This window comes from Melanerpes formicivorus, unplaced genomic scaffold (assembly GCF_026170545.1).
Source record: "Melanerpes formicivorus ecotype bairdi unplaced genomic scaffold, bMelFor1.0.p_v2 SCAF_102, whole genome shotgun sequence".
Lineage (NCBI taxonomy): Eukaryota > Metazoa > Chordata > Aves > Piciformes > Picidae > Melanerpes > Melanerpes formicivorus.
In genome coordinates this window covers 783995-922820 of record NW_027142454.1, presented here as the reverse complement: position 1 = coordinate 922820, position 138826 = coordinate 783995, and the positions used below count along the sequence as shown (strand labels likewise).

General features: G+C 53.4%; 4 protein-coding genes across 6 annotated transcripts in view; 2 read left to right on the top strand and 2 right to left on the bottom strand.

Moving 5' to 3' along the window:
- NUTF2 (nuclear transport factor 2) overlaps positions 1 to 12441 on the bottom strand; it is a 24526-nt gene extending 12085 nt beyond the window's left edge. The window contains exons 1-2 of one of the 2 annotated variants that reach the window (XM_068166559.1): positions 12356 to 12441; positions 3159 to 3276 (exon numbers count right to left, since the gene is read on the bottom strand). In XM_068166559.1, coding sequence (XP_068022660.1) covers positions 3159 to 3257 — 99 coding nt within the window. In that variant the 5' untranslated portion in view covers positions 3258 to 3276; positions 12356 to 12441. Of the gene's footprint in view, positions 1 to 3158; positions 3277 to 11508; positions 11558 to 12355 lie in introns of those variants that run through there. The other variant, XM_068166560.1, reaches the window with a different exon arrangement.
- Positions 12442 to 15383: 2942 nt separating this feature from the next.
- Positions 15384 to 18471, bottom strand: THAP11 (THAP domain containing 11). Its single transcript, XM_068166557.1, has one exon. It carries the CDS (start codon positions 18240 to 18242, stop codon positions 17508 to 17510), a length of 735 nt encoding a protein of 244 aa, XP_068022658.1. The 5' UTR covers positions 18243 to 18471; the 3' UTR covers positions 15384 to 17507.
- A 77-nt stretch (positions 18472 to 18548) lies between these two features.
- CENPT (centromere protein T) lies at positions 18549 to 42728 on the top strand. Its single transcript, XM_068166552.1, has 12 exons — positions 18549 to 18652; positions 19455 to 19581; positions 20495 to 20588; positions 23832 to 23965; positions 29283 to 29316; positions 30974 to 31116; positions 31531 to 31923; positions 37631 to 37966; positions 38385 to 38514; positions 40677 to 40841; positions 41493 to 41597; positions 42342 to 42728. Exons 1-12 carry the CDS (start codon positions 18596 to 18598, stop codon positions 42463 to 42465), a joined length of 1842 nt encoding a protein of 613 aa, XP_068022653.1. The 5' UTR covers positions 18549 to 18595; the 3' UTR covers positions 42466 to 42728.
- A 6197-nt stretch (positions 42729 to 48925) lies between these two features.
- RANBP10 (RAN binding protein 10) lies at positions 48926 to 132751 on the top strand. 2 transcript variants are annotated; one of them, XM_068166554.1, is made up of 14 exons: positions 48926 to 49141; positions 50019 to 50130; positions 74009 to 74061; positions 93343 to 93510; positions 103562 to 103584; positions 108246 to 108430; positions 115979 to 116091; positions 121333 to 121441; positions 122317 to 122465; positions 126416 to 126611; positions 129110 to 129234; positions 130102 to 130244; positions 130697 to 130808; positions 132092 to 132751. In XM_068166554.1, the coding sequence occupies exons 1-14, from the start codon at positions 48943 to 48945 to the stop codon at positions 132220 to 132222; spliced, it is 1818 nt and encodes a 605-aa protein (XP_068022655.1). In that variant the 5' UTR covers positions 48926 to 48942; the 3' UTR covers positions 132223 to 132751. The 2 variants fall into 2 exon arrangements, with proteins under 2 accessions (XP_068022655.1, XP_068022654.1); XM_068166553.1 differs by having other exon boundaries at positions 130099 to 130244.
- Positions 132752 to 138826: the final 6075 nt, after the last annotated feature.

The window sequence follows — 138826 nt, the reverse complement described above, 5'->3', positions numbered from 1 at the left end:
CCCCGGGCCTGGCACAACAGGCCCTGCTCCAAACTCTGTCCCCAGCTTTCTTAGAGTCCCTTCCAGCACTGCAAACCACCAGAAGGTGTCCCTGGAGCCTTTTCTCCTCCAGGCTGACCAAGCCCAAGTCTCTCAGCCTGGCCTCACAGCAGAGCCCTTCCAGCCCTGCTGTGGCCTCCTCAGGCCCTGCTCCACCACATCCCTGTCTGTGCTGAGGGCTCCAGAGCTACCCCAGCACTGCAGGGGGGTCTCAGCAGAGTGCAGCAGAGGGGCAGAGTCCCCTCCTGCCCCTGCTGCCCACACTGCTGGGGATCAGCCCAGGACAGGCTGGGTCTAGGCTGGCAGCACTTGGTGCCAGCTCATCTCCAGCTTCTCAGTCACCAAAAAGCTCATCAGCAAAAAAACAATGATTGTAGAACTTCCTCTAAATGTAGGCAAGTTGTGACCTTGGTGCATTTTAGCCACACAGAACAGGGTCCCATCCCCGCCAGTTTAGGATCTCCACAGATGAAATAGTGCTGACCACATGTGCATAGGAATCTCAACTGGGTGATGAAAGGCAGAAAGAGCTCAAGGTGGAAAAGGCCCAGGAGGGCACTGTGTGGAATGAACTCCATGTTTCCAGGAATTTCAGTGAGTCTCTACTGAGCAGCAGCTTTCTAAGGATTCAATAAGTTTTGGTAACAGCATGACAGAGGCTGCTCAGTGCCTTCGTATTTGGAGCTGTGGGTCAAACACAGGCTTCCTGTTCCTCGATTTAGAAGCTCTCTGCACACAGCTTCTACAAGACAAGGCAACAACCCAGCAGACAGCAAACACACAACCACCTACAGAGCAGTTGCTGCCAGTGCTGGTGGACGCAGCTGGGCTGCAAGAGGCAGGGTGGGGTGTGTGTCACTGCTCATGCAGCATGCCCAACCCTCAAGAGCTTGGTGGAACTTCCTACAATTCACCCAGCAGATGAGAAGGTCAGCAAAACATTAGGACATGGAGATGCTTTAATGTGTCCAGAGAAGGGCAATGAGGCTGGGGAGAGGTCTTGAGCACAGCCCTGGGAGGAGAGGCTGAGGCAGCTGGGATTGTTTAGCCTGGAGAAGAGGAGGCTCAGGGGTGACCTTATTGCTCTCTACAACTACCTGAAAGGAGGTTGTAGCCACGTGGGGGTTGGTCTCTTCTCCCAGGCAACCAGCACCCCAGCTACAGGCTGGGGTCGGAGTGGCTGAGAGCTCCCAAACAGAGGGACCTGGAGGTGCTGATTGACAGCAGCCTGAATATGAGCCAACAGTGTGCCCAGGTGGCCAAGAGGGCCAATGGCATCCTGGCCTGCATCAGGAACAGTGTGGCCAGCAGGAGCAGGGAAGTCATTGTGCCCTGTACTCTGCATTGGTTAGGCCACACCTTGAGTCCTGTGTCCAGTTCTGGGCCCCTCAGTTTAGGAAGGACATCGAAACACTTGAAGGTGTCCAGAGAAGGGCAACAAGGCTGGGGAGAGGCCTTGAGCACAGCCCTGTGAGGAGAGGCTGAGGGAGCTGGGGTTGTTTAGCTTGGAGAAGAGGAGGCTCAGGGGTGACCTCATTGCCCTCTACAACTACCTGAAAGGTGGTTGTAGCCAGGAGGGGGTTGGTCTCTTCTCCCAGGCAACCAGCACCAGAACAAGGGGACACAGTCTCAAGCTGTGCCAGGGGAGGCTTAGACTCGAGGTGAGGAGAAAGTTCTTCACCGAGCGAGTCGTTCGTCATTGGGATGTGCTGCCCAGGGAGGTGGTGGAGTCACCGTCCCTGGAGGTGTTCAAGAGGGGATTGGACGTGGCACTTGGTGCCATGGTCTAGTCATGAGGTCTGTGTTGATAGGTTGGACTCCATGATCCTCGAGGTCCTTTCCAACCTTAGTTACACTGTGATACTGTAACAAGACGACACAGTCTCAGGCTGTGTCAGGGTAAGTTTAGGCTTGAGGTGGGGAGAAAGTTCTTCACAGAAAGAGAAATTGGCCACTGGAATGTGCTGCCCAGGGAGGTGGTGGAGTCCCCATCCCTGTAGGTGTTCAAAAACGGATTGGATGTGGCACTTGGAGCCATGATTTAGTTGTCAGGAGGTGTTAAGCATTAGGTTATAGGTTGGACTTGATCTCTGAGGTCTTTTCCAACCTGGTTGATTCTATGAAAACAGGCTGTGCTGCTGCAAAGCCTGCATGACCTGAGTGTCTTGGTGAAATTCCTCAGCCACACAGCACCATTACTTACCACCAAAGATCAACATCACACAGAGAGCACTTTTCATGCTCTGAAGGAGCCTTCTCCCAAAACCAGAAGCTGGTATTTCTTGGGTTTGCTACTTAAAAGTTTTAATTCTTGAAGCCAAATCTACTTTGCCCCAAATAAGGAGCAAAAATTACCCTGACTTTTGAATACATTTTATCATAGATTCACAGAATGGGTTGGGTTGGAAGGGACCTTCAAGATCATCCAGTTCCAACCCCCTACAATGGGCAGGGACAGCTCCCACTAGATCAGCTGCTGCATGCAGTGGTACATCTGTAAGAACAGCTGAGGGAGCTGGGGCTTGGAGCTGGGAGCAGAGCAGCCTGAGGGCTGCACTCATTGCTGGGGATAAAGATGTGCAGGGCTGGAGCAGAGGAGGTGCCATGGGAACAGGAGGGCAAATATTGTCACTCTGAGGGTGCTGAAGCCCTGGAGCAGGCTGCCCAGAGAGGTTGGGGAGCCTCCTCTGGAGAGATTCCAACCCCCCCCCCCCCGGTGTGTTCCTGTTTGACCTGCCCTGGGTGATACTGATCTGGAGGGAATTTGGACTGGACAACCTTTGGAGGTCCCTTCCAACCCCTAACATTCTGTGTTTCAACCAAATCCATAACTGAAAGTAATAAACTGAGGTCACAATATTTTCCCCACAGGATCATCCTCAGTTCCCTCCTCTATGGGCCAAGGGGAGGGGGAGTTACCAACCTGCCTATAGCTAAAGCAAAGCCCCAAAGAGGATGGAAAGAAAAGAAATGCAATACAGAAAAGCTGAGCAGGAGTGACTGCACTGACATGCTGGGTCAGGAGAAACCCCACTATCCCACCCTGTGTATTCCCACACAGCAGATCAGGAGCCCCAGGGAGACCAAAGGAGCAAGCCCCAGCCCCTGTTGGTACTCACATAAATTGCTCCTAACTGAGTCCTGTCTGCATCAAACAGCTGGTAGTAATGTTGGACAAAGCTGGACCCAATCTGCTCCCAGATAGGCTTGTCTCCCATGCTGACTCCTCACCTGCAGCTGCAAAAGAGAACAAAGCATCAGCAGAAAGCAGCAACCACTTGGAGCGTACACTAAGCACCAGCAAACACAGGTCCTCACAGCTGGCCTGAATGTTTCTCTGGGTGGAGCAGGACAAATCTCACCTCTGCACTCAGGCCTCCTGTGAAAGAACACACATGGTTATCAAACACTTTCTTTGCTGATTACAGCCTCTGAGGGTTCCTGCAGCTGTCTCAGCATGAGGTCACAACTCATGGACAGAAGGGAAGAACAAGAAGCTAATTGAGTGTCACCACTTGACAGGCCCAAGTCCCAAGAACTCCCCCATCTGAAGGGGCTGGCTGGCACTGCCTGCTTCAACCTTATCTCCTTTACTGTAAACACCTGCTGCCTTAGCATGGATTGTCTGCAAGTGGCTTACTCCAGTTGATGCATCACCTCAGCTGGGACACCATCCACAGGCCAGACTAAGAAGTGTCCTTTCCATGCTACGACAGCAGTCAAGTCACAAGCTCTTCATAGTATCATAGTATCAGTCAGGGTTGGAAGGGACCACAAGGATCAGCCAGTTCCAACCCCCCTGCCATGGGCAGGGACACCCCACACTAGATCAGGCTGCCCAGAGCCTCATCCAGCCTGGGCTTAAACACCTCCAGGGACGGCACCCCAACCAACTCCCTGGACAACCCATTCCAGGGCTTCACCACTCTCATGGGGAAGAACTTCCTCCTCACACCCAGCCTCAATCTCCCCACTTCCAGCTTCATTCCATTCCCCCTAGTCCTATCACTACCTGAGATCCTGAGAAGTCCTTCCCCAGCCTTCCTGTAGGCCCCCTTCAGATACTGGAAGGCCACAATGAGGTCACCTTGGAGCCTTCTCTTCTGCAGACTGAACAGCCCCAACTCCTTCAGTCTGTCCTCACAGGAGAGGTGCTCCAGCCCTCTGCTCATCCTCCTGGCCCTGCTCTGGACACCTTCCAGCACCTCCACATCCCTCTTGTAATAGGGGCTCCAGAACTGGACACAGTACTCCAGGTGGGGTCTCACCAGAGCTGAGCAGAGGGGGAGAATCACCTCTCTCGACCTGCTGGCCACACTTCTCCTGATGCAACCCAGGATCTGATTGGCTTCACTTAACAGGAGCTGACTCTCAGCTGCTCTCCTGTCACTCAGGCTGAAGCACACACACCACTTGGTTCTGAACTTGCCCAAGGTACAAACTAGGATGCTTCCCAGTGGTGAGAATCTGCAGGTGTCATAGAGAACTGGGCCAAAGAGCATAGCATTGAGTGGATATTCCACATCCCCTACTATGCACCAGCTGCAGGGAAGATTGAACACTACAACAGTTTGTTGAAGACCACTCTTAAAGCCACGGGGGGTGGAGCTTTGAACAACTGGGAAAAGCATTTAGCACAAGCAAGCTGGCTGGTAAACAGTAGTGGTTCAGCGAACCGAGCTGGACCTGCACACTCAGATCTGCTACAGAAAGTAGAAGGTGACAGAGTTCCTGTTGTTAAAGAATCTGTAGGGTAAAACTGTTTGGGTATTTTCACCCTCAGGAGAGGCTAAACCTGTCTGAGGGGTGGTTCCAGCTGAAGGTCCAGCTCACACTTATTGGATAATGCAAGAGAATGGTGAAATTCAGTGTATCCCACGAAGAAATCTAACTTTAGCTGAGAGAGTTTGATTTCAGGCTGTTGTACAGCTACATCACGTCCAAGGAAGGAGCCATGAGGAATCTACTGTGCACGAACCCTGAGAACCCTGAGAGCCCTGAGTCACCTGAGAGTCCCTGTGCTCCTCTTTCCCTTTTCTTTGCTTTGTCTGTGAAGAGACAAACTGTTTTCTGATTTTCTTGGACTTCTGAATCATCTACGTCTGAGGATAGCCAGAGTGGACTATGAACCTCACTTACAAGCTGTAAATATTGTTTTGGATTGGATGGACGGTACGAACAGCCAACGAAGGGCAACAAGGCTGGGGAGAGGCCTTGAGCACAAGCCCTATGAGGAGAGGCTGAGGGAGCTGGGGTTGTTTAGCCTGGAGAAGAGGAGGCTCAGGGGTGACCTCATTGCCCTCTACAACTACCTGAGGGGTGGTTGTGGCCTGGAAGGGGTTGGTCTCTTCTCCCAGGCAACCAGCACCAGAACAAGAGGACACAGTCTCAAGCTGTGCCAGGGGAGGTTTAGGCTGGAGGTGAGGAGAAAGTTCTTCCCAGAGAGAGTTGTTGGCCATTGGGATGTGCTGCTCAGGGAGGTGGTGGAGTCACCGTCCCTGGAGGTGTTCAAGAGGAGATTGGACGTGGCACTTGGTGCCATGGTCTAGTCATGGGGTCTGTGTTGATAGGTTGGACTCGATGATCCTCGAGGTCCTTTCCAACCTAAGTAATACTGTGAAATCGTTTAGAACGGTCACACACAGCCAAGGGCCTGGAGTTGAGAGGCATCCCAAAGCCTCTCTCCCAGCTTCCTTATAGGTTCCTCCACTGTGTGTCCTGTGTCACCAGCCACGCAGGCACAGGACAGAGACAAGCATCCCCTCATGTGCTTTGGCATGCAGCAGATGGCACCCTTACCATCTGATGGCACATGACCCAGAAAGCAGGAAGACTAAGGAGAAAAGAAGGTATGAGACAGGAGGACTAGAAGAGAATGGAGCCCTCCCATGGGACCAAGTGATCTTCAATCAGACAAGAGTCACACTGGCATCAGGAAGATTTTCCGGCCACAAAATCCAAACCCACAAAATCATCTCCATTGTCTGTCCCAGCTTAGGTGTTCCTATCTACACTTTTCCTTCTGTCCTCCAGCTTAACAAGACTGCCCACAACTCCTAAGTGCCACAGTCCTTAGAAGCCCTGTTTCTACTGAAGGTCTGGCTGAACCTCTCAGAGCTTCCTTCAACAAAGACCCACGACAGCCTGGAGACAATTCACTGTCAGCCTGCTGCACCATAAACTCATCTTCCTGCTCCAGCAGCATCAGCAGAGCCCCTCAGAGATGGAACTTGAGCCAAACTCATCTTCTTACTGGGCAAAAGCAGAACCTCCTGCTGACACAAACAGATCACAGTCCCTGATATATAGAACCACAGAATCATTTAGGTTGCAGACAACCTTTGAGCTCATCAGGTCCAACCACTGACTCAGCACTGCCAGGTCACCACTAACCCATGTCCCTTAGCACTACATCTCCATGGCTTTGAAATCCCTCCATGGATAGGGACTCCACCACCGCCCTGGGCAGCCTAAGCCAGGCCTTGACAACCCTCAAGGGGAAGAGATTGTTCCTCATATCCAGCCTAAACCTCCACTGGGGCAACTTGAAGCTGTTTCCTCATGTCCCATCACTTGTTTCTTGGGAGAAGAGACCAACTCCCACCTGGCTCCAGCCTCCTCTCAGGAAGCTGTAGAGCAATGAGGTCTCCCCTCAGCCTCCCATTTTCCAGACTAAACAACCCCAGGTCTCTCAGCTGCTCCTCACCAGCCCTGGTCTCCAGACCCTTTCCTAGCTTCATTGCCCTTCTCAGCACCTGCTCCAGCCCCTCAGTGTCCTTCTGGGAGTGAGAGGCCCCAAACTGAAGCCAGTATTTGAGGTGCAGCCTCACCAGTACTGTTTGGGGCAGTGGGCTACCAGCACATCTCTGCTGCATGCAAAAGGGTCACAGAATCCTTTGAGCCAGCAGCTGTGTTTGCAGCATTATCAGACCTGGACACATGTAAGCTCACTGCTATGAACTGAAAAATGCAAGGTTCTAGACTTCAAGCATGGCAAACTTGCACTTCTGTAAGGTCCTCTACATTCTGAAAGTGCCAACACAAACTATCATGAGCCAGCAAAGCAGAATGTGAATTGCTGCAGAGGAGGAAGGTGGTCTTGCAGGGACTGCCACACTTCAAGAGCAAACAGTGTTCCAACAATCCACTGACAACCACCACAGGCAAGTAAGCTTGGTAAAGGCTTCCTGGTCTGTGGAACATCGCAGAAGAAAGCAGAATTCCAAGACAAGCCTCAAAGCCATACCTTCTAACATGCTGGTGCAGATGAAAGGCTGCCCAGGGAGGTGGTTGGGACCCCATCCCTGGAGATATTCAAGGTGAGGCTTGACAGGGCTCTGAGCAACCTACTCTAGTGGAGGACGCCCCTGCTGACTGCAGAGGGGGTTGGGCTGGATGAGCTTTGGAGGTCTCTTCCAACCCAAACCATTCTGTGATTCCATCAAATTGGTAACCATTGTCCATTTAGGACTATACCCCAAGTCCTCAGAGCACAAAGGCTCTAGTCGTTTAGGGTGTCACAGCTGGCCCCACGCACCACTGCACCAACATCCAACTCACCAGGACCAAAACCAGGCTGGTGGTCAGTATGACAGGAGAGCAGCCAGGCTCCTTTCCAAGCCGTGCTGCAGGCCCTGACCAACATGACAATGCAATGGCAAGCATAATCCAGCCCATCCGCTGCTGCACTCTTCACTACTGATTAACAAGAGCAAACAAGGACACCCAGAGCTTCTTCACCCTGCTGCAGCTCTGAGCCCACAGGTTAAAACCAGCAAGCAGTCTTCAGAATACAGTGAAGAGAGTAAAGCAGCAAACAGTTTTGGAGATGTTTTCCTGTTATCTCTTTTCTATCACCACAGAAAATTCCCAAGATAGGAGTGTCTCCTGCACACACTCTCTAGGAACACAATGGAAACAGCCTCTCAGGAGCAGTGAATCTTCTTTGCAAGAGGTCACCTCCTTGGCTACACCAAGGATCACCTGCTAACAGCTCATCCTCCTCCTGCAACTTCTGAGGTTCAGAACAAACTAAGCAAATTATTACCACCTGAATTACTGAGAGACCTCCTCCAGCTCAAAACAGGGTCAGCTGCCAGAGGTTGCCTATGCCTTTATCCATTTTGATCCCCAAACCCTCCAATGAAGGTGACCATAGAACCTCTGCAGCCAACCTGACCCAACACATGACTTCCCTCACACAGAGGGCAGCTCTCCTGGGTCCAACCTGAATCCCTTCTGTTCCAACCCATGACCCTGGTCTCATGTCCTCCCACCAAGTTCCCTGTGTAAAATCTGGCTCCATCTTCCTGACAGTGGCCTGCCAGGTGCTGGAGGCTACAATTAAGACCTGCTCAAGCCTTCTACTCTCCAGGCTAAATCAAGGCCAGGTAGAACACACACAAACACAGGGCCAACTGAGCATGGAACTCACTCAGAGACATCCAAAAGAACCAGTCTTTCATCTTAAACACCCTGCACCTCTCTGTAGGACAATCCAACCTAGTGGTCAGTCTCTCCCTGCTTGGCAAGCTGTGAAATTTCTGACTGAGTGAATTGATGCATTCAGAGACAGAAAAGCAGCAGTACTCCTCTTGGGGACCTTCACCTCCCTCTCCACAGGCACTCACTGCTTCATGAAGCCAAGTCTGGAAACCACTGCTGCAGGCCAACCAGCAGTTACTGACTTTGACAGCTTCACCTAGGATCTGCTCTGAGCATTACCCCAAACATGCCTTCAGGTCTAAAAATGTAGTCCAGATATGTGACCAGGGGAAGGATGGGAAGGGAGAAGGGCAGGAGTAAGAAGGTGCAGGCTGCATCCCTCTGCAAGATATAGGAAGTTGACTCTTCCCATCTCAGGCCTTTTTTGCCTCTCCTCCAGCCTCACTAAAATGAAGTACTGCAGGAATTAGGCCAACCTGAAGTGAGTATTCTTTTTTTGTTACATCTGTCAGCATGTCTAAAGCCACTAGTAAATACAGGGGAAGAGGAGGACTCCAAGGGAGCTTTCACCATGCCTACAACCCAGTGCCCATGCTGCTTGCAACCTGACAGCCTGACAGTCAGAGTCAGCTGAGGCAGGACAGAATCACAGAGTGGGTTGGGTTGGTGAAGCCCTCTGAGATCATCCAGTCCAACCATCAACCCAACCCCACCATGGCCCCAAGTGCCATGGCCACACAGTTCTTGCATACCTCCAGGGATGGGGAACTCCATCACCATCCTGGGCAGCCTGTGCCACTCCCTGACAACTCTTACAACAAAGAAATTTTTCTGCATCTCCAACCTAAGCCTCCCCTGGCACAATTTTGGGCTATTTCCTCTGCTTTGTTCACCTGATCCTAAGAAGAGCACAATGCCCACCTCACTGCAGCCTCTTCTCAGGGAGCTGTAGTGCATCCCCCACACAATTCCTGACCACAAGGTTTTAGGTGTCAGCAAGGCTGCTGCCCCTCACCTCCATACACACGCAAGCTCTTTGGATGGGCTCAAGAGTTCCCAGGTACCTGGCAAAGCTAACATGCCCCGAACTCCTCCTACCGCACAACTACAAGCCTACAGCCCCCCTCCTGCTGGGCTCCCTACCCAACACACAGCAGCAGGAGCTGAGCAGAGCAGTGCGGCACAAAGTGACCGCGAGAGCAGAGCAGGCGAGGGGCGGCAAGGCGAGGGGCGGCAAGGCGAGGGGCGGCAAGGCGAGGGGCGGCAAGGCGAGGGGCGGCAAGGCGAGGGGCGGCAAGGCGAGGGGCGGCAAGGCGAGGGGCGGCAAGGCGAGGGGCGGCAAGGCGAGGGGCGGCAAGGCGAGGGGCGGCAAGGCGAGGGGCGGCAAGGCGAGGGGCGGCAAGGCGAGGGGCGGCAAGGCGAGGGGCGGCAAGGCGAGGGGCGGCAAGGCGAGGGGCGGCAAGGCGAGGGGCGGCAAGGCGAGGGGCGGCAAGGCGAGGGGCGGCAAGGCGAGGGGCGGCAAGGCGAGGGGCGGCAAGGCGAGGGGCGGCAAGGCGAGGGGCGGCAAGGCGAGGGGCGGCAAGGCGAGGGGCGGCAAGGCGAGGGGCGGCAAGGCGAGGGGCGGCAAGGCGAGGGGCGGCAAGGCGAGGGGCGGCAAGGCGAGGGGCGGCAAGGCGAGGGGCGGCAAGGCGAGGGGCGGCAAGGCGAGGGGCGGCAAGGCGAGGGGCGGCAAGGCGAGGGGCGGCAAGGCGAGGGGCGGCAAGGCGAGGGGCGGCAAGGCGAGGGGCGGCAAGGCGAGGGGCGGCAGCCACTGCAGGCCCAATACACGGAGCACCACTCAACAGACACAGCTACACACGTTCCACACCTCACCAACTAGACAGCCATATATGCTCCACACCCTCTCTGCCCAGGCGTGGTCCTGCCTGCTCCACACCCTCTCCGCCCGCTCCACACCCTCTCCGCCCAGAGAACCCTGTTTTAGTGGCAGTATAAGGAATCCCAGCAGAGGAGTGCGTATCATTGCTCCGGGTTTGGACTTCTCTCCAGCCGTGAACACCCAGTGGTTTTGAAGCAAATCCTTTTCAAACCATTCACCAAACATCCTTTAGTAATTAGGAACCTAATGGGAAAAAATAACAGTCCTATCATTAGCCAGAATCTGACTGCACTCCAAGTTAGCTGACTAGTTTCCTTGACAGTGATGCTGCAGACAGAAAATTCTCTTCAAGTACCTCCACAGAACTCCTGAATTGCCTTTGTTTTGTACTGCTAAAGGAAGCCCTAAAGCCACCAGGCACAAATATACAGAAGGGCTTCTTGGACACAGCTCCTCCCACAACCAGAAAAGGCAGCAGGCTGTCCACTGGAGAAGGGCTGACTAAAGAAGCAGTCGACCTCTCAAGCAACAGTTCTGCAACCAATCCCTCCTCAAGCATTTACAGAATCGCAGAATGGTCTGGATTGGAAGGGACCTCCAAAGGTTGCCCAGTCCAACCCCCTCTGCAGTCCGCAGGGAATCCTCCACCAGAGCCCTGTCCAGCCGCACCTTGAATGTCCCCAGGGACGGGGCCCAACCACCTTCCTGGGCAGCCTGTTGCAGTGTTCCAGCACCCTCGTGGTGCAGAATTTATTCCTAACATCCAATCTAAATCTGCTCTGCTCTACTTTGAAGCCTGGCTTTATGTTCCAGTTTGGCTGCAATACAACCCAGATACCACAAGCCCTGCTCCAGGAGACACAGTTACACTGCAAGGGAAAGACTTCAAAAGAGGAGGAAGAACTGCAAGGGTTTTGCAGCCCCCATTTAGGGGTTAAGTAAGTGTCTTAGGTTCTCCAATTACCTCCTACCAACAAAATGCTAAGTAAGCTCCACGCTACTATAAACTTGTGCTGGCTTTGATGGGTTTTAAAGCTTAAAAGCGGCAACAACTGTAGAGGTGGAAGAGAAAAAGTCACCTCTGGTAGCACCACCCCGGAAATCGGTTATTCAAAGGGAAAACGCAGGCGGCTCCAGCAGCTCACCGAGCACATGCTCCCCGGCTGGGTCTGCTCCAAGGAAGCGAGAACCTGTCGTTTCCTACGTGACAAAGCGATCCCACCACATCGGACGAGCGTCAGTCCTCACACAGCCTCCTGCCCGGACCGCCGAGCAACGCCACCAGAGCTGTGCTCCCGTTACCCCTTCGACGGTGCCCACACCACCTCCGCGCCGCTCCCGGGGCTTACCCACCCTGCCGCCACGACCATCGCAAAGCGTGGCAGGAGCACCGCAGGACACGGGGCTCGGTGTCGAGACCCCCCTACGCCTCAGTCCGGTGTGGCGGCACAGCCCAAAGCACACCGGAGGAGTCGGCAGGGGCAGCGCTCATGGGAAGCGGCGGTGATCCTGCCGGGCTCGGGAGCAGCCTCTACCTCCCGAGGGATACATTCCCTCAGCCTGTGGTCCAGGCTCAACCTGGCAGCGGAGCCTCACTCCCCCGGGAACAGAGTCGGGAGCCTGCCACCCCCCCCCCCAGCCCTCCTGCCCACGCGGGGCCCCGCCGAGCCGCGACCGCCCCACCCCCTACCCCGAGCAGCGGCAGCGGCTGCTCGGCTCTCCTCAGCCCAACAAGCCCGGTAAGCCCGGCCGCTGCCCCTCGGAGAACCGCGCCGCTGGCGCCTCAAAGGCGGAGAAGGTCAGGGCGGCTCCGGCGGCCGGCTCCCGCCCAGCCCGCGATTGCCGGCAGCGCCCCGCGGCGGGGCTGTAGCCGGGCCGCGGGTCCGGCGAGCGCGGGGTGGGGCTGCACCATGCGCTGGCCCGCGGGCGGGCAGCCCCGCTCTCGCCGCCACGCGGAGCCCGCCGCCGCCCCGCCCTCCCCCCCGCACTCACCCCGCGGCTCCCACTATGGCGGCGGCGGCCCCCCGTGCGCGGCGCGAACCCCCTCAGCCTCTCTCGCCCGCGCTCCCCGCCCGGCCCGGCCCCGCCCCACCCCGCGGCACGCCGGGACAGCGAGTCCTGCCGGCGGTGGGAGCGCGCGCTGCGAGTGGATACGAACTACAACTCCCAGCGTGCACCGCGCCACCGCCCGCCGGGGTTCATTTGAATGAAGGCAGGGCCCCCACGCGCTGCTGGCCCCGCGGGCCGCACCCCAGAGCACTGTGGGATAGTGGCGGAGAGGGATGGGGTGGGGAGGGGCGTACCGAATACCGGGCCTGTGGCAGCCGGGGCAAGCCGCCCCCGTGTGTGCCCCGGCAGACACCCCCGCCCCCCCTTAGTTCTTCCCGAGTCGTCACCAGACGGGAGGCCGCGTCTCGATGCGGGAGGCCCAGATGGGCTCCTTCTAGTGGGGCAGGAGGGCGGTGGCGGCCCTGTTGATTTGGCCTGGTGGCTGAGGGGATCCTTAGCCCACCCTATGCCTGGGCCGTGCCGTGGCTGACCCCGCGCTGTACCTGTCCGCGCGCGGTGGCGCTGACAGGGCTCCGGCGAGCATCCACCCTCGGGGCTGTCACTCTTGGGCGGGGAGGGAAGCAAAGAGCCACAGAGCTGCAGACCCTCGGTGATCTTAAAGGTCTTTTCCAACCTAAACGAGTCTGTGATCCTAAGATTAATTTTGAACTCCCCTAGCAAGGAGCGACTCGCCGAAAAAAAACGCTTTAAAAAGATTGTTCAGCTTACTTGCAGTGAAATAAAGCTGGTACTGAAGGGACAGGGTGGGGTGGTAGAAACTTGCACATAAGTGATCTAAAAAGCATGGTTCTGTTGGAGGCCTACACCACATTGACTCAAGCAGCTGCAGAGAGGTCTGCAGAAGGCTGTTATTGGGTAGTTTAGATTGCAGGGCTGGGCCTGGAAGACACAGAATCACAGAATGGTAGGAGTCGGCAGGGACCTTCAGAGATCATCCAGAGCAGGATCTCCTAGGGTAGGTCACACAGGAATGTATCCAGGCTGGTCTCGAAAGTCTCCAGAGAAGGAGACTCAACAACCTCTCTGGGCAGTCCGCTTCATGGTTCAGCACCCTCCCTCCAAACAAGTTTCCCCTGCAGTTGGGCTGGAACTTCCTGGATTGCAGTTTGTGTCCCTTGCCCCTTGTCATGTCACAGGGCACTATGGAAAAGAGCCTGGTACCTCCCTGGTGCAGGCAGGCTGTGCTGTCCTTACCCATGCTGCCAGGAGATTGGGATGGCACCTCAAAACATGCTGTAGATGCAGTTTGATTTCCAGGTTGCTTCTGTAACTGGAAAGCTGAGCTGGAAGAGGTAACCTTGGGCCACAACACTGGATATAGGCTCCTGAGGAAATAAAGTGCTTGTGTAGCTGAAGCTCTGCAGCTTGAGGATGCTGAGCTACAATGCATCATCTTAAAGAACGAGAAATGATCAACCTCCGGGGTCAAAGACTACAGAAACACTTCACACTGTGTCCAGAACCCAGAACAGGAGTTATGGATAATCTCTAGAGGGGGTTGTCATCAAGATGAAATTAAGACTTTCCCTTAGAACCATAAAAGCTATTTTAGATACACTTCTTCAGTTCTTTGTTTCCTCACACAGGAATGTGGCAACCACAGATGGAGGTTGGAGAAAAACACCACGAAGGGCTAGCTTAGACTGGAATATGGAATTCAGAAGGGTGAGGGGCTGGACAAAACCCATTTGTGTTGGGCAAGAACAAAAACTGCTAATGTATAAAGGTGCCTCCTCACAGAATTAGTCTCTTAATTCACTGCTGCCACCATTGTTCACTTAATTTAGCAGCAAACAGGGACATTGTGCCTGAGTACAGGGTTTGCTTTTGTCAAGAGGCTTCACTTAATGTTCCAAGTCCAAGTCAAAACTGGGACATTGGAGGCACAGCTGAAATTTTGTGCTACTTACCATTATTCTGCAGAAGAAGAGGCTGAGGAGAGACCTCATTGCTCTCTACAGCTCCCTGAAAAGAGGGTGTGGTGAGGTGGGATTGCTTTTTTCTCCCTAGTCTCAGGTGATAGGAGAGGAAATGACCTGAAATTGTGCCAGGGGCATCTTAGGTTGGAGATGAGGAAAGAGTTCTTTTCTGCCAGAGTGGTCAGGGACTGGCACAGGCTGCCCAGGGAGGTGGTGGAGTCCCCATCCCTGGAGGTCTTCCAGAACCCTGTGGCCACAGCACCTGGGGACATGGTTTGGTGGCCATGGTAGGTTTGGGTTGCTGGTTGGAGCCAATGATCTTAGAGGGCTTCCCCAACCCAAACAATTCTGTGGTTCTGTTCTATGATCCTATTCAAGAGCAGCTGCTCTCAAGCAGTCTGTAACAAGGAACTTAGAGAAGTGGAATTAGAGATCTAAAATACTACACACAAGCTCTTCCCTGCACTAGGCTGGGTCACAGCAAGCTGTGCCTTCTTCTTCTTCCATCATGTGTAACTGGGAAATGTGCTGTCTCCCCAGCAGAAGTTATCTGTTCTGGCTATTCAAATCCCTCCAGGCTACTTAGAGAGCACTCCTGCCCCAACAGCTCATCACAAGGGCTCTAACTCCTGTGTAGCAGGCAGGGAACACAATGAGCTCCTCTTTATAGAATTGTTTCACCTGGAAAAGCCCTTCAAGATCATGGGCTCCCACCATTCTCTAGCTCTCCCAGGGCTGATGCTAACCTATGTCCGTCAGCACGATATCTCTGTGGCTTTGAAACGTCTCCAGGAATGGGGATTCAGCCACCTCCCTGGGCAGCCTGTGCCAGGGTTTAAGAACCCTTTCAGTGAAGAAGTTTCTTCTCATCTTCAACCTAAACCTGTCCTGGGGCAACCTGAGGCCATCATGCAGGACCTGCCCTTCCTGAAGCCATGCTGTCTGGGCCTGATCACCTGGTTGTCCTGCACATGCTGTGTGATGGCACCCAAAGCACAGATCTCCAGTTGATACGCACACAGCAACAGAAATGTAACAAAACAAAATAGACTTTATTAAAATTAAGCATGTTAGCACCTCAGTGTAACCTGGAGAAGCTGACAAGTCCAGCAGGTAACCAGTCCAGCAGGCTGAGTGGCTGAACGTCCTGAGGTGCGTTTCAATGGTAGAAAAAGTACCACAAGTGTCACCACAGGCACTTGCTCCAGGAGCCAGGACGGACAACCAGCCTCCATCAGCAGAGACCTTGTGCTGCCTCTTGCCTCGATGGGACCCTGTGGATCTGCTAGACCAGTTATGTGTGTCAAACTGGGCAGTGGAGCAGGTATCTGCTTTCCTGTCGAACAAAGACCAACCCAAAAGCCCAACCCAACAACAGAAATGAAATGGCTGCTGACTTGACTCACAGGAAGATCAGGGATACCACGGAGAGGGAGGGAAGAGATACACATCAGAGTGGAGAAAATAAATTAAAATGAAAATTGTGGCAAATACTTAGCAGGTGAGTGGGCTTGCAGAGTCCTCTCAGGCAGCCATCCAAGTTGGAGCACACACCAAGGGAACACTGGCACACCGGTGCCACCAGCGCAGGGGCTGCGTGATGGCAGGAGGAACCTCTGCTGCCAAACCCCAGCCCATGCTGTCCATGCAGCCCATCCAATGCCACGAGCTGCAGAACTCCACCAGCCAGTGTTACAGAGAGTACAATCTTTCAAACTAAAGACACTTCCATACACTTAGAAAATACTCCTAGAAGACATAAGCAGAATGGACGTTCTGAGCCCCACATGCACCACGCCGGTGGGGAGACAACCCCACGGGCCCAGGGGAGCCTGGGCACCGCTCCCTCACATCTGATGTGGGTACACTGTGGTGAACTGCCTTGTTTCTGACCTCAATCGCTACTGTGGCCGTACCCCAAGCACTAGGTGCACCAGATACACTTCTCTTCCTCTTCCTCTTCCTCTTCCTCCTCCTCCTCCTCCTCCTCCAAAGTGCTGAGGTATCTGCTCTACCCATGACCCTGGGGAGTACACATTCAAGCCTTGCCACCCTCACTCCACCCACCCCAGCCAACCTTAGTTTGGTTTCCTGTTGCTGGGGGCAAGGGGACAAAAGCTGGCTAGAAACAGAAAGTACACAACCATTCCACAGAGCTTTGTTACGATACTCTTACATTGGGGGGTCAAACACGCGAGCAGGTTTCGGTGAAGGCTTGCCTAATGCATCGATGGTTAGTCATGCCAACTAGTTCGGGGTTAGACAGCAAGGGTTTGCAGCTGCTGCAGGGAGACTCGCTGTGCTTCCCTCTCAATCCTGCTTCTTGGAAAGAAGGCCAAGGATTTACATTCCAACATGTTTCCGAGCCCCCATTTCAGGAGAGGGAGTTCTTAAGCCAATGAGAGAAACCGCAGCCATCAGATGCCACCAGGTGCTTTGGCCCAGCCTGTCAATCCTCACTAGTGCTGAGAGCATCAAGACATCCATAAGGGGCACGCAGGAACTGCGGGGAAGCAGAAACTACATCGCATGAGAGCGGTCTGTAATCGGGGGGCTCCTTCCCACTACATGCCTCAGTCTGATAGGGCATCATCAGCTCACTGAACAAACACAGCACCCTGGGAGGCTCCCTCAAGCTGTCCTCGGGCCTCTGCCAGGCAAGGCCAGCCGCCACCATCGCCGCTCCTTCTCCCGAGGGGTACGCTGCCAACTGTGCTTCCAGACATGCCTTCTCCAGGGGTAGTGTTGCTGCTAGCACACTTGATACAGAGCGACTTTCTTTGCTGAAAATGGATCCCCCCACATCCGCTTCGTGGTGCCTTGGATTCCATCGACATCCACAGAAGTGCTTTCTGCTGCTGCTGGTACAGGGAGGGTGAGGATGGGCCCGGTGGGGACGCTGGACGGCGCCCGCAGTGCCAGCTCTGGGGTGAGGATGGATCGACAACGGGGCTCGGCAGTGAGCTGGCGGCGGCCGGGCGGGGGAATCCGGTGGCGGAGGTTTGCTCGGCAGGGGGCTGCTTCGGCAGGACAGAAGGACCGGGCAGCGAGAGCCGGGGTGGGCGGTAGGGCTGCAGCCCAGCCCCGTCTCTGCTCTGTCTGGACACCTCACCGAGGGCGGTGGAGCCCCGGGCCGAGTCGGGCCCCGGCAGCCCTCAGAGACCGTGGCGTTTGCGGTTACCGGCGCCGGCAGCGTGGAGCAGCCGGTCCTTCACTCGTATCTCCTCCCGGAGCTGGGCCTCGGACAGGCGCAGGCGGCGGATGCTGCCTTTCATCTCCTTCATCTTCACCTCCAGCAGGGCGATGATGTCGCGCTGCTCGTTCAGCTTCCGCAGCAGCTCCTCCGACGTGGTGCCCGACGACAGCGAGTACGAGTGGTCCGGGGGGCCGCCCTCCAAGGGGCCATCCTCCCGTGCCGCTGCCGATAGCCTGCCGGGCCCAGGTCCAGCGGGAGCCCCGGCCCCGAGCTCCACCTGCACTGTCAGGTCGATCGGCTTCACATCCTCGGCCGCGCCCCCTGCCGGGGCCTCGCCGCTGCCGGCGGCACCGGGGCCCTGCGATGCCGCGGCGGCGGCGGCAGCGGCGGCGGCGGCCGGGCGGGGGCGGCGGGCGGCCCTCTGAGCCTTGCGTTCGTTAACGCCGCGGAGCGGGAAGATGGTGGGGACCCGCACCAGGTAGGACTTGCGGCCGCCCTGGAAGTGCTCGCTGCAGACGCGGTGTCCTGTGGTGGGCTGGAAGGTGCTGAAGCAGCCGCTGACGCCCGCCCGAGAGACGTTCTTCAGCCAGAGCCGCCGCAGCTCCTCATCCTTGGGGAAGGTGTAGAAATGCAGCGCCTTGTCGCGGTGCGAGTTGTTGTAGCAGCCCGGTACGCAGCAGGTGAAACCCGGCATGGCGGGGCCGGGCCCGGGGGCGGGAACGCACACCCTAGGGCTGCCCCGGCGGCGGGGAGAGCGAGCGCGGGGGACCCCCGCCGAACTACAGCTCCCACAAGGCCAACCGCGGCCTCTCGCCGCCGCCGCCCGTCGCCGCGGCCGCACCGGAACTACGCGGCCCACAATGCACCGCGTCGGCGGCGCCGCGCCGGAACTACCCGCCCCACACTGCGCCGCGCACCCACGCGGGGCCCGCCGTCTCCTGCTCCCGCCGGGCGTCGCCGTCACGCGCTCGCTCGCGTCAGGCGCCGCTCCGCAGTCTCGCGAGAGGTGGCAGGCGAGAGGCGCGCGCGGAAACGGCCGTCGGCGCCATGGCAGAGAACCGCTCGGCGGCCCGCCGCGGGAACAGGCGCAGCGGGCGCCTCTCGGTGCGGGCAGGAGCCGGGCCGTGTGGAGGGGAGGGCAGGGGAAGAGGAAAGGGAAAGAGTGGGGGTGGGAAAGGGAGAGAGAAGGGAAGGGGAAAGGGAAGAGGAAGGGGAAAGGGAAAGGGAAGGGGAAAAGAAGAGAAGAGAGAAGAGGAAGAGAAGGAGAAGAGAAGAGAAGAGAAGAGAAGAGAAGAGAAGAGAAGAGAAGAGAAGAGAAGAGAAGAGAAGAGAAGAGAAGAGAAGAGAAGAGAACCCCCTGTGCCCGGAGGTCGTCGTTGTCTCCGACGAGCGCCTGGCGTTGCCTGCCTGTTCCCATTGGGTGCAAGGCAGAAGTGACGCTGCCGGAGTGGGGCTCCGGGATTCGGGGGCAGGGAACGTGCCCTAAACTGCCCCTAGCCTTTAGACGTGGAAGGTAGACCTTGCATCGGCTGCTCTGCAGACAGCCAGTGCCCTGGCAGCCTGGCACCTCCCGTGTGTTCTGTTGTCCCTTTTTTTTTTAGCTGTTTTAGGTCAGGTTGTGAGGGACCAAAGCCCTGGACTGCACTCTTGTGTCCCCTCAGGCTTGAGAGCTGCACGTTGAGACTCACTCGGGTGTCAGATCAGTGTAGTTGTCTGCTACCCAGCCCTGAAGTGGCAGCACTGTCAGAAGCAAACCTGCACAGTTGCTTTTGGGTGATTCAGAAGATGCTTTTTGTTGGCCACCTCGTGGGTTTGTTAGAAGGTGGGTGGTGAATGCTTTTGATGCCCAGGTTCACCTTTAGTGATGGAGGTATGACTTTGGAATTGCATGTCTGTGATTCCTCAGGGTGTATCTGACTCAGGAAAGAAGAATAGTTCTGGCAGAAGGAGCTTGGTGAAGCCCAGACTGACTGTGCTCCCTAACCCTGACGATGACACTCCACGGATTATGCTCAAGAGAATCGTCCAGACCCGTAAGTACCTTTTTATCTCCTTGTTTTCCCCCAGGCAAACAGAACAGAATTTTGGTTGGGACCAGGAGGTGTTCTTTTGGATCCTGCTAATCCCTGTTACGTGGAGCAGAAAGCCAGACCACTGTGACTGGTGTAAACAAGCTGCAGGGGTAGCTGGATGAGGTCTCCGAGACAGATCTTGTGCTGATTAAATGATAAGAAACTCTTAGTCTTCATGTAAGCCAGTATGAACAAGTCCTCTGCACTCAGTCTTATCCTGATGAGCAAGTGTCTCACCTTTGTACCACCCTGAGCTGTAGGATGAGGGCCTCTGGGGTTGACCTTAGAACAGTCTTCCAGTACCTGAAAGGGGCCTACAGAAAGCTGGGGTGGGACTTTTGACAAGGGCTTGCAGTGACAGGATTTGAGGCAATGGCTTTGAGCTGGAAGAGGGCAGATTGAGACTGGAGAGGGGGAACAAATTCTTGGCAGTGAGAGTGGGGAGACATTGAACAGGTTGTCCAGGGAGGTTGTGGTTGCCCCCTCCCTGGAGGTGTTCAAGGCCAGGCTGGATGAGACCTTGAGCCACCTGGGTTGGTGGGAGGTGTTCCTGCCCATGACAGGGGGTTTGAACTGGATAATGTTTAAGGTCCTTTCCAACCCAACCTATTCTAGGACTCTGTGTAAATCCCAGAGGCATGAGCTGTTGCAGACCTCAGCTTGGCTCTTCTGCAGCACATGGTACCTCCATGCCACCACTGCCTTTGTCAATGTATGTGCCAGCCTCCCTAGGAGTAGAACCCAGAGAGCTCTCACCAGGCTTTATTGTGAGCCCTGAATAAATGCAGTTTCTGGGATGCAGCATAGAATTTGCTGGACTTTGGCTTTCTTGCTGGATTGCTAATGGAAAGAAAATGTTTTGGTTTGTTGGCAGAACCACAAGTTTCACCTCTAGCACTTCAGATATCTAAGCATGAAAGAACAGAAGAAGTTCAAGCAGAAGTCCCCTCAAAGAGGGTTTCCAGCATGTAAGTAAGGTTTTCAGTCATTACTGTTGTTTTTCACAGTACCAGGGACAGCTACAGCTCCCACAGTGGGGCTGGCAGCAGAATTTGTCCACTTCTGAGTGACCAGAACTGTGTTTCCAGAAACACCTCTCTAGCTTTTAAAATGATACAAGAGTCACTGGGGCTGAGGGATTGAAAAGTAAATGCTGCAAGTTTGGGCGTAGTCCCCTTCTTACCTGCAGACAAAAGTACCTGTGCCAGGCTCTAAAACAGGAGCTCTTGGCTCTCCCTAAGGCTGTGTGCTTGGCCAGAACGAGTGCTGCCTCCTGTGCTCAGAGCACTGGCTGAAGTAGCTTTTGATGGTGTTGCTCCTTCTTGGTTGCCTTTGTTCTGGGCTGTTTGGGGTAATTTCCTTCCCTCAAGGATGTTTGGAGGTGAGGTTTCCCTGAGGCTCAGCTGCTTTTATTCAAGCTCCACCAAATAGTCCTGACTGAACTGCAGAGGCTGACTGCCACCTTGTTAGGAGGAGGGCCAGTAGTGGTGGTAGGGCTTAATTTGCTGCAGCCACTTCAGTCACAACACTTCTGCAAGTTCTGGCTTCCTGCAAAAGAAAATCTTGAAAATAATGTGATATGTTTTGCCTTCATGCCTAAACTTTCTGTGCTCACCATAAGCAAGGTCAGGTAACACATCCAGCTGTAGGCCAGTCAGTAGTGGAGTACCCCAGGGATCAGTGCTGGGCCTCATCCTCTTTAACATCTTTATTGATGATCTGGATGAGGGCATTGAGTTCATCATCAGTAAATTTGCTGATGACACCAAGCTGGGGGCAGGAGTTGATCTGTTAGGGGGTAGGAGAGCTCTGCAGAGGGACCTCGACAGGCTGGGCAGATGGGCAGAGTCCAAGGGCATGAGATTGAACACATCCAAGTGCCAGGGGCTGCACATCAGCCACAACAATCCCATGCAGTGCTACAGGCTGGGGTCAGAGTGGCTGGAGAGCAGCCAGGCAGAGAGGGACCTGGGGGTGCTGGTTGATGGTAGGATGAACATGAGCCTGCAGTGTGCCCAGGTGGCCAGGAGGGCCAATGGCATCCTGGCCTGCACCAGGAACAGTGTGGCCAGCAGGAGCAGGGAGGTCATTCTGTCCCTGTACACTGCACTGGTTAGGCCACACCTCGAGTACTGTGTCCAGTTCTGAGCCCCTCAGTTTAGGAAGGAGGTTGACTTGCTGGAATGAGTCCAGAGAAGGGCAACAAAGCTGGGGAGGGGTTTGGAACACAGCCCTGTGAGGAGAGACTGAGGGAGCTGGGGTTGCTTAGCCTGGAGAAGAGGAGACTCTACAACTCTCTACAACTACCTGAAGGGAGGTTGTAGCCAGGTGGGGGTTGGTCTCTTCTCCCAGGCAGCCAGCACCAGAACAAGAGGACACAGTCTCAAGCTGTGCCAAGGGAGGTTCAGGCTGGAGGTCAGGAGGGAGTTTTACACAGAGAGAGTGATTGCCCATTGGAATGGGCTGCCTGGGGAGGTGGTGGAGTCACCATCACTGGAGGTGTGCAAGAGGAGACTTGGTAGGGTGCTTGGTTGCATGGGTTAGTTGACTAGGTGGTGTTGGATGATAGGTTGGACATGATGATCTTGAAGGTCTCTTCCAACCTGGTCTACTCTACTCTGCTCTACTCTGCTCTGCTCTGCTCTACTCTACTCTTCTCTATTCTGCAAGCCCCTCACTGATTCTTCAGGAGTGGAAGGAACATCTGAGTTTTCTGTAGGTGTGGCAGCTTCTAGCTTCTTCATTTTTATTATTTCTTTTGGTCTTTAATTAAAAAAAAAGACAAGGATTGTTGTTTTAGTTCCTTGGGTTTGCTTGTTGTAGCTCTCAACTGTCTTTGGATGTGCCTCTCATCAGCCTTTCCTGAATGAGAAGCTGGTTGGATCTTAGCAGGGGGTTGCATTCCATATGTTAGCCGGTTGTTGAATTGCAGCATGTGGAGACTTTGTGTTTAATTTCTTCCTTCCTCACAACCTTCTTTCAGCTGAGCAGGACTTTCCTGATTTTTGGAGAGGCCCTGCTTGCCCTGGTTACAGGGAGAGATAGGAAAACAGGAGCCATTTTTCCCCTTGCTGCTTTGCATTTATTCTCCAATTATTATACCCCCTTCTGGAGGTGTCCAAGGCTTGGTTGGACAGGGCCATGAGCAGCCTGGGCTAGTGGGAGGTGTTCCTGGCTGTGGCAGGGGGGTTGGAACTGGATGATCTTCAAAGTCCCTTCCAACCCAACCCATTCTAGGATTCCACAAAATATCTGAGGGGTAGCTGTAAAGAAGAAGGTACCAGCCTGTTTGCAGTGGTGTCCTGTGATAGTATGAGGGGCAACGGACACAAACTGGAACCCAGGAGGTTCCATGTGAACATAAGGAGAAACTTCTTTGGTGTGAGAATGCTGGAACTGTGGGGCAGGCTGCCCAGAGAGGTTGTGGAGTCTCCTTCTCTGGAGATTTTTAGCACCCTTCTGGACACATTCCTGTATGACCTGCCCTAGGAGACCCTGCTCTGGCAGGGGGGTTGGACTGGATCATTTCCAGAGGTCCCTACCAACCCTTACCATTCTGTAATGCTTAGACTCTAAGCAAATGCTCTAAGAAATGGAACTTGGCTCCGTTTCTGAGTGTAGAGGGCGTGTTTTGTGAGGGGCAAAGACCCATAAAGGTGGTCCCCTTCCCATTCTGGCTGGGTTGCAGCCCTGGGTATTGCAGCAAAGGATCCAGAACAGCATATCCACTGAGTGCACTTGAGGACTCTGCTCAAGTTTCCCATGGCATGATGTGGAGCAGGGGCACCATTTCACTCCCTGGATGTACCATTCACCACAGGGGATTTGTGGAACTCCTCAATGAAGAGAGAAACCCCTTGGAAGCTTATTTCCTGATTCTGAGCCAGTGCCTGACTGGGACATTGGATGTCTGTTCCCTGTGCTTTGTGATACCTGATAGTGTTCCATGATGGTGATCCTTTCATTTGCACTGTAACCAGTGACTAGGAGAAGAGAGATGTGGAGCTTGTCCAAGTCTTTGCTCTAACCTACCCTTTCTCAACCCTGTGGTTGGGAATACACAGGTTTTGCTTCTGCTTCGACCCATTCCTGCATTTGCTGAATCGATCATCTCTCAAGTTCCTTCCTTCTGCAGCAAGGACAAATAATTTGTTTTTCAGGCAGAGGGGCCCTTCTAGCATAGCTGAATGGTGATAGGTTTGTGTTGGCAGGGGGGGAATGCAGCTGCCAGACCTGCTTCCTGAGGACACACAGGTCACCACTTTCCATATGGCTAAGAAGAGAAAGAAGTTCAGCATTTCTGAATTTGAGAGCGCGGCAGACCGACGTCTTCCCCAGAACCAAGGTAAGGCCACTGTCAAAAATGATCTGGTTCAGCATTGCCTGTGTTGCCAAACTGATTTTCTTCTGCTACAGTTTAGTTCTTAGGAACTTCTTGGCTGGGCAGTGGTGTGTTTGGAAGCAGGACTGCAGTGGTGCAGGGAGGATAGCAGAGGCAGTAAAACCCCTCCTATCAAAGGGAAAATGAGCCTTTGGCAGCCAAGTTACGGACTCTGCCCTGACTGTAACTGTGCCAAGAGCCCTGTAGCAGGCTGCCCAGGCTGTGGAGTCTCTGTGATGAAGAGGTTGTTAATTAATGAGCTTATTAAAATACGAAATATGGTAAATAATTTTAATTAGCATTATTAAGAGCCATTCTATATGGTTCTATTCTATATGCAGATTCTATATACAGATTCTAGTGCACGACTGTGAGATCTATCCCATAACTGGTCTTGTGTATACAATTTGAACTGAGAATATTTGCAGAATGAATTTCATTTAAAGGATGAAGCTACAGTTCTGCTGCGCCTGCTGCCAGATGGCGACTCGCCAAGGCGCTTGCGGCTTTAACTATCTCCAGGAGGAGTTACAATGTCAGAAAGTGTCAGGTGGCTAGGTGCAGGGTTTTAAACTGAACCTTAGCTTGTGGAGAACAGGAGAAAAGATACACAGTGTCTTTGTAGCTAGTTAGGCTGCAGCTGGCTGCTCCAATCTGGGGATGGGCTCCCAGGGCTGAGGCTGTGGCTGAAGCTGCTGGCGGGTCTACGATGGGGTTTCCCTCCGGATGGCAGCGGTGGGGGCAGCCTTCTCCTTCTGCAGCAGTGGCAAGGGAGGAGATGCAGACTTTTACTGGTCAGCAGATTCCCTTGCAGGGCTCATGTGGCTCCCTCAGAGCGGCTTCCTGAACAGGTGTCGTGGGTTGAGGGGAAGGCCTCAGCCTTCTCCCCCCCACAAAGTGAAGGGAAAAAAGCCACAGCTAACCACAGCCGGATGAGCCAAGGAATGTGCTATATTCACAAGCAGTTTAGGAAATGCAGGGTATATGCACACAATTTACCGTATTTACAATATATGCACAGAAATATACAGCAAAGTAACACAGGAATGAGATTCCCCTCCTCCAGGGGGAGGAGGGTTCTCCCCCTGTACCCCCTTCTCTCCCCTTTTTCCCCAGAGAGGGTTAGAAAGAGAGGAAAGGAGCAGTTGTTAATTAAAAGCAGTTATAAATTAGAGCAAAATGTTAGTAGGTTTGCAGGCCTCATGCTTATCAGTCCAAGGTCAGTCTGGCAGAGAGCCTAGAAGCCACAAGCTGCGAAAAGGGCAGAGGGAAAAGTGCAGACTGAGAAAAATCCCAGTCGCATTCAAAACTTAAACTTGCACTCTACCAATCCACCAATGAAATTCGTTTAGACCTGTCTTTTGTTTATAAAACATTCAGCCATGGTGTCCCTTTCTTAAAGGCATAGCCTCAAACGGTCACAACAGGTTTGGGCTGGCAGCTGGTGGAGTGGTCCCTTGCTGCAGTGGGTGGAGCGATGGTTCCCTGTGGGCGGGCTCAGATGTCTCTGATCCTGCGCTGTGATGGGCAGGACCAGGCCCTTCCGGGGTCACAGTATCACAGTATAACTTAGGTTGGAAAGGACCTCGAGGATCATCGAGTCCAACCTATCAACACAGACCCCATGACTAGACCATGGCACCAAGTGCCACGTCCAATCTCCTCTTGAACGCCTCCAGGGACGATGACTCAACCACCTCCCTGGGCAACCCGTTCCAATGACGAACGACTCGCTCGGTGAAGAACTTTCTCCTCACCTCGAGTCTAAACCTCCCCTGGCACAGCTTGAGATTGTGTCCCCTTGTTCTGGTGCTGGTCGCCTGGGAGAAGAGACCAACCCCTTCCTGGCTACAACCACCTTTCAGGTAGTTGTAGAGGGCAGTGAGGTCACCCCTGAGCCTCCTCTTCTCCAGGCTAAACAATCCCAGCTCCCTCAGCCTCTCCTCACAGGGCTGTGCTCAAGGCCTCTCCCCAGCCTTGTTGCCCTTCTCTGGACATGTTCAAGTGTTTCGATGTCCTTCTTAAACTGAGGGGCCCAGAACTGGACACAGGACTGAAGGTGTGGCCTAACCAAAGCAGAATACAGGGGCACAATGACTTCCCTGCTCCTGCTGGCCACACTATTCCTAATGCAGGCCAGGATGCCATTGGCCCTCTTGGCCACCTGGGCACACTGCTGGCTCATATTCAGGCAGCTGTCAATCAGCACCCCCAGGTCCCTCTCTGTTTGGGGTCGGCCCATGCTTCAAGGTGGTTGGGGCTTGGAGCTGGCAGGACTCTCTCTTGTGGGAGTCCTGGCTTTGAGTTACCCTGGGGTTTACAGGGCAAGTGGAGCAGGCACAGGTGGCAGCTCCTCTTCTCCCGCGATGGAGTGGGGTCATGCAGGATGTGGCTGGGCACTGTTCCAGCTTTTCCAGGCTGCCACACAGGTTCTGTGGCTCACTGTCTGCTGCTTTATGGCTGTGGCAGATGTTTGGATTGCCAAGATTTGGGCTAGTCCCTTCCCCAGACTGGGTCAAAGCTTACCCCTTGGGGGTCGGTCCCTCTTCCTGCTGGTGAGGCTGGATATAGCACTGGCCATCTGGAGCTTCAGCAAAGGACTCTCTTTGCGGGCTCTTGGGTCTGGCTTCTCTCTGTGCAGAGCCGTGTGGTTTGCTTGCCTGTGCAATGAGAAGACTTGCTAGCAGTAGCTATGGAGCTTAGTAGCAAGGGCAATAGTGCTTAGGTAAAGAGAGCTTACAAAGCTCAGGCAAAGAGAGGCTTGTTTACAACTTGGGGTAATACTTGTAATACAGGTAATACAGCCTGTGGTGGTTGCACATTGGTGTTTACCCCACAGAAGGCAGGTAGTGTTGTTTGCGCCCTCTGAATGGCCCTGAGGTCTTTGTTCCCTTCAGCCCTGGGCTGAGCACCCACTCCAGAAAGGAGGGTGGAAGGGGGAATGTGGCCAAACATGTGGGGATATGCTTTACAGTATTTGGGGCATAATTCTGGGCATTTGGTGCCTTCACCACAGTCTTCTCTGGAGAACTTCCAAACCTCCCCTGGCCATTGTGACCCTGGGAAAGCTGCTGTCGTGCCCCTGTCTGAGCAGGATGAACTGGATGATCCCCAGAGGTCTCTTCCAGCCTCCACCAAGCTGAGATTCAGGGATTCTTGAGTGTTTTTCCAGCTTTGAGTTTTGAAGTGTCTCCAACAAGAGCATTCCAGAACCTTGCAAATACAAGCAGCTGCACACTTGTTGTTGCAGTTATATCAGATAAATGTTAAAGCTCTTGTTGGACAAGAAAGGGTCTTGTAGTTTTAGGAAAGAACTAACATCTTCTGTTGGAATAAGTCTTCCCTTCAAACATAAGTTTGCAAAAGGGATGATTTTGATTTTAGTTGCAGTTTAACAGAAGCCTCACCATGGTTTAGGTCACCTGTTGGCAGCAGGGCATGGAGGGATCGAGGCTGGGATTCAGCTCCCAACTGGAGAGACTGGTATCTCACCTGGTTCCAGGTGTTGTGTTCCTTCTGTACAGGGGGTAACTGAAGTCCTGCTGAAGGGCAGGGGAGGTCTAGTGAGAGAAAGTCTAGGCAGAGGGCTGTGCAGGGTGGCTCAGCTCACCCTGGAGCAGACAACTGTTTTGTTCATTGTTCTTGTCTGTGATGGCAGTGTAGGTTCCTGGGTTTGTGTATTCTCATTTGGAGCTGAATCCAACCCCAAATCATCTGTGGTCAATGAATGGACTTGTGCATCCTCAGCCTGGTGTTCTGAGGTGGGAGCAGCCCTGGAATACCAGAGCATGCAGTGCATGCTCTGGTGTTTCCTGTGTGAGCATGATTATGCCTCTGCTCTCCAGGTGTTCAACAATTTGGACTCTGTGAGTAGAAGAGCTTTGAGTTGCAGTTCACCATCAATCTGTGGAGTAGTTTCCTGTACAGGAAAAAAAGCTTTCAGATACTCCACTGTTTGGTTTGGGTTGCTGAAGAATGGTTGTGTTGGAGGCCCTAACTTAGCATCTTGCTGTACTGTAGTAAGAGTAGTACTGAATGAGGGCATATGACATACTGACTGTTCTTTGCCAGCTGGCACCCAGGCACCAGCGGTGTGCCCCAGGGATCAGTGCTGGGCCCCATCCTCTTTAACATCTTCATTGATGATCTGGATGAGGGGATCGAGTCAGTCATCAGCAAGTTTGCAGATGACAGCAAGCTGGGAGCAGATGTTAGTCAGTTAGAGGGCAGAAGGGCTCTGCAGAGGGACCTCGACCGACTGGACAGATGGGCAGAGTCCAATGGGATGGCTTTCAACAAGTCCAAGTGCCAGGTGCTGCACTTTGGCCACGGCAATCCCATGCAGAGCTACAGGCTGGGGTTGGAGTGGCTGAGAGCTGCCAAACAGAGAGGGACCTGGGGGTGCTGATTGATAGCTTCCTAAACATGAGCCAGCAGTGTGCCCAGGTGGCCAAGAAGGCCAATGGCATCCTGGCCTGCATTAGGAATAGTGTGGCCAGCAGGAGCAGGGAAGTCATTGTGCCCTGTACTCTGCATTGGTTAGGCCACACCTTGAGTCCTGTGTCCAGTTCTGGGCCCCTCAGTTCAAGAAGGACATTGAGAGACTTGAAGGTGTCCAGAGAAGGGCAACAAGGCTGGGGAGAGGCCTTGAGCACAGCCCTGTGAGGAGAGGCTGAGGGAGCTGGGGTTGTTTAGCCTGGAGAAGAGGAGGCTCAGGGGAGACCTCATTGCCCTCTACAACTACCTGAGGGGTGGTTGTGGCTGGGAAGGGGTTGGTCTCTTCTCCCAGGCAAGCAGCACCAGAACAAGAGGACACAGTCTCAAGCTGTGCCAGGGGAGGTTTAGACTTGAGGTGAGGAGGAAGTTCTTCACCGAGCGAGTCGTTCGTCATTGGGATGTGCTGCCCAGGGAGGTGGTGGAGTCCCCATCCCTGGAGGTGTTCAAGAGGGGTTTGGATGTGGCACTTGGAGCCATGGTCTAGTCATGGGGTCTGTGTTGATAGGTTGGACTTGATGATCTCTGAGGTCTCTTCCAACCTTAGTGATACTGTGAAGTGTTTTATTGGTCTTCCAGATGTTAGAACTCTAACAGGCAGCTCTGAAACACAGAGCAGGTCTGAAGTGAACCTGTCACCTTTCTCTGTTCTTGGCCAGGTAGGACTTTGGGGGGGATTGTAGATGTAGAGAGAGGGAGAGCTGTTGGGTAACCTGTAGCCTGTGGTGCAGAGGTGGGTTCCTGGCTGGTCTCACTTCTCAGCTCATGTCTCTCCATCTCTTTCTAGCTCGGTCAGCGTTGGACAGCACTGCTTTGGCTCGGTGAGTTTCACCTCATCTGGCTGTCCTAGCCGTGGCTGCTTGATTCATCACCTCTGCAGTGAAGCACAGTTTAGATGCCTGGATCTGTGACAAACACCTTGGCTAGCACCAGCCCAGTCCTCTCCCATACTGGTGGTGGAGTTTGATGGTGTTGCTCTATGTCCCTTGTGCTCTTCAGAAGCTGTGGATCTGTGATGTGTGCCCAAGTTGGTCTAGCTTGTCTTGCTGCTACTGCTCCTCTTTGTATGCATTAGGGGCATTCATATTCTCTTTGCATTCTCATATTTCCAACCAGAAATCAGTACACAAAGCTCCTTAGAGTGTTGTCCCAGCCTGTTCACTGCACCTATGCAGTCTTTAGCCCAATCTTTCTGGACTCAAAAAGGATTTCAGCAAGTCTGCGAACTTCTTTTCTTGTGTTGCCTGTGTGCTTTGCCCAGCCAAGATTAACCCCTCTCTCTGCAGCCCTTGCCTGTGCCCCCCCATGCCTGTGGCTGCACTCTGCACTTCCTTTCTTTGAATCCTTTGGGCTGCCTTGAGAGAGGGGCAGGAGAGGGCTGAGATGGCCAGTCTCTTCAGGATGCAGAATTTGGACGGGTAGACGCAGCTTTTCTCACCCTGCAACTCTGATGTCATCCAGAGGACATCTTTACACTCAAACATTTGTTCCTTCCCCTTCCCCTCCCTATTTTGTTGGGGGGTAGAGGGGTGTTGTTATTTAAAGCCTTTAAAATTCCTGAGCCTTTTGTCAGCTGTGCTATTGCAGCCCTCTTCAGGCAGGAGGATGCCAAACAGTCTGGTCCTGCCCTGTGCTACGTGTGCTGAGAAGAACCTGCAGATGAGCTGGCACTGAACACTGCCAGCCCAGCCCCAGCCTGTCCTGGGTTGATCCCCAGCAGTGGTGGCAGCAGGGGCAGGGAGGGGATTCTGCCTCTGCTGTGCTCTGCTGAGACCCACCCCCTGCAGTGCTGGGAGTCCTCAAGCACAGCACAGACAGGGACCTGTTGGAGCAGGGCCAGAGGAGGCCACAGCAATGCTGGCAGGGCTGGAAGGGCTCTGCTGTGAGGCCAGGCTCAGAGAGTTGGGCTTGGTCAGCCTGGAAAGGAAAAGGCTCCAGGGAGACCTTCTGGTGGCAGTGCTGAAAGGGACTCTAAGAAAGCTGGGACAGAGTTTGGAGCAGGGCCTGTTGTGCCAGGCCAAGGGGGGATGGTTTGAACTGACCAAGGGAGATTGAGAGTGGTGGTTGGACTTGGGGATCTCAAAGGCCTCTTCCAACCTCAGCAGTTCCATGGCTCTCTGATTCTAACACACCCAGCACACTGGTGGCACTTCAGAGCTTTCTGTCTCTCATGCAAAGCTCTGACTTGTTGTTCTCATTGTCTGAGGTGGGCCCTGACTTGATGCCAGGGACAACTTCTGGTGGCCTTGCAGTGCTGGAATGGACTTCCAGGAGAGCTGGGGAGGGAGTTTTTACACAGCTATGGAGTGACAGCATGAGGGCAATGGCTTGGAGCTGGAAGAAGCTGTGTTTGGGGACAATTCCTCCCAGCTAAGGGATTTGTGAAGTGTCCCCTGTTAGTGGCACTGTGTCTGCAATCTGAGGGTAAGAGGGCAGTGTGCAGGTTGTGGAATTGTTTCTCCCCTCCCCTCTGTGCAGGTCTCTCCATGTGTCTGTGGGCTCCCTGGTCCCTGCAGACCTGGCTGAGGAGCAGGGCCTGCAGCGGAGGCCGAAGCAGCGCAGAGCCATTGACCTGGAAGCCTTTGAAGCTGGAGTGGAACAGAACATGCTGAACAGAAAAGGTCTCTTCTGCCTTCTTGTTCTGTCTTGGGAGGGAGGGAGGCCCCTTTGGCAGGTGGGGTTTGAAGCAGTGACTGAAGTGTGGGCTGTATTTTACCATGTCAGGGCTACTGGCATGTTCACAGAAATTCAGTGGGAGGCAGGATGGGAGTGAGACTCCTGCTGCAGCTTTGCTTCTATGTGCTCAAACATGTGCTCCACCCAGCCTGGAGATCTGCAGCACAGGAACAATTTAGGTTCACATTCATAAGTCTGGGTACTGGGAAGACAGTCTGGCAGAAGAGGTGTGTGGAGAGTGAGTAAAGCTTGGCTGTGGCTAGTTTCCACACTCTGCAAGCCCTGGGAGTAATTGTGTGTCCTCAGGACCCACAGCAGCTTTTCACATCAGTCTTGTTTCACAACTTCTCTCCAAACAGCCCAGAGCCACCTCGTGGACTCACAGCTGGGGATGCACACAGGCGATGCAGAAATCATGCTGAGTACCACCAGGCTCTTTGTTCAGCCCCAGCTGGATGAGCACAGCCACAATAAGCTTTCTCCTCTCCAACTTTTGGATTCTAAAACCTCACCATGGAGAAACAAGGATTCTGGTGCAGCTCCAGAGGAACTGAGGTTGGGGAGCCTGGTGTCCAGCGTGGGCACAAGCGACAGGCAGCTTCAGTGGCATGCTGAGGACTTAAGCCTTGACCCTGAGCACAGTGACAGAGTGACTCCAAAACCACCTCCAGAACAGCGAGAAGATCAAGATCCCTCTCAGCAGAGTAACCCAATGGAACAGCTTTCTCTTTCAGAGGAGGTGGTGGCTGCCTGTGAGTACTATGAGCTAGGACTTGGGCTTAGCAGGTGTCACCTGAAACCACAGAATGGTTGAGGTGGCCTTTGGAGGTCTTCTATCTCCTTTCCATGGCTTGGACAGGTCCACCTAGAGCAGGTTGCCCAGAACTGTGTCCTGGTGCCTTTTACACATCTCCAGGGTTGAAGACTGCAAATCCTGGGCAGCTCCTTCCACTGCTCAGTCACTCTCACAGTGCTTCCTTCTGCTCAGACAGGGCCTCTGGTGCTCCAGTCTCTGTTGCCCAGAGGCACTGCTAACCGGAGTCTGGCTCTGCTCTGCGCTCTCCCTTCTTTAGCTTGGAGAAGAGGAGACTGAGGGGTGACCTCATTAATATACATATGTGAGGGGTGATTGTTGGGAGGACAGACCCCAGCTCTTCTCAGTGGTGTCCAATGATAGGACAAAGGGCAAGAGGTGCAAGCTGGTCATAAGAAGTTTCACATGAACATACAAGCCCTACAAGGAGAGGCTGAGGGAGCTGCTGGGGTTGCTTACCCTGGAGAAGAGGAGGCTCAGGGGAGACCTTATTGCTGTCTACAACTACCTGAAGGGAGGTTGTAGCCAGGTGAGGGCTGGTGTCTTCTCCCAGGCAACCAGCACCAGAACAAGAGGACACAGTCTCAAGCTGCACCAGGGGAGGTTTAGGCTGGATGTTAGGAAGAAGTTCTTCATAGAAAGAGAGATTGGCCATTGGGATGTGCTGCCCAGGGAGGTGGTGGAGTCACCATCCGTGGAGGTGTTCAAGAGAGGATTGGACATGGCACTTGGTGCCATGGTCTAGTAGTCATGAGGTCCTGGGTGAAAGGTTTGACTTGATGATCTCTGAGGTCTTTTCCAGCCTTGTTGATTCTATGCATGTGTTCAGTAGTTTCCACCGTGAGCCTTCTCTCCAGGCTGAATAGTTCCAGTTCTTTCAGCCTTTCCTCCTGGGAGAAATGCCTCATTATCCTGGTGGCCTTTGATGGACTCTTTCCAGTGTTGTCTCATCCTGCTATAGGGGAGCCCAGCAGTGACACTGTAAATTGGTCACAAATAAGGTGAGATAAGGAGACAATGTGCAGGAGCTGTAGACTGTTAAGAGGAGTCTCAGGAGGTTACTAGTCTAGGTCTTCACCCTAGTGAGGTCATTTCTGTGTCACAGCTAATGCCTTCCCTTTCTTCAGAGCCATACAAATCCCTGTCACCTCCCTGCTGCTTGCCTCCCTGCTCACTGTACCAGCACTCTCAAGTCCTGTCACTGGCCAGTTTTCCCTGCTGTCTGACCTCTCATTGCCCTGTAAGCACCTTGTCCTAGCTGTGCAAATGGGAGCATGTTTCCCTCATGGTGCACAGACCCAAGGTATGGTTGTAGCCCCCAAATGCTCTCTTTAGTCACCCTAGGGCAACCAGCCAGGATCTGCTGTGCTAAAGAGGTTCATGCAGGTCTTCAGTCGAAAGTCTCTTTGCTTTCCATCAAGTATGGACAGCCAAAATCTCTTTTTCATTGTAGTTTTTCTATGATCCTTTGTCAGGAGGGCCACAGAGGGGTGGGTGTGCTGGTGTGGGATGCTGCTGAAGGTATCTGACTCTTGCCATGGAAAGCTTAGAAATTAATAGGATAGGATAGGGTAGGATAGGATAGGATAGACCAGGTTGGAAGAGACCTTCAAGATCATCACGTCCAACCTATCATCCAACACCACCTAAACAACTAACCCATGGCACCAAGCACCCTGTCAAGTCTCCTTCTGAACACCTCCAGTGATGGTGACTCCACCACCTCCCCAGGCAGCCCATTCCAATGGGCAATCACTCTCTCTGTGTAAAACTTCCTCCTGACCTCCAGCCTGAACCTCCCCTGGCGCAGCCTGAGACTGTGTCCTCTTGTTCTGGTGCTGGCTGCCTGGGAGAAGAGACCAACCTCTGCCTGTCTACAACCTCCCTTCAGATAGTTGTAGAGAGCAATAAGGTCACCCCTGAGTCTCCTCTCCTCCAGGCTAAGCAACCCCAGCTCCCTCAGCCTCTCCTCATAGGGCTGTGCTCCAGACCCCTCACCAACTTTGTTGCCCTTCTCTGGACACCTTCCAGCAAGTCAACCTCCTTCCTAAACTGAGGAGCCCAGAGCTGGACACAGGACTCAAGGTGTGGCCTAACCAGTGCAGTGTACAGGGGCAGAATGACCTCCCTGCTCCTGCTGGCCACACTGTTCCTGATGCAGGCCAGGATGCCATTGGCCCTCTTGGCTGCCTGGGCACACTGCAGGCTCATGTTCAGCCTACCATCAACCAGCACCCCCAGGTCCCTTTCTGCCTGGCTGCTCTCCAGCCATTAGAATCAGTGTTGGAGGAGTGCTGCACCATGCCCTGCCTCTGGAGGGTTTTCTGTGGCAAGGTGGCTGGGAAAGGTTGTTTTGAAAGTACAAGAGATGAACAGACAAAGGTTAGTTGCCCTGAAGGATCCAGTGGCAGGGACTTCTAGGACAGATGGGTATATAGGGTGGAAAAAAGTGTGAAGAATGTGCAGAAGGGACCTGGATCAAAGGAGAGGAGAGGAAGGGATGGGGGCAGATGGTGAAGCTGCTGCAGTCTGTAAGCAATCCACAGGATGGTGCATGGTTCTGCTGCATCAGGGGGAGCTGATCACAGGGCTGCTCCTCAGTGTGAGCTGCCAGCTACTGGCAAGGACTCTCCCAGCTGCTTCTCAAGATAGCTGTGACCTCCCTGAGCTGTCCCAGGGACCAGAGAACACTTGGTGCTGTGTTCCCCTCTCTGCTTGGCTGGTTTTGCACTTAGCAGGAGCTGAGAGAAATGTGCAAAAGATACTTGGGGCACATTAGTGCTTTTGATTTCTAGCTGTTAATAGATGGAGCTCATCTTTGCCATCCAGCTCAAGCAAATGCTTGGGATCTCCACTCACCCTAAAGCAGAAGAGTTCTTCCAGCATGCTTCTGAGAGAAGTTTTGTCCCTTATAATTGAAGATTTAGAGGTAAGCAATGCAGAAGAGGAGCTGCCTGGTGCTGTCACCCCAGTGCAGCAGGAGCACATGGACAGAGAGGGTAAGACATGCTGGCAGGGAGCTGGAGGATCTGAGCAAGGCCAAGAGTTTCTCAGGTGATTTGCAGGGTGAAAGGAGACTTCAATGTACAATAGATGCTGGAGACGACTTAGTTCAGGTGTATTTCCAGACCAGCTTTCTAAAAGCTCTGCCTTGCTTCCCTGCTTCCTTGTAAGGGTTTGCTTTGTCAAGGTGACTGCCAGTGGAACAAAGGTTCCTAAGTTTTAGTGGGTCCATGGTGCCCCTGGCCACTCTGTATCCATTTTAACACCAATGAATTCAGCCCTGGTGGCTGTTACCTCTCCAGTGCTAACCAGTGTCTGGAGAGAAGGCCTCAGAGGTTAGAATAGAACAGAATTAACCAGGTTGGAAAAGACCTTCGAGTCTTCAAGTCATCAAGTCCAACCTATCACCCAACACCATCTACTCAACTGAACCATGTCATCAAGTACCTCATCCAGTCTCTTCTTAAACACCTCCAGCCATGGTGACTCCACCACCTCCCTGGGCAGTCCATTCCAGTGACCAATCTCTCTTTCAATGAAGAATTTCTTCCATCCAGCCTAAACCTCCCCTGGCACAGCTTGAGACTGTGTCCTCTTGTTCTGGTGCTGCGTGCCTGGGAGAAGAGACCAACTCCTTCCCGGCTACAACCTCCTTTCAGGTAGTTATAGAGGGCAATGAGGTCACCCCTGAGCCTCCTCTTCTCCAGGCTAAGCAACCCCAGCTCCCTCAGCCTCTCCTCACAGGGCTGTGCCCCAGACCCCTCCCCAGCTTTGTTGCCCTTCTCTGGACACCTTCCAGCAACTCAACATCTTTCCTAACCTGAGGAGCCCAGAACTGGACACAGGACTCAAGGTGTGGCCTAAGCAGTGCTGAGCACAGGGCAGGATGAGCTCCCTGCTCCTGCTGGCCACACTGCTCCTGATGCAGGCCAGGATGCCACTGGCCTTCTTGGCCACCTAGGCACACTGCAGGCTCCTGTTGAGCTGCTGTCAATCAGCACCCCCAGGTCCCTCTCTGCCTGGCTGCTCTTCAGCTACTCTGACCCCATCCTGTAGCACTGCCTGGGGTTGTTGTGGCCAATGTGTAGAACCTGGCACTTGGATGTGTTCAATCTCCTGCCCTTGGCCCTGCCCATCTGTCCAGCCTGGCAAGGTCCCTCTGCAGAGCCTCTCTGCCCTCTAACATATCAACACTTGCCCCCAGCTTGGTGTCAGCTGCAAATTTACTGATGATGGACTCAATGCCCTCATCCAGATCATCAGTAAAGATATTAAAGAGCACAGGGCCCAGCACTGATCCCTGAGGGACACCACTAGTGCCTGGCTGCCAGCTGGATGTGGCACCATTCACCACCACTCTCTGGGCTCAGCCTCCAGCCAGTTCCTCACCCAGCTCAGAGTGCTGCTGTCCCAGCCAGGGGCTGACAGCTTGGCCAGCAGTTTGCTGTGGGGGATGGTGGCAATGGCCTTGCTGCAGTCCAGGCAGACCACATCCACAGCCTGCCCCACATCCCCAGGCAGTCTCCTGGTCATAGAAGGAGATCAGGTTGGTCAGGCAGGACCTGCCCTTCCTAACTCCATGCTGGCTGGGCCTGATCCCTTGGCCATCCTGTAAGTGCTGTGTGATTGCACTCATGATGACCTGTTCCATGATCTTGCCTGGCACTGAGGTCAGGCTCACAGGTCTGTAATTCCCTGGCTTGTCCAACTGGCCCTTGTGGATGGGCATCACATTGGGCAGCTCCCAGTCATCTCAGACCTCTCCAGTGAGCCAGGACTGTTGAAAAATAATGGAGAGTGGCTTGGCCAGCTCATCTGCCAGCTCTCTCAGCACCCTAGGATGGATCCCATCCGGTCCCATGGACTTGTGGGGATCCAATCAGGTAAGCAGGTCTCTAACTACTTCCTCCTGGATCACAGGGGAACTGTACTGCTCCCTGACTCCATCTGCCAGCTCAGGAGGCCAGTTGTCTGGAAGACAACCTATCTTGCTATTAAAAATCGAGGCAAAGAAGGTGTTAAGTACCTCTGCCTTTTCCTCCTCTTTTGTTACAATATTCCTCTCCATGCCCACCAAGGAGTGGAGGTTGTCCTTGCCCTCCTCTTGCCATTAATGTATTTATAGAAGGACTTTGTTGTCCTTCACAGCAGAGGCCAGTCTAAGCTCTAAATGGGCTTCTGCCTCTCTAATTTTTTTCCTACATGACCTAGCAACATCCTTAAACATTTGCTGGGTTGCCCTCCCTTACAGCAATGTCAGCAGCAGCCTGGGCCTTAGCCCTTCATTTCTGGAGGAGGGCAAGTCATACAAGCTCTGCTTCCACAGGCACACTCTGCTTTCTCCAAACCCTTTTGCCTTAGAATGAGGGGGTAAAACCTGCCCAGCTTAAGGGGGTGACAGGTGTTGCCCTGTTGTTATCCAAAGCTTTGGGGGAGTGCACACAAATTCCTGTGTTGTGTTGAACTGCAGACTTGGACATCCTGAACTCTGGACTCCAGTTCAGGATCCTTTTCAAGTCTTATTGGCAGCTGATCCCTGGGGACAGTGCTGTCAGCACTGGCAAGCTGGGTTTTGTTCTCAGGAGTGCACTGCAGCTTTGGCTGTGCTGCTTGTTTCAGGAATGGTTTTTCCTGCTTTGTAGCTCCAGAACTTGAGATTACCATGGGTGGTGGAGCTGAAAATCTGGGCAGACCTTCTCCAGCTCCTTCCTCTGCAAAAACTGGGATGAAGCCCTTAAAGGAAGATAAGCTTGAGGACCAGGCTATCATGGTAGAATTGGATGGTCTGGAAGAAGACCCTGCTGTGGATGAAGGTGAAGACCCTGCTGTGGATGAAGGTGAAGACCCTGCTGTGGATGAAGGTGAAGACCCTGCTGTGGATGAAGGTGAAGAGCCTGCTGTGGGTGAAGGTGAAGACCCTTCTGTGGATGAAGGTGAAGACCCTGCTATGGATGAAGGTGAAGACCCTGAGAGTGAAGGTAAGAAAACTGTTGTGGAAGAAAGCCACTGGAGAAAAGTTCCCCCACTGTCCCTCAGTAGATGAACTGACAAAGTGTTCAGTCCACCAGAGAGTACAGAGGAAGGTGCTGGCTGCTTTTCCTAGGGTCAGACTCTTTAGGTCCCCTTTAGGCACCTAGATGCTCCTGTACTGCTGGTCCAGCAGGAGGCTGGTGGGCTGGAGCTGGCAGGAGGTGTGTGTGGCAGGAGCTGGGTGGGTGGAACTGCAGCAGCCAGCTGCTGAGCTGCTTCAGGATGCCCTGAGGCCCCAGCATGAACACAGGCAATGTGGCAGTTGCCCAGCTCTGTGGAGAGCTGCTGGGCTTCTGTCTGCTGCTGGAGCACTGCTTGCTGCAGGGACTCTGGAGTGCAGTTCCCCAAGTCCTCTTTTGTTCTCAGAGGTCTCCCTGCGGACGCCCTCGTTTGTCCGTGCCGCAGCCTGCCAGCCACAGCAGTCAGCTCCACTCCCTGCCAGACCTGCTGCTCCCAAGCTGTCATCTCCATGTCCTGCAAAACCCTCTGCTGCCAGGTAAGTGTCAGCCACCTTCAGCTGTGGCCTGGCAGAGGTGTGGGTGTAGGTGCCGGGGGAGGGAGCTGAGCCCAGCTTGGGCAGCTCTTCTGTGCTCTGGCAGACGCGGCAGGGAGTTGGTGGCCCTGAAGTCCTTAGTTTGTTCACTGCCAGTTCTCTCTCTGCAGTTGTCCTATTTGCTTGTGCTGAAGCCCAAAAGCTTTTCCTAGGAGTCTTGACTGAAGCTGTGGCAGTGTGGTACAAAGATGCCCTTTCAGAAGAGGGAGATTGGCAGGTTATGTTTGACTGGTTACATGAAATAACACATCTGTGGTGATGTCGGAGCCTAAAGCTGTGTGCTGGGGCCATGTGCTGAACATAAAATGAAGCTCCTCCAGAGGCTAAAGATGAACCTGTCCTCTGCATTACTCCTAACTAATTCATTAGCATTTTGTCCGCCTCTTGACTGCAAATTGGGTGAATCATAGACTCCCAGACTGGGTTGGTTTGGAAGGGACCTTGCAAGGCCACCCAGTCCAGCCCCTGCAGCCAGAGCAGGTTGCTCACAGCCACAACCAACCTGCCCTGCAGTGGTGTCAGCCATGGGGCAGCTCCCGCCTCTCTGGGCAGCCTGGGCCAGGCTCTCCCTACCCTCAGTGTCAAGCATTTCTCTCCACTCTCAATCTCCCTCTTCCAGTTCAAACCATCCTCCCTTGGCCTGGTACAACAGACCCTGCTCCAAACTCTGTCCCCAGCTTTCTTGGAGTCCTTTTCAGCGCTGCAAGGCTACCAGAAGGTCTCCCTGGAGCCTTCTCTTCTCCAGGCTGAGCAGCCTCATGTGATGATGCTGTGTGCTTCACCAGAGCCCCTGGCAGTGGCACTAACACTGGTCCTGGAGTTCAGGAAGAATTTTCCAGTCCATGTGGGCAAGAAGGCCAATGGTGTGCTGGGGTTTCATACCTGGTGATGTTCACTGCTGAAGTATTTAGGATCTGGGGCAGGGAACCAAAGAACTTTTGTCTCTTGAGAGGTGGTAGATGTCCCCTCCCTGGAAATCCTTACTCAAGGGCTCTTTGAATTTATCTTACCATGGTCATGCTGCTGGTCATGTGTCATGCAGAGGTGTGTGGAGCCAGCATCTTTGGGCATGAGGCCTTTCTGCCAAGGTGCTTCATTCATTGTCCTGCTGGACAACAAGATGCCCATGAGCCAGCAATGGAGTCTGGGATGCATCAACAGGAGTGTGGCCAGCAGGGCAAGGGAGATTTCTCTTACTATTCTGCTCTGCCCTGGTGAGGCCATACCTGGAGCCCTGGGTCCAATTCTGGGCTCCCCAGTTCCAGAAGGACAGGGAACTGCTGTAGAGTCCAGCAAAGGTGACCAGGGCACTGGGACATCTCTTTTAGAAGGAAAGGGTGCGGGACTTAGGGCTTTTTAGTGTAGAGAAGAGAAGTCTGAGGGGGATCTCACCAATGCTGATCACAGCTCCAAGTGAGGGTGTCAGGAGGATGGGACCAGTCAGAGGTGTCACCAGTAACAGCACAAGAGGCAGTGGACACCAACTGGAACATAGGAAATTGCATCTAAAGCAGGAGCTTCTCTGCTTTGAGGGTGCTGGAGCCCTGGAGCAGGATGCCCCTGCTCTGGTGGGGAGGTTGAACTGGATGATCTCCAGAGGTCTCTCCCAAACCCTGTCATGCTGTGATTGTTTTGGAGCACCTGAGCCTGAGTTGCTTCTCCCATCCCAGCATGGTTGGGGTTGGAAGGGACCTCTGGAGACTATCCAAGCCCAAGCCCCCTGCTCCACCAGGGCACCCACAGCAGCTTGCCCAGGGTCACAGTGGCCAGCGGGCTTGGAAGCTCTGCAAAGAAGGAGACTCTACAACCTTTCTGGGCAGCCTGCTCCAGCACCCTCACACCAAACAAGTTTCTCCTGTTCAGGTGGGTTCCAGTTTGTGCCCTCTGCCCCTTGGCCTGTCCCTGGGCCCCACTGAGCAGTGTCTGGCCCCATTCTCCTGACCCCTGCTCAGGATAGTTCTTAGCCCTTTACATTCAATATGAGGTTTGCCCAAACTCAGCTTGGTGCTCTCTGCTTGTCCCCTGTAGTTGCTCATCTGACCTGTGAGTAGTCTACTTCCCAGTGCCCTGGTTTGAGTTGCCCTAAGTCTTGGTACCTCCCAAAGGTCTTCCCTGCAGCCACTGCAGGCTAAGCTGGTTGTGAAGAGCTCAGGAGCATCACAGAGGCGACCTCGCGAGGCTGGGATTGTAAGCAGTTGGGTGAAGAAGGTGTTCAGCCACTATGCCAAGATGCCAGTGACCAGAGAAGCCTTCAGAATTGTGGAGAAATGGTAAGCAACAACAAACTGCTGCTCCTGCTCTTTGTAGGCTTTTCATCTCTCTCCTAAAGCAGCCAACGTGTCAGGAGTGCTGCAAGCTGGCAGCGAGCAGCTCCTGTGCAGCCTGCTGCACAAAGCTCATCTGCTTCACAGCCTGCTGCACAAAGCTCATCTGCTTCACAGCCTGCTGCACAAAGCTCACCTGCTTCACAGCCTGCTTTGATTTCCTAGAGCACTAACTGTTGAGGTTGGAAGAGATCTCTGAGATCACCAAGTGCAGCCACTCCCCCAGAGCTCACACTGCCACCACTGCTGCTGAGCCACCACCACTGAGCCACCTCCCTCAGCACCACATCCAGGCAGCTTTAAATCTCTCCAGGGGTGAGGGCTGCACCACCTCCCTGGGCAGCCTGGGACAGTGCATGACAACCCTTGCTGGGGAGAGATTTTTTCCTACTGAACCTCCTCTGGCACAGCCTGAGGCCATTTCCTGTCACTTGTTGCATGAGAGAAGAGACCAACCCCACCTGGCTCCAGTCTCCTCTCAGGGAGCTGCAGAGAGCAGTGAGGTCTCCCTTCAGCCTCCTCTTCTCCAGTCTAAACAACCCCAGGTCTCTGAGCTGCTCCTCACAGGACTCAATTCCTTCCTTAATCCTCCCTCAGCTCCAAGAGATACTTCAAGCAGCTAAGCAACGACCTGGAAGCTTATGCCAGCCATGCAGGGAGGAGGACCGTGGAGATGGCTGACCTGGAAGTCCTCATGAGGAGGTAAAGGGTTGTTAGAACCTGGAGTGGTGTTTGGTGCCCCAAGACTGCTGTGGCCAGGGGGGGTGTCAGTGTTTCTAGTGAGTGTGGTGTGCTGGGATGTGCTCTGTCACTTGGCCTCCTGTCCCAGGAGAGCATTTGGAATGTGGGCTTTGTACTCCAGGATGATGGTGGTGCAGGGTTGGGAGTGCAGGAGTTGTCTGAGGAGCAAGAGGAGGGGGATATGTGTGCAAGGTGAAGGGGTTGTGGCTGGGAGGTTAGTGGTAGAAGCAGCAGAGTGATGGCAGGTGTGAGGCTGGGCTGCAGCATCTGCAGGCCTGAGGCAGCTCTTGACTGTGAGTGCTTGCAGCTGAAGTGGTTCTGAGCATTTCCACCTGTCCTGTTGCCTGCCCTGGCCACCCCCTACCAAACCTCAGAGCCACAGCACCACTTTGGTTGGAAGAGATCTTTAAGATTGTAGAGTCTAACCATTAACCCAGAACTGCCAGGGCACCACTCAACCACCTTCCTGGTCCTCCTCTGGACCTGCTTCAGCAGGTCCATGTCCTTACTGTGCTGGGGGCTCCAGAGCTGGGCACAGTACCCCAAGTTGGGTCTCACCAGGGCAGGGGGAATCACCTCCCTCGACCTGCTGCCCAGGCTGCAGGAATGGCACTGCAGAAGCACTTCAGAACTTCACTCTGCTGCAAAGGTTGAGTGAGAACCCTCCTCACTAACTGCTCTTCCTCTGCTGTCCCTTCTGCACAGACAGGGGCTGGTGACAGACAGAGTGCCGATGCAGGTGCTGATAGAGCATCACCTCCCTCTGGAGTACAGGAAGCTCCTGATCCCCGTGGCAATGAATGGAAACAAAGTGATCCCCAGCCAGTGAGTGTGCCTGTGGGGCTGGGAAGGTGGCCTGCTGCCAGAGCCTGCCTGGAGGTTCTCCTGTAGAGCTGCTCTGCCTGATGGGTCTTCACCAGTAAGCAGTGGGGCACTGACGGTCATCGATCCCCTGAGCTGCTGCTGTGGCTGTCCCAGCAGCCTGCTGGATCTCACCAACTGATGTTGCAAGCAATTTGCCTGACCTGCCTTTTCTGTGTTACCTTTGAGCACTTTTGCAGCTCTGGTGAATAAAATGTTCTCTGTCTTCTGCATGATGCAAATGCTGCTCCTTCCAGAGAGCTGATGGGCTTCTGCAGCACCTTGTCCACAGCCTTGCTGAGAGCCTTGGAGCTGGGGTGGTGTTCTGCATGCTGAGTGGTTGTTTGCTCCAAGGAGAAGAGAACACTTGTATATGGCCTTCCAAGCAGCACCAGATCCTGCCTCCAGCTGGGTAGTTTTGTAGAGCAGGGGCTTCCAAACTTAGGTGTTGTCCCCTTCTGATTGTGTCAAGAGTGGGTCTCAACCCTGAGTTGAAAGGGGAAAGCAGCCTTAGCCAGCAAGGGGCAGCAGCTGCAGGCACTGGGGCAAAGAAGTGTCCACTGAAGAGCTCAGGAAAGAAGCAGAGGTTTATGTAGTGATGAAGAACTGATATTCATCTGGCTGAAAGACACTGCAGAGAGAGGTTGGTTGTAGTGAGGGACCACGATCGGGCATCCCAGGGGGCAGGTACTGGGATGAACAATATGGGCAGGGGGTTGGAACTAGATGACCTTCACCATCCCTTCCAAGCCAACCCATTCCATGATTGTGTGAGACTTTAAGAGACTGTCCCAGCAGGGTACTGTGGACATTTGATAGCTGCTCAGTGCCCCATGTGAAATGAGCTCCCAGTTACAGGCTATTTCTGGTCCTCTGTGATTGTTTACCCAGTGCTGATATCTCCCTGGCATCTGATTGCCAAGCACAGCCTGAGGCACCCTGGCAGTGGTCAGAGAACAGCCAGCTCAGGTCCCTGGCCTGCTGCAGGAGTCATTCCAGCTTCCAGTCACCAGAACATGTGCATCTGATGTCAGGAGGAGGAGCTCTGCCATCCTCCCAGACAAGCCTGGAGACACTAGGTTGTGACAGTAGGTCACAAGCTGTTCTTGTTAGAGTTACAGCAAAGGGAGTTGTCATGTAGAGCACCAGGCCAGGCAGAAAGGGGCCTGGGGGTACTGGTCAATACCAGGCTGAATATGAGCCAGCAGGCTGCCCAGCTGGCCAAGAAGGCCAATGGCATCCTGGCGTGGAACAGGAACAGTGTGGCCAGCAGGAGCAGGGAAGTCATTGTGCCCTGTGCTCAGCACTGCTCAGGCCACACCTTGAGTCCTGTGTCCAGTTCTGGGCCCCTCAGTTTAGGAAAGATGTTGAGTTGCTGGAAGGTGTCCAGAGAAGGGCAAAAATCTGGGGAGAGGTTTGGAGCACAGCCCTGTGAGGAAAGGCTGAGGGAGCTGGGGTTGCTTAGCCTGGAGAAGAGGCTCAGGGGAGACCTTCTTGCTCTCTACAGCTACCTGAAGGGAGGTTGTAGCCAGGTGGGGGTTGGTCTCTTCTCTCAGGCACCCAGCACCAGAACAAGAGGACACAGTCTCAGGCTGTGCCAGGGGAGGTTTAGGCTGGAGGTGAGGAGGAAGCTCTTTATAGAAAGAGAGATTGACCATTGGGATGTGCTGGCCAGGGAGGTGGTGGAGTCCCCATCCCTGGAGGTGTTTAAGAAGAGACTGGATGAGGCACTTAGTATCAGTCAGGGTTGGAAGGGACCACAAGGATCATCTAGTTCCACCCCCCACTAGATCAGGCTGGCCAGAGCCTCGTCCACTTGGTGCCATGGTTTAGTTGCTTAGATGGTGTTGGGTGATAGGTCTTTTCCAACCTGGTTGATTCTGTTCTAACACAATTCACTGCAGCTGCCTGCAATGTGTAGCTGAAGACTGGGAAAGGCAAAAATATCTTCAATCTAAGAATTTAAGGTAGTGTAGGAAAAGCCCAGCCCTCTGAGGAGCTCATCTGGTGCCTGAAGGGCAGAGAGCCAACAAAGCTGAAGATGGCTTTGACATCTATGGAGGCTGCTCAGCCTGTGACTGCACAACACAGCCAAGCTCTGGAAGAGCCTCTCCATTAGTGTTCAGAGTTGTGTTTAGAATTGTTGCTGTTTGAAGAGACTTTTCAGATCATCCAGTCCAACCATTCTCTACCCCTGCCAAGGCTGGAGGCAATCCATGGCCCTCAGCACCACATCTCTGCCTCCTTGAAACACTTCCAGGGATGGGCATTTAACCACCTCTCTGGGCAGCCTGTGCCAGGCTTTGAGAACCCTTTCAGTAAAGAACTTTTCTTCCAATGTCTAACCTAAACCTGCCCTGGGGCAACCTGAGGCCATTCTTGTCCTGTCATTTGTTCCTTGGAAGTAAAGACCAACCCCACCTCACTCCAGCCTCCTTTCAGGGAGCTCTGGGTCTGGCACTTGACCCCAAGGAGCAGAGGCTGCTCCTGTCTTGCGCCAACATCCCTTCAGGGAGCTGTAGACGGCAGTGAGATCTCCCTTCAGCCTCCTCCACCCTAACCCCCCCCCAGCCCCCTCAGCTGTTCCTCCGCAGCCCTCCAGACCATTCCCCAGCTTTGCTGCCCTTCTCTGGACCTGCTCTAACCCTCAGCTCTAACCCTCAGTGTCCTTTCTGGAGCAAGGGTTCCAAAACTGAACACTGGGCTCAAAATGTGGCCTCACCAGTGCCCAGTCCAGGGGCACAATCCCTGCCCTGCTCCTGCTGCCCACACCATTGCTGCTCCAGGCCAGGCTGCTGGTGGCCTTCTTGCCCACCTGGGCACACCCTGGATCATCTTCAGCTGCTGTCAACCAGCACCCCCAGGGCCTTCTATGCTGGGCAGTTTGCAGCCACTCTGCACCAAAGCTGGAGCGTCCCTGGGGTGGCTGTGACCCAACACTTGGCCTTGTTGAACCTCATCCCATTGGCCTCAGCCTATGGATCCAGCCTGGCCAGGTCTGCAGGGCCTCCCTACCCTCCAGCAGATCAACCCTGCCACCCAACCTGGTGTCATCTGCAAACTTCCCAAGAGTGCCCTTGACCAGCTCATTGATCCAGACACTGAACAGAACTGGCCCCAGCACTGAGCCCTGGGGAATGCCACTGGTGAGTAGGAACTCTTTTCCCTACAGACTGAAGTCCAAGAGCTTACCCAAGGGAACTTCCTCTGCATCCTTTATAGCTGACAGCAAGGGCTTGTAGGTCTTGAAGCTGTCTCTTATGAAATAAAGATCACTCTGTAGGGCTGAGAAGAAAGTGAGGTTGAAACACATGGTGGTACGTTCTTCAGATTGATAGAGCTCTTTTGCCTCCCAGAAATGGAACCCAGTACAAAGACATTGCTGCCACAATGTGTTCTGTCCCTCCATCTCTGCTGTACCATCCCAAATACCTCCTGTATCATAGTATCATTCAGGGCTGGAAGGGACCACAAGGATCATCTAGTTCCAATCCCCCTGCCATGGGCAGGGACACCCCACACTAGATCAGGCTGGCCAGAGCCTCATCCAGCCTGGGCTTAAACACCTCCAGGGGTGGGGTCTCAACCACCTCCCTGGACAACCCATTCCAGGGCTTCACCACTCTCATGGTGAAGAACCTCCTCCTCACATCTAGCCTGAATCTCCCCACCTCCAGCTTCATTCCATTCCCCCTAGTCCTATCACTACCTGAGATCCTGAGCAGTCCCTCCCCAGCCTTCCTGTAGGCCCCCTTCAGATCCTGGAAGGCCACAATGAGGTCACCTTGGAGCCTTCTCTTCTGCAGACTGAACAGCCCCAACTCCTTCAGTCTGTCCTCACAGGAGAGGTGCTCCAGCCCTCTGCTCATCCTCCTGGCCCTGCTCTGGACACCTTCCAGCACCTCCAGATCCCTCTTGCAATAGGGGCTCCAGAACTGGAGGCAGGGCTCCAGGTGGGGTCTCAGCAGGGCTGAGTAGAGGGGGAGGATCCTGTGTAGGTCTTCTCTTCCCTGGGGATAGGCACACACAGCAAACGAGAAGAAGCTTTGGTGGAGTCAGGACACAGCTCCAGAATGACCCTGTTCAGGTGGAGCTGGTGGGAGTTCAGGTTCCAGCATGGACACTAAAGATGTGCAACAGGATGGGAGAGCTGCTATTGTCTATTTGGTGAAGTGGCAAGCTCTGCAGAGCAAAGTCTCCAAGGTGTCCTTCTCAGCAGAATGAAACTTGTTCAGAGGAAAAATCAGACCCCTGTGTTGGAGCTGGGCTTGGGGAAGGCTTTGCTAAGCATTCAGCAATGTTCTCTTGGGTAAGACAGCAAAAGGTATTCCCAAAACATAAACGTGTTTACAGAGCCTCTTGCCATTGGCCACTCTGTTTCTCACCATTCTTTTCTGACACTTTCTTTCCCCACCACTGCAGGATTTCTTTGGCAATGAGAATTCGAATTAATTAGTGGAGAGACTATGAAGTCTGCAGAATGGACTCCGCTGAAGGGACTCTGCTTGTCAGTGGAGGCCAGGGACAAGCAGAGTCCCTCAGGGATCGGTCCTGGGACCTGTCTTGTTCAACATCTCTGTGGGTGCCATGGACAGTGGTATTGAGTGCACCCTCAGCAGGTTTGCTGATGACACCAAGCTGTGTGGTGCAGCAGACAGACTGGAGGGAAGGGAGGCCATCCAGAGGGACCTGGACAGGCTGGAGAGGTGGGCACAAGCCAACCTCATGAGGTTCAATAAGACCAAGGGCAGGGTCCTGCATCTGGGTCGAGGCAATCCCAGGCACAAATCCAGGCTGGGCAGGGACTGGCTGGAAAGCAGCCCTGAGGAGAGAGCCTTGGGGGTGCTGGTGGACAAAAAGCTCAACAGGAGCTCTCAGTGTGCACTTGCAGCCCGCAAAGCCAATCAGATCCTGGGCTGCATCAGGAGAAGTGTGGCCAGCAGGGCAAGGGAGGTGATCCTCCCCCTCTACTCAGCCCTGGTGAGACCCCACCTGGAGTACTGTGTCCAGTTCTGGAGCCCCTATTACAAGAGGGATGTGGAGGTGCTGGAAGGTGTCCAGAGAAGAGTCATGAGGATGATCAGAGGGCTGGAGCACCTCTCCTGTGAGGACAGACTGAAGGAGTTGGGACTGTTCATTCTGGAGAAGAGAAGGCTCAGAGGTGACCTCATTGTGGCCTTCCAGTATCTGAAGGGGGCCTACAGGAAGGCTGGGGAAGGACTTCTCAGGATCTCAGGTAGGGATAGGACTAGGGGGAATGGAATGAAGCTGGAGGTGGGGAGATTCAGGCTGGAGGTGAGGAGGAAGTTCTTCCCCATGAGAGTGGTGAAGGCCTGGAATGGGTTGTCCAGGGAGGTGGCTGGGGCCCTGTCCCTGGAGGTGTTTAAGCCCAGGCTGGATGAGGCTCTGGGCAGCTTGATCTAGTGTGGGGTGTCCCTGCCCATGGCAGGGGGGCTGGAACTAGATGATCCTTGTGGTCTCTCCCAGCCCTGACTGATACTATGATACTATGGTACTATGAAGTACTTGGGTTGCAGGATATTAGACACCTACGAGTACCCACCTGGGTTACAAGCCGAAAGGGTGGTTCTCAGTGTCTCCATCAGGTGTGTCCTTAAGCAGTCGCCACAAACCCCCCAGCGTCAGACCTCTCAGGCGCTAAGCCAAGTGCCTCGCTGCGGTGTCAGCGAGCCTGCCCCTTCTTCAGAAGTGTCCTGAAGGCCCCGGGGCAGTCCCTGGGAGCGCTCCGCACGTGGAACCGCGTCCCGCCGCCCCAAGTCTGCTCCGCTCCGTGGGAAGGGAGAGGAGAGCCCTGTTCAGCTCTCCCTGCCGCGCTGATACGCCCCACGCCGCCGCGGCCGAGCTGTTTACAGCCGTCGTCATGGAAACGCTTCCCCGCAGGACCCCACTCGCTCCGCCATAGCTGTCCCAGCAGCGCCTGACGCAATGGCCTCGATCCCCGGCCGCGGCAGCCCCGGCGCGGCCCAGCCCCACTCCGGCAAGAGGCTAGCTCTGCACAGCGGCTCGTCGCGGGGTGAGCCAGACGGAACATCCCCACTCTCTCCTCATGGCGTAGCGGCTGAAACCGGTTCCTGGATGAAGGCGGCCGGTGGGCGCCGGCAGCAGCGAGGCGGCCCTTCAGAGCCCCTCTGCCGCGGGGCACACTGGGAACGGGAGTCCCACGGGCGGTGTCGCTCTTCGGAACCCGGAGGAGTGGGGACGCATTTCCCAGTGTGCAGCGCGCCGAGAGGCAGGGTGGGGCTTTGAGCGTGTGGCCTGCCGGGAGTCGCAGTCCCGGCGGACTGATAAGGCAGGCAGGCCAAGGGGACGTGGACTTCATTTCCCGTCGTGCAGCGCAGCCCCATTGTGGCCACGCTCGCCGCCCATTGGCTGGCGGCAGGAGCCGGGCCTCGCTCCCCGCCCGGTGACACAAAGCCAATCCAAGATGGCGGACGCGGGGTGCCTGCACGGGGGGGATGCGGCGCTGCCGTGCCCGCCCGAGGAGCAGGAGCTGAGCCAGCGCCTCCGCCGCCTCTACCCTGCTGTCAACCAGGACGAGACGCCGCTGCCGCGCTCCTGGAGCCCTAAGGACAAGTACAACTACATTGGCCTCTCCCAGGGCAACCTCCGCGTCCACTACAAAGGTGCCGGGGCTAGGGCGGCGGCACCGGGTTCGGGTTTGCGTTCGGCCTGGAGCGACGCGGAGCGACCCTCGGGCCCGACCGCTTCGCGCCCTCTGCTGGGGCGGTCATGGATGTGGCAGCCCCAGAGAAGGGAGGAAGGGGTGGTACGGCCGGGGGGCAGAGCGGGGGCCGCCGAACTCGGGCTGCGGGGCGGGCTGCTTGTCGTGCCTGTCGGCGCCGGCCTCCAGTCCTACGCCGGCGTCTCCTGGGTTTGTGAAGCGCAGGTGATCCGGAGCCGAGGGCTTGTGCCCCGGCGGGCTTGTGCTGCCTTATATAATGCTTTGTAGTGTCACCAGCTCCGGCCCCAGCGCTTCTGTATCCCCGTATCGTCAGTTTACTTTGTCGCCCTGCTTAAAACCCGGCCAGGGAGTCGGATGGCATCGACACGCTGCGTAGCTGGGCCCTTGGCTCCTTTAGCTTATACAAAATAGATCCTGGAGACTTGTAGGACTTGGGGAATCACTCTGGTGTTTTTCTTGCTCGCTATTGGAGGCTCCTCTCCCTTCCCACCCGGTGGAGAACCCTGCCTGGGTAGTAAACACTGATGTCATTCCCCTCTTGTGTAATCGGTTTTTTTTGTCTTTGGGTTGTGTATGTTGGTCTTTGGCTTCTGTGTGTGTGGAGGGGGAGAGGTAGGACTGTGAGAGGTTGTCAGTAACTTGCAGTGAGAACAAAGGGAAGTCTTCAGGGCTCGTTTGTAGAGGCAGTGCAGGGTTGTGCGTTTCAGTTCTCTGAAAGGTGTGCTTGCAGTGCTTGGATTTCTGTAGGAGCAGATCCCCCCTGTGTGGAGGTCACAGAGCTCAGGTCCAGCAGGACTCACGTTTGTGTTCTTTCCTAGGTCATGGTAAGAATCACAAGGATGCTGCTTCAGTCCGGGCCACGCATCCCATCCCTGCTGCCTGTGGCATTTACTACTTTGAGGTGAAGATTGTCAGTAAAGGCAGAGATGGGTAAGTGCCCCTGCAGCTCAGCAGCTGGTGATACGCCCTGATCTCCCTTCCAGAAGGGAGGTTAGAGGTCCCATGGCTGCTGGGGGCAGGTACATCATGGGGAGGCTGCATTCTCTTGGGTGACAGCTGTGAACGTGGGAGAAAGCCCTGGAAGCAGAGGTGCTTCCACAGCTGCTTTTGGTACCCTTTGATAGGGGCAGTTGGGGGAACTTTGGGTGCAGTTTGAATTCAAAGAGTTTTTCCCTTTGCTGGCTGCACCTGGTGACTCAGATTTCTGGACTTAGGATACCTCAGAGGTAGAGTGAGAGGGAAGGGAGGACCCTTGAGCTTAATTTTGGACTGTAAGAGAGACATTGGCTTGGTGACAAGTGGTCATAGCAGTACTGGAGAACTGGAAGGAGGACTTTTGAGGCTGTGTTTTAAAAAGCCCATGGATATGATCAAGGAAGAGATGCTCAAGAGGGGGGTAAGAGGATTGTGAATATCAGCTGCAATCTGTGGTACTTCTGTCAGCTCTAGTCTAGGACCTGGATTTGTACCACAGGGTGGTTTGGGTTGGAAGAGACCTCAAAGAACATTAGTTCTAACCTCCTTGCCATGTGCTGGGACACCTCCCACTAGACCAGGTTGCTCAAGGCCTCCTCTAACCTGGTCTTGAACACTTCCAGGCATGGAACCTCTACAGCTGCCCTGGGCAACCTGTGCCAGTCTCTCACCATCCTCACTGCCAAGAATTTCTTCCATATCTCCGGTCACAATCTGCCCTCTCCCAGCTCAAAGCCATTGTCCCTCATCCTGGCACTCCCAGCCCATGTCAGAAGTCCCTCCCCAGCTCTTCTGGGAGTCCCTTCAGGCTCTAAGGTCTCCCTGGAGCCTTCTCTTCTCCAGGCTGAACAGCCCCAACTCTCCCAGCCTGGCCCCACAAGGGAGATTCTCCAGCCCCCTGATCATCTTGGTGGCCTCCCGTGGCATTGCTCCAGCAGGTCCCTGTCTGTGCTGAGGGCTCCAGAGCTGTGCCAGCACTGCAGGGGGGGGTCTCAGCAGAGCTCAGCAGAGGGACAGAATCCCCTCCCTGTCCCTGCTGCCCACACTGCTGGGGAACAGCCCAGGGCACTGTTGGGGCTGTGCTGACAGCTCTCAGTGCTAGCTCACCTTCAGCTTCTCATCAATATGGGATGAGAATCCTCATCATGACAGGGAACAGCTGTGGAAGCTTGGGAGAGACTGCTGGAACCAGACTGCTTTTCCAGACCCAGTCCTGTTTTTAGGGTCATATTTACTGTGGTAGGCTCCTGCTGGGGCTGGCTTTGCCCTGTCACTCTGTTCTGCTTTGGACAGTGGCGAGTGGGAGGAATGGAAGGGCGTCAGATCCTGGTGGTTGCATGAGAAGCACCTCAGAGAGCTGGACTGGCTGGGGGTTCTCAGGGAGCCCTGTGGTCACCATGTTGAGCAGTACTTTGATTTGAGGTGTAACTAACCCAGGCTGTCCTTGAAAGCCATCTTGAGGCTGTTGGGAGGGATGGGCATGCAAGGAAGGGACACTTCTGCCAAGCTCTGGGTTTCTGCTGCCCCTCTAGATTTAATCTCTAATCGTTCTAGAGCTCTCAGCCTGCTCTGGGTGTGTTTGGCCTTTTGCTAAAGGATGAGTGTCACAGGTGTGACTAGACAGAAGGGACAGGCACTCAGGGTATGAGGGGCAGTTACTTAATCCAATCCTTCAGGAATATCTCTTGTCTCTGGCTGGTTTAGGGATCATGGGGGAAAGCCACATCAAAGTCCTGACTTTTTCTGGCTGTTCAGACTGGAGAAGAAAAGGCTCAGAGGTGACCTCATTGTGGCCTTCCAGTATCTGAAGGGGGCCTACAGGAAGGCTGGGGAGGGACTGCTCAGGATCTCAGGCAGTGATAGGACTAGGGGGAATGGAATGAAGCTGGAGGTGGGGAGATTCAGGCTGGAGGTGAGGAGGAAGTTCTTCCCCATGAGAGTGGTGAAGCCCTGGAATGGGTTGTCCAGAGAGGTGGTTGTGGCCCTGTCCCTGGAGGTGTTTAAGTCCAGGCTGGATGAGGCTCTGGGCAGCCTGATCTAGTGTGGGGTGTCCCTGCCCATGGCAGGGGGGTTGGAACTAGATGATCCTTGTGGTCCCTTCCAACCCTGACTGATACTGTGATACTATGAAATGTTTTGCTGTCTTTGCAGAGTGGTGAAGTGGCCTATTTGTAGGGGGACTTGCAGCAGGCTGTTGAATTGGGCTTGAGCTGCTGGAAAGCAGCTACATGGAGAAGGACCTTAGAGTCCTGGTGAACAAGAAGTTCTCCATGGGACAGCAATGTGCCATTTTGGCCAAGAGGACCAATGGTCTTCTGCAGTGCATTAAGAAAGGTGTGGTCAGCAGGTCAAGGGAGGTTCTTTGACCCCTCTACTCGGGTCTGGTGAGACCACAGCTGGAGTACTGTGTCCACTTCTGAGCTCCCCAGTTCAAGAGAGACAGGGAACTGCTGGAGAGAGTCCAGTGGAGGCTAGGAGGATGATGAAGGGACTGGAACATCTGTGTGATAAGGAAGGGCTGAGAGCCCTTGGGCTCTTTAGTCTGGAGAAGAGAAGGCTGGGAGGGGATCTGATCAGTGTTTGGGAGGGGATCTGATCAGTGTTTGGGAGGGGATCTGATCAGTGTTTGGGAGGGGATCTGATCAGTGTTTGGGAGGGGATCTGATCAGTGTTTGGGAGGGGATCTGATCAGTGTTTGGGAGGGGATCTGATCAGTGTTTGGGAGGGGATCTGATCAGTGTTTGGGAGGGGATCTGATCAGTGTTTAGAAATATCTCAAGGGTGGGGGGCAAGGGGAAGGGGCCAGGCTCTGTTCTGTGGTGTCTTGTGACAGGGCAAGGGGCAATGGGCACAAACTGGAATCCAAGAGGTTCCATGTGAACATGAAGAGAAATTTCTTTGGTGTGAGGGTGCAGAGCTCTGGAGCAGGCTGCCCAGAGAGGTTGTGGAGTCTTCTTCTCTGGAAACTTCCCAAAGCCACCTGGATGTGTTGCTCTAGCTGATGCTGCTGTGGCAGAGGGGTTGGAATTAGTGATCTCCAGAGCTCCCTTCCAACCCCTCTGTGGTTCTGTGATTCTCTGAGGTGTGCTGCACTGTCCCTCTTCCCATCTCCATCTTACTGGCAGATAATGGAACTTGTTGTTGGTTTCCCAGGTTCTGAGCTTTCTTGTCCTGCAGCTGTTGCTCTGGCTGTGTTCTGTCATTGCAGTTCCTCTCCAGGAGTGCTCTCAGAGCTGCAGCTGCAGGTACTGCCACTGTGACAGTACCAGCAGGAGATGCTGATAGCTGGGCTCTGACTCGTGGCAGTGCTGAGCAGTTGGCAGCTTCTCTGATGTCTCACATTCCTGTGCCTTGTGCTCCTCTTGCTGGGTGAGAGAGCTCCAGTTCTTCTCTTACACACTGTGGGGCTGGGGGTTTGTAATTGTGAACTTGTATTGCAGCTGCTGCCTGTCTCTGTCACTTGAGGAAGTGCTATTACTGATACAGGCTCATGTGTCTTGACTGGCTTTGGGTTTTGTAGGGGGCTTGCTTTGGTATCTGATTTTTTTTCTGGGGCAGGGGAGTCTGCCAGGCTACCACAGAAAAACTGTCTTAGCAAGGAGGCAGGGTAAGACATCAAATCAGATCTGCTGTTTGTGCCACTCTTGGTTTGGGGAGGTGGTTCTTATCCCCAGAGAGCAGAGGGGAATTTAGTTGCCAGTCTCTAGTTTCTCTTCTCACCTCCTTGTCTGCACTGAGCACACAGGGAGTGGTTCCACAACGCTCAGAGGTGATAGCAGTCAAGGCTCTGTGGCTCTGCCCTGCCATTTGCCATGCTTCTGCACCTTCCTCTGTGCTGCCACTCCTCCCCTTGGTCCTGTGGTGAGCTGGTTCAAGGAGACAACTGGTTGCAAGCTGGCCACATCCAAATAATGATGCTGATTTGATCTCCTGATGTAACTGCCAGCAATTGCTGCATTGTTTCAGCTGAGTTCTACCCTGCAAGGGTCTGCTCCCTGATGTGGGTTGAAGGCAAGTCAGTGAAGGGCAGGGCTGAGCTGGGAGGGGGAAGGGTAGGGCTGCAGCAGCCTCATTTAGTGCCATTCAAAGTGTGGTTGAACAGTTGTGTCTTAGGGCTTGCTGGGCACTTAACTCCTGAGCCATTGTGTGCAGGTCTCTTAAGTAGTGCCAGCTGGAACAACAGGACAAGAGGAACAGGTCACAAGCTGTGGCAAGGGAAATGCCAGCTGGGCAAAAGAAAGACTTTTCCTTGTGGCAGTGGCTCAGCACCAGAGCAGGATGCCCAGAGCCTGGGACATCTCCATCTTCAGGTCTGCCTGGGCTGGGCCCTGGATCTCCTGACAACTTTCAGAGTTACTTTTGCTTTGGGCAGGAGGATGAAGAAGGAAGGTCCCAAGGTCCCTGCTGGTGCAGATCTCTCTGTGGTTCTGTGGCTGGCTTGCTTCCAGCATTCCTCAGCTGAGCAGGCTGGCAGAGGTGGCTGTGACTCTTCTGTTCCTGGGTTGCCACAAATAGCTGCTGCCTGGAGCAGGGTGGTGTTTACACTAGCACAGGCCTAACTCCCTGTGAGGCACCTTGCCCTCTCTTCCTCAAATACCTCTTTGTGTGCTGTCCATTTTGCAGCATGTCTCAGCTTCTGGTTCCCCATGAGATGCTCTCTGCTTGGTAAGGAGGAGTGGATCAGGGTAGGGCAGGCTGCTGTGACTCAGGATGGGTCACCTCTGTCACAGGGTGAGGTGGGTGGTGTCATGCTGGCAACGCTTCCCTCACCTGTGCCACTCACTGGCTCCTGGTGGGTTGTGACTGGGGAGGACATCTGGGGGCTGACCCTGGCTGTGCACAGACTCCTTACTGTAGTAGAAGTCTGCTGTGCTGCAGCCCCTCCTCCATTCCTGAGCTGCTGCAGGAGAAGCTGGTGCAGCAGCCTGTGGGTTACGTTGCAGTGGTGGTTTGGTGCTGCTGGCTCTTCCCTAGGGCTGGTTGGGGTCTGGGCAGCTGCTGGGCTTGGCATTTTGCAGCCAGCCTGACCTCTCTGGCAGTGGCAGACCCTGCTGCTGCCTGCCCAGGGTGGCTCTGTGTGCTCTGCAGGCAGAGGAGGTGCCAAGTGGCACAGCCTTCTGTGCCAGGGGAGGAGGGCACTTTCAGGAGGACTTTGAGCTGCCCAAGGAAGGCTGCTGAAGGCCAGCCTGGCTTCTCTGCCTGCCAGCATTTAGTTCTTTCTTAGACCTTTCCTCTGTGCCAGCACTAGTGGCTGCTTGCTGAGCTGGGTCATTAGCTGGCCTTTTGCTGGATCACTCTTTGGCGAGAGGTTTGCACCGGCAGGGACCTTGGGGCCTTCCTTCTTCATCCTCCTGCCCAAAGCAAAAGTAACTCTGAAAGTTGTCAGGAAATCCAGGGCCTTGCCCAGGCAGATCTGAAGAGGAAGATGAAGATGTCCCAGGCTCTGGGCATCCTGCTCTGGTGCTTAGCCACCCTTATGAGGAAAAGTCTGTCTTCTGCCCAGCTCTTGTCTGTGTGTTAAGTGGGGAAGAGGAGACCCAGAAGGGCAGAAGATGGAGGGTGGAAGGACATGGACACCAGGATGTGTTGGTATCCTTCCAGCACTTTTCTTGCTTCAAGATTTGCAGCCTGTTGTCCAGGGCTGTTGGGCAGCACTGGCTTAGGCCAGGGGTGTTTTTCTGAGGAGAGCAGCCAGAGGGTCCATCTAGCTTGGTCCATAGCATAGTTTGTTTGGTTTTCCTGTAGCTTTCATCCCATATCCCAGATTTAAAACCATCTCAGCTTCTCTGGCTGGACAAGAAAAGCAAAGGTCAACAGCTTTTCCATCAGTAGCAAGTGCTCTGCCCCCCTCTTGCTCCCCTGCCAACTTTCCATGTCCCCCAGCACATGGGGAGTGTGATTGCTCTCTGCAAAGCCTTTCACCCCTGTGCTCTGATGGCTTCCAGATGCTGATAGGCAGCCTGAGGTCGGTGGCTGTCAGGCACGGCTCTGTGTGTGCCTCCAGCAGCTGCTGCTGCTACCTTGTGTCATACATGGCTGGATGTGGCTGGGGGAAGGCTGAGGGACATTCTAGCACAGCTGAGGATCTCTAGTGGCTGCACATGCTGTGTCATCCCTTATTTATATCTGATAAGCCTGTAAATTATTGATTTCCCTTTTAAAATGTCTTTTTTTTTCCCATCCTGGTTTCCAGTAATCCCAAACCCAGCACAAGGGAGAGCTGCTTCTGTTTGCAGCTCTGTCTGCTTGAATTTGTGCTGTCCCACAGACCTTCACTAACACAAATGCCCTCCCAAACTGGTGCAGTAAACCCTTCTGGCCTTGTTCCCTCTTGCAAACAGTCTTGCCACTGGTTGAGCTTTGCTGACCTGGAGTGTGGAGACCCTGATTTGCTGAGGAGGCTTCAGTCAGCTGGTGACACCTCACACAAGCTGCTCTGCTGTGTTGGCACTCTGCTGAAAGGGAGCAACATGGGAGCAGCTTTTGCAGAGTCAGGTTGGCATTTCTGATCTGCAGTTGGTAGCTGGGGCTCTGGTGGCTTTGGTTTCACACGGGGCAGTGAAGCTTACAGCAGTGCCCTGAGCACAGTGCCCTGAGCACAGTGCTGGGTGGGAGAACAGCAGTTTCTGATTGACATCATTGTGAAATTAGCAAACAAAGGGGAGGAGATGGTGCTGTGCAGCAGCCTCTCCCCCCTGGGGGCTGTGCAGCCTCTCCCCCTCTGGGGTGCTGTGCAGCAGCCTCTCTCCCTCTGGGGTGCTGTGCAGCAGCCTCTCTCCCTCTGGGGTGCTGTGCAGCCTCTCTCCCTCTGGGGGGCTGTGCGGCCTCTCTCCTTCTGGGGTGCTGTGCAGCCTCTCTCCCCCTGGGGTGCTGTGCAGCCTCTCTCCCCCTGGGGTGCTGTGCAGCCTCTCTCCCCCTGGGGTGCTGTGCAGCCTCTCTCCCTCTGGGGGGCTGTGCGGCCTCTCTCCTTCTGGGGTGCTGTGCAGCCTCTCCCCCCTGGGGGCTGTGCAGCCTCTCCCCCTCTGGGGTGCTGTGCAGCAGCCTCTCTCCCTCTGGGGTGCTGTGCAGCCTCTCTCCCTCTGGGGTGCTGTGCGGCCTCTCTCCTTCTGGGGTGCTGTGCAGCCTCTCTCCCTCTGGGGTGCTGTGCGCCCTCTCTCCCCTCTGGGGTGCTGTGCAGCCTCTCTCCCCTGGGGTGCTGTGCGCCCTCTCTCCCCTCTGGGGTGCTGTGCAGCAGCCTCTCTCCCTCTGGGGTGCTGTGCAGCCTCTCTCCCTCTGGGGTGCTGTGCGGCCTCTCTCCTTCTGGGGTGCTGTGCAGCCTCTCTCCCTCTGGGGTGCTGTGCGCCCTCTCTCCCCTCTGGGGTGCTGTGCAGCCTCTCTCCCCTGGGGTGCTGTGCGCCCTCTCTCCCCTCTGGGGTGCTGTGCAGCAGCCTCTCTCCCTCTGGGGTGCTGTGCAGCCTCTCTCCCTCTGGGGTGCTGTGCGGCCTCTCTCCTTCTGGGGTGCTGTGCAGCCTCTCTCCCTCTGGGGTGCTGTGCGCCCTCTCTCCCCTCTGGGGTGCTGTGCAGCCTCTCTCCCCTGGGGTGCTGTGCGCCCTCTCTCCCCTCTGGGGTGCTGTGCAGCAGCCTCTCTCCCTCTGGGGTGCTGTGCAGCCTCTCTCCCTCTGGGGGGCTGTGCGGCCTCTCTCCTTCTGGGGTGCTGTGCAGCCTCTCTCCCCCTGGGGTGCTGTGCGGCCTCTCTCCCCTCTGGGGTGCTGTGCAGCAGCCTCTCTCCCTCTGGGGTGCTGTGCGGCCTCTCTCCCTCTGGGGTGCTGTGCGGCCTCTCTCCCTCTGGGGTGCTGTGCGGCCTCTCCCCTCTGGGGTGCTGTGCGGCCTCTCCCCTCTGGGGGGCTGTGCAGCCTCTCTCCCTCTGGGGTGCTGTGCAGCCTCTCTCCCTCTGGGGTGCTGTGCAGCCTCTCTCCCTCTGGGGGGCTGTGCAGCCTCTCTCCCTCTGGGGTGCTGTGCGGCCTCTCCCCTCTGGGGTGCTGTGCGCCCTCTCTCCCCTCTGGGGTGCTGTGCGGCCTCTCTCCCTCTGGGGGGCTGTGCAGCCTCTCTCCCTCTGGGGTGCTGTGCGGCCTCTCCCCTCTGGGGTGCTGTGCAGCCTCTCTCCCTCTGGGGTGCTGTGCGGCCTCTCTCCCTCTGGGGTGCTGTGCGGCCTCTCTCCCTCTGGGGTGCTGTGCGGCCTCTCCCCTCTGGGGTGCTGTGCGGCCTCTCCCCTCTGGGGTGCTGTGCGGCCTCTCCCCTCTGGGGTGCTGTGCAGCAGCCTCTCTCCCTCTGGGGGGCTGTGCGGCCTCTCCCCTCTGGGGTGCTGTGCGGCCTCTCCCCTCTGGGGTGCTGTGCAGCCTCTCCCCTCTGGGGTGCTGTGCAGCCTCTCTCCCTCTGGGGGGCTGTGCAGCAGCCTCTCTCCCTCTGGGGTGCTGTGCAGCAGCCTCTCTCCCTCTGGGGTGCTGTGCGGCCTCTTCCCTCTGGGGTGCTGTGCAGCCTCTCCCCCTCTGGGGTGCTGTGCAGCAGCCTCTCCCCCTCTGGGGGGCTGTGCAGCCTCTCCCCTCTGGGGTGCTGTGCAGCCTCTCCCTCTGGGGTGCTGTGCAGTGCTTGGGGGCCTTTCTGTGTCTGTAATTTGAGCTCTCCTAGATTTCAGGCTCTGATAACTTCTTTGTTTCTCTGTTAGCTTTTCTTTTGCCTTCCTTTGTCCAGTTAGAGTTATGAGATTGTCTGTAGTTAAGAAGAATACCAGGGCTGGGTGGTTGGGTGGTTTGTTCTCTCTCTTTTCTCCCTTCTTTTTACTGTTTCTCACTATATGCTACAGAAAAGGCAGAAACACAGCAAAAGGAAAGTAGCCAAAGGACTGGCAGTGTTTAGAGGATGTGTGCCAGATGGGTCTGGGTTGGTCCTGCAGAATGTGTTTGCAGTTAATAGATGAAATCATGGAATAATGAGAATGAGTTCAGGTGTTCTGGGCTTGGAGAGTGGAGTGTTCTCTGCTGGGTGATTCAGTTGCAGAGACTGCAGAGCTCTGATGGAGGGGAAGCTCTTTTGCCTTCACTGACATAATAAACTGCTAAAGAGTTTGTCATCCAGTGTGAAGCCTGACTCCTGCTGTGCTCTGCTCAGACCCCACCTGCAGCACTGCCTCCAGTTCTGGGGCCCCCAGCACAAGAAGGACCTGGAGCTGCTGGAGAGGCTCCAGAGGAGCCCATAAGGATGATCATAGGGCTGGTGAACCTTCCCTGTAGGGACAGGCTGGGAGAGTTGGGGCTGTTGAGCTTGGAGAAGAGAAGGCTCCAGGGAGACCTCAGAGCAGCCTTTCAGAACCTAAAGGGCTCCAGGAGAGCTGGGGAGGGACCTTTGACAAGGGCTGAGAGTGCCAGGATGAGGGACAATGGCTTTGAGCTGGCAGAGGGGAGATTGAGACTGGAGATTAGGAAAAAAATTGTTGGCAGTGAGGGTGGGAGAGCCTGGCACAGGTTGCCCAGGGAGGCTGTGGCTGCCCCCTGCCTGGAGGTGTTCAAGGCCAGCCTGGCTGAGCAACCTGGTGGGCCACCTTAACTTCTGATACAGGTGGCTCTGGCCACAGTGTACTGCAGGGTTCATGATCCTCTTGGATGTGATGGTTCTAGCAGATGGAGAAGCTGGTTATTCTGCTCAGATCCCAGCAGTGATTTTGCCCTGGTGAGTTGTTTTGGGTTTTTCCCCATGGTGCTCACACCAGGTGTTAACTGCTCTGTGTTCTCTGCCTTTCACTGTCTTCACATACATTGCTAACCACATCATCAGTCTTTTCCCTTCCTGAAGGTAACACAGAAAAGGGACAGATACAACCCTTCCCACAGCTGACAGATACCAGTTGAATGTGATTCTGAAATTGGAAGGGAGCTGGAGACATTCAAGGCCAGGCTGGAGGGGTCCCTGGCTGGCCTGCTGTAGCTGGAGGGGTCCCTGGCTGGCCTGCTGTAGCTGGAGGGGTCCCTGGCTGGCCTGCTGTAGCTGGAGGGGTCCCTGGCTGGCCTGCTGTGGCTGGAGGGGTCCCTGGCTGGCCTGCTGTAGCTGGGGGGGTCCCTGGCTGGCCTGCTGTAGCTGGGGGGGGTCCCTGGCTGGCCTGCTGTAGCTGGAGGGGTCCCTGGCTGGCCTGCTCTAGCTGGAGGGGTCCCTGGCTGGCCTGCTCTAGCTGGGGGGGTCCCTGGCTGGCCTGCAGCAGGTCTAGGCAAGATGGCCTCTTGAAGGGCCCTTCCAGCCTGATGCTGTCTGTGAAGCTGGGGATCCAGTGAGACCAGATGTGATTTTCTGTTAGTGTTTGCTGATCACCAGCCCAAGCACATGTGTCAGTTACCAACTGGCAGCCCCCTCCTCTCCTCCTGCTCACTCAGCTCTTCCATGCTCTTGGGCTGTGAGAGCACCTCTGCTGTCTGCGGGGCAGGTGTGCAGAGGCACTGCTGGGTGTCCTCACACTTGTGGCTCTTCTTAATGAGCTCCTCAGAACTTCACTTCTTGCTTTTATCTTCTTCTTTTCAGCCTTGCATTATTTGTCTGTCCTGACCACTGCTTGGGGAATTGGCACTCCTGCTGGAGCCTGGCAGTGCCATTTCTGAAGCACAATATCCATGAATTAAACCAGAGCCTGTTCCTCTCCAGAGGTTCATTTGACTTCATTAGCAAGTGGTTCCCAAATGTCAATGCTTTGGCTGAGGGGAGGGACACACTGCAGCTTTCTGTGCCCCAGGGAATTTCCTGTCACAGAACTTTCTCACTGCCTTACAAAGCCCCCACCCCCTCTGCAGTGAAGCAGGGATGGTGTGGCTCCAGGTGGTGAACTGATAGGGGTTATCATTCCTCACCACCCTCTGAACCTGGCATCAAGTCAGGGCCCACCTCAGACAATGAGAACAACAAGTCAGAGCTTTGCATGAGAGACAGAAAGCTCTGAAGTGCCACCAGTGTGCTGGGTGTGTTAGAATCAGAGAGCCATGGAACTGCTGAGGTTGGAAGAGGCCTTTGAGATCACCAAGTCCAACCACCACTCTCAATCTCCCTTGGTCAGTTCAAACCATCCCCCCTTGGCCTGGCACAACAGGCCCTGCTCCAAACTCTGTCCCAGCTTTCTTAGAGTCCCTTTCAGCACTGCCACCAGAAGGTCTCCCTGAAGCCTTCTCCTTTCCAGGCTGACCAAGCCCAACTCTCAGCCTGGCCTCACAGCAGAGCCCTTCCAGCCCTTCCAGCATTGCTATGGCCTCCTCTGGCCCTGCTCCACCAGGTCCCTGTCTGTGCTGAGGGCTCCAGAGCTGCCCCAGCACTGCAGGGAGGGTCTCAGCAGAGGGGCAGAATCCCCTCCCTGCCCCTGCTCTTAACACTGCTGGGGATCAGCCCAGGACAGGCTGGGGCTGGGCTGGCAGTGCTCGGTGCCAGCTCATCTCCAGCTTTGCACCCCAGCACCCCCAAGTCCTCCTCAGAGCTGCTCTCCAGCCCCAGCCTGGGTTGATACTGGATGGTGTCCTGACACAGGGACAGAAGCTTGCCCTTGGCCTCGTTGAACCTCATGTAGATCACAGCTGGTGATGTTCACTGCTGAAGGTCCCAGCATGGTGGGAGAGTCTTCTTTATCATAGGCCTGCAGATCTGTGTAGATTTATTTTAGGCTGTCTTCGAATTCTGTGCACATTTCTGCAGTCATCATGGTCTTGTTCTAAAGTTTGTCTTACACTTTAGAGGGGAAGAGAAGTCGAAGAGTAAAATGTTGGAACCAGGAAGGCTTGTGATCATGTTCTTTCTCTTTCTGCACCCTGAATCCTGGGGTCAGTTCTGGGCCCCTCACTCCAAGAAGGACATGGAAGGGCTGGAGCAGGTCAAGAGAAGGGCAACAAAGATAGAGAAGGGTCTGGAGGGCAGGGCTGGGGAAGAGCAGCTGAAGGAGCTGGGGGTGTTTATAGTGTGGAGAAGAGGAGACTGAGGGGAGACCTCATTGCTTTCTACAGCTCCCTGAGAGGAGGCTGCAGCCAGGTGGGATTGGGCTCTTCTCTCATGCAGAAAGAGAGGAAATGGCCTCAGACTGTATCACAGTATCACCAAGGTTGGAAGAGACCTCAAGGATCCCTGAGTCCAACCTGTCACCACAGACCTCATGACTAGACCATGGCACCAAGTGCCACATCCAATCCCCTCTTGAACACCTCCAGGGATGGGAACTCCACCACCTCCCTGGGCAGCACATCCCAATGGCTAACAACTCTCTCAGTGAAGAACTTTCTCCTCACCTCCAGCCTAAACTTCCGCTGGTGCAGTTTGAGACTGTGTCCCCTTGTTCTGGTGCTGGTTGCCTGGGAGAAGAGACCAACACCTTCCTGGCCACAACCACCTTTCAGGTAGTTGTAGAGGGCAATGAGGTCACCCCTGAACCTCCTCTTTTCCAGGCTAAACAACCCCAGCTCCCTCAGCCTCTCCTCACAGGGCTGTGCTCAAGGCCTCTCCCCAGCCTTGTTGCCCTTCTCTGGACACGTTCAAGTGTCTCAGTGTCCTTCTTAAATTGAGGGGCCCAGAACTGGACTGTGCCAGAAGAGGTTCAGTTTGGACATGAGCAAGGGTTGTCAGGCACTGTCCCAGACTGCCCAGGGAGGTAGTGCAGTCCCCATCCCTGGAGGGGTTTAAAAGCTGCCTGGATGTGGTGCTGAGGGACGAGGCACAGTGACTCAGTAGCTGTGGTGGGACTGTGAGCTCTCGGTGAGTGGCTGCTCGTGGTGATCTCCAAGCTCTCTTCCAACGTCACCAGTTGTGTGGTTCTTTGATTATCAGTGTTTTACCTCCTGAAGGATTTGATGACTAGTTAAGGAGATCTCTTATTGGAGAATCACAATACAAGTGTGTGAGCTGGTGGAGAGACTCAAAGTGACCTGGAAGTCGACAGAATCAGGCACAAGTGTCGGAGAGGGCAGGAATACAGCCTCCAAAAGCTGAAATTTTATTGGATGAGAAAAATGGAAAGGTCACACTTTTATGTTTAGAAAACCAAGAGGGGTGACTGAAATGACTTGAGGGGCCTATGGCTCAAGGTCTGAAATGTTAAAGGGGTCTCTTTCCCTCCCAAAACATCCAGAAAGGAAAGCAAGCTGGAGAGTCTTTAAAAAGAAGAGGTGTTTGAGGAGAGCTTCTTATGAAGGCTCTGAAAAGCCAGGAGCTGCCCATTTGCCAGCCTTTGCTTCTAGAATGTTACCTGGCTGAAGCTGTCCTGGCATGTTTTGGTTGTGAGCTCAGGTTTGTTCTGTGGGGCAGGGACCAGTCTGTCCTGGATGATCTGCTCTTGATGACTGGAAGAAAGCTGGGTTCAGCTGGTGTGATCAGATCAGAACTCAGTGTGTGGTCCGTGTCTGTGCCTCAGGAAGTTCTGTCTTTGCTGGACTCTGTCCCTACCCTGCACATCTAACCAAGAGTTTGCTGCTTGTTAGCAAAGCTGTCCTGAAGCGAAGTTAGCAGTGATCTCCTGGTAAAGGCAGACTGAGGCCTGCATCCCTCTGCTATGGGAATAGAGACAAATGCGTTAGCAATGTCTATGGTAGCATAACCCTTTGGCCTCCTTGGATCCCAGCTCATACTGGAGTTCCATCATGTCTGGTACTGCTGCACTCATCGGTGGAGTTACTTCATTCAGAGCATGGAAGTCGACTGTCAGACGCCAGTCCACACTTGGCTTTCGCTCAGGCTAAAATGGACTGTTGAAAGGGGAATAGTTTTTGCTGATGACCTTCTGACCTTCCTATTGATGAATCCAGTTATGAATGGACACCAAAGAGTCACGGTTGGTTCTGTATTGCCTACGATGCACAGTTTGAGCAGCAGCCAGCGGTTTCACATTGTTGTGGTTTGGGAGGCCAATTCTCCCACCACGGGCAAAAATAACGACTCAGACAAAGGGATCGCAAAAAATGGTGGAAAGTTTAAATGGAAAACCAAAAAAACAACAATGAAAGTTTTACAGAGAACCACAAGCACTGTGACAAGAGAGAGAGATCCCAGAACATACCCAAGAACATCCCATCCCCACCTGGGGATACACCCAACCTCCCCCCCCAGGGCTCTTTCTCACCGCCCCCCCCCCCCAACCCAGCCTTGGGCCCTGGGCAGGCCCAAGGGAGGCGGCTCATGCCATTTTACCTAGGCAGCAGCTGGGGGGCAAAAAGAGGAAGTAGGGACCCCACATGGATGTTTTATAGAGGAGCAGAGAATTCTGAGTGAAATACCTGGTTTGCTGTGACCACCCAGTGGGCTGGACCCTTTTGGGACCTCCCAGGTGTGGTCTGTGCAGTGGCATCCGGGCCAGCACCCAGCCTAAACCACCACACGCCACCCCTTATTCCATACCATAATCCCTGCACCCAAAACATATCATCAAGTTAGAACTCTTCTGATGACGTGTCTGGCAACAGTCCATGTCTTCATCAGGGCGTCCTTCCACAGAGTCTTTCATTCAGGCTCAAGTATCAGTCCATTCCAGTTCTTCTTCCTCATATGATGGAGCCTCCCAGTGATGCAGTCATTCTCCTGCAGTGTGAATTCTTTGTGGACTCGTTGGGACATCCTGGTCACCTGGAAGAACCTCACAACTTCTCAGCCAAGCCTTTATTCACATTTACTCAGAGGCTTTTTTTTCCACCCCTGGGGCAAGCCAGTCAGAGCAATCAGGCTCCACCACCGCTTTTTTCCATCCCTCCAGGGAGCCGCAGCCGACCGTTTCTGGCCGCGGTCTGAAGCTACACAAATGCACATCGCAGGCGCATCACAGGCACATCGCTCCCGCACTGGGCATTCACGTACTGAGGCATCACCGCATCCAGTTCACAGCCCTCCCTCGGAAGAGAGGGCGGCTGCAGCACAGCTCGCTGAGAAGAGAGGAGGCGGAGCCAGGTGCTCGGTGCCCTTTTTGGAATATGTCCAAAAAACCAGGGGAAGATGTACAGCTGCTACCGCCGCCTGAACGCAGCCCGGCACGGGCGGTGACGCTGCCGCCGCTTGAATGCAGCCCGGCCTGGCCCCTGCCGTCTCTGTCGCCGCGATGCAGAGTCCAAGTCACCTCCACCCCTTCGGGCATCCAAACGGTTGTTTCAGCCAAAGCCATGAGCGCGTTCTCAGAGCCTTTGAGAACAGCTTTCCAGCTGAAGTCCCCGCTCGCCCTTGGGTTTTGGAAGCTGTCGCTTGCCCGCTCGCCGCGGGTGGCCATCCCCCACAGCAGCAGCAGGCTGACCTCGCTCTGCTTGCCGCTGCCCCCTCCTCCGCTCTGCTCCCTGCCGCTCGTCGTTCCTCAGAGAACAAGGAGGAGAAGGCAGGTCTCTCCTTCTTAGGCTACCCTGAGCATTCTTAAGCTACCCTGACCAGAAAGTCACAGAAAGAGCCACCCCTCGCTGCTCCCAAGCAACAGGAGGGACTTCCATGCCATCAGCCACGCACCAGGAGTCCTTCTGCAGTCCACAGGAGTTCACACAGTCGCCCCAACAAGAAAACTTGAGCCCCAACTTCCAAACCAGCAACGCCCCACATCTGACTTTAAACTCTCCATCTTTTCCAATACGATCTGCAGTTTGCCACAGCAACCAACTCCTGGCCTGGCTACGCCATGATTGTCGTGGTTTGGGAGACCAATTCTCCCACCACAGGCAAAAATAACGACTCAAACGGATAGCAAAAATGGTGGAAAGATTAAATGGAAAAACATAAAAAACAACAATGAAAGTTTTACAGAGAACCACAAGCACCGTGACAAGAGAGAGGTATCCCAGAACATACCCAAGAACATCCCATCCCCACCTGGGGATACACCCAAACCCCCACCCCCCAACCTAGCCTTGGGCCTGGGCAGGCCCAAGGGAGGCAACTCATGCCATTTTACCTAGGCAGCAGTAGGGGGCAAAAAGACGAAGTAGGGACCCCACATGGATGTCTTATAGAGGAGCAGAGAATTCTGGGTGAACTACCTGGTTTGCTGTGACCACCCAGTGGGCTGGACCCTTTTGGGACCTCCCAGGTGTGGCCTGTGCAGTGGCATCCGGGCCAGCGCCCAGCCTAAACCACCACACACATCCTCTATCTCATGTTGTCCCACAACTGCAGATTCATCAGAAAGCTCAGGTCTAATGGACAACTTCGATTTCCCTCCATCAATTTCTACAGAAGCTACTCCAAAAGCCCATTTGCAGCCCTTAGGGTCTTTGAAACGCCCTTCTCTCAGAAAATCAATTCCCAAAATACAAGGTGTGTCAGGTCCTGTCACAACAGGATGCTTCTTCCATTGTTTACCAGTTAAACTTATGTCAACTTCATCAGCAAGTTTGCAGATGACACCAAGTTAGGAGCAGATGTTAGTCAGTTAGAGGGCAGAAGGGCTCTGCAGAGGGACCTCAACCGACTGGACAGCAGCTTGAGACTGTGTCCTCTTGTTCTGGTGCTGGTTGCCTGGGAGAAGAGCCCAACCCCTTCCTGGCTACAACCAGGTAGTTGTAGAGGGCAATGAGGTCTCCCCTGAGCCTCCTCTTCTCCAGGCTAAACAATCCCAGCTCCCTCAGCCTCTCCTCACAGGGCTGTGCTCAAGGCCTCTCCCCAGCCTTGTTGCCCTTCTCTGGACACCTTCAAGTGTTTCGATGTCCTTACTAAACTGAGGGGCCCAGAACTGGACACAGGACTCAAGGTGTGGCCTAACCAATGCAGAGTCCAGGGGCACAATGACTTCCCTGCTCCTGCTGGCCACACTATTCCTAATGCAGGCTAGGATGCCATTGGCCCTCTTGGCCACCTGGGCACACTGCTGGCTCATATTCAGACAGCTGTCAATCAGCACCCCCAGGTCCCTCTCTGTTTGGCAGCTCTCAGCCACTCTGACCCCAGCCTGTAGCTTTGCATGGGGTTGCCGTGGCCAAAGTGCAGCACCTGGCACTTGGACTTGTTGAATGCCATCCCATTGGATTCTGCACATCTGTCCAGTCAGTTGAGGTCCCTCTGCAGAGCCTTTCTACCCTCTAACTGACCAACATCTGCTCCATTTGATCACTCTTCTGGTGGGAGTCAAAATGAGCATTTGAATTCTGGCCTACCTGTTTCCTAGGTAAACGACACAAAACTCCCCCTGGTCAAAGACCAGGAGAGCTGTCTCTCTGCCCCCCACCCCCTGTCCAAAATGGAGAAAGGAGCAGGGAGCTGTTCTGGTACAGCCAGTCTTACAGCAGATATTTCTCCAATGAAATTGGTCAGAATTATCTTTAGTTTTCTGTTTTACACCCAATAGTGATTTATTTATGTTTTTCTACTTTTCTGCTTAAAATCTATAATGAAATTTTAAAGGCATAGCCTAAAAACCACCACAAGTGAGTAGTTCAGGTTGGAAGGGGTCTCTGTAGGTCATGCAGTTCGGCCCCCCACTTGTAGCAGGGGCAGATTGGGTCAGGTTCCTCAGGTCAACATGCAGTTGAGTTTCTGGCTCAGAGTAGAGATGAAGCAGCATTCCTGGGCCCTTCTGCCAGGGTTTGATCACCCTCATGGCTAAAACATTTTCAGTAATGTCTAAGTGGACTCCTCTCTGTTCCAACTTGGTCTGTGGGTTTTCAGGACTTTTGAGGGGGGCATCTTAAGGTCTGACTCCACCTTCCCTGCTTTGTCTTTTCTTCTGAAGAGAGGGCTTAGTGTCAAAACCTCTCTGCATTCCAGCAGTGCTCATTTGCTCACAGTGCTCCAAAGTTTGCTTTTGTCCTTCTCATGGCAGTCATCAGTGCTGGAGGGTCCTGGGGCAGGGGTGTTTTGCAGCTATATTTTTTGTCTTAATTGGGAAGTGGAGCCCAGAAATTGATCTCTGTTCCTAAAAAGCTGAACCCTTTCACTGATACATGAGATCAGAGCAGTGCCCTGTGTGGTAGTGGTTGGTCACTGCCACGGTGCCATCTGTCACAGCCACCCCTGGGTGCATTTCTAAGAGCTCCTAGGCCAAAGACACTCCACAGTCTTCCCCTCTGGCTTCTGTTTGACAAAGGTCCCAGCAGTTATGGTACCCTCCTCAGTATAAATAGAGACAAGCCCTGTTTCATAGGATAGAACCATGGAACTGGGGAGGTTGTAAGGCACCTTGAAGATCTTCCAGTCCAGCCACTCAACTAGAGCTCCCAATCCCACCACTGTGAGTTCCTGAGGAGTAGATAGTCTAGAGAATAACTTCTGTCATGCTTGTAGTCCTCTACAGGTGTAGCTTTTGGGATGGATGCCCAAGGGCCTGGCCTTGTGTCTGCCCAGTTCCTGTGTCTTTAGGAGCAGTGCTGGTTTTCAGCACTGGGCTTTCTCCTTCAGGACACACTGCAGACCATGCAGGGCTGGTTTTCTAGCAATCCTCCCCACTCCATTCTTTCCTTATGTCTTGCCTGGCTGCTCTGCAGCACATGGCAGCTGAAACCTTTGGGATGTTAGGTTGTCTCTTGGCAGCTTCTAATCCCTCCCTGGAAGGAGCAGGCGAGGCAGATGTGAGCTGACCTTTGGCTGACAGCTCCCTGAGCGCAGGTGACAGGATCCCTGTTGGTGCTGGAGGAGCTGCTTGCATCATGACCGGGCAGGGTGAGGAGGATTATCTGCAGGGTGGGGCCAGTCAGATCTGAAAGCTTCCAGGCTGCTATCTGCAGGAAGTTTCAGCTGTGCCCTGGGCTTTGGAGCTGTGCAAAAGAAACTCATGGCATTTGCTTGTGCTGCTGTGTCCAAGCTGTGATGGACTGGAGTCTCCATGGTCCTGGCTCAACAAGCAGAGCACCTTGAGCTCTTCTTTCTGTAGACAGGCTGCAGGCTTTTAGCCCTGCTCCAGAGAATATCAGATTTGCTATGTAATAGTGCACATCCTAGGTATTTTGGAAACCCTCACAAATCTGTCTTTATGCTCCTAAATCCAGCCAAATGTTCTGGAATCTGTCCTCAGTGACTCAAGAGTTTCTGAGATAAATTTGTTTTCTGTGTGTGCCAGCAGGAGGTTTAAATCTTCTGCTCCTCAGCTGGCTGCTGTTGGGTATTTTGGTATATTTGGAGCACTGCCTTCCCTTCTAAGAAGGACATGGAGCTGCTGGAGCAGGTCCAGAGGAGGCCATAAAAGGTGATCAGAGGGCTGGAGAACCTCCCCTGTGGGGACAGGCTGAGAGAGTTGGGGCTGTTGAGCTGGGGAAGGGAAGGCTCCAGGGAAACCTTAGAGCAGCCTTCCAGTACCTGAAGGGGCGGCAGGATAGCTGATGAGGGACTTTTGACGAAGGCTGGGAGTGCCCGGATGAGGGACAATGGCTTTGAGCTGGCAGAGTGGAGTCTGAGGCTGGAGATGAGAAAGAAATCCTTCGCAGTGAGGGTTGGGAAACACTGAAACAGGCTGCCCAGGGAGGCTGTGGCTGCCCTCTCCCTGGAGGTGTTTAAGGCCAGACCTCCCACTTGGACTGGTGGGAGGTGCCCATCTCCATGGCAGGGGGTTGGAGCTGAGTGATCTTTAAGGTCACTTCCAAGCCAACCCATTCTACTGTTGTATGAGATTCTGAAACGTTTTCAGATGTGCTCTGTGCTGTCTGCAGCAGGTGGAGGAAGCCAACAGCTGCTGCCAAAGAATTTTGGTAGAGGATTTCTAGCTTTCCATGACCAAGAGCCCAGCAGTAGCTGTTCAGCTTCCTCATTTTTAGGTTACTGCACTTCAAAATTGTTTAAAGCAAACTGAGCTGTTTGTGTGGTTCCAGACGCTCCGAGGGGAATTGCGGATGGAGCAAGTGGACACTGTGGGCACATGCATAGTATCACAGTATCATTCAGGGTTGGAAGGGACCACAAGGATCATCTAGTTCCAACCCCCCTGCCATGGGCAGGGACACCCCACACTAGATCAGCCTGGCCAGAGCCTCATCCAGCCTGGCCTTAAACACCTCCAGGGACAGGGCCTCAACCACCTCCCTGGACAACCCATTCCAGGGCTTCACCACTCTCATGGGGAAGAACCTTCTCCTCACCTCCAGCCTGAATCTCCCCACCTCCAGCTTCATTCCATTCCCCCTAGTCCTATCACTATCTGAGATCCTGAGCAGTCCCTCCCCAGCCTTCCTGTAGGCCCCCTTCAGATACTGGAAGGCGACAATTAGGTCACCTGGGAGCCTTCTCTTCTGCAGACTGAACAGCCCCAACTCCTTCAGTCTGTCCTCATAGGAGAGGTGCTCCAGCCCTCTGCTCATCCTCCTGGCCCTGCTCTGGACATGTTCCAGCACCTCCACATCCCTCTTGTAATAGGGGCTCCAGAACTGGACACAGTACTCCAGGTGGGGTCTCCCCAGAGCTGAGCAGAGGGGGAGGATCACCTCCCTTGACCTGCTGGCCACACTTCTCCTGATGCAGCCCAGGATCTGATTTGCTTTCTGGGCTGCAGGTGCACACTGAGAGCTCCTGTTGAGCTTCTCGTCCACCAGCACCCCCAAGGCTCTCTCCTCAGGGCTGCTTTCCAGCCAGTCCCTGCCCAGCCTGGATTTGTGCCTGGGGTTGCCTTGACCCAGATGCAGGACCCTGCCCTTGGTCTTGTTGAACCTCCTGAGGTTGTCTTGTGCCCACCTCTCCAGCCTGTCCAGCTCCCTCTGGATGGCCTCCCTTCCCTCCAGCTGTCTGCTGCACCACACAGCTTGGTGTCATCAGCAAACCTGCTGAGGGTGCACTCAATGCCACTGTCCATGTCCCCCACAAAGATGTTGAACAAGACAGGTCCCAGGACTGATCCCTGAGGGACTCTGCTTGTCCCTGGCCTCCACTGGGACATGGAGCCATTGACAGCCACTCTTTGGGTGTGGCCATCAAGCCAGTTCCTTATCCATCTGGTGGTCACCCATCACACCCATGTGTCACCAGTTTGGAGACCAGGATGTGGTGTGGGACAGTGTCGAAGGCTTTGCTCAGGTCCAGGTAAATGACATCAGTTGCTCTCCCCTCATCTATGAATGTTGTCACCTGCTCATAGAAGACCACCAGGTTGGTCAGGCAGGATTTGCCCCTGGTGAAGCCATGCTGACTGTTCCCAATCACCTCTTCACTATTCTTCTGAGCCAGTAGTGCCTCCAGGAGGATCTGCTCCATGATCTTTCTGGGCACAGAGGTGAGACTGACTGGCCTGGAGTTCCCTGGTTCCTCCTTCTTACCCTTTTTGAAAATGGGGGTGATGTTTCCCCTTTTCCAGTCTGTGGGGACTGCCCCAGATTGCCATTGCATCAGTGCAGCCAGGAGCAAGAGCTCTTGTGCAGCCTGGCTGTGCCTTACAGCCCTGTTGAACATGTACAGATCAGTCAGCCTGGGTCTGCAGAAGCCATCTGGCATGCTCCAGGCTCAAAAATTCTTGAGGAAGGTGAAGGAAATGTGCCATAAAGTGAAGGAGCTGCTGTGGCTGAAGGATGGCTTAAGACAATTAGTAGGTGGGATGGAGGGCAGAGAAATTAGTGAGTATTTCTTCTTACCTTCCTAACTCAGCACTGTGCTCAGCACTGGTTAGGCCAGACCTTGAGTACTGTGTCCAGTAATGGGCCCCTCAATTTAACTCTGGGCCCCTCTTGAACATGTCCAGAGAAGGGCAGCAAGGCTGGTGAGAGACCTTGAGCACAAGCCCTACAAGGAGAGGCTGAGGGAGCTGGGATTAGCCTGGAGAAGAGGAGACTCTGGGGAGACCTTATTGCTGTTTACAACTACCTGAAGGGATGTTGTAGCCAGGAGGGGGTTGGTCTCTTCTCCCAGGCATTCAGCACCAGAACAAGAGGACACAGTCTCAAGCTGTGCCAGGGGAGGTTTGGGCTCGAGGTGAAGAGAAAGTTCTTCACTGAGAGAGTTGTTAGCCATTGGAATATGCTGCCGAGGGAGGTGGTGGAGTCACCATCCCTGGAGGTGTTCAAGAGGGGACTGGATGTGGCACTTAGTGCCATGATTTAGTAGTCATGAGGTCTTGGGGGACAGGTTGGACTTGATGATCTTTGAGGTCTTTTCCAACCTTATTGATTCTATGATTCTAGTGTCTTGCTTCCTGCAGCCAAGGGTGCACCAGGGGCTTTCCATGGGGGGATCTGCTACACCTCTGATCTTCACTGCCTTAATGAGTGACCTGGAAGTGATATTAATAACAAGATGATATTTTTTTTGCTGATGATGTGAAGCTAATGAGCTGTTACATCAAGGGTAATTCAAGGTACAGTTCAATCCAGGTAGGTGTGAAAGGATTCTCACGAAGAATAACCAACCCAAGCTTGAAATGAAGAATGGTCTCAGAGCTGCCTCCTTCAGCACAAGGACAAGTTCTTTATGTCCTGGTTCCATGGAAAAATCGGCTCAGCTCTCATCTGCAGTCAAAAAATAAATGGGATCATAGAGACTAGGAGAGGGAGGAATAAAAAGTGAAGCAGAGAAGCTGGTTAGGCCACTGCCTGTAACAGCCACCATGTGCTGGGGCTGGGATTGGTGCTCCTAGTTCTGCTTCCTCGCCCCTGCTCAAAGGAAATAGAGAACTGGGAGTGTAGCAAGTGTATGAGGAGGTATAGATGAGCTTCCTTAAGAGGAACAACTGAGCAGATTGTGGGAGGAGACCACTGGGCAGTGGAGTGTGAATGAGGACTTGGGAATCCTTAAGAAAGCTCACAGAGAAGTTCTGTTCTGTCTCCTCTGGTTCTAAATGTGCCAGGTGCCAAGCTGGGCTGGCCAGTGCCTGAGTGGTGGAGCTGCAGGGTGTTGCCTTTTCAAAGTGCTTTTGAAGGTTCAGAAAGCAATCAGGATAATGGGGGGGGAAATACAGACAGACAAGCTCCTGCTGAGGGAACTGTGACTACAGTGTATGGGACAAAGGAAGGGTCTTCTTGGGAAGTACAAGTCTTTACTCTTGTCCTCTGCGTCCACTCTCAGCAGCTGCTGGAGACAGTACCTTAGGCCAGACACACTTGTTCTGGCACACTGTCACTGCCCTCAGGTGGTTATTCTCTTGTTAATCCCTGTAGAAATAGTGTTTTTTCTAGTGCAGGAAAAAAGCAAAATGCCCAGAACTTGAGTTTCTGATTGTTTTACAGTCACAGAATCCTAGCATGGTGGGGTTGGAAGGGATCATCCACTCCAACCTCCAGCCAGGCACCCACAGCAGCTTGCCCAGGATCACAATGGCCAGAGGGGCTTGGAAGCTCTCCACACAAGGAGACTCCACAACCTCTCTGGGCAGCCTGCTTCAGGCCTCCAGCACTCTCACACCAAACAAGTTTCTCCTCCTGCTCAGGTGGAACCACCTGGGTTCCAGTTTGTGCCCTCTGCCTCTTGTCCTGTCCCTGTGCACCACTGAACAGAGTCTGGCCCCAGCATCTTGCCCCCTGCAGGTCCTTTAGCTCTTGCTGAGCATTGCTCCAATGCCCTCTGGGGCTGCTCTTCTGCAGGCTCTCAGCCCCAGGGCTCTCAGCCTTTGTTCCTCACATTGCTGCTCCAGGCCCCTCAGCAGCTTTGTAGCCCCCAATGGACTCTTTCCAGCAGTTCACTGTCTCTTGTACAGAGTAGCCCAGAGCTGGCTGGAGCTCCAGCTATGGCCCTTTCCTCCCAACGCTCAGGAGTAGTTGTAGCTGTGTCTGGCAGAGCTGGCAGGTACTGAAGCAGCCTGACTTTTTGTCTTGGATTCAAGAGAAGATTAACAGCCATGGACAGCCTTTGGTGTTTTCAGCCTTCAGACCTCAACTGAAGTGTGTGGAGTGGGTTTTGGATTTTTGTATCCCTGCATTTCTGCTGCAGGGAATCTTGTGGCCATTCTGTGCCTGACTGATCTTCTGTTTGCTTTGTGGTTTTTTTGCAGGTACATGGGAATAGGACTTTCTGCTCAAGGGGTCAACATGAACAGGCTCCCAGGTAAGGCACCAGCAAGGTTTGGTTTGGCTCACAGCTGTGTGAAATATTGGTGTGCAGGAAAAGGTTTATGTCTGCAAAATGCCATAAACACTCTCCCAGAATTGGGTTCCTTACCTGGTGTGCAAAAATGAATCGACACAGAGCTCAGATACTTCTTTTCCTTCCACTTCTGTGCGGGAAAGGGTTGGGAATTCCACATCTGGGAGTTTCAAGCTACTGAGTGCTATGTGTGGCTGTCAATGGCTCCATGTCCCACTGGAGGCCAGGGACAAGCAGAGTCCCTCAGGGATCAGTCCTGGGACCTGTCTTATTCAACATCTTTGTGGGTGCCATGGACAGTGGCACTCAGTGCACCCTCAGCAAGTTTGCTGATGACACCAAGCTGTGTGGTGCAGCAGACACGCTGGAGGGAAGGGAGGCCATCCAGAGGGAGCTGGACAGGCTGGAGAGGTGGGCACAAGCCAACCTCAGGAGGTTCAATAAGAGCAAGTGCAGGGTCCTGCAGCTGGGTCGAGGCAATCCCAGGCACAAATGCAGGCTGGGCAGGGACTGGCTGGAAAGCAGCCCTGAGGAGAGAGACTTGGGGGTGCTGGTGGACAAAAAGCTCACCAGGAGCTCTCAGTGTGCACTTGCAGCCCGCAAAGCCAATCAGATCCTGGGCTGCATCAGGAGAAGTGTGGCCAGCAGGGCAAGGGAGGTGATCCTCCCCCTCTGCTCAGCCCTGGTGAGATCCCACCTGGAGTACTGTGTCCAGTTCTGGAGCCCCTATTACAAGAGGGATGTGGAGGTGCTGGAAGGTGTCCAGAGCAGGGCCAGGAGGATGATCAGAGGGCTGGAGCACCTCTCCTATGAGGACAGACTGAAGGAGTTGGGGCTGTTCAGTCTGCAGAAGAGAAGGCTCTGAGGTGACCTCATTGTGGCCTCCCAGTATCTGAAGGGGGCCTACAGGAAGGCTGGGGAAGGACTTCTCAGGATCTCAGGTAGTGATAGGACTAGGGGGAATGGAATGAAGCTGGAGGTGGGGAGATTCAGGCTAGATGTGAGGAGGAGGTTCTTCCCCATGAGAGTGGTGAAGCCCTGGAATGGGTTGTCCAGGGAGGTGGTTGTGGCCCTGTCCCTGGGGGTGTTTAAGCCCAGGCTGGATGAGGCTCTGGGCAGCCTGATCTAGTGTGAGGTGTCCCTGACCATGGCAGGGGGGCTGGAACTAGCTGGTCCTTGTGGTCCCTTCCAACCCTGAATGATACTATGATACTATGATACTATCCTAAAGGGAGTTACTGACATTGTTAAGTTAGCCAAGATTAACTTCAGCAGGTAGTGTGGCTAAATAAAAAGTGAAATAATTACTGAAACTGCTGGACAGAAATGTAAATAATTCCTAAAATGCTAAAGAATTACTGAAATTAATATTAAACTAATTAGTAATGGGTTAGATGGGACCAATGGGAACTGGGACTGTTCAGCCTGGAGAAGAGAAGACTCTGGAGTGACCTTAGAGCTGCCTTCCAGTAGCTGTAGGGATCCTGCAGGAAGGCTGCAGAGGGACTGTTTACAAGAGTGTCCACCTCCAGGACAAGGGGAAATGAATTGAAACTGAAGGAGAATAGCTTTAGATTGGATCTTAGGAAGAAATTCTTCAATAGGAGGCTGGCAAGACTCTGGAATGGATTGTGCAGAGAGGCTGTGGATGCCTTTGGAGATCACAGAATCAACCAGGTTGAAGAAGACCTCAGATATCATCAAGTCCAACCTATAACCTAATACCTAACACCTCCTGACAACTAAACCATGGCTTCAAGTGACACACCCAATCCTTTTTTGAACACCTCCAGGGATGGGGACTCCCCACCTCCGTGGGCAGCACATCCCACTGGCCAATTTCTCTTTCTGTGAAGAACTTTCTCCTCACCTCCAGCCTAAACTTCCCCTAGCACAGCTTGAGACTGTGTCCTCTTGTTCTGCCACTGGTTCCAGGCCAGGTTGGATGGGACCTTGAGTAACCTGGGCTAGTTGAGAGGTGTCCCTGCCCATGGCAAGGGGTTGGATTAGATAATCTCTGAGGTCTCTTCCAGCTTAAGCTGTTCTTCAGCAAGGCCTTTGACACTGCTTCTCACAACATCCTGCTGGCCAAGGTGGAGAGATGTGGCTTTGCTAGGTGGATGTGCAGTTGGTAAGGATTTGGCTGGAGTGTTGTATCCAGAGGGTGATTAATGGCTCCAAGTCCAAATGGATAGCAGTGGCAGTGGTGTCCCCAAGGGGTCTGTGCTGGGACCTGTGCTGTTCAATATTTTTATCAGTGCTATTGACAGCAGGATCCAGGCACCATCAGCAGTGTGCAGATGGCACCAGGCAGAGTGGTGCTGTTAATATGCCAGAGGGACAGGAGGGCATCCAGAGGGACCTGGACAAGAGGTGGTGCCCAGGTGAGGCTCATGAGGTTCAACAAGAGCAAGTGCAGGTCCTGCCCCTGGGCTGGAACAATCCTCACTGTCAGTACAGGCTGGGGGAGGATGGAAAGCAGCCCTGAGGAAAAGGACTTGAGTGTGCTGGTGGGGGAGGAGCTGGCCAGGAGCAGGCAGTGGGAGCCTGCAGCACAGAAAACCAAGGGCAGCCTGGGTGCATCAAAAGCAGTGTGGCCAGAGGTGGTGAGAGGGGATCCTGCCCCTCTGCTCTGGGGAGTCCTCACCTGGAGCACTGCATCCAGCTCTGGAGCCCTCAGCACAGGAAGGACATGGGCCTGATGGAGAGGGTCCAGAGGAGGGCCACAAAGATGATCAGGGGATTGGAGCAGCTCTGCTACAAGGACAGGCTGAGGGAGCTGGAGGCGTTCAGCCTGGAGAAGAGAAGGCTCTGGAGAGACCTGCCAGTACCTGAAGGGGGCCACAAGGAGGATGGAGAGAGACTGTTTCCAAAGGCCTGCAGTGGCAGGACCAGGGACAATGGCTTCAAATTAGAGCAGAGCAGATTTAGATTGGGTGTGAAGAACAAGTTCTGCACCAGGAGGCTGCTGGAACACTGGAGCAGGCTGCCCAGGGAGGTGGTTGAGGCTCCATCCCTGGAGATACTCAAGGTGAGGCTGGACAGGGCTCTGGGCAGCTTGATCTAGTGGAGGATTTCCCTGCTGACTTCAGAGGGGCTTGGACTGGATGAGCTTTGGTGGTCATCCAACCCAGACCATTCTGTGTGATCATCCAGTTCCAACCCTCCTGCCATTGTCAGGGACACCTCCCAGCAGGCCACATTGCTCAGGGCCTTATCCAGCCTGCCCTTGAACAAAGCAAAACAAACCAAAAAGACCTTATAAACAGCAAAAAAACCCTTATGGAGAGAAAAGCCTTCCAGAAGCAGCACATCTCATGATGTTAAGGCCTTCCAGACTCTAAATTGGGGTTCCCTAAAAACTTTTCAGATCAGTTAAGCTAAAGTGATGGAGTTTTATTTTACCAGGCACTGGAACAGGCTGCCCAGGGAGGTGGTGGAGTCCCCATCCCTGGAGGTGTTCCAGAACTGTGTGGCCATGGCACTTGGGGCCATGGTTTAGTGGCCATGGTGCAGTTGGGCTGATGGTTGGACTGGATCATCTTGGAGGGCTTTTCCAACCCAACCCATTCTGTGGCTCTATGATTCTAGTCAATCTCTTCAAAATAGCTGCTAGCCATCATCTGGAGCTAGAGTGAAGCTGAGCTCTGTGTTGATGTTCCCTTCCCTCTGAAGGGCTCAAATCCTAGGTACAGCCAAAGAAAGGCTTTTAAAAAGCAGCGCTGATGACAGCTCTTGCTGACAGCCAAGCTGCTCTCTCTGAATTGCCAGTCAGCTCTTAGCTGTCACCAAATCACCTGCAGAACCCAGAAACCTGTGCTGTGGCTGGAGATGCAGGCTGTGCCATTAGTGAAGGCCAAGCCCATAGGCAATGGGGGTCGGAGTGGCTGGAGAGCTGCCAAACAGAGAGGGACCTGGGGGTGCTGATTGACAGCTGCCTGAATATGAGCCAGCAGTGTGCCCAGCTGGCCAAGAGGGCCAATGGCATCCTGGCCTGCATCAGGAATAGTGTGGCCAGCAGGAGCAGGGAAGTCATTGTGCCCCTGTACTCTGCATTGGTTAGGCTGCACCTTGAGTCCTGTGTCCAGTTCTGGGCCCCTCAGTTTAGGAAGGACATCGAAACACTTGAAGGTGTCCAGAGAAGGGCAACAAGGCTGGGGAGAGGCCTTGAGCACAGCCCTGTGAGGAGAGGCTGAGGGAGCTGGGGTTGTTTAGCCTGGAGAGGAGGAGGCTCAGGGGAGACCTCATTGCCCTCTACAACTACCTGAAGGGAGGTTGTAGCCAGGAAGGGGTTGTTCTCTTCTCCCAGGCAAGCAGCACCAGAACAAGAGGACACAGTCTCAAGCTGTGCCAGGGGAGGTTTAGACTCGAGGTGAGGAGAAAGTTCTTCACCGAGCGAGTCATTCGTCATTGGGATGTGCTGCCCAGGGAGGTGGTGGAGTCACCGTCCCTGGAGGTGTTCAAGAGGGGATTGGATGTGGCACTTGGTGCCATGGTCTAGTCATGAGGTCTGTGTTGATAGGTTGTACTCAATGATCTTCGAGGTCTCTTCCAACCTTAGCTATACTGTGTGATACTGTGACACAGTGTCATAGTATCATAGAGTGCATTGAGTTAGAAGGAACCTTTAGAGGTCATCCTCTGCAACTAGGTCAGGCTGCTGAGATCCCAGCCAGCGTCTCTGCTCTGGAAACTCTTTACACATGGCACCAAACCAGCTGAAGGTGCAGGATGGCGAAGGCCCCACGTGAAGGCAGGCTCCAGCCTACCTCTATCACCCACTTCTGGGAGCATGCTGCAGGAGGACAAAGTGCAAAACTTCTCCAAGGAGCCAGTGATGGCACAGGAGTCAGGACACTGAAAAGCACAGGACAGCCCCTGGGGAGGAATCACTCACTCACCCATGCTGCTGTTTGAGCGCTTAAGAGGCCATGGAAACACTTTGATGAACCTCCCAAACCCAGGGCAGCTGCCTTGAGATGATGGCTCAGTTTTGTTCACCTCGGAGGAAGGAGTAAAACACCTGCCCAAAGACTCAAGGCTGAGGCATGGTTACCGAAATGCAGCTTTTGGGCTGCATCCTCCATTCAAAGCTGAAGTCTGTGCATAAAAGTGGTCTCACAGAAAAGACCAAAAGACAAAGAGAAAAAAAGAACAAAAATCTCCCTCAAAACCTGCCCAAGCAACTCGCAGCAGCTTTGGCTGCAGGCAGGGCAGTGCAGGCAAGGAGGCACATGAGCTGTGTGGGTCTGCAGGAGGGCAAGACAGCAACTTTGACTTGATACCATCCCAGTTTTCACAGAAGGAGCCATAAACTGGAGATTCAGAGAACAACAGAATGGTTTTGATTCGAAGGGACTTCAAAGACCATCCAGTTCCAACCATCCCACCATTGGACACCTCCCACCAGCCCAGGTTGCTCAAGGCCTCATCCAGCCTGACCTTAAACACCTCCAGGGAGGGGACATCCACAGCCTCCTTGGGCAACCTCTGCCAGTGTCTCCCCACCCTCACTACCAAGAATTTCTTCCTCCTCTCCAGTCTCAATCTCTCCTTTCCCAGCTCAAAGCCATTGTCCCTCACCCTGTCACTCCCAGTCCTTGTCCAGAGTCCCTCCCCAGCTCTCCTGGGGCTCTTCAGGAAGGCTGCTCTAAGGTCTCAGAAATCCTTGCTGTTCTGTGGTTCAGAAGTTGGTTTTGTGGCTCTGCAGCTCTGAACATAGCTGATGCAGTGCCAGGCCTGACCTCATTCAAGGACTTGCTGGGGACCACTCTGTTGGCACTCTCCAGTCAGTGTGTTTCAGCTATCTGTGCAGCTCCTCCATGCCATGCCAACACAGCTGGTATCAGCTCTAAGCAGGTGGGTCCTGTTTTCACACATGTGCCACCTACACAAGTTGCATCCAGCTGGGTGCAGATAAGGTGGCTCAGGCAAGGCACACCTAAGGAGCAGAGAACCTGCAGCTTCTGTACCATGAGGGTAACAAACCGCAGCTGCTTGCAGGCAGCACTGGCAGCACAGCAGTTCCTCAGCTGCTGATTCCCAACAGCTTATAAAAGCTGTGTGAGTCCATCCATTGGAAACTACAGGTCCTGCACACCACACCTCAGCACCATGACCCCCAAACCCAAGATTTATGGGGAAGAAGTAGCAGTAACACATAAACTAAGATGCAAATTGGTGCATTTCATCCAGTTCCTGCACTGCCTGGGAGCACTGAGAGCTGGGGAAGGATCTACCCAACAGGACAGCTTAAGCTTTCTCTGATGGACTCCTCCATTCCCCTACAATTCCCCTTCTGCAGGTGCTGGAGACCCCAGGCTATTTTTCCATGGGTAAGCAAGATGTGAGCTGGCCATAAAAGCTGCTCCCCAGATGCAGCCAGCCAGAGGCAGGCCTCAGGGCCAGGAAAGCACAGCAGGGATCAACGCTGCCAGCACTGCTCGGGACCAAGCCTCTGACACCTGCAGGAGGTGCAAGCTCTACGAGGACTGAGCTGAATGCAGGTTGTCTGTGTGCCCTGACAACACTAACTAAACCAAAACATAAATTCCCAGAGAGCTCATATTGGAGAAGGAAACTTATGATCTGCTGCCATCCCTGCAGACAGCTCTCCACTCCTGTGCCACCGAGCACCACACACAGAACACAGGGAATGCTCTTAATGGGAAACCAGCAAGTGTTCCCCAGAGCCCCAGCATGGAGGGGTTGGAAGGGACCTCTGCAGCTCACTCAGTCCAACCCCCTGCTCCAGCCTGGCAGCCACAGCAGCTTGCCCAGGATCACAGTGGCCAGAGGGGCTTGGAAGCTCTCCACACAAGGGGACTCCACAACCTCTCTGGGCAGCCTGCTTCAGGCCTCCAGCACCCTCACACCAAACAAGTTTCTCCTCCTGCTCAGGTGGAACCTCCTGGCTTCCAGTTTGTGCCCTCTGCCTCTTGTCCTGTGTCTGTGCACCACTGATCAGAGTCTGTCCCCAGCTTCTTGCCCTCCACAGCTCCTTTAGCTCTTGCTGATCATTGCTCAGATGCCCTCTGGGGCTGCTCTTCTGCAGGCTCTCAGCCCCAGGGCTCTCAGCCTTTGCTCCTCAGCAGCTTTGTAGCCCCCACTGGACTCTCTCCAGCAGTTCCCTATCTCTTGTACTGAGGAGCGCAGAACTGGACCCAGTACTCCTGATGTGGTCTCATCAGGGCAGAATAGAGGGGGAGAAGAACCTCTCTTGACCTGCTGGCCACACTCTTCTGAATGCACCACAGGACTCCACTGGCCTTCTTGGCCATGAGGGTACATTGCTGGCTCATGAGCAAATTGTTGTCCACAGTACTTCAGAGTTGTTCTTCATGGAGCTGCTTTCCAGCAGGTCACCCACCAGTCATGGTGCAGGGCATTGTTCTTCCCAAGGAGATTGAACTTCAAGACATTCCCCTGTGCCCAGCTCTGCAGCCTGTCCAGGTCCCACTGAATGGCAGCACAGCCTGAGAGGGTTTCAGCCACTGCTCCCAGCTCTGAGCCATCAGCAAACTGGCTGAGGGTCCACTCCGTCCCTCCATCCAGGTCACTGATAAACATGTTGAACAGGACTGGGTCTAGTACTGAGCCCTGGAGAACACCATGAGTTACAAAGCCTCCAAATAGACTCTGCAGCTCTTATCACAAATTAACTGTAGCTGTCTCTAAAACTTAGCTCTTGCAAACCCCAACCTTGCCCAAAAGCTCACTGTTGATAGGTGAAAACTTGGGAGAATGTGGAAAGCTGAATTTCCAGTTGGGATGCAAACAAATGTGTAGGAAATGCATCAAATCCAGTTCAACTTCCACACAGTTTCAGGTGACCTCAGCACATAAACTTGGAGCTGAGAAAGCCAGCTGGAATGTGAGGACATTTAGGTGGGACACAGAGAAGACGATGAGCAATTAAGTGGAGCTCGCAGACCTCAGTTGGTTATGGACAGGCCAGTCATAAAACACAAGAGTCACCATGATCTGTGGAACTGTTGAGGGTTTTTCAGTCCAGCTTGGACCACTCCTGAGCTGCAGAGAACAGAAGCAGGAAGAGGAAACAAGATGAAGTGGCTTAGCTTATGCCAGAGGAGCTCGGAGATGATGATTCTTCAACACCGATGCAGCATGGTCATACAGGAGAGACCTGGAGCTGTGAGGCCTGGAGAAGAGCAGCCTGAGAGGGGACCTCAGGGCTCAGCAAGAGCTGAAGGGTGGGGGACAAGAGGATGAAGATTAAAAAAGAAACCATATAAATGAACCAAGTATGCCCAGAATACCCCAAAAATGAGCTGCTTACAAGAAACCCAAATTTATTTAGCACAGTCTTCATCTGGACTGAAATGAGAGCACGTGGCAGCGACCCACAGCTGTGCTGAAACCTTACATGGGGCAGCACTGGGGGGTTGGGTCTCTCACCACCAGGAAGACCTTGAGCTGCTGCAGCATGTTCAGAGAAGGGGAACAGAGCTTGGGAAGCGTTTGCAGAACAGCTTCACAGATTGCATTGGGCTGGAAGAGAGCCTCCAAGGGCATCTTGTCAGGCTGGAAGGGACACGTCCAGCTAGAGCAGGCTGCCCAGGGACACATCCAGTCTGATCTTCAGTGTCTCCAGGGATGGGGCCTCAACCACATCCCTGGGCAACCTGTTCCAGTGTCTCCCCACCCACACTGTGCAGAATTTCCTCCTTCTGTCCAACCTAACTCTGCCCTGCTCCAGTTCCAAACCATTGCCCCTCACCCTATCACTCCAAGCCCTTCTGAACAGTCCCTCCCCAGCCTTCCTGTAGGTCCCCTGCAGATACTGAAATGCTGCTCTAAGGTCTCCCTGGAGCCTCCTCTTCAGGCTGAACAGCCCCAACTCTCTGTGCTTGTCCCCATAGCAGAGGTTCTCCAGGTTCTCATCTTTGTTAAGCTCTGAGACTGTCACAGACAGATAGAATTTACATTTGCAAGTCAAAACCTACTTAAACTAGCAAGAAGGCTGCCTCAGTGAGGTTTTCAGAGTTCTCAGACTGCACTTTCCCCTCAAGTGCTACTGTCACTGCTAACTGCTCCCAAGCACGCCGCAGTTAAACCACAGGACCCTCTTCCAGATGCTCCAGTGGATCTTGCTCATAATACACTTGCAGGGTTTGCCCAGCCTGGGTCTGAGCCTCCCTCTGCTTTGGTCTCATAGAATCACAGAATGGTTTGGGTTAGAAAAGTTCTCTGAGGTCATCCAGTCCAACCAGCAATGCAGCCCCACCATGGCCACTAAACCACATCCCCAATTGCCATGGACACAAGATTCTTGAACACCTTCAGGGATGGGGATTCCACCACCTCCCTGGGCAGCTTGTGCCACTCCCTGACCACTCTTGCAGCAAAGAAATTTTTCCTCCACTAGCACAATTCCAGGCTATTTCCTCTCCTCCTATCACCTAAGACTAGGGAGAGGAGACCAACCCCCACCTCACTGCAGCCTCCTTTCAGGGAGTTGCTGTCTGTACTCACTGTGCTCTGCTCAACTGGGCAGCAGAACAGATCCAAACTAGTAATAAGCTCAGAGCCAAGCTGTGCCCCCTGCCCAGGATTAATAACCCAATTACATGACCCAGTTCATGTGCAGCCCCACAAACTGGTTTGCTAGAACAAGTGAGAGGGCCCCAGCAGTCTGAGCAAGTGGGGAGGAATGACCCCCTGCAGGACAGGTGAGGAGGGACCTGCTGGAGAACAGCTCCATGGAGAGGGACTTGGGAGCGCTGGTGGACAGCAAGTTGTGCCCTGATGGCCAAGAAGGCCAATGGGGTCCTGGGGTGCCACTGCAGGTCATGTTTGTTGTGGCTGTGAGCAGCCTACTCTAGCTACAGATGTCCCTGCTGTCTGCAGGGGTTTGGACTGGATGGCCTTGAAAGGTCCTTTCCCACCCAAACCACTCCATGATTACATAAACACACACATAAACCCCATGGTTAAATACTAACGTGAGGTGATATTTGCTGAGTGTCATCACTGTGCTGGCCTGAATTTGGCCAGCCAGCAACATTTCTTTTCTTTTGCCTTCCCCCCTTCCTCCCCCCACCCCCTTTAGAGACTAAAAGGTACCCAAAGTACTGCTGCTAAACAGCCTTAAAGCCCAGAAGCGTCCCTGGGCAGGGCTGTGTGGCCCCTTGGAAGAAAAATACCTGGAAAGGACTCTGAGTTCCAGAGTGCATGTGGTGAATGTGGAATTCTTGTCTTTGAGTGAAATGGAACACAAAGTGAACTTGAGCCTTCAGCCAGTGCTTACTTAGCCGTGTCCTGTAGCAGTCTGATCCATGGACCTGCTGCTCCTTTGGTCACATGCAGAGGATGCTGCCAAGAGTGGTTCTGCAGGCACAGTTAGGTAAGGCCCCCATCAGTGGTCTAAAATGCTCTGCGTGGCTCTGTGGTACAGCCCAAATATCACCTCCCTGGCTCCTGGAGAGGGAGGCTGAGTTATTTTCTACAGCACTGTGCTGAGCTAACTGGAGTGAGGAGCATTTGTTGGCCCAGCTGTTCCTAGTCCCTTCAGAGCACAGAGGAAGAGCTTACACAGAAGTGACAGGCTCTGGAGTCTGGACTTGGCTTCCCATCCAAGTGTCCTTTTAACTTCTTGTGACCTGAAGCCCTGCCAAGTTTGTCTCCTTAGACCCTTTCTAAGGTACTTCCAATTTAAGAGCTCCATTTTCCCTGGATTTGCTGGCAGGACAGTAAGTGACCTGCAGTGGTGTGGGAGCCCAAAGCCTGGTGTAGGAGCCAAACCGCATCCCTTCCTTGTTCCCACTTCAGTGAGGATCCTGGGCACTCTACCAGCCCTAAGTCAACGAACAGTCTTGCTGCTGGGTTCTGTCTCCACCTCATTTTTCCCCCCAAGAACAAACACTTTGGCCATATCCAGTTCCAAGTCAGGACATTTGTGCTTGATGCTGGATTTCTTTGGTCCATCCCAGCTGAGTGCTGGTAGGGACGGTGCTGAGCTTTCTCTATGGATTAGAACCAACCTGCCTTCAGCTACCCCTTTCTACATCACAGACAGAGACTGCTTTTACCAGGAGAGTCCCTGGTCCCATCCCACCTGTGGGCTGTGCTTTCAAAGTTCTTCACTGAGAGAGTCATTAGCCGTTGGAATATGCTGCCTAGGGAGGTGGTGGAGTCACCATCCCTGAAGGTGTTCAAGAGGGGATTGGATGTGGCACTTGGTGCCGTGGTTTAGTCATGAGGTCTGTGGTGACAGGTTGGACTTGATGATCTTTGAGGTCTCTTCCAACCTTGGTATTCTGTGTGATTCTGTGAAATTCAGTCAACAGGTCTGAAAGAATTGTGGGGGTTTTGCTGAAGGGTCAGCTTCTGTGACCCAGCCACAGCCTGAGCATCTCCTGTGTCATCATTCTTTTAAGTTTCAGCAGACATTTGAACACTCATTGACACCCTTCTTGCATCATCCTGCTGCAATCTCGGGGCTCTTACTGAAAGCTCTGCTCACTTCTTTCCCCAGACACAGGTTCTTTTCATGTGCTCAGCATTTCAGTACCTGAGCATGGAAGTACCTATCACAGCTGAACTGATCTGACTCGGTGTCACCAAGAGACCGAAGCTCCACATGCCCTCCCTGTGCCTTCAGCTCCACAGCCCCTCATGCCCCTCTGCTGGGCACTGCTGAGACCACACCTCGAATCCTGGCATCAGGTTTGGGCCCCTCATTCCCAGAAGGACATTGAGGGGCTGGAGCAGGTCCAGAGAAGGACAATGAAGCTGGTGAAGGGTCTGGGGAACAGGGCTGGGGAGGAACAGCTGAAGGACCTGGGGGTGTTTAGTGTGGAGGAGAAGAGGCTGAGGGGACGCTTAATTGCTCTCTACAGCTCCCTGAGAGGAGGCTGAAGTGAGGTGAGGGCTGGTCTCTTTTGCCTAATCGCAGGTGATAGGAGAGGCAATGGCCTGAAATTGTGCCAGGGGAGGCTTAGGTTGGAGATGAGGAAAAATTTCTTTGCTGCAAGAGTCATCAGGGATTGGCACAGGCCGCCCAGGGAGGTGGTGGAGTCCCCATCCCTGGAGGTGTTCCAGAAATATGTGGCCAAGGCACCTAGGGACATGGTTTAGTGGCCATGGTGGTGTTTGCCTGACCGTTGGACTGGGTGATCTTGGAGGGCTTTTGCAACCCAAACACTTCTGTCATTCTGTGATCCTTCCCTTATGCAAACCCCTGTCTCTGGCACTTGTAACCTCCTTTGCCATGTCAGCTTTCAGGCCTGGCAGGACCTTGTCTGCTTTTCTGGGGTTGTGGCAGTCTGGTTCCTTTAGAACTCACGGAGCAACAGTTTTACCTTTGCATCCTGAATGTAACAGCTGAAAAGTCCTCCCCTATATTTGTTTGATTATTTAGCCCTTGATCCAGTGAAGCTTTTGTGAGCCCAGCTGGAAATCTTGCTCCAGGCTTCAGCTCCCCTTCCTGAAAGGGAGAGGCTGAGTGCTCCAATCTGCGCTGCTGCAGCTCCTTCGTGCCGCTGCTGTTCACTTGTTTCGTTTGTCCCAGCTCTGGGAGGGTCACTCAGCAGGAGCACGCAGCCAGGTAGAGGGGGGAGGAGGGATGGTTCACTACACTACCAGCAAGGTCTTAATTCAGCTTGAAATGTTGTGAAACTGTACCCTTAGGCATACCCTGCCTCAGTGTCTGGAACAGCACCCATCAGGCCTGGCCAATCCCTTTGGGAGCCTTAAACACCTCTGGTTAATGACTGACTTGCCCTGCTCTGCAGCACTGCACGTGTTACAGGCAGTGCCAGGGCTCACTCAGCACTGCTTTGTTTGATGAAACTTTGATTGTTTTTTCACCTTTTCAGATGAAAAGACACTGTTTGGTCTAGTCACCATCTGTCTGCTTCCAATGCCCTATGAAAGGAAGCAGCTCTCAAACTGAAGAGTGTTCTATAGCCTGGCATTAGAGTACAGCCAGAGAAACCAGCAGAATTTGTAGTACAGAAACCTACATCATAGTATCATAGTATCATAGTATCAGTCAGGGTTGGAAGGGACCACAAGGATCATCTAGTTCCAGACCCCCTGCCATGGGCAGGGACACCCCACACTAGATCAGGCTGCCCAGAGCCTCATCCAGCCTGGGCTTAAACACCCCCAGGGACGGGGCCCCAACCACCTCCCTGGACAACCCATTCCAGGGCTCCACCACTCTCATGGGGAAGAACTTCCTCCTCACATCTAGCTTGGGCTTGGCTCATGGGACTGCAGTGCCTTAAGCAGTGTCAACAAAATCAGAAAGGGTCTGTCTGTCCTGTGTCTGTGTTTAGCAAAGGGTCTTTGTGAGGGATGTGTGTCTGTAGGTAAGGAGGTAAAATGATCCCTTGGAAATGGGGCTTCTCTGTGCTCCCCTCTCTGAGAGCCATCCGTCCTCCTTAAGCCACCAGCACGGTGAACCAGCTTTCCATGGCAGCTCTGTGTGGAGATCTATTCCTTTCATAGAGTCATGGAATCACAGAATGGGTTGGGTTGAAAAGGAGATCATCCAACCCCCTGGTATGGGCAGGGACACCTCCCACCAGCCCAGGTTGCTCAAGGCCTCGTCCAGCCTGGCCTTGAACACCTCCAGGGAGGGGGCAGCCACAACCTCCCTGGGCAACCTGTGCCAGTGTCTTACCACCCTCACTGCCAAGAATTTCTTCCTCCTCTCCAGTCTCAATCTCCCCTCTGCCAGCTCAAAGCCATTGTCCCTCATCTTGGCACTCTCAGCCCTTGTCACAAGTCCCTTCCCAGCTCTCCTGGAGCCCTTTAGGTACTGGAAGGCTGCTCTAAGGTCTCCTCAGAAATCCTTGCTGTTCTATGCCTGTCCTGGGCTGATCCCCAGCAGTGTGGGCAGCAGGGGCTGTGCTCTGCTGAGATCCTCCCTGCAGTGCTGGGGCAGCTCTGGAGCCCTCAGCACAGAGAGGCACCTTCAGCAGTGAACATCACCAGCTGTGAACTACATGAGGTTCAATGAGGCCAAGGACAAGTTCCTGTCCCTGTGTCAGGATAACCTCCAGTATCAACCCAGGCTGGGGCTGGAGAGCAGCTCTGAGGAGGACTTGGGGGTGCTGGGGGTGCAAAGCTGGAGATGAGCTGGCACCGAGCACTGCCAGCCCAGCCCCAGCCTGTCCTGGGTTGATCCCCAGCAGTGTTAAGAGCAGGGGCAGGGAGGGGATTCTGCCCCTCTGCTCTGCTCTGCTGAGATCCTCCCTGCAGTGCTGGGGCAGCTCTGGAGCCCTCAGCACAGACAAGGACCTGGTGGAGCAGGGCCAGAGGAGGCCGTAGCAATACTGGGAAGGCTGGAAGGGCTCTGCTGTGAGGCCAGGCTGTGAGAGTTGGGCTTGGTCAGCCTGGAAAGGAGAAGGCTCCTGGGAGACCTTCTGGTGGCCTTGCAGTGGTGGAAGGGACTCTAAGAAAGCTGGGGACAGAGTTTGGAGCAGGGCCTGTTGTGCCAGGCCAAGGGGGGATAGTTTGAACTGAAAAAGGTTGAGAGTGGAGAGAAGGAGAAATGTTTGAGGCTGAGGGTGGGGAGAGCCTGGCCCAGGCTGCCCAGAGAGGTGGGAGCTGCCCCATGGCTGGCACCACTGCAGATCAGGTTGGTTGTGGCTGTGAGCAATGTGCTCTGGCTGCAGGGGCTGGACTGGGTGGCCTTGCAAGGTCCCTTCCCAGCAAATCAGTCTGGGATTCATGAAGTGTCCATTTCTTCAGCCATCAGCTGTCTGCAGGCTGTCCTTAAACCCCACAGCCATGCTGGAGGTACTGATCAGAAGCTGTGTGTGCAGATCCCTGCTCTCAGAAGCCTTGCATGGCTTCTCCAGATGCTAGGGATTGTGAGCCACAGAGGGTGATGACATGGAAGGAGCTGGAAGGCGCTGGAGACGAGCTGGGGGAGTGAGCTGAGGCTGGGCGCAGTGGTGGTGACCTGCACAGTGGGAGCATTGTCACAAGCGATGGTGCACTTTGGAGTGGCCACAATAGGTTCATGGAAGCATTAGTGCAGTGGTAAAGAAGAATAATAATGGGAAAATGCTGGGATTAACTGGTGGAGGGCTGGGAACAGTGCAGCGAACAGCTGCAGCCAGCTTCCCTTCCCCACACTGCACCTCCATCTCCATTCTCACAAACAACACTGTGGATCCAGAAAAGGTTCAGATGGGGATGGTCAGTAATGCAGGGAATAGCTAAATAAGCCAGGAGTTATCAGTCTGGAAAAGGCATGATTGTGAGGGGCTTTGGAGATGTCTGTAGAATGATGCACATTCTAGAGAGACTGAATGTGGCTTACAGCTGCCTGTGGTTCCCTGAAATGAGGTTGGAGCTGGGTGGGGGTTGGTCTCTTCTGACAAGTGGTAGGATGAGACAGAACAGCCTCAGCTTGCCCCAGGATGGATTTAGGTTGGCTGTTAGAATAAATTTCACTGAATGGGATCTCAAAGCCTGGCACAGGCTGCCCATGGAGGTGGTTGAATCTTCACCCCTGGAGGTGTTCAAAAGTTGCAGGGATATGGTGCTGAGGGCCATGGATTTGCACCAGCCTTGGTGGCATTACAGAGTGGCTGGACTGGATGGTCTTAAAAGGCTTCTCCAACCAACATGGTTCTGTGATTCTGTGATACTCAGTAGGAGCATGTTCTATACTTACACTGTCTCACTTCTTGAAGAGGATCCTTCTCTGGGTTCAGCCCATATCCCATCCTGCCAGCAGATGACATTTCACCCCTGACTTCTGGGGAACAGCCCTAGCTTCTTGAAGTATTTACTGCAGGCAATACAAATGTCTGGAGAAGTTTCAGATATAAGTGTGAGGAAGACTGATTCAGCCCTTACTGAAGCAGAATTTGTCAAGGAGGACACTGGTGAGTAACTGGAGGTGTGAAGTAACAGCAGAGCATGGCTGCCAGCCCTTGGAAAGCGGAGTCCACATGAAGCAGTTGTAGTCCTGTCAGTGCAGGTTCGTGAGCCAGATGTGGAAGGAGATGCTGAGCTCCAGGTAGGCTGCCAACAGCAGGATGGTCCCCTTTAACTTGTGGAAGAGAAGGTTGGCTAGCTGAGATTAGGGAACAAAGGTGTTGAGGGACATGAGGAAGATTGATGATGACATTGAAGAGAATAGCAATGTCCTGAAGAGGACAGGCTGGTATGGCAGGGGCAGAGGCAGGTATGAGAAGGAGTTGGAGTCAGGATGTGGCTCAGTTGGTAGCGCACACGACCCTTAATGGGAAGGTCGTGAATTCAAGCCTGAAGTGGGCGGTAGTGTCCTCCCTACTCTAGTCATGAGGTGACAGGTTGGACTTGATCTTTGAGGTCTCTTCCAACCTTAGTGATACTGAATACTGAATTCATGATCACTGCTTGAGTTGACAAAGAGGTTGTAGAAAAGCAGGACAGACTGTAGGAGCAGCACCGGGCTGTCGTTGCTGGTCTGGAATGTCATCTTTCCCCAAGGACTGGAGGCTTCAGCTCTGGCATCCGCAGTGGCAGAGCCGCTCTTTCTTTGGGGTTGAGTGGTGTCTGGCTCCCAAAGACCAGGCAGTAATGTGCAGGAGCCGTCACTAGGTGGCGATGGTCAGCGGTTGGTGGCGCCGCAGAGTCCGAGTGCTCCCCAAGGGCCTCAGCGGCTGCCGAGGGACGTGATCCCTGCTCTGCTGGCGGGGTCGGGACACACTCAGTCCACAGTCCCGGATGACTTTGCTCGAGAAGGGCTGAAGGGCTGATTGTTATTTTAAATTCAGATTATTAGGAAATTGCAGAAAAGCAGCTGGGGCTGGGCAGTGACCCTGTGAGCCGCTGCCCGAGTCGCTGCCTGAGCTGCTGCCCGAGTCGCTGCCCGAGCTGCTGCCCGAGCTGATGCCCGAGCTGCTGCCCGAGCTGATGCCCGAGTCGCTGCCCGAGCCGCTGCCCGACCCGCTGCCCGGGCTGCTGCCCGAGCCGCTGCCCGAGCCGCTGCCCGAGTCGCTGCCCGAGCCGCTGCCCGAGTCGCTGCCCGAGCCGCTGCCTGAGCTGCTGCCCGAGTCGCTGCCCGAGCTGCTGCCCGAGCTGCTGCCCGAGTCGCTGCCCGAGTCGCTGCCCGAGTCGCTGCCCGAGCTGCTGCCCGAGCTGCTGCCCGAGCCGCTGCCCGAGTTGCTGCCCGAGCTGCTGCCCGAGTCGCTGCCCGAGTCGCTGCCCGAGCTGCTGCCCGAGTCGCTGCCCGAGTCGCTGCCCGAGCTGCTGCCCGAGTCGCTGCCCGAGTCGCTGCCCGAGCTGCTGCCCGAGCTGCTGCCCGAGTCGCTGCCCGAGCTGCTGCCCGAGCTGCTGCCCGAGCTGCTGCCCGAGTCGCTGCCCGAGCTGCTGCCCGAGTCGCTGCCCGAGCTGCTGCCCGAGCTGATGCCCGAGCTGCTGCCCGAGCTGCTGCCCAAGTCGCTGCCCAAGTCGCTGCCCGAGCCGCTGCCCGAGCTGATGCCCGAGCTGCTGCCCGAGTTGCCGCCCGAGCTGATGCCCGAGCTGATGCCCGAGTTGCTGCCCGAGTTGCTGCCCGAGCTGCTGCCCGAGCTGCTGCCCGAGCTGATGCCCGAGTTGCTGCCCGAGCTGATGCCCGAGTTGCTGCCCGAGCCGCTGCCCGAGCTGATGCCCGAGCTGCTGCCCGAGCTGCTGCCCGAGCTGCTGCCCGAGCTGCTGCCCGAGTTGCTGCCCTCACCTTCATTCCAGGTAGAAAGTTAGAAACAGGAACACATCACTCCTGTAGGAACTAAGGCTGGATATCATAGTATCATAGTATCGGTCAGGGTTGGAAGAGACCACAAGGATCATCTAGTTCCAACCCCCCTGCCATGGGCAGGGACACCCCACACTAGATCAGGCTGCCCAGAGCCTCATCCAGCCTGGGCTTAAACACCTCCAGGGACAGGGCCCCAACCACCTCCCTGCACAACCCATTCCAGGGCTTCACCACTCTCATGGTGAAGAACTTCCTCCTCACATCCAGCCTGAATCTCCCCACCTCCAGCTTCATTCTATTCCCCCTAGTCCTATCCTATCCTGAGAAGTCCTTCCCCAGCCTTCTTATAGGCCCCCTTCAGATACTGGAAGGCCACAACGAGGTCACCTCTGAGCCTTCTCTTCTCCAGACTGAACAGCCCCAACTCCTTCAGTCTGTCCTCACAGGAGAGGTGCTCCAGCCCTCTGCTCATCCTCCTGGCCCTGCTCTGGACACCTTCCAGCACATCATATCCCTCTTTTTTAGAATAAACCTTTATTTAGAATAAACCAAACCAGGTTGGAAGAGACCTTCAAGATCATCGTGTCCAACCCATCAACCAATCCAACCCACCCAAACAGCTAACCCATGGCACCAAGCACCACATCAAGTCTCCTCCTGAACACCTCCAATGATGGCGACTCCACCACCTCCCTGGGCTGCCCATTCCAATGGGCAATCACTCTCTCTTGTAATAGGGGCTCCAGAACTGGAGGCAGGACTCCAGGTGGGGTCTCACCAGAGCTGAGTAGAATAAAAAAAAGAATAAACCATTTATTTTAGAATAAACCAAACCAGGTTGGAAGAGACCTTCAAGATCATCGTGTCCAACCCATCTGGGGGTGTCTCTCTGGGACTGGGGGTGTTCAGCCTGGAGAAAAGGAGACTCCAGGGAGACCTAATAGCAGCCTGCCAGTTCCTGAAGGGGGCTACAAGAAGGATGGAGAGAGACTGTTCCCAAAAGGCCTGGAGTGACAGGACCAGGAACAATGGCTTCAAACTAGAGCAGAGCAGATTAAGATTGGATGTGAGGAACAAGTTCTGCACATGAGGGTGGTGGAACACTGCAACACGTTGCCCAGGGAGGTGGTTGAGGCCCCTTGCCCTGGAGGTATTCAAGGTGAGCCTGGACAGGGCTCTGGACAACCTGATCTAGTGGAGGATGTCCCTGCTGACTGCAGAGGGGTTGGAATGGATGAGCTTTGGAGGTCCCTTCTAACCCAGACCATTCTGTGTGACTTCTGGCAGTTTGTTCTTTGTGGTGTGTCTCATAAGGGACCAAGGTGGTTGAAGCTCAAATGATCTGTTACAGCTGATGGCCGTCAAGCTCTTCAGCTGCTGTTTTGTGACAATCAATACTGGAATGAATCTGGAGTGGAAGCCAAGGTGTTGAGCTTCCCTCCAGGCAGTTGTGTCCCCAGAGCTGTGGTTGCCATCTCATTGTGCTGTGCTGGCTGCCCTGCTGACCTCTTCTTTGGCCTTTTCCTTTGTAGGATGGGACAAACATTCTTATGGGTACCACGGGGACGATGGGCACTCCTTCTGCTCCTCGGGGACAGGACAGCCCTATGGCCCTACCTTCACCACTGGAGATGTGATTGGCTGCTGTGTCAATCTCATCAACAACACCTGCTTCTACACCAAGAATGGCCACAGCCTGGGTGAGTCCAGCAAGCTCTGCAGCACAGGGAGGGCTCTGCCCAGCGCGGGGAGAGCTCTGCCCAGCACGGGGAGGGCTCTGCCCAGCGCGGGGAGGGCTCTGCCCCGCTGCCGCTGCCTACTGCCCTGCACCTGTTGTAACTGCTCTGTCACGCTCCTGGCTAAGATTTAAGGAAGGGGAGAGAAAAGGAGCAGAAGCTGCAGTCAGTAGATGTAAATTGGCTACGAGGCTTCCAGCACAGGAGATGGTTTCTGTGTTGCATCGTTTTTCCTAGGCAGATCAAGCCTGCATCACCAGCTTCTGCTCCTTCCTTCTACTACTTCACATCTGGTGGGAGGTTAGGTGATATGGCTGATGGCTGGCAACAAAGATGGAAAAAAGTAGGAGAAGGGAGAATTGTGTTTAGTGTATTATTCAAGTGACTACAAAGTCACTGCATCAGCATCGTCTCAATTTTAAAGGGACTTGTCCCTCTATGAGCATTAGGCATTGGTTCAGGCACTCCCAAAGCTAGACATGAACCCAGAGTAAGAAACCTGTGCTGAGCACTGATCTGTGATGTGCTTCACTCCACAGCTGTTTCAGGAGGTCCCCCTACAGTTAAGGACTTCACCATTTTGCCCAAAGGAATAAGTCACAGATGGTTTATTTCCAGGCATCCATCGCCCCTGGTTTGTCAGAAAGCTTTCCTTGAGTGGCACCCTGCCCACCTCTGATACATGCCTGGCCTTTTTTTGGGTCATACAATGAATTTGGACAAGTTAATCTCATGTTTTGTGCTGGAATTCAGTTTGTTTGGTAGGGACATGCTCTCCTTTCCTTTGCTTCTCCTTGCGGTGTCAGTTCTGCCTTGCTGGATTCAAGGTGAAAAAGCTGGTAGAAAGTGCCCCCTGTGCCACTGTCTGTCAGAACAGCAGCCTTGGAGCTGCTGGCTGTGCTGAAGGAAGGAGTGGGACTGGAGTGCAGTGTCTGCAGGGTGCATAATTTCTGCTGGGTTCTTGGGAAAGGTCTTGGGGCTCCCATGTACAAGCGAGAGATGGACATAGTGGGGAAGAGTACAGCAAAGGGCTGCCAAGATGCTGAGGGGACTGGAGCATCTCTCCTAGAAGGAGAAGCTGAGAGCCCTGGGGCTGTTCAGGCTGGTGAAGAGAAGGCTCAGGGAGATGTCATCAGTGTGTATTAATGCCTGAAGGGAGGGTGCAAAGCAGATGGAGCCAGGCTCTTCTCAGTGGTGCTCAGAGCACAAACACAGGAGGTTCCCTCTGAATATCAGGAGACATACCCACTGTGAGGGTGACCAAGCACTGGCACAGGTTGCCCAGAGAGGTTATGGAATCTCCATCTGTGAAAGTATTCACAAGTCACCCAGAAACAGCTCTGGGCAGCTAGCTCTGGGTGGTCCTGCGTGAGCAGAGGATATTGGACTAGATGACCTCCAGAGGTGGCTCCAAACTCAGCGGGTCTGTAGCGCTGCGAGGGCTTCATGATGTGCTACAGGTAGAGCAGAGACATGGATCTGAAATTAAGTCTTTTCCCCACAAAAGCCCAGAAGGATCCTTCCCCTGAGGCACCTGCAGGGAGACTTTGCTTGTTCCAACAGGAGTCCTTTCAAGATTTGTTTTCAGTTTTCCTCCAACCTTGTACTCCCCCTTTGTTGCCCTGTGAGGGGATGGTTGTCTAGAAATGAGATATGTGCCTCCTGAGGAGCATTCTGGATGGAGTCTGTGACCATGCATTCACCAACTAGTCTTCATGCTTTGCAGCACAACAATAGATCTTCAGCCTTGGAAAAAAGATTCCTTGAGCATCCTTTGTGACTTATTTTTAACATTCTCATTTTAGAAATGGAGCCTCAGCCAGAGGCCCTGTGGGGACCTGCTCAGAGATGTCTGATCTGGCTTCTTTTTTGGAATCCTAACTATGCCTGACAACCCTTGCTCATGTCCAAACTGAGCCTCTTCTGGCACAGTCCAGTTCTGGGCCCCTCGGTTTAAGAAGGACATTGAGACACTTGAACGTGTCCAGAGAAGGGCAACAAAGCTGGGGAGGGGCCTTGAACACAGCCCTGTGAGGAGAGGCTGAGGGAGCTGGGGTTGCTTAGCCTGGAGAAGAGGAGGCTCAGGGGTGACCTCATTGCCCTCTACAACTACCTGAAGGGTGGTTGTGGCCGGGAGGGGGTTGGTCTCTTCTCCCAGGCAGGCAGCACCAGAACAAGAGGACACAGTCTCAAGGTGCACCAGGGGAAGTTTAGGCTGGAGGTGAGGAGAAAGTTCTTCACCAAGAGAGAGAGTCATTGGTCATTGGAATGTGCTGCCCAGGGAGGTGGTGGAGTCATCGACCCTGGAGGTGTTCAAGAGGGGATTGGATGTGGCACTTGGTGCCATGGTCTAGTCATGGGGTCTGTGTTGATAGGTGGGACTCGATGATCCTCAAGGTCCTTTCCAACCTAAGTTATACTGTGATACTTTGATACTGTGATATATACAGTGTTTACAATATATACAGGAATACACAGCAAAGAAAGTAATCAGAGCAAAACTCCCTCCTCCGGACAGAGGAGGGTTCCCCCTCTGTACCCCCTCTCTCCCCCTACCTCCCTTTATTCCCATAAAGGGCTAGAGAGAGAAAAATGAGGATGAAATTTGGTTAGGCCTCAAAGCACATGCAGGGATTAGTCCTCTTGTCTGTTATCCAAGGTCATTCCGGCTAGTTGCTCAGAAGCAGATGGGTTGGAAAGGCAGAACAGAGTAGAACAGAGTGAGACTCAAACTGAACTAAAACTTAAAGTTGCATCCTACCAATCTACCAATGAAATTTGTTTAGAATATCTGAATGTTTTCAAAATATTCAGCCAGAGTGTTCCAGCACTGTCCCTTTCTTAAAGGCACAGCCTAAAGCACTCACAACTCCTCATGAAGACTTGTGGCTTACTGCCTAGTGAGATCAGTCACTAGTGGGAACACCAGGAGACATTTGTGGTATTAGTTACCTGCTCAGACTCCTAGTAACTGGATTTTGGTCAGGGTTTGGCACAGGGTCCCCAGGGAGATGATGGAGTCCCCATCCCTGGAGGTGTTCTGGAACTGTGCCGAGTGCTGCACTTTGGCTACGGCAACCCCATGCAGAGCTACAGGCTGGGGTCAGAGTGGCTGAGAGCTCCCAGACAGAGAGGGACCTGGGGGTGCTGATCGACAGCCACCTGAATGTGAGCCAGCAGTGTGCCCAGGTATTAGGAATAGTGTGGCCAGCAGGAGCAGGGAGGTCATTGTGCCCCTGTACTCTGCATTGGTTAGGCCGCACCTTGAGTCCTGTGTCCAGTTCTGGGCCCCTCAGTTTAAGAAGGACATTGAGAGACTTGAACGTGTCCAGAGAAGGGCAACAAGGCTGGGGAGAGGCCTTGAGCACAAGCCCTATGAGGAGAGTCATTCATCATTGGAACGTGGCACTTGGTGCCATGGTCTAGTCATGGGGTCTGTGTTGATAGGTTGGACTCTATGATCCTTGAGGTCCTTTCCAACCTAAGTGATACTGTGATACTGTGGCTATGGCACTTGGGGCCATGGTTTAGTGGCCATGGTGGGGTTGGGTTGGTGGTTGGACTGGATGAGGTTGGAGGGCTTTCTCAGCCCAAACCGTTCCATGATTGCATTCTAAATTTAACTCCTGATCTGTGGCCACTGCCCTTGTCAGTCCTGTATTGGAAAGACAAAGAGAGGCATGGAATCAGCAGCTGATGGTGTAGAGCAGGAGCTGTTGTTCAGAATGGAGACAAGTTCACCATGCCCAGTGCCTGGGGTGCTGAAACAGTCAGAGAGATTTCAGCAGATCTCTGCACAGTTGCTGTTCCTGAGCTTTGGTCTGTGTCTGGGCAGCAGTGTGGGAGCCTTGATTTCTGCTATGAAGCAAGGAGCCCAAAGAGCAGAAGGGGGTTTGGTTGGAAAATTGTCCCTTGCTCCATCCCCGTTCTGTTCTCAGGCCTGAGTTGTCCCTGGGTGCCTGGGCACATGAAGCTAAATAGAGAGCACAGTTCAGTGCCTTCTGTGTGCCCTTTTCCCATCCTCCTTCTCCTCTGATCCTTTGCCTTACGGCCTGCTCAGAGATTTGTTCTGTTTGGGACATTTGGAGGTCTTCACAGCAATGAGGTCACCTGGTCTCCCCTTGATTTTTAGCATTCCTTTTGCTTCCAAGATGGAGTTTTTGGGTGGAAAGCTTGTGTTTTCTCATCTGGTGTTGAGTGAACACCTGCTGTGTGCTGAGCACTGCCAGTGGGAAGAAACAGGGAAGAATTATAGAATCACCTGGTTGGAAAAGACATTAAGTCCAACTCTGACCTAACATCTCTGTGTACACAGCTCCTTATCTTTTAAATGCCTCCAGGGATGGTGACTCCACTACCTCCCTGGGCAGCCTGGGCCAGTACTCAGACTTTGGCTCCCACCTGGCTCCAGCCTCCTTTCAGGGGCACAATGAAGTCCCCCCTCAGCCTCCTCTTCTCCAGGCTGAACAGCTCCAGCTCTCTCAGCTGCCCTTCATAGGACTTGTGTTCAAGACCCCTCACCACTGCATTGCCCAAGGGAATTGGGAGGTGTCATGGGTTTGGGAGACCAATTCTCCCACCACAGGCAAAGAAAGGTTCAGACAAACAGATTGCAAAAAAAAAGGTGGAAAGTTTAAATGGAAAAACAATGAAAGTTTTACAGAGAACCACAAGCACCATGACAAAGAGAGAGAGATCCCAAAACATACCCAAGAACATCCCATCCCCACCTGGAGGTACACCCAACACCCCCACAGGGCTATTTCTTCCCCCCCAGCCCAGCCTTGGCAGGCCCAAGGGAGGCAACTCACACCATTTAACCTAGGCAGCAGCAGGGGACGAAAGAGAAAGTGAAGACCCTGTGCTGATGTATTATAAGGGAGCAGGGCATTATGGGAAATGGAACATCTGGTTTCCTGTGACCACCCCCTGGACTGGGCCCCCCCCTTGGGACATCCCAGGTGTGGTCTGTGCAGCGGCATCAGGGGGTTGGCACCCAGCCTAAAGCACCACAGGAGGCATCTCTGGAGATCACACATCAACGAGCAATGAGATCATGCTACTCAAACTCCTACTTTTTTATTGTCTCAAAGACTGGAAATCCCCCAGAGGGCTTTTCTGAGTCAGGGTTTGACCACACTGGTAATGAGGTTTTCCCATGTGATTTTTCCTACCCAATGCCTAGTCAGAATTTGCCACCTTGTGCCACGTCTCAACTCCAGTGACCTGTCTCCGTCTTTCCCACATTCCCCCACAAGGCAGTTGTATCTTCTCTAATGTTCTTCCTTAGCCTTTCTTCATCTTCATAGTATCATAGTATCATAGTATCAGTGGCTGGAAGGGGCCACAAGGATCATCTAGTTCCAACCCCCCTGCCATGGGCAGGGACACCCCACACTAGATCAGGCTGGCCAGAGCCTCATCCAGCCTGCTCTTAAATACCCCAACCACCTCCCTGGACAACCCATTCCAGAGCTTCATCACTCTCATGGGGAAGAACTTCCTCCTCACATCTAGCCTGAATCTCCCCACCTCCAGCTTCATTCCATTTCCCTTAGTCCTATCCCTACCTGAGATCCTGAGCAGTCCCTCCCCAGCCTTCCTGTAGGCCCCTTTCAGATACTGGAAGGCCACAATGAGGTCACCTCGGAGCCTTCTCTTCTCCAGACTGAACAGCCCCAACTCCTTGTCCTCACAGGAGAGGTGCTCCAGCCCTCTGATCATCCTCCTGGCCCTGCTCTGGACACCTTCCAGCACCTCCAGATCCCTCTTGTAATAGGGGCTCCAGAACTGGACACAGTACTCCAGGTGGGGTCTCAGCAGAGCTGAGCAGAGGGGGAGGATCACCTCCCTTGCCCTGCTGGCCACACTTCTCCTGATGCAGCCCAGGATCTGATTGGCTTTGCGGGCTGCAAGTGCACACTGAGAGCTCCTGTTGAGCTTTTTGTCCACCAGCACCCCCAAGGCTCTCTCCTCAGGGCTGCTTTCCAGCCAGTCCCTGCCCAGCCTGGATTTGTGCCTGGGATTGCCTTGACCCAGATGCAGGACCCTGCCCTTGGTCTTGTTGAACCTCATGAGGTTCTTGTTGGCCTCTACTGGATTCACTCTAGTTTCACCACCTGCCTTCCAGTGGGAAGCCCCACAGTGGACGTCCCATTCCCAGTTCAGACTCACAGGTGTTGAAGAGAAGAGGCCAGGCACAGCCTTTAACTTGCCCTCATCTAGCCCAGCTTGCTAATACAACTCCAACTGCAGTCTTGCTGCCCCAGCCCAAGGAGTGGTTGAATGCTTCACTGCAAGGCCCCACTGCTGACTGCTGATCTCATTGCTCAGCAGGACCCCTGCATCCTTTCCTGCAGGGCTTTCTCTCCAGTCAGCCCAAGCCTGTCTGGTTTCCTTGGAATGTTACAGCCTGGTGGAAGGGCTTTTGTTGAACTCTTCGAGCTCTCTGAGGTTTGTGCTGGATCATTTCTCCAGCCTGTTGTGGTCCTTCTGAACAGCTGTATGCCTTCCAGCCTCCTGTCCACTCTCCTGTTTGGTGACACCTGTGAAGCTGCTGAGGGAACCTGACAATCATCCTGCAGGTCATGAGTGAAGACATTAAACTATATTGGCCCTGCCATCGGTCCCTGAGGACTGCACTTGGACTTGGAGCTACTGATCACAACTCTTCAATCCTGACACTCCAGCTGATTTTCCACCCACCTTCTAGTCCACTCAAAAACTCTGTGCTTGTCCATGTGCTGGGTGCAGGGCCCAGCTGCATGAGCTGTCATGGAAATGGTGCAAAACCTTTGTCTCTGAGGGGTCTTGGGTGGCAGAGGAGGACTTTGTTTGGCTGCTGACTCAAAGAGGTTGGCCTCATCCTGGTGCAAGGGCAGAAACAAGCTTTCATCCAACTGAGCAGAACAAGTGCAAAGGGAATAAATGGTTTGAGTGAGGAACAATATTTGGGCAAGGTGCTGGGGTGAGAGAAATGCTTCCTGAACATTTTCTTCAGCCATATTCAGCACCACTTGTGGGCACAGTTTTTGGTTGGATGGTAGAGAGGGTTCAAACCACCATCAGGTTCGTTACACCCTGTTGGCTGTCTGCCAGGGTGTTAATGAACCCTTATGCTTCTTGAGTAGAATCTCCTGGCTTTTTTTCCAAGCATTGAATTTTGGGTCTGGGCTATTTCCAATTGGAATGATTCACTTCCTGGGTCTCTGAGCATTTCAGGCCAGCCTGGTGACATCACGTCACAGCTCTCGGTTACATTAGTCACAGAACAGTATCACAGAATCATTCAGGCCAGAAAAGACCTCTAAGATCAGCAAGTCCAACCTTCTACCCAGCATCACCATGGCCACTAGACCATGTCCCAGAGTGCCACATGGGAGTGCAGAGGGACCTCGACCGACTGGACAGATGGGCAGAATCCAATGGGATGGCATTCAACAAGTCCAAGTGCCAGGGGCTGCACTTTGGCTACGGCAATCCCATGCAGAGCTACAGGCTGGGGTCGGAGTGGCTGGAGAGCTCCCAAACAGAGAGGGACCTGGGGGTGCTGATACACAGCCACCTGAATATGAGCCAACAGTGTGCCCAGGTGGCCAGGAGGGCCAATAGCATTCTGGCCTGCATTAAGAATAGTGTGGCCAGCAGGAGCAGGGAGGTCATTGTGCCCCTGTACTCTGCTTTGGTTAGGCCACACCTTGAGTCCTGTGTCCAGTTCTGGGCCCCTCAATTTAAGAAGGACATTGAGACATTTGAGCGTGTCCAGAGAAGGGCAACAAGGCTGGGGAGAGGCTTTGAGCACAGCCCTGTGAGGAGAGGCTGAGGGAGCTGGGATTGTTTAGCCTGGAGAAGAGGAGGCTCAGGGGTGACCTCATTGCGCTCTGCAACTACCTGAAGGGAGGTTGTAGCCAGGAAGGGGTTGGTCTCTTCTCCCAGGCAACCAGCACCAGAACAAGGGGACACAGTCTCAAGCTGTGCCAAGGGAGGTTTAGACTCGAGGTGAGGAGGAAGTTCTTCACCAAGCGAGTAATTCGTCATTGGAACGGGTTGCCCAGGGAGGTAGTTGAGTCATCGACCCTGGAGGTGTTCAAGAGGGGATTGGATGTGGCACTTGATGCCATGGTCTAGTCATGGGGTCTGTGTTGATAGGTTGGACTCGATGATCCTCGAGGTCCTTTCCAACCTAAGTGATACTGTGTGATACTGTGATACTGTGATGTACTTGTTTCTTGAACCCTTCCAGGGATGGTGACCCCACCAGCTCCCTGGGCAGCCTGTGCCAGTTCCTGAGAACCCTTTGTGTGAAGAAGTTGCTCCTAATATGCAACCTGAACCTCCTGTGGCACAGCTTGAGGCTGTTTCTTCTTGTCCTGTTGTCAGTTACTGGGGAGGCCACCCTCCGTCTGGCTCCACAGGCAGCTGTAGAGAGCAATGAAGTCTCTCCTCCTCTTCTCCAGACCAAACAAGCCCAGCTCCCTCAGCCTCTCCTCGCACATCCCTCACATTCAAACCATTCTGGGCAGCCCTTTCACTGCCTGCTGCCTGGCTGAGAGGTGGGGAAACCCTGGTCATACTAGTGTGGGTGCCAGTCTTCCCCTGGCAGGGGAAACCTTTGCTGGGCATACACATGGGACAGATTTATGTCCTGAAATACTGGCTTGGAACGTGGGATTCAGCTCAGCCTGGCAACATGACCAGGACATGGCAGGAATTTCCCTGGTGCTGTTGTTGAGGGGAACCCCAAACCTGTGGGTTGCAGCTCACTGTCACTGGCTGACCCATCTCACTGTGCTGCTGCCTGGCTGCTTGATGCCACCTATGATGGCTGGAGGGCCACATGCCATGGCACAGGGAGGAGGGGCAACCCTGCTCATGAGCTGCAGCTCCTGTCTCACTGCAGAGCCTGGCCATGGCTGAGCCTTGTCTGGCCATAGCTTCATCAGCCACCCTAGGCCATGGCTGCCTTGGCTGGAATGTCTCTTTTCTGATGTGCCAAGAGTGAATCCAAAGGGAATCACAGACTCTTCAGTCTCTTGGGTTTGGAGCTGTAGTGGCTGAGGATGAAGCTCCTCTTTGCACAGCACTTCTCAGGTGCTCCTGGCTTGGTCCTCCTGCAAAGTTTTGAATGCTCAGCCCTGTCTTTCTGGTAGAGAAGAAGGATTAGTTCTAGCCTACACCAAAGCAATGTTGTAGGAAAGCTTTGTTCCTAAAGCCAAAGTGAGTCTTGAAAATCAACCCCTTCAGAGTAGGGGAGGTTGGACTGGATGGTCTCTAGAGGTCCCTTTCTACCTCTGCCATTCTGTGATTCTGTAACAGAGGAAGAATCATAGAATCACAGAACCACACAATGGTAGGGGTTGGAAGGCAGCTCTGGAGATCACCAACTCCAACCCTTCTGCCAAAGCAGCATCACCTAGAGCAGGTCACACAGGAACACATCCAGGTGGGTTGGAAAGTTTCCAGAGAAGAAGATTCCACAACCTCTCTGGGCAGCCTGCTCCAGGCCTCCAGCACCCTCACACCAAACAACTTTCTCACCATATTGAGGTGGAACCTCCTGGGCTCCAGTTTGTATCCATTGCCCCTTGGCCTGTCACAGGACACTGTTAAGAGCCTGGCCCCTTCTTTGACACCCACCCCTCAGATATTTGTACCCATTGATCAGATCCCCTCTCAGGCTCCTCCTGTCCAGGCTAAACAGCCCCAGGGCTCTCAGCCTTTTTTATCAGACAGATGTTGCAGTCTCTTCATGATCCTCAAGAAGCAAAGACGGGAGGAGCTGCTTTTAGAAAGCCAACTGTCAGGCAGAGATGAAACACTGAGCCTGAACCTTTTTCCAGATGCAAAAACGAGCAGAGGAGGGGACTGGTATGTGGGGGGAAGTTGCTGCTGGGTATGGTAAGGTCAGAGATGGGGTTTGTAGAAATACAGTGACACTTTGAGGCATGTTTAGGATGTAGCCAAGCAGGGAAGAAAATCCTTTGTCTTTTTAATTCTAATATTTTTCCCCCAACAGGTATTGCCTTTACAGACCTCCCTGTAAGTACTCCTGCTTTCAGCATGCTCACAGGAGGGAGGGGGGAAGGGTGTGGGCTTGGTTTTCCTCTTTGGTGTTATAAATGGCCTCAGGTTCCTGACTGGTGGGGGCGCTCCTCTGGCTGGGACTCTGTGGCTGGGTTCATGGGCTGCTCACATGGCTCCTTTCATCCCTCACCACCTCCTACAGCATCTTACTCCTTCTGGAATTAAAGCCCTGCAGTACAGGGCAAAACTGCTTCCAAAAGCAGCTTCAGCTGTGGGGAGTCTGTGTGCAAAGCCATTGAATACCCTCTCATGTCCCATCTTCAGAGAGCCCCAAAATGCCTAATTTTCATCAACTCACAGAGTCATTTGGGTTGGAGAAGCCCTCCGAGATGATCCACCAGCACCACCATGGCCCCAAGTGCCATGGCCATACAGCTCTGGAACACCTCCAGGGATGGGGACTCCACCACCTCCCTGGGCATCCTGTGTCAGTCCCTGACCACAGGCATTGTGCAAAGCCATTGAGTAGCCTCTCATGTTCCATCATCAAAGACCCCCCAAATGCAGCTCCCCTAAATGCATCCTCCCTGGGCAACCTGTGCCAGTGTCTCCTCACCCTCACTGTCAAGGATTCCTTCCTCATCTTCAGTCTCAGTCCTCCTTCTCCCAGCTCAAAGCCATTGTCCCTCATCCTGGCACTTCCAGCCCTTGTCAAAAGTCCCTACTCAGCTCTCCTGGAGCTTTTCAGGTACTGGAGGACTGCTCTGAGGTCTCACTGGAGCCTTCTCTTCTCCAGGCTCAACAGCCCCAACTCTCTCAACCTGTCCCCATAGCAAAGGTTCTTGTGGTGGGTTGAGAGAGAAGGCCTAGCTTTCTCTCCCCCACAAAGAGGGGAAAAACCACAGGTACCTCAGCCGGAGAAGCGGAAGGAGTGCTATATTGTACAAGCAATGTGGAAAATGCAAGACATGTACACAATCTATACAGTGTTTACAATATAGATACAGAAATATACAGCAAAGAAAAAACCAAGAATACAGGAATGAAATTCCCTCCTCTGGACAGAGGGTTCCCCCCCTGTACCCTACTCTCTCCCCCTACCTCCCTTTCTTCCCAAAAAGGGCTAGAGAGAGAGAAAAGGTAATTAATAAGGATGAAATTTGGTTAGGCCTTAAAAAAGCACATGCAGGATTAGTGCTTAGTGCTTATCTGGTGTGCAAGGTCGTGCTGGCTAGGAGCCCAGAAGCAGGCAAGCTGGAAGGGAGAAGGAAAGGAGTGAACTGAGAAAAAACTCCAGCTGCACTAAAGCTTAAAACTGCATTCTGCCAATCTACCAATGGAATTCGTTTAGAACATCGATGTTTTCATTCTCTTCACCAAAACATTCGGCCAGAGTGTCCCAGCACTCTCCCTTTTCTTAAAGGCACAGCCTCAAACTGACCTCTGATGATCTTCGTGGCCTCCTCTGGATCCTTTTGCAGCAGGTCCACATCTCTCTTGTGCTGGACACAGCCCTGCAGGTGAGGTCTGAGCAGAGCAGTGCAGAGGGGCAGGATCCGCTCTCTCCAGCTCTGGCCATGCTGCTTTGGATGCAGCCCAATCTGCCCTTGGCCTTCTGTGCTGCCAGTGCCCACTGCTGGCTCCTGTCCAGCTTCTACCCCCCCAGCACCCCCAAGTCTTTTCAGTCTTATCACCCCCAGCCTGGATTGGTACCAAGAGTTACCCTGACCCAGGTGCAGGACCTTGCACTTGGCCTTATTGAACCTCATGAGGTTCTCCTCGGCCACCTCTGCAGCCTAGCCAGGTCCCTTTGGATGGATCCCATTCCTCAGCCTTACCAACCTCACTGCTCAGCTTGGTATCAGCAGCAGCCCTGCTGAGGGTGCCTCAGTCTCACTGCCTGTGACACTGATGAAGACATTGAATAGCACAGACCCAGTACAGACCCCTGAGTGGCACTGCTTGTCACCCACCTCCAGCTGGCCCTTGAGCTGCTGACTACTACCCTTTGGATGCAATCATCCACCCAGTTCCTTCTCCAGTGCATAGCCACCCACCAGCTCCACATCTCTCCAGCTTACAGAAAAGGATGTTGTGGGGGACTAGAAGTGGATACCCCACAGAGGGAGTTTGCCCTCTTTGTAAGCAATTCCAGCCAGCGCTCAAGCCAAGCTCTCAGATTTACTCAAGCCCATGCCAGGTTCATCCTGCCTGGGGTTTGCTGAAACAGCAGGAAATGTAGGGAAACAGATATGGCAGAGTCCAGGGTGGGGTTGCACAGGGGCAAAAGGAATGAACTACTGGCATCAGTGTGGTCCAGGTGCCACTGGGAAGGTGACAGGAGAAGCATCTGCCTGGTCAGTGGGCTCCAGGAGGATGCCTCTCTGCATTTGGCAGGGTGATGGAGATATGAGTAGCTCCCAGCAGCTGCCAAACAGGACATACCCCACGTGGGAAAAAGGAGTTTTAACTAGGAGATGATGTGACAGGAGCAGGGGGTGGGCAGCTTCTCCTCCAAGGGGAACACACTGAAAAATGGCTGAAAAATTGGTGATAAGCTTAGAACCTGGGAGTTTTGACTTCCAAGTATTTGGGGGGGGGGGGTGGTGTCTGATTCCAGGCTTTGGAAGTCCTTGGTTTCATTATATTCAAAAGTTAAGTTATTGGAAAAGTCTGAAGTTGGACTGTGGAAAAAATTTGATCCCTCATGAGAGAGAGGTCCTGTTCAGCTGGGATGGAAAGGAAAGAGAGCCTGGCTTTAAACACAGAGCTTTCCTCTGGCAGCCACATTCTCCTTACTCACCTCCAAAACCCAGCAGCTTCCTTGGTGTGAGAGCAGGAGAGGAGGAGGTGTGCTGAGTCAACAATGCTGCAGTCATTCTGATTTCACCTTCCAGCCTGTACTGATAGATTCTTTGTGGGTTTTTGTACTTTGATTCTTGAGGTTTGGTTGTTAAGGTAGAGCAGACAAGTCAGGACCTTACCCAGCTGAGTTTTGAAAATCTCCCAGATGCTGCAGTCTCTCTGGGAGCCCCAGTCAGGATTTCCCTGCCCATTGTCTTTTCACTAACATCTCCATTTTTAATCCCTTTTGGGGGATGGAAGACTTGCAGGTTGATTTTCCCTTTCTCTTTCTTTTCTCCAAGCTGATTCCCTCATCCTCTCCTTGTATGCTGTGCACTTCAGCCCTCTGACCAGCTTAGGTAGAGCCTGTTTGGGAATGTCTTTCCTCTTCTGGGGCTGTGGAGGTGGGGAGCTGAGCGTGGTGCTGCAGGTGTGGGCAGGCCAGTGAAAGCAGAGAGAATCACTTCTCACCCCCTGCTGGCTCCGTCTTTGCCGGCGGCAGCAGAGTTCTGCTGAGGGCCACCTCGTAAGAATCTTGGTCCCTTTAGTTAAAAAGTACAATGCACAACAGCAGTAACTCTCAAGAGGAGATCAGTGGTGTTGCCAACACCTCAGGTCTCTGCAATTGTGAGAAATGAGTTGAGCAGATTCTCCACCTGTTTGTAGGACAGCCCATGCCCCTCCCAACAGAGGAGAGAGCCATCCCAGCCTCCTTTAGGGTGCCCAGATAAGCACCAGCTGTAGTTCTTGCTGACTTAACCTAGAGAGAGGTCTCCACCCCCACCGATCTGATGTCTGACATGCGTTCAAACACAAGCAAGACACCACCACCAGGCACCTCCCAGGCTCTGACTGCCCTGCATGCACCGATGTGTCTTGCCCAGGGCCTGGTTCTGGCTGTGCCAATCCTGGTGAGGAGCCCAGCACTGAGCAGTGTACAAATGGCATGAGGGGGGTTTGCTCCTAAACCTGAGCAGATGTTCTCCAGCAGGGTGAACAGGGTGAGCAGGGTTCATGCTGCAGAGAAGCAACCTGTCAGTGAATGGAATGTGCTCTGAAGAAATGTGGTCTAGAGTACCCTGGTACCTTGTCCAATGCCATTTCTCTTTTCCCCACATTCAAGTGGCCTCAAGAGCTCAGTTCCTGTCCATAAGCTTGTTCTTAAAATAGCCTGGATTCAAAGAGCTGGATAGACTTTGTCCACCTGTTTTCAATTAGATCAGCTTTGGAAGCTGAACTATGGCTGAATTGCAGAGGTTTTTTCGTGGCAGTAGCCTTTTTCTTTTCCCTGTGTTTTGGTGCTGGGTCAAAGCCCTGATTTGGAGCCAGGTGCTTGCCCTTAACATGAAATTTGTCTCTCAGTAGTGGAGTTTCTTGTGTGGCTGGCTTACTGTCTTGGGGTCATAACCTAATCCCAGAGCTCTGCTGCTGTCTTCCTTTATCATCAGCCATGTAATACATCCAGCCTCCAGAGAAGAGAGAGCAGAGCTGAAGCAGTGGGGATCTGCTGGTGGAGGTGGTGCCCCTTCGATTCCAGTGGTACTGCTTGAACTGTGGTAGAAATCAGAGAGAACTAAGGCAGGAAGTAGACAGGCTGCAGACAGCAGTCATGGCATTGATCACAGGCTGCTCAGGACTCAGCCTGTTCTGGTTTTAAGCAGTAGCTCCTCATAAATGCACAACAAGTCCCTGAGATGTAGCTGAGGGGCTGCTGCCTCTTCCTGCCCCAGCTGTCCATGGAAGGAGCAGCTCTTTTGTCTGACCAAACCACTTCATTGGAAACAGAAGGAGAAAGCTGGGTTTAATACAGGTTTCTTTTTCTTCCTTCCCAGTCCAATCTCTACCCTACAGTGGGTCTCCAGACTCCAGGAGAGATAGTGGATGCCAACTTTGGGCAGCAGCCCTTCGTGTTCGACATTGAGGACTACATGAGGGAGTGGCGAGCGAAGATCCAGAGCACCATCAAGCGCTTTCCCATAGGGGACAGGCTAGGCGAGTGGCAAGCCATGCTGCAGAAGTAAGTCACTGCTCTGCTGCCATCTTCTGCCCTCCTCTCCATCTGGAATCTCCTTTTTTCTTTTGAATGCTGATTTGTGCTTTCTTGTGGCCAGAGGTGCTCAGCAGCTGTTACCCTCTGGTGTGCTCTTCAGTAGTCTTTCCTGTGTAGATCGCTGCCATTTCAGGTGTGAAAGATGTGGGGGAAGTTTTCAGCCAAAGACTGCCTGAAAGCTTGTAGGAATGGAAGAACATACTCTTTGAGGTGATGCTCTGGAGGTAGGGGAGTGGAGAGGGCACCAGTTAGTAAGTGACCTGAATGCAGAAATGAGAGAGCAAGAAATAGCTTAAACTAAAGGCTTCCAAACCCACCCTAACTGAAAATGCAAGGGTGCGCTTTGTAATGTGTGAGTGTTGGATGCATGTCCCACTGCCAGAAGGATTGAGTGGAGTTCCATGAGAACAATAGACAAGAGCTTTCAGAGTTGTTCTTCTGCCTGAAGAAGGACAGAGCTGACAGAAACTTCACAGCTTCGAAACAGGTAACCAAGGAAGCTGAGCAGCAGCTGGCTGTCCCCTTTGTGCTGCGGGCAGCACGACTGCAAAGTGTCACTGTTACCCAAAACACAAGAATGAGACAAAAAGCTCCTTCTGCCTTCCAACCAAGACAGTGGGTTTTTTCACTGAGCACCTGAAGCTGTGGGACTTGCTGCTGAGGTTGTGGTGGTTTAAGTGTAGGTGGATTAGAAAAGCTGTTTAAATAGTCACAGTAGTCCCGGAGGTCAGGTCCTCAGCTCTGTCTTATTCCCTCCACTCTGGCTGTGGTTTCTGTCAGGGCTGTCTGACTGCAGCTCTGCTGTCACTTTTTATCAATTCTTGCCCTAAATACTTGACACTGGTCACTGTCATCCAGGTCACTTAGATGCAGTAATGATCACATCCATGCAGAGCTACAGGCTGGGGTCAGAGTGCCTGGAGAGCAGCCATGTAGAGAGGGACCTGGGGGTACTGTTGGATGGTAGGCTGAACATGAGCCTGCAGTGTGCCCAGGCAGCCAAGAGGGCCAATGGCATCCTGGCCTGCATCAGGAACAGTGTGGCCAGCAGGAGCAGGGAGGTCATTCTGCCCCTGTACACTGCACTGGTTAGACCACACCTTGAGTCCTGTGTCCAGTTCTGGGCCCCTCAGTTTAGGAAGGAGGTTGACTTGCTGGAATGAGTCCAGAGAAGGGCAACAAAGTTGGTGAGGGGTTTGGAGCACAGCCCTGTGAGGAAAGACTGAGGGAGCTGGGGTTGCTTAGCCTGGAGAAGAGGAGGCTCAGGGGTGACCTTATTGCTCTCTATAACTACCTGAAGGGAGGTTGTAGACAGGTGGATGTTGGTCTCTTCTCCCAGGCAGCCAGCACCAGAACAAGAGGACACAGTCTCAAGCTGTGCCAGGGGAGGTTTAGGTTGGATGTTAGGAAGAAGTTCTATACACAGAGAGTGATTGCCCATTGGAATGGGCTGCGTGGGGAGGTGGTGGAGTCACCATCATTGGAGGTGTTCAGGAGGAGACTTGATGGGGTGCTTGGTGCCATGGGTTAGTTGTTTAGGTGGTGTTGGATTGGTTGATGGGTTGGACGCGATGATCTTGAAGGTCTCTTCCAACCTGGTTTATTCTGTGTAATTCTATTCTATGTAATTCTGATTTCCTCCTAGTCTGGTACTTAGCTATTTGGACAACCAGCAAAGCCTTTGAGAGGCAACTAGCAGAAGCCATTAGAAATAATGGTGAAAATGGTGATGACAATACTAATAACAACAGTAGTAGTATCTTCCAAAAAATCCTGGAATCCTGGAGTTGTTTAGGTTGGAAAAGACCTTGAAAATCATTGACTCAAATGATCAGCAGGAGGCCTGCCAGTGGGAAAGGGTTCGTAGGACCTGTAGAGCATTGCAGCAGAGAATGATACCTTGGGGAAAAGTAGACTTTACCCAATTAATTCTTTACTTGTGTGAAAATCAGAAACCTGTCCAGGTCTACCCAAACCTATCCTGCTTGCCTGCCCACAAATAAGGTAGATCACAGAATCACAGAATGTGAAGGGTTGGAAGGGACATCTGGAGATCATCCAGCCCAATCCCCCTGCCAGAGCAGGATCACTCAGGGCAGGTCATGCAGGAACACACCCAGAGGGATTTGAAAGTCTCCAGAGAAGGAGACTCCCCAGCCTCTCTGGGCAGCCTGATCCAGGGCTCAGCACCCTCACAGTGACAAAGTTTTCCTTCTGTTCCCATGGCACCTCTTCTGCTCCAGCTTGCCCCCAGTGCCCCTTGTGATGTCCTTGGGCACCCCTGAGCCTGGCTCCAGCCCTGCACATCTTGATCCCCCCTCAGGCTCCTCTGCTCCCAGCTCCAAGCCGCAGCTCCCTCAGCTGTCCTCACAGGAGATGTTCCACTGCCTGCAGCAGCTTTGTGGCTCTGGGATGGACTCTCTCAAGCAGTTTCCTGAGGTCCTTCTTGACCTGTGGGGCTCAGAACTGGACACAATATTCCAGATGTGGCCTCACCAGGGCAGAGCAGAGTGGGAAGACAGCCTCTCTGACCTCACAGCCCTTGTAATCCACCCCAGGATGCCCTTGGCCTTCTTGGCACAAGGGCACATTGCTTGCTCATGGGCATCTTTCTGTCAGGACTCTCAGGCCCTTTCCCCCAGAGCTGCTCTCCAACAGGTCAGTCCCCTCTACCTGTCCGTGGGGCTGGTCTTTCCCAAATGCCAGACCCTACATTTGGCTTTGTTGGATTTCATTCAGTTTCTCTCTGCCCAGCTCTGCAGCCTGTCCAGGTGTGGCTGCATGGCAGCACAGCCTGAGAGGTGTCAGCCACTGCTCCCAGTTTGGTGTCATCAGCAAACTGATTGTCATGCTGGGATTCTGCTTTGTGAGGGCCTTGGCAGAGGCTGTGCCTGGGGTTGAAGTGTCCATCAAGCACTGGAAGAAATAGGTGAGGGCAAGTGGAGAAAGGCTCTGGGATCAGATATTTACCCATAGTCCTAATGGAACACAAGGAGAGGACAGGTGAGTACGTGCCTGTGAAATGAGGGTGGTGTGTATGGTGCCATGTGAAGGGCTTCAGAAGAGAACAAGGTAGTGATGTGCTGAGAGCACTTTGATGTCTGGCTTGGACAAATCCATAGAAGCACTCCTGAAGGGTTGATACCATGGTATGTAGAGAAATAGAACATGGATGTGGAAAGAGGAGCCAGCAGACATATGAAGGTGTTTCTTAGAAGTTCAAAAGGCATTTAAGAAGTTCTCTTGCTGAATTATTTCAAAGACAGCCAAGGAGGGAAGGAGTGCAGGAAGATTTGTCACTGTGAGAGGAGTCTGTAGAGACATTTGGCTGTGGCTGTGGCTGGTGCTGAGAGCCTTCAGAAGTGGCTGGGAAGAAGGGGCCCTGCGGGGTGGAGTGGGATCTCTGGGTTGTGAGCAATCACTGCACTGAGGTGCAGAAAAAGGAAGTTAGGATTTGTTAGGGGAAAAGCTGAGGACAAAACTAATTGTGTCACTGAGCACATGTGTGGTGCACCCCAAGCGTGAGCACCACACTATCTGTTGGTTCTTTCTCTCCAAGAGCATGTAGCAAATGCGAGAGAAGTGTGGAAAACCCCAAGGCAGCATGTGCCAAAGTGTGAGGAGGGTGTAAGACAGGGAACAAATCCACAGACCCACAGCACTGAGGGTGTGATTGTGAGGGGTGAGGCAGGAGAGCAAACCAAATATCTTGAATAGCCTTAAGGAGGTGATGGAGCAACAACTGTACTGCAAGAACTGAAGGGCATCAAGTGACCTTCTTTAACGAGGTCCCACTGAGTGAGTGAGGGACAGGCTGTGGGTGTTGCTTACCTGGACTTTACTAAAGCCTTGGACACCAGGACACACAGCATCCTCCTGGAGAACCTGGCTGCCCAGGGCTTGCAGGGGTGGACCCCTCCCTGGGTTAAGAATTGGCTGAGGGCTGGGCACAGAGAGTGGTGGCAATGGAGTGAAATCTGGGAGCTGATCACCAGTGTCTCCAGGGCTCAGTGCTGGCGCAGTTCTCTTCAATGTCTTCATCAGTGATCCGGGTAAGGGGCCTGAGGGCAGCCTCAGGAAGTTTGTAGACAACACCAAGCTTCTCTTTTCTGCCTATTTCCAGACTCCCTCCAAAAATGTCACCAAACTGGAGAACCATGACTCACCTCCCCAGGAGCTGTTGATTCTCCTGCTGTGGGACCAGTTCATCCCTGTGTTTGTTCCTTAGAAATACAGAATGCTTTAGGCTGGAAGAGACCTGTAAGAGTCCAACCCTTAACCCAGCACTGCCAGGGCACCACTAACCCATGGCTCTCAGCACCACATCTACACAGCTTTGGATGGAGACTCCACCACTGCCCCGGGCAGCCTGGGCCAGGCCTTGAAAACCCTTTTGGGTGAAAAATTGTTCCTGATGTCCAATCTAAACCTCTCCTGGTGCAGCCTGAGGCTGCTGCCTCTTGTCCTCTCACTTGATTCTTAGCAGAAGGTGCTCCACCTCACTACAGCCTCCTCTCAGGCTGTACTTCAGAGACAGAAGTTTTCCTTTATGCTCTCTAGAGTAGTTTCTTCTGACGTGCATCGAGACAGTAGGAGCCTCTCCACCACCACTGTGACCACCCTAGGTGAGGGAAGCACCCTTGGAAGCAGCAGAGAGGCAGCTGCTTCTGTGGTCTGAGCACTTCAGTTCTCAACAGGTGTCAACCATGGCTTCCAAGCAGTGAAAGCCATTACTTTGGAGGACCTGGGATTGTGAAAGGTGGCTGTTGTCTGTGTGAACATCACACAGGTCACAGGGCAGTAGCCACTGAATCACAGAATTGTTTAGGCTGGACAAGACCTTGAAGATCACAGAGTGCAAATGTTAACTCAATACTACCAAGTCCAGTGCTAACCATGTCCCTCAGCATCACTTTACATTTACATTCCTCTAGGGATGGTAACTGCCCACCACTTCACTGGGCAACCTGTTCCTCCAGGGCTTGAGAACCCTCTCAGTGAAGAAGATTCTTCTAATATCCAACCTAAACCTTCCGTGGCACAATTTCAGGCTGTCACACCCTGTCACTTGCTACTGGGGAGAAGACTCCAACCCTCACCTTGCTCCACCCTCCTCCCAGGGAGCTGCAGAGAGCAATGAGGTCTCCCTTCAGCCTCCTCTTCTCCACACTAAACAACCTCAGCTCCCTCAGCCGCTCCTCCCCAGCTCTGTTCTCCAGACCCTTCCTTAGCTTTGTTACCCTTCTCTGGACCTGCTCCAGCCCCTCAGTGTCCTTCTGGGAAGGAGCCCAAAACTGATTTGAGCTGTGGCCTCACCAGTGCCCATTCCAGGGGGATAATCCCTGCCCTACTGCTGCTGGCCACACCATTGCTGATCCAGGCCAGGCTTCTGATGGCCTTCTTGTCCACCTGGGCACAGCCTGGGTCATCTTTGGCTGCTGTCATCCAGCACCCCCAGGTCCTTTTCTGCTGGGCAGCTTTCCAGCTACAAATACATTTATCCAAGAACTTCAGGAGAGGCAGCCCTGCTGAATGCTGGGGAGTGTGCAGCACTGCTGGAGCATGCAGCTGAGACACAGATCTGAGAGACCATTGGTGAGGATCCACCTGACAAAGTGAGCAGTAGGTGACAGTGCTGTGCACCCATGCAGGGATGCAGGGCTAGGGAGGTTCTCCTCACCCTCTGCTCTCCTTGCTGACACCACACCTGGAATACTGGGTCCAGTATTCCCTTTGGGCTCCATACTTCAGGAGAGACAGGGAACTGCTGGGGAGAGTCCAGTGGAGGCTATGAGGATGATGAAGGGCCTGGAACATCTCTGCTGTGGAGAAAGGTTGAGAGCCCTGGGGGTGTTTGGCATGGAGAGAAGGCTGAGAGGGAACATGATCAATGTCTGTAAGTATCTGAGGGGTGGGTGCCAGGATGAAGGTGCCAGGCTCTTTGGGGTGGTGCCCAGTGGCAGGAAGAGGAGCAGCAGGTACAAGCTGGAACCCAAGAGGTTCCACCTCAACATGAGGAGAAACTTCTTTACTGTGAGGTTGGGGAGCACTGGATCAGGCTGCCCAGAGAGGTTGTGGGGTCTCCTTCTCTGGAGACTTCCAAGACCAGCCTGGACACATTCCTGGGTGACCTGCCCTAGGAGATCCTGCTTTGACAGGGGGATTGGACTTGATCTCCAAAGGACCTTTTCAACCCCTAACACTCTGTGGTTGCTGAGGTACCATGGGCAGAAGTGGCATAGGGAGCAACTCAGGTTTTGTGCAGCTTTGTGGAGCATTTAAGTCTTTTCAGCCTCTGACTGGCTGCTGGATCACACTGAAGCGGGACCTGGCTTTTCCCCTCCATTCCTGCCAGCCTTGGAGCTTGGCTGAGCCAGGGTGACCTGGCTGCCCTGCTTGGCATTGAGAGGGCTGCCCTTCCTTGTGCCTGTGTGTGCTATGCCTAGGGCAGATGGCTTGTTCTGCACCAGGAGTGGCCAGAAGCACCTTTCCACAACGAGTTTTAAGTGTTACACAGCAGCTTACAAAGTGACACCTCAGAGTGGTTGGTGACTCATGACATGCTTCTCTCTGCTACTGGAAGCAGCCAAGCTGAGGTGTGTTCTGAGCTGTGGCTTGGTGGAGTCCATACCAGCCTTAGCACAAGAACCTGATTTTGAGATTCATCAGCAGAAGCTTTGAAAGCCTATGCTGGCTTTGGGGGTTGTGTTAAAATCCACTGAGCACTGACGTTTACCCTCCATGCCCTGACAAGGCACAAGAGCTTTAGGAATGGGCCACTGAGAATGAAGGCTTTGTTTTCTGACAGGGATTCTACCTCCCCCCCCCCCCACACACACTTTCTGAGAATACAACTTTAGAATGTGTGAATGTTTGTAAAATGAGTGCTGGCAGTCTGCTCCCCTCAAAGCAGCAGGTCAGAGGGCTGTCAACAGTTCAAAGTCATGAGGAGATTCAGCTACCAAAAGTATGGCTGCTGGCAAAATGGGTGGTGGAAGAACTTCAGGACTGGAACCCTGTGTTTTGTGTGATCTGCTTGAAGGCCATGAGCCTCTCTGAGGTTCAGATTTTATGGCTGTGTAGGGTGTCATTGGCTGGAGCAGTAGTGAGCTCCTCCAATATCCCTCCTGGACAGCAGCCATTAAATAAATAAATGAGTGCCCTGTCTGCCCTGGGAGTCTGAATTGATTCTTTTCCTTGCCCCCCCCCCCACCATGGAGTGAATTCAGAGCCTCCCTCCTGTTTGCTGAGGACCAGGTGTCTGTCTTACAGATTTACACTGAACCCAGAAGGAGGAGCCTGGTTATAAATGATGGAATCATTTGGGTTGGAAAGGACCTCTAAGATCATCAAGTCCAACCATCAAGCTAAGACTACCTTGGCCACTAAACCATGGCCCTCAGTGCTGACCGTATCATTTGGTCACTGAAATGGCAATTCCTGCTTCCTGTTCTCCAGTGAGATTCCCCTGTTCACCAATACCTCTTCATCTGTCAGTGTTTTCTTCTCTTCTAGTATGGTTTCCTCGTACTTGGTCCATCATGGGTACTGCTCAACAGCAACTGCCTTTGCCAGAGTCACAGACACCACAATCCAGGAAGAACAGACCTCAATAAAGAACAGACAAAGTAAGTGCCTTGGGTGGCCACTGCACCCCAGTGTGCTACCTTCAGGACTCTGCAGAGGTGCTGTGCAAGTAGAGAAGTTATTCCACCACAGCACAAAGCTGTCCACATCACACTCCTGTCTTGGTGCTGAAGCCTGTGGGTCCGGAGAGCCTGGGGACTGCTGCTGGGAGAGGTTTTCCCATCATCACTGTGTCCTGTCCACCCTTTGCTCTCCTATCCTATTCTTTCCTTACCTGTCTGCTCTGAAAAGTGACCTGCATGCCTGGCAGTGGAACCTGTGCTACCTTTTCTGCTCAGTTTGGTTGATTTTCCTCAGACTTGTTGAAAATGAATCATTGAATCCTGGAAGAGATGAGGTGACCGAGGGGGATGGTTTGACCTGAAAGAGGGAGATTGAGAGTGGAGAGAAGGCTGATGGGAGGCCACATTGCTCTCCACAACTGCCTGAAGGGAGGTTGGAGCAAGGAGGGAGCAGCCTCTTCTCCTTGGTGTCAAGCAACAGGACCTGAGGAAATGGTTTCAAGCTGCACCAGGGGAGATTTAGGCTAGGTATTAGGATATATTTCTTCACTGAAAGCGTTCTCAAATGTTGGAATGGTCTGCCCAGGGCAGTTAGAGGGCAGAAAGGCTCTGCAGAGGGACCTCGACCGACTGGACAGATGGGCAGAGTCCAATGGGATGACATTCAACAAGTCCAAGTGCCAGGTGCTGCACTTTGGCCACGGCAACCCCATGCAGAGCTCCAGGCTGGGGTCAGAGTGGCTGAGAGCTGCCAAACAGAGAGGGACCTGGGGGTGCTGATTGACAGCCGCCTGAATGTGAGCCAGCAGTGTGCCCAGGTGGCCAAGAAGGCCAAGGGCATCCTGGCCTGCATTAGGAATAGTGTGGCCAGCAGGAGCAGGGAAGTCATTGTGCCCTGTACTCTGCATTGGTTAGGCCACACCTTGAGTCCTGTGTCCAGTTCTGGGCCCCTCAGTTTAAGAAGGACATCAAAACACTTGAATGTGTCCAGAGAAGGGCAACAAGGCTGGGGAGAGGCCTTGAGCACAGCCCTGTGAGGAGAGGCTGAGGGAGCTGGGATTCTTTAGCTTGGAGAAGAGGAGGCTCAGGGGAGACCTCATTGCCCTCTACAACTACCTGAAGGGTGGTTGTAGCCGGGAAGGGGTTGGTCTCTTCTCCCAGGCAACCAGCACCAGAACAAGAGGACACAGTCTCAAGCTGTGCCAGGGGAAGTTTAGGCTCGAGGTGAGGAGAAAGTTCTTCACTGAGAGAGTTGTTGGCCATTGGGATGTGCTGCCCAGGGAGGTGGTGGAGTCACTGTCCCTGGAGGTGTTCAAAAAGGGATTGGACGTGGCACTTGGTGCCATGGTTTATTAGTCATGAGGTGTTGGGTGACAGGTTGGATTTGATGATCTCTGAGGTCTTTTCCAACCTTATTGATTCTGTGATTCTGTGAAATGTTTGATGCTGAGGGTGGGGAGAGCCTGGCCCAGGCTGCCCAGAGAGGTGGGAGCTGCCCCATGGCTGGCACCACTGCAGGGCAGGTTGGTTGTGGCTGTGAGCAATGTGCTCTGGCTGCAGATGTCCCTGCTGGCTGAAGGGGTTGGATTGGGTGGCCTTGCAAGGTCCCTTCGAATCCAAACCAGCCTCTGAGTTGATGACCTCACCTGAACTGAGGTCAGTGTGCATCAAAATCCCTTCAGATTTAAGTTCCTCAGTGCAGTCCATTGCAGCAGGGACAGTCCCATCAGTCCTGGGCACAGACACATCCATGGATTTGTTACAACAGCTCCCAGACTTACAGACCCTTCCAGTGCATTTGCACACTTCCTCTTCAGGTAGCTGCTTTTGCACACTGAGGGTTCTGCAGCTCCCCAGCCAGAGTCTTCAGTTCATGCTAGGTGAAGGATTTGTCTCCTATGTCTGTTCTGGCTGCTGCTGTTTCCCCCACAGAGTCTGCCCTCTCAGTCACTGGACTGTGAGTACTTTGAGTGCTTGGCACAGTGAAGCTTTCAGCTCTCTCCTGCTGTACTTTCAGGGCTTTTTTCAGCTTTTCTGTGCCCAGGCTCAGCATGCAGAGCCCAGAACATTGGTCTGTTTCTGCCTTCTCCTGACTGCTGAGTGCAGGCTGCATCCTACTCTGTGCATGTCCCTTCCCTGTGTGAGCTGCTGCCCCTGTGACTGCTGCATCCTAGGAGTATGGTGCCACTTTGCAGCTCGCTCTCCATACACTCCTGTGCTTAGCCAGCATTCCAGTTCAGCTGGGGACTCTTAATACCCAAAGTCACTGCTGGTTGGTGCTGATGGACTTTGTGCTCTCCAGATCATGCATGATGCCTGACCCCAGCCAGTGTTCTTACTGGTGTGGGTTTCATTGGTAAAGTGCATAAAGTCACAGACCTCTTTGGGTTGGAGAAGCCCTCCAAGATCATCGACTCCAACCAGCAGCCCAGCACCACCATGGCCACCAAACCTTGGCCCCAGGTGCCTTGGCCACATGTTTCTGGAGCACCTTCAGGGATGGGGACTCCCACCACCTCCCTGGGCAGCCTGTGCCAATCCCTGACCACTCTTTCCTAATCCAACCTAAGCCTCCCCTGGCCCAATTTCAGGCCATTTCCTCTTCTTCTATGACCTGAGACTAGGGAGAAGAGAACACCTGGCTCCAGCCTCCTCTCAGGGAGCTGTGGGGAGCAATGAGGTCTCCCCTCAGCCTTCTCTTCTCCTCACTAAACACCCTCAGCTCCCTCAGCTGCTTCTCCCCAGCCCTGTTCTCTGGAACCCTCACCAGCTTTGTTGCCCTTCTCTGGACCTGTCCAGCACTTCAGTATCTTAACTTGAGGCTGTTTCCTGTCACCTGTTGCACATGAGAAGAGACCAACCCCCACCTCACTCCAGCCTCCTTTCAGGGAGTTGTAGAGAGTGATGAGCTGTCTCCTCAGCCTTGTCTTCTAAAGTCTAAACAACCCCAGGTCTCTCAGCTGTTCCTCAGCAGATTTGTGTTCAAAGACCTTCCCCAGCTTCATTGCCCTTCTCTGGACCTGCTCCACCTCCTGCTTCTTGTGGTGAAGTGCCCAAAATTAAACCCAGTGTTTGAGGTGTGGCCTCAGCAGTGCCAGGCAGAAGGGGATAATCCCAGCCCTAGACCTGCTGTCCTGAGCAGCTGGGAGGCCAGCCCAGTGATCCTCATTGGCCACCCCCAGTCACAGTCTGCAGTGGCTCACCTTGGCTCCCACCTCTCCATGCCACAGCTGACAGCTCAAGCTGCACCAGGTGAGGTTCAGGTTGGAGATTAGGAACAATTTCTTTGCTGCAAGAGTGGTCAGGGATTGGCACAGGCTGCCCAGGAAGGTAGTGGAGTTCCCATCCCTTGAGGTGTTCCAGAAACATGTGGCCATGGCACCTGGGGCCATGGTTTGGTAGCCATGGTGGGGTTGGGTTGCTGGTTGGACTGGATGATTTTAAAGGGATTTCCCAACCCAACCCATTCTGTGATTCTATTATTGTAGGTTGTATCAGGAGAGGTTCAGGATGGACATCTGGAAAAATCTCTCCCCAGCAAGAGTTTCAGGCACTGTCCCAGGCTGCCCAGGGAGGTGGTGCAGTCCTCATTCCTGGAGGGGTTTGAAAGCTGCCTGGATGTGGTGCTGAGGGAGGTGGCACAGTGGTGGTGGCTCAGCAGCAGTGGTGGCAGTGTGAGCTATGGGGGAGTGGTTGGGCTTGGTGATCTCCAGGTGTGGTGGGTTAATGCCCATTCTGAAAAGAAACAAAACAGGGTGGAAGGCTTGCAGGTGCTTTGCCCTCCCTACATAACATTTTCCCCCTGGGAAACTGAGTCTGTTCCACTCCCCCCTCCCTGCCCAGCTAGGGTGTAAAAAGCAGGACATTTCAGTTGTTAGGCCTGCTTTTGGCTCCTGCCTCTCCTGGATGAGAGCTACTGTGGCTGCTTTCCTGCTCCTCTGCCACATGGTGGGGCCTGATCCTTCTCCCTGCTGCCTCTGGGCCTCTTCAGAGAGAGACTGGTTTTATATTCTTCCTCTTTGTCCCCCTCCCATCCATCCTTGTTCCTTGCCCTTGTGAACCTTTCCTGTTATTGAGATATATATATATTACATTTGTTTTGTTTTGTTTAAAGAAAACTCTTCACCTCTCTACTTCCAAGCCAACTCCAAATTATTCTTTGGTGGATTTGCTCCTCTCCTTTTTTTCCCCTCTCTGCTGGGGGGAAATTCTCCGCCTTGCCCCCATCTGAGCTCTTAACTCCCAGTTAAGGCTCAAACCACCACACCAGGGTCTCTTCCAAACTCAACAGCTCTGTGGTTCTATTCTTTGACTCATGAAAGTCACAGGCTGTTGTTACCTGAGCCCCTGCTTGCACAGCACCCACAGGTGATTCTGAAGCTTCCTTCTTGTGAGGAGCCCTGGAGAAGCAAGAAGGGAGGAGCAAGGTGTTCCTGGGTTCAAGTGCATTTAGTGGCTAGTGTGAGTACACTGAGAAGAAAGATCAAATGTGAACCTGTGTAGGTCAGCAGCTTCTCTGGGTGTTCTGGGACAGGATCCCAAGTCTCTTGCACTTATATCTTATGACCCACTGAAGGAACCTGTGTGGTACATGAACACCCAGGATGATAGCTTCTGCTTTGTACCTAAAATTACACCCCACCTTGAGCTGTTTCTAGCTTGTTTTTGGAGCTGGCTGACTGCTGCCACATCTGCACTGCAGCTCAGGTTACTTCTCTGGGAATACATTGAGGTGGCACTCACAGAAAGCCAGCTTCTGGTATGATTGCTTCTGCCTCAAAGTAGTTTATGTTTGAATCCCCCAGGCCCTTTGACTCTGCTTGTCTGATGCCCAGCTTCTAAGTGTGAACCAGCCAGAGGATGTGATGTGTGGCTGACCTAGGGATTTCCCCTCTACAGTTGTCATGTCCTCAACAGCCTCCTTGCTCCCATTCAGCTGTCCCATCCTGCTTTCTTTTCCACTCCTGCACCCCACCCTGGCACACCCACTTCATCCTTTAGACCTTTCTACTTTTGGTGGTTTTGAGCTCCTAAGAGATTTTCCCTCATGTTCACAGGCTTTTCTTCACCCTAATTCATAACAAACAGCATTGTGGTCCTCAGTTCTCCCTGGCCTGTGTGCAAGGTGGTGGTGGGAAGCTATGTGGTGGATGTGAGACAACTCTGTGGCTGTTCTCTTCGGCCAGGGCTGTGTGTCAGTAGGTCTCTTTTTGCTTTCAGGAATACAGAAGCTAGTATTGGCAGGAAGAGTGGGAGAGGCTATAGAAGCCACCCAGCAGCTCTATCCTGGTCTCCTAGAACATAACCCCAACCTGCTCTTCATGTTAAAGTAAGTATGAACAGCTTTATCCTCCCTAATGCTGACGTGTGCAGCTTGAGGAGAAAGAGGCTGTTGAGCTGGACACCTTGGTCTGCATTCAACCCCCTGAGATCCCTTTAGGAGCAAAGGGGACAGGCTCAGTGCTTGGGACAGTGCTCACAGCAATGCAGAAACAGCCCTTTAGTTGCTGCTCAGCCCCCTTATGGCTTTGCCTCATGAGGTCAGGCAGAGCTGGGTGAAATTTTAGCTCTGCTGCCTTCCAGAAGCTCTCTCACAGGTGGCCTTGGTGTGTCTGGTGGAGATCTGGCACCGCCAAGAGCCTGTGGCAGTTGCTGCAGAGGGTCCTAGAGAGGCAGGTGTATAGAAAAGGGTGTCTAAGGTAGAAACCAAGGGGAAAAAGCTTTTGTATCCCAGTTCTCCCAGCTGTACAGCCTCCTGAGAGAAGGACAGTTCCCAGTGCAGCTAGCTGAGGGGCTGTCCTCACTGTCACTGTGGGGATTGTCTTTTCTACCCTTCTCTGTGTGCCATTGTCCACCAGTATTTCCAGGTTGATGGGACAGAGGGAGGACTATCATATTGGCACACTTAGGGTCTTCTCCCTGAAATAACCCACCCCAAGTTAGTTCCTTAGTAGCACAGTGGAAATAAACTTGCTTTTTGGGAATGTCTCAACATTCTTTGGCACCCCAGTTGCAGTTTCTGAACTCCTTCCTCCCACAGCATCAGCAGAGCACTCACTCTGATAGGTACCAGGAGGATGAGCTATGGTTTTGTAACTCCTCTCTAGTTTCCAGGACCTCTCCACACAGCAGCTCAGGGCCCCTGGGTGTAGAGCACAGTGACTGTCATGCCTCCTTTTCTCCCTCTTGCCTCCCCTGACCCAGGTGCCGGCAGTTCGTGGAGATGGTGAATGGCACAGACAGTGAAGTTCGTTGCTTCAGTGCCCGCAGCCCCAGATCCCAGGACAGTTACCCTGGGTCCCCCAGCTTAAGCCCTAGGCATGGATCAAGCAACTCCCACGTTCATGGTGCAGGTAAGTGTGCAGCCTGCCTGCTGGGCAGAGGGGGGGCCTGGTTTTGTACCACACTGCCTGCTACGTTCTCTGCTTTGTTATGGCATCACAGAGTCAGAGACTTGTCTGGCTTGGAACAGTGCTTCCAGCTCATCCAGTCCAGCCATTCTCTTACCCTGCCAGGGCTGGGGCTAACCCATGGCCCTTAGCACCACATCTCTGTGTCATCCATACACTGGCAGGGATGGGATTCAACCTCCTCCCTGGGCAGCCTGTTCCTGTGTTTGAGAAACCTTTCAGTGAAGAAGTTTCTTCTGATATCCAACCTTAGACCTTCCCTGGGGCAACTTGAAGCCATTTCCTTTCATCCTGTCACTTGTTCCTTGGGAGAAAGGACCAACCCCCACATGGCTCAAACCTCCTTTCAGGGAGTTGTAGAGAGCAATGAAGTCTCACCTTGGCCTCATCTTCTCCAGGCCCCTCAGCCAGGTCTCTCAGCCTGTGGAGAGCAATGAGGTCTCCCCTAAGCCTCTTCACCAGGCTGAACACCCCCAGGTCCCTCAGCTGCTCCTCCCCAGCCCTGTTCTCCAGACTCTTCCTCATCTTTGTTGCCCTTCTCTGGACCTGCTCTGGCACTTCAGTGTCCTTCTTGGAGTGAGGGGCCCAAAACTGACCCCAGTACTCAAGGTGAGGTCTCACCACTGCTGAGTACAAGAGGACAGTCCCTGCCCTCCTCTTGCTGGCTACACTAATTGCTGATCCAGGCCAGGATGCTGGTGGTCTTGGCCTCCTGAACACATGCTGGCTCAACTTCAGGGTGATCCTGGGGGTCTCTCTGCTGTTGCAGAATTGAGTTTGCTTTAGCTATTTTTCACAAACAATTCCCAGCAGAGCAGGTTTTATTCTGAAAACAAATATGGTCGTTGAAAGTGGTCTTCTAGTGCAGCAGAAGATGCATTGTTCTGACCAACAGTGCAAAAGGTGCCTTGCATGAGAGCTTCTCCATCCCCTGGGGACTGCACCTTGTAAACTCTAAACATGTGAGAAGGGAACAGTTCTGTACCTGCAAACCCCATCTCTGGAGCATCAACTCTTTGCAGTTTGGGAAACTGCACTTAGGACTTGAAATGGAAAGGCCATGATAAAGCAGGGCCCCCAGCCCCGAGTCATTCTTGACTGCAGCTTTGAAGATAGAATGGAATGGAATGGAATGGAATGGAATGGAATGGAATGGAATGGAATGGAATGGAATGGAATGGAATGGAAGGGAATGGAATGGAATAGAACAGAGAAGATAATAGAGAATAGAATAGAATAGAATAGAATAGAATAGAATAGAATAGAATAGAATAGAATAGAATAGAATAGAATAGAATAGAATAGAATAGAAAAGAAAGAATAGACCAGACCAGGTTGGAAGAGACCTTCAAGATCATCGCGTCCAACCTATCATCCAACCCCACCCAACCAACTAACCCATGGCACCAAGCACCCCATCAACTCTCCTCCTGAACACCTCCAATGATGGTGACTCCACCACCTCCCCAGGCAGCCCATTCCAATGGGCAATCACTCTCTCTGTGTAGAACTTCCTCCTGACCTCCAGCCTGAACCTCCCCTGGCACAGCCTGAGACTGTGTCCTCTTGTTCTGGTGCTGGCTGCCTGGGAGAAGAGACCAACCTCTGCCTGCCTACAACCCCCCTTCAGGTAGTTGTAGAGAGCAATAAGGTCACCCCTGAGTCTCCTCTTCTCCAGGCTAAGCAGCCCCAGCTCCCTCAGCCTCTCCTCATAGGGAAGGGGCCAGCAGGTGTGACCTTCAGAGAATCTCAGAAGGGCCTGAGCTGCTTCACTGAGCTGCTCACAGCTCTCTCAGTGTGTTTTCTGTTGGTGTTCCTGCTGCTGCTTGATCCGTTGTGACCGTTGTAGGCCGTGCCTTTGAGAAAGGGACAGTGCTGGAACACTCTGGCTGAACATCTTGAAAACATTCAGATATTCTAAAGGAGTTTCGTTGGTAGATTGCTAGAATGCAACTGAATAAGTTTGAGTTCAGTTGGAATCTTTCTCATTTCCAGTCTGTTCTGTCTTTCCAGCCTGTCTGCTTCTGAGCAACTAGCTGGAGTTGACCTCGAGATAAGAGGACTAATCCCTGCATGTGCTTTTGAAGCCTAAACAAATTTCACCCTTATTAATTACCTTTTCTTTCTCTCTCCAACCCTTTTTGGGAAACAAGGAAGGTAGGGGGAGAGAGGGGGTAGAGGGGGGGAACCCTCCTCTGTCTGGAGGAGGGAGTTTTGTTCTGTATTACTTTCTTTGCTGTGTATTCCTGTATATATTGTAAATACTGTATATATTGTGTATATCTATAACCTGCATTTCATCTTGCTTGTAAATACAGCATATCCTTTGCTTCTCCCACTGAGCTAGCTGTGGTCTCTTTTCTTTGTGGGGGAGGGAGAGCTAGGCCTTCTCTCACCACCACAGCAGTTGGAGACAGGCAAATGTTTAAGAGAAAGGAAGACCGTTACTTGAGCAGCTCCAAGCTGTCACTCACTTTTCCTAGCCAGTGTCTTCGTTTTCCTGTGTTGTGTTGTGAGAAACACTGAGCACATGGCTCTGACTGGACTAAGGGAGGCCATCAGTCTGTGAAAGCTCTTAGCTGTGCCTGTTTGCAGCCTGGAGGTGCCTATGTTCAAATGGGCCCTGCAGCAGGCAGCTGCAGATGTGGAGAGAGCCATGGACTAGGGGGAGTCCAGTGGGTGTTGAGAGGCCCACCTGAGCAGGAGGAGAAACTTGTTTGGTGTGAAGATGATGGAGGCCTGGGGCAGGCTGCCCAGAGAGGTTGTGGAGTCTCATTGTGTGGAGAGCTTCCAACAACCCCTGGCCATTGTGCTCCTGGGCAAGCTGCTGTGGGTGCCCTGCTGGAGCTGGGGGTAGGACTGGGTGAGCTCCAGAGGTCCTTTCCAAGCCTCACTCTGTCTGGATTCTCTGCTGTGCCTGTCTCCATACATGTGACATCACCTCCCACAGTCGTCTCTGTCAGGCCTTGTGTTCCCCAGAGTGAAGCTCTCACAAGGGCATGGCTGGAGGCTGAAGCAGGACTGTTAGGCATGTGCCATCACTGTGACTGAGATGTGCAGTGATCTATTGCTGTCACTGAGATCCCCTGGCTATAAATATCATTGTGAGATCAGTTGACAAGTCTGAGCAGATCACCTTGGTTCTGGAGGAGCAACCATGCCAGATCACATCATCCAGCCAAGGTCATTGCTGGTTCCCAAGGAAGGGAAGCCCACACTGAGCTTTTCCCACACTATGATTTAGGTCCCTAATGATTTGCAGTCATTTTGGCTATTAAATTTGGTATTAAATATGAATCCATATCAAACTTGTGATGACCAAAGGTCAGTGCCCTGTGTCAGTGAGTGCCACAGCTGAATGGGTGCTTTTGTGGGTGAGCAGATGAGATCCAAGCCTGACTCTCACTGATGTCTTCCCCTGAAGTTGGAAGGTTAGCTTGTGAGTTCGGTGCAATTGCTTGCTGAGTGTTGTGTGACTCAAGCATAGCCCTTGTGTAAGACAGGCTGTGGAAGGCTGGGCAAGGTCTGCTTGCAGTGAGTTCTCCTTCTGGCCTGGTTTTCACCTGGTCTTTTGTGGTGGTGCTGGACAGAGAGCTTGCAAACGTCTTTTCAAGCCATCCAGGCTTTATATTTCAGCAGTGATTTCCACACTGGTGTGAGCTGTTTCTGCCAATCTCTTATTTGCAGCCCACTGTCAGGACTTCCTCAAGCTCAGATGTTGCTGGTGAGCAGTGGGGCTCCCTCCAGACTCATTTGTGTTTTCTCTAAACCTCCCTGGATTCAAGAATGGTGAATCATAACTTCAGACCCACAGCCCTCTCGCTGGGTTGTTGACTCCACAGCAGTGCTGCTGGCAGTCTGCTCTCATCTTCCCCTTTTTTCTTGCCTTCCAGGAGCAGATAGTCCAACCTGTAGCAATGGAGTCATGTCCACAAAAAGCAAACAGAGTCACAGTAAATACGCAACACTGAGTTCATCATCTTCATCCTCCTCCTCCTCCTCCCCCTCATCTGTGAACTACTCTGAGTCCAATTCTACAGATTCTACCAAATCCCAGCAGCACAGCAGTACGAGTAACCAAGAAACCAGGTAATGCCTTTGCAGATGCCTGAGCAGAGTGAGATGGTGGCAGTTCTGCTGCTCTTCTGGACAGCAGAGGTCACAGGCACCAAGCTGTCCCAGTTCCCTTGCCCTGGCTTACTTGGAGGCTCATCTTGTGGGGGATATTGTGATGCTCTGGTTTCAGGCACCAAGCTGCCCCCTTGAAGTGGGGTCAGCAAAGCCTAGCATGAGGCTCTGCAGAGAAACTCTCCTCTTGGGCCTGGTTTTGTCACTGTTGCCTCAACTGGTTGATTTCTGCTGCCCAGCAGCTTGCCTACTGCCAGTGGGTGAAACAACAGCTCAAGTGTTTTCTGAGTTAGTGCATTGCCCCCTGTCAAGGGTCAGAGCTGGGCTGGCCAACAGATGAGTGCCAGAGGCTCTCCATGAGCCCCTCTGGTTCTCAAAGGGAAGAGAAAGGAAAGAAGGGAGAGAGACTGATGGGGTGGGAAAGAAACTAACCCAGCTGGGATAGAGAGAAGAATAATGCCATGGAGTAGAGACACAGAGACACAAACCAACATGGAGCCCAACCCTTGATGAGGAGGATGGCACCATTGGCACCACTGGTGCTGTGGGCAGGCAATGGGCAAGTCCCAGCCTGGACTCAGCAGCAAATGGGAACTGCATTCAGGAGCTGGATTCAGGAACACAGGGATAAGCATGGGGATGGAAGGCAGAAGGCGCAGAGTCCTCCTGGGACACCAGCCAGGCAAGAAGAGTCTTGACCCTGGGGATCCCTCAGCTTGCTCCTGAAGATGCCATGCCAGGGCTGCAATCCCTTGGTGGGCACTCGAGGGTCACTTGTCCTGTCTGCTCCTCCCCACAGCTGCCACCTTTGCCTTCCTGCCCTCCAAGGTGTGGCACAAGCTGTGGCAGTGCCCTCTGTCTCCAGAGAAGCAAGTCCAAGGCAGAGGCTTTCTGCAGCCCAGCCCTTGGCAGTGACTCTCCCAATCAGCTTCTCCTTGCTAGGAGTAGCCCCTAGCTTTGCAAAGCTGCCCTGAGCTGCAGAAAGTGCCTGAGTGAGCAGAGCCTGAGCTGGGAAGAGACAGAGCAGAAGGGGTTCTGCTCTAGGTCAAATCAAGACACTCACTTGAGTGAATGGGCTGGCTACCTCTCTCTGTTGGCCAGTTCCTTCCCGATCAACAGCACTTCATTTCCCATTTGTGACCACAAGTCAGACCTTTGGGTAGGCTTCACAGTATCACAGTATCACTAAGGTTGGAAGAGACCTCGAGGATCATCGAGTCCAACCTATCAACACAGACCCCATGACTAGACCATGGCACCAAGTGCCACGTCCAATCCCCTCTTGAACACCTCCAGGGATGGGGACTCCACCACCTCCCTGGGCAGCACATCCCAATGACGAACGACTCGCGCGGTGAAGAACTTTCTCCTCACCTCGAGTCTAAACCTCCCCTGGCGCAGCTTGAGACTGTGTCCTCTTGTTCTGGTGCTGCTTGCCTGGGAGAAGAGACCAACCCCTTCCCAGCTACAACCACCTTTCAGGTAGTTGTAGAAGGCAATGAGGTCTCCCCTGAGCCTCCTCTTCTCCAGGCTAAACAATCCCAGCTCCCTCAGCCTCTCCTCATAGGGCTTGTGTTCAAGGCCTCTCCCCAGCCTTGTTGCCTTCTCTGGCTTCCTTCTCTAGGAGGCCATGGGCAGGCTGGGTGAGGGGGTTGATACTGTTGCATTTACTGGAGTGTGGAGCACATTGAGCCAAGGCTGAGCAGGGAGCTTCCCTTGGACTCCCTCTCCAGGGCTGTGCCGCAGGGCTGTCTGAGGCTCTGCTGGAGCAGAGAGATTAGCAGAATCCGTTTTTGCTAACTACACCTGCTGTTCTTAAGTACTGATTTGTAGTCTCTCATGTCCCCTTGAGAGCCCCATGGCATGGAGTGAGGAACACTGGTCCAGCCCCAGTTTGCCAGTTGGATGGTGCTGGGTTTATGATTCATGTTTGAAATGCAGAGCCCCAGCAAGTTTTTCTGGTCACCTCAGTTAATCATCGAGAGTCTCACGCAGACCGCTGTGTTGGACATTCAAGCCTGGAGTCCTTATGTTCTGCATGGCACCTTTTCAAGGGCTGGTGGCTTCCCACAGCCAAAATCTCCCTCCTGTTCAGTGTGTTGCTCAGGTATCTGGTTGCTGCTTGCTGACCCAGAGATGCCTGCTTCCTAAAGGGCAAATGAGAAGCACCCTGCACCTGCAGCTATGGCAGGCACCTTCAGAAGTTTCAGGAGTTGCCTTCAGAAGCCTGCAACAATTGGGGTATTTTTTACCCTGAATTAGACCATCTGGGTCTCTGCAGTCCAGCTGGCACCTTTCTTGTTCTGCTGGCCACTTCTGGGCACCATTTGGCTCCTGAGCTCTGTGTTGGACTTGGTGATCTTTGAGGTCTCTTCCAACTGTGGTGATTCTGTGATTCTGTGTGTGATTCTGTGATTTCTAATTTCAGCATCTGACCTTTCTTGCCTCTTTTCACTCAGTGACAGTGAGATGGAAATGGAGGCTGAGCATTACCCCAATGGAGTCCTGGAAAATTCATCCACCAGGATAATGAATGGCACCTACAAACATGAAGAGATCCTGCAGACAGATGAATCCAGCATGGGTAGGGCCTCAGCGGCAAGGGGGGTAAAGAAATAAAGATGGTGTTGAAAGTTAAAGTAGTGATTGGATTGCTGAGGAGCAAGCCTGTGCTCTGGGTTTGCTTCTCCACCCCAGTGAGTGAAGCTCTCAGGATGCCTGTTCTGCAGGGGAGACCAATCTGTCCTGAAACTAAAACCAGGTCTGGCTTTCGGTAGTCTCACAGCAGTGCCAGAGATGTTGTAGAGTAGGGAAGGCAAAAGGAGGCAAAGGTTTGTTCAGCACTGATCATGAATTCCAGCTCAGAGCAGTCCTGGTGCTTCTGCCAGCTGAGGAACTGAAGGGAGCTGTGGAAGGTTGTCTGGTGCTCAGCCACGACATGTCCTCAGCACAGTGTGGTCATCTGCAGCCATCTTGTTTGTAGGTGCTTCAGCCAGGAGGGAGAGGAGGAAATTCTCTGCCCTGCCTCTGGGACTGGGGGTTCTGCCAGTTCTGATGGGTCTTGTGGCCATCCAATACTGGCAAGTTGGTGCTGTTGGTGTCTCTGACCACAGGTTTTCTGAGTCCAGGGTTGTTAGGGCAGGGGTTTCCCTGTACTGTACTGTATCACATGTCTGAAAGGGTAACACAGCCAGAGTGCCAAGCTTCCATGGCTTTCTGATTTATAGGTAGTCCTCAGGCATTAAACAGACAGCTCTCAAGGTTTCCTGTGTCTGACAGACACTGTCAAAAAACCACTCCTGACTTCTGTAGTGCAGGGATCCCAATGCTTCCACTGGCATCAACCTCTAGAGCAGGGAACAGCTATGTGCTCCAGAAGGGGAAAGCACCTCTGGGTAGTGGTGGGGAACAGGAGACCATTGTTACTTCTCCACTGCCTTTCCTTTAGAAGACAGCTGCCCCCAGAGGCAGCTCTGCGGAGGGAACCATGCTGCCACGGAGAGGATGATCCAGTTTGGCCGGGAGCTGCAGATGCTGAGCGAGCAGCTGTGCAGAGAGTATGGGAAGAACACAGTGCACAAAAAGATGCTTCAGGTAAGCCTGGGCCTTGTGCTGCATCATAGACATTCTCAGGGCCAGCACTGGGGTTGGGGGTTCTCTTGCAGAGCTCTGGGTGGTCCCCACTTCTACACCCAGTGAGGAAGAGGGGCCCTGCATGGGGATCAGAGGGCAAAACTCGGTGAACGTGGAGCATCTAGACCCAAGTCGTGGCGCAGGAGAAAAGAAACCCAGCTCCTGCCTGCCTTTGCTCTTCTTCTCTCCAGGTGACACTCTACCTGCCATCCCGTGTAGCCTCCCCTGCCAGGCAGGTGGAGGGCACCCTGTTTAATCCACCCTTGATAGCCCAGCGTGGTCCCTTGCTGCCAAGAAGAAAGGGCCATTTCTTTCAGGCAGCTGTCACTGTGGCCATGGCTGCTGGAGGTGGTGGTTTGCCTGCATGCCTGCAGCCCCCTGCCCTGACTGTGCCTTTCTGCTCTCTCTCACAGGACGCCTTTAGCTTGTTAGCTTACTCAGACCCCTGGAACTGCCCCGTCGGCCAGCAGCTGGACCCTATCCAGAGGGAACCCGTGTGTGCTGCTCTTAATAGTGCTATTCTGGGTAAGGTCTGCCTCTGCCTGCTGCACATCCCTCCTCCCAAGGGCTGTCCTGGGGTGGCTGAGCACAAGTGTGTTAGGAATTCTGGGGGTTAGCCTTTGCCTCTTCCGCTGCTGCCGGGGACTGACAGGACAGAGGTGCCTGGCTTCCTGCTCTCCAGTGCTGGATTAATGGTCCAACCCTGCTGATCTTTACCTTCCTGTGCTGAGGACCCTGTTGTGTGCAAAGGTCTGGTTATAGGTTGGTTTTCTTCAGCTAGCAAGACAGCTCCCCTTTCTCTGATGTGCTTTGCTCTTTGTGTCAGTGGGATGGGCGATTGTTGGATCCAGGTATGTGCAGTCTCTTGCCTCCTCTGTATACTCAGAGCTGAATGTTTACACCTGCTCTTCCCTGCTCCCTAGACAAGAATGTTCCTCCACTCAACAGTTTGTTATTTGCTCTCCTATCATGAGCCTAGTGTAGCAAATGTAGTGGGTTTCCCTGAGGGGAGTCTTGTACTTGTGATCAACAACTTACCATGTCCTTGTTGACCCTCCTGGCATCTTCAGCTACTGAAAATCCTATGGTGGAGAAATGGGTAAAGGGACAATGAGATCATGGCCTGCCACCAGCCTGCAAGAAAGGAATTGAGTTTGTTCTGGGCAGACCCTGGACATGCTGTGTCATTGCCCTGGTGACTTCCCAGGACATTTCCTCAGCTGGGGTTAGCTCAGTCTATCCACAGCTGAGCAAACACTGTGCACTGGGCAGCTTCTCTGGTTTGGAAACCCGTGCCTGACTCCCATGCACAGTCCAGCTCACCATGCCCACTGGGTCTGGGCACCTCACACTGGGCACACCAGAGGAGATGCAGAGAAGGTACAGCTTGACGGACAAACCCTGAGGGCTCCTGTTGTGGCTGAGTACAAGAACAGAAATTAAAATGGTGTGGGAAGGAGAGTCCCTTCCTCTGACAGTCAGGATGGGCAGGTGTCCAGTGGGGTGGCTCAGTTCAGGCCATTGTTTATCCAGAGATTGAGGTGCACAGACAAGTTGCTGAGGACTGGCTCCAGGAGAATGTGAAAGATGGTGCCTGGATGTGCTTGTCCACCTGCAGTGGGGTGTGTTGTGGCTGGTGATGTGTGTGTGGAGGAGCAGTAGCAGCAGAGCCAGGGATAACTCAGGAGCCAACAGCTTCTGCCTGGGCTTGGTGCCCAGGAGGGGTGGAGAGGGAGCTGAGCACAGGTGAAGCCAGTGCACAGCTAGGGCACCTCTTCTGAACAAGTTTCTGTTTTTTGCCCCCACAGAATCTCAGAACCTGCCAAAGCAGCCCCCGCTGATGCTTGCCCTGGGCCAGGCCTCGGAGTGCTTGCGGCTGATGGCTCGTGTGGGGCTGGGGTCCTGCTCCTTCGCCAGGGTGGATGACTACTTGCACTAGGTGCCAGGGGAGCCGGCACTGCCCTTTGCCCCTGCTGCTGCCCTGCGCCATCACCTCCTTCCTAGCCTGACCTCCCTGCCACCAGCACCCCTGCAGCACATACGCACACTGCCCTGGGAAGGATGGAGTCCCTCGGGCACGGCCGTACCCGGCCCCAGCGGTCCTGGCAGACCTCGCTCTGCCCTGCCGGCTGCTGCCACCGTGGCCCTGGCCCCTGCGCTGCTCACTCTCACGCAGCGTGTTCCGACCTAGGGACTGCTTTTCGTTTTGATTTGAGTTGTTTCTCATGGATGCACCAATATTTTACCTGGAGGGTGTTGCTGAGCTGGTTTCTGCCATTGTACTGAGGCAGCTCGTCAAGTTGGTGACAGCTTCTTCTTCTCTCCCCTTCGCCCTCCATCATGCACATACAGCGGCATCTCCTGTGCTAGTTGCCTGAACTCTTCTCACAGTGGCAGTTCAGAAGGATGTTTTTTTATTATTTTATTTGGATCCTGTTTATTAAAAAGGTCTCTTCCACCTCCACAAAGTCATTGATGTATTTATTGCCTGCAGGCTCGGTTCCAGCCACACACGTCTTACACCAGGAGAACCTGGTGAGGTAGGTCCTGGTCACGTAAAAGCGAGGAGCTTGGTCCTTGGTGGTGCCTCTGCTAAGAGCACAGGGCTCTCAAAGGCTTGTCTGGGAGAGTAGGAGACTCGGTGTTGCCTGCGTCAGCAGCTGCACTGTAGAAGCAGACAAATCCAGCTCTGCAGCAGTGAGAGGGACAGGGCTGATGGCTATGAAATACCTTCCACTGCATGGGTAGAAGCAGGTCCTTTTAGTCTGCAAGAGACATCTGTGGGTGCTGTACTGGTTGTGTTAAATCACAGATTCCACTTTCTGTCCATACAGGAGGACTCTGTCACTGAGACTCCAAAGTAAGGCTTTTGCTGGCCCCTCCACATGAGCACTTCTGAAGCTTGGAAGTGTCTGCAGAACACCGGTGGGAACTGCTTGCCCTTGCAGGTGGCACATGCCAAGACCAAGTTGTGGGTTGGGGTCAGTGCTGCCTTTGTAAGGTCTGAGCTGGTCAGAAGGGAGCAGAAATGTTCCTTTAAGGATTACTGAGAAAACTATTCTAGCTTCAGACTCAAAAGCAACCAGGAAGGATCTGTGGGTGAGTAACCTCCAAGCAAGATGGACTTGTGTCCTTGCTGTGTTGTGTAGCAGGCCTGGGGTGAATCCCCAGATTCTGGCATTCAAACCATCAGCCCAGGAGTGTTTCTGAGCGTGTCCTGATAACCAGTGAGGCTCAGCAGCTACTGCTCTGCATTTTGTAGTGTGCTCTTTGGAGGCCAGGTTCTGTCTGGCTGCATGGGAGGAGTGGTGAACCTGCTTGGATGGATTTTAAGTCAGTGGTTCTGAGGAGCACCTTGCAGAGCTCAGACACAACATCTGTTTTACTACTGTTCATGAACATGGGTTGTTTTGGAAGGGTGAATAAAAGACGAGCAGATTGTGTTGAAGCCCTGTGCCTGGGCTTCACACAGCAAGAGAGCTTGTGTGCCACTGAAGGTGGTAACCTCTCTGCAGTAACCCAGAGCTCTCAGGATTTTCTGCACTTGCAGGTTTGGTCTGCAGCTGGCAGATGAGGTCTGAAATGAAAGCAGAGCAGGGGTGCAAGTGTCCCAGCACTGCAGAAGATGACTGTGGTGGTGAACATGTAGATGGTGTTGGTGGTTGGGAACACCTACTGCTACCTTTTGGTGAAGGTATTCAGTGTGTAAGAGGCAATGCTGGAGCCATGGTGGCCTAAGAAAAGAGGCAACACAAGGTTTGTAGGTGGAAGAGATTTTAGCTTAGCTTAGCTCAGGTAGTTGAAAGCAGAGGGAGATCTGTGTCCCAAAGCTTTTCTTCTACTCAGGCAGCAGCAGACTGCACTAAGCAGAAGAATTCCACTTGCAGATCTAAGGCTTGTTTCAGCTCTGGGGAACAGCTCTATCCCCTGCTTTTCAGCTATGCTGCTTGTCCTAGTGATGGATCTCTCCACAGCCTGCTGTCCTTGCCTTGCTGCTACTGCAGAGCCCTTTCAGCTTGGTTGGACCTGCCAGGCTGCCCAGCCCCACCAGTGCCGTGGCTGCACCCGAGGCAGTATGTGAGCTTGGCCTGCTGAGAGGTTCTGCAGGTCCTCCATGGCTTAGACCCAGGCTAGGGCTGACTATGGGTACTTGGGTTGGAAGTACTCTGGTACGTGGCTGTTTTTCTCATTTGGGGACTTCCTCTGCAGTTGGGCACTGTTCAGCTTGGTGCTGTCTGGCTGCAGTGGGACCTCTCTCATTACTGTCATACCACCATCTTTGTCTCTGCGGGCTTTTCTTCCTTCCTTCTCTTTGTGGTTCTTTTAAGCCAAGACTCTGTCATCTGTCTTCATGCCCTACTTGGTCTCACAGCAAAGCTTTGCTGACTGTCCCAGAGACGTTTTGCACTTGGATTTATCTTTCGCTACAAGATCCGCCCAGATGCCCTCCTAGTTCCACGGACACTCCGCTGCCAAGAACTGCCTGATGGGATGGTCTCTCTGGCTTCTCATGGAGACCCTCTCTGTGCTGTGTGCCATGGGTTCCACTTGAAGCAGTAGTGCTAGTTTGAGCTGGTTTTCCCTTTCCACCTGCCCCAGTCCCTAACTGGCATCACAGCTGTAATGGCAGCTGTTATAGATGACTCCAGGTAAAAGCTTCTGGTCACAATTTTATTGGCAATAAAAGACCATAAAAACGCAATAAAGGGCAATAAAAGCAAGCAAAGCAACCAGCTGGGCATGCAAAGGTCCCAAACTTCACCTCCACAGCAGCTTTACAAGAGCTTTCTTTGTCTTATATAGTTACATCATCTACATAAACAAACTTGTGCTAAACAGAAGGCAGGCATATGAGTCTTAGAATAGGTGTGCAGATCCCTGCTCATGCACACTCTGCGTGGTAAGGGTCCTCCCAAGGGTCCAAAGATGAAGTCAATGAGTCATCCTCAAAGCTGTCCACTTTCATGCCTGCTCAGTTGTCCAGGCTTCTTAGCTAAAGCAACCAAATCCCCAGTTCTGAATAGAACTGAGTGTTTATCTTAATACAGCTTCTCCTCAGCCTTGGTGTCTCCAATTAGCCAAACACACTTGTCTCTGTTTAAGTCTGTAAAATACACAGCTCTCCCTTTGTCCTCAAAACAGGCTCCTGCAAGCTCCCCAGTCACCCTTCAACACAAATCACAGAATCACCAGTATATTCATAACAACAGCCGTCACTGCTGCCATCTTCTCACCAGCTCTTCTGCTCGGTGTCCTGGTTCTGATTGTGAGGAGCTCAAAGGCTTTTCTCTGTGACATATCTACCTCATACCTGTTGCTTGGGTCTTTTAATTTCAAGTGGTTTTGTGGCCTCCCTCGTGGTTTCTGCCTGGTGTGCTTAGGGTCTGACTGGCAGTGGCCATGACTCAGTGTGGTGGGGTGTAGGTGTGGGCTTCACCATTGATTCCTAGATTAGATTGCTGACTGGGTTTTCCCAGGTTATTTTTCATGATCTCTGAGTGTTCTTGGCCAACCCTGGATGGTTCATAGAATCACAGAATGGTAGGGATTGGAAGGGACCTCCAGAGAGTGAGTCCCAACACCTGTGCCAGCACAGGATCACTTAGGGCAGGACAGGAACACATCCAGGTGGGTATGGAAAGAAGGAGACTCCACATGTCATCTGAGACTTGCTTTGGCTTGCAGTCCTTTTAAAACCCAGGCAGAACTAAACTTAATTGAGATCTTTGGACATGGTTAGACACCTGACCATGTGCTGGTTAGAAATGATGTCTAGAAAAGTGGCTGGGGGTTTGTTATTTGAAGTGCCTCCTGCTTCTTTCAGGGCTGAGACTCTGCTTCATCTGGGCAGTCCTTCAGTGTCCCTTTTCCAAGAGTCCTTCAGTAAAGCCATGTAATGCTTGTGTGGCCCACAGCAGACACTGCTGGCTTCCCATGCCAAGGACTCAGCTATGGCCTTCTGTTACAATGCTGATTGCCTGGCTATAGGACTTCCATTAGTGGGTTGCTCCTCTGCTGGGCTGACTTCAGACCCTAGGAGGTCTCCCACAGCAGAGGCAGACACTGCTCAGAGGCAGAGTTCCTTACTCTGCAGTCCCAAGAGACACTTCCCAGCTGTGATCTAGGACATGTGAAATGCTGCAGCCTCTTCCAGCTCTGCTGTCTGCATGCTCAGAGGGTCCCAGGCCAGAGTCACCACCAGAGAGCTGTCATCTACAGAGGTACATACCCACTCCAGCTATGTCCTTTGGTCACCAACTGCTCCGCTTGCCTTCCTCAAGCTCAGCACAGAACAAGGGCTTCTCAGAGGGCCAACATTTCACAGGGGCCTGGTGAAAATCTGCTTTCAAGGGTGGTGAACTGCAGCCCCAGCACAGGCTTTGAGTCTGAGCCTGGTACCTTGCCTGTTAAGTGGACCTTTGAGAACATTTGGGGAAGTCTAGACCTAGAGCCCTGTTAAAGTGTCCTTCAGTGGAGAGAGCTTAATGGAGCTGAGTTGCATCACCAGGCTTTTCTCCTCACAGGCAAGGGGTTGTAGTGTCCTCACAAGCAGTGAGTGGCAACAGTCACACCAACAGCAACATGGAGAACTTCAGAGTGAGATGAAGGATTGACTCTGGATTTGAAGGCTCTGGAGTAGCTGGGGTAGGTGTTTCTGGGAGGTGTATCTGCCTCACAGACCTTGTACTCTGACTATCTTAGTGGCCTCTGCTGGATGCATTCCAGTTTGTGGACCTCTCTCCTATTTCAGGGAGCCAAATTGTGTTCACAGAATCATAGAATGCTTTGGGTTGGAAGGGACCTTTGAAGATGCCTGCCCAATCCCTGCAGCAAGCAGGGACATCTTTAAGCAGATCAGGTTGCTAACCCTAGATCAAGGTTCCTTTTGGTTCCTCTTGTTCCTCTGAGAACCATCTTGTTCCCAAGGATCCCTCTTGCTGTGCTGTGATCCTGTCCCTGCAGGTGTTTGACAAAAGCTGATGGAAGGCTCACAGGGTTCAGAGAGCCCCAATTACAGCTTCTCTGTGACAGCAGCCTCTAACCTATGCAGCTCTGAGAGCAAAACTTGTTTTGAGAAAGCTTCTTACTGCCACCAGGTCTCCCTTTACCTCCCACAATCCCAGTATCCTCCCACCTTTGTGACCACTAGAGAGAATCATAGAATGGCTTGGGTTGGAAGGGATCTCCAAAGTTCATCCAGTCCAACCCCCCCTGCAGTCAGCAGGGACATCCTCCACTAGATCAGGTTGCCCAGAGCCCTGTCCAGCCTCACCTTGAATATCTCCAGGGATGGGGCTGCAACCACCTCCCTGATCAACCTGTTCCAGTGTTTCACCACCCTCATGGTGCAGAACTTGTTCAACAGAAGGGTGTCTGTAGTGTTTGGTGCTGCAGAATCTGTACTGAGACCAGAGGCAGCTCTGTGGTTCCTGCCAGCAATGCATTTACTGGGCACAGAGATGGCAACTCCTAACTGCTTATCCTGGGCTTGCTCCTGCTGCACTGGCCTCAGGAGATGGATCTGCTTGTCCCTCCTTGTCACCATACAGAATCCCACCAGCAGGCAGCTGGGCTGGCTGTAGCACTTCTGTCCTTCTTTTGGGGTCTCGTCAGTAACCAAGCCAGCAGAATAGAAAGAAGTCTCCAGAGCAAAGCACCAGGTACATGGCACCCAGCTGTCTGGGGAGGTTGTGCAGTGGCTGCTTTCAGTCCCCTCCAGAACTGGAGCTTGATGCTCTCAGACACATGGGAGATGTAGTTGTTGGTGCTACAACCTTTTCCACTTCCAGCATCCTGGTCATGCTCACTGTACTGCCACCAATGTGATATGGACACCAGGAGATGTTCCTGCTTGAGCAGGGTGATCTCCAGAGGTGTCTTCCAACCCCCACCGTAGGAGGCGGGGTTGGATTCTTGGATAGCTGTGGCTAGTGTGGAGAAAGGAGCTTGCCAGGAGTGGTGCTCTTCATGCTTGCCCACACCTGCTTCTTACTCCTGATGCTTTGCATTGATACCTCCACCAGTCCTCACACTATGTCCCTACTTTCATGCAGTCTTATTAAGGCCTTGTTACCATTCTTGAAACAGCTGTATTCTTGAGACCCCCTTGGACATCTGGAAGAACCAAAGCTGCTGTATCTATCACAGTATCACAGTATAACTAAGGTTGGAAGAGACCTCAAAGATCATTGAGGCCAACCTGTCACCACAGACCCCATGACCAGACCATGGCACCAAGTGCCACATCCAATCCCCTCTTGAACACCTCCAGGGACGGGGACTCCACCACCTCCCTGGGCAGCACATCCCAATGACGAACGACTCGCTTGGTGAAGAACTTTCTCCTCACCTCCAGCCTAAACTTCCCCTGGCACAGCTTGAGACTGTGTCCTCTTGTTCTGGTGCTGGGTGCCTGGGAGAAGAGACCAACCCCTTCCTGGCTACAACTACGCTTCAGGTAGTTGGAGAGAGCAATGAGGTTTCCCTTGAGCCTCCTCTTCAGGCTAAACAATCCCAGCTCCCTCAGCCTCTCCTCACAGGGC

Coding starts and splice junctions, on each gene's coding strand:
- RANBP10 (XM_068166553.1), top strand. CDS start 48,943: ATGGCGGACGCGGGGTGCCTGCACGGGGGGGATGCGGCGCTGCCGTGC. Junction 122,466..126,415: donor CTCCCACGTTCATGGTGCAG/GTAAGTGTGCAG, acceptor CTTGCCTTCCAG/GAGCAGATAGTCCAACCTGT. Junction 130,809..132,091: donor TCTTAATAGTGCTATTCTGG/GTAAGGTCTGCC, acceptor TTGCCCCCACAG/AATCTCAGAACCTGCCAAAG.
- THAP11 (XM_068166557.1), bottom strand. CDS start 18,242: ATGCCGGGTTTCACCTGCTGCGTACCGGGCTGCTACAACAACTCGCAC.
- CENPT (XM_068166552.1), top strand. CDS start 18,596: ATGGCAGAGAACCGCTCGGCGGCCCGCCGCGGGAACAGGCGCAGCGGG. Junction 29,317..30,973: donor GACAGCACTGCTTTGGCTCG/GTGAGTTTCACC, acceptor CCCTCTGTGCAG/GTCTCTCCATGTGTCTGTGG. Junction 38,515..40,676: donor GCAAAACCCTCTGCTGCCAG/GTAAGTGTCAGC, acceptor TACCTCCCAAAG/GTCTTCCCTGCAGCCACTGC.